Source organism: Tiliqua scincoides, chromosome 1 (assembly GCF_035046505.1).
Source record: "Tiliqua scincoides isolate rTilSci1 chromosome 1, rTilSci1.hap2, whole genome shotgun sequence".
In the NCBI taxonomy this organism is placed as follows: domain Eukaryota; kingdom Metazoa; phylum Chordata; class Lepidosauria; order Squamata; family Scincidae; genus Tiliqua; species Tiliqua scincoides.
This window is the reverse complement of record NC_089821.1, coordinates 84,762,670-84,892,973: the sequence shown is the minus strand read 5'-3', so window position 1 is coordinate 84,892,973 and position 130,304 is coordinate 84,762,670. Positions and strand designations below refer to the sequence as shown.

Sequence of the window (130,304 nt, the reverse complement as noted above, 5' to 3'; positions counted from 1 at the left end):
TATGGTCTGCCTTCAGGTATCTGGGTGCCCAAACAAAAATCCCTCATCAGGACAGTGTTGGCACCTCTGTAATTGGAAAGAAGCTGAGTGCTTCTCAACAGTAGTGTAGCAGGGAAAAATTCAGTCGATGACACACATTGCACTCCCTACAACCCCATGACAAGAGAATTTGTCATGCTGTCCTGCACTTGCTGGGGTTCTCACTACTGAGGTTCTAGCTGAGGTATCACAAAGCATTGGTGTGTGGTGATCTAAGTGTGCAGTCCTTTACTGAACCCAATTCTCCTACACTGGCCCTAGTTTTCTCTTTCCAAAGCACTGAATGAGACAAGATGCAACATTGCACAGCTAGGAGACACTCCACCCTCTCAGCGCTCGTTCTTGAACACTTTGGGATCGGAGTGCTGTGGTATGGTACATAAAACAGATTAATGATGGTGAAAAACAGAACACATATGATTGTCTTCACTCCAGTTTGATAGATTGTTGATCACTGATGTGATATGGTGAACAGTGGGAAGGGTTGTGATCCCCCTGTCCACTGTTCAGAACTTGTTGAAAGATATCAAGAGAAGTGAAAATAATTTATACCTTCTAGTAGTTTTGTGGGGGGTTTTTTGCTTTGTTTTTAATGCACATCTGAGCATCTTTTTTGGAGGGAAGGGAGAAATCGGGTTTTCTTTTCAAGGAAGAGCTTACTGTATGTTAAGGACATAACATAAGAACAGCGCCACTGGATCAGGCCATAGGCCCATCTAGTCCAGCTTCCTGTATCTCACAGCGGCCCACCAAATGCCCCAAGGAGCACACCAGATAACAAGAGACCTGCATCCTGGTGCCCTCCCTTGCACCTGGCATTCTGACATAGCCCAGTTCTAAAATCAGGAGGTTGCACATACACATCATGGCTTGTAACCTGTAATGGATTTTTCCTCCAGAAACTTGTCCAATTCCCTTTTAAAGGCATCCAGGTCAGATGCCATCACCACATCCTGCTATCATAACAGATGCTTCCCCTTATGTAAACAAATGTTAGATTTGCATAATATAATAGGTTTTACTTTTGAATTCTAGTAGCTTAACCAAAATAAGCAAAGCAAATGATATAGCATAAGTAGGCTCCCCATGAAGACCATCACCAACTTAAGTTCTTAATCAGCCTTTATAGATGGGCTATCTCCATGCCACAGAAAACTTGCAACAAACTGACAATGGACAAACGGAAATTCTCATTCTTCCTCTTTAGATTATTTTTTCTTTTTTGTTAAAACATCTAAAAGTCCCTTTTAGAAAGAAAAAAAATTGATCCTGTATATTGATGGCAGTAGCTACACAAATTTTAATAGCATGGCCACAATTATTAAATCAATATAAATGTGACATTCATCTATATTTTAGGTACTGCTAAAAATTGACCAAGATGTCTTATGTGTAATTTTCTCCATCAGGCCGAGCTGAAAAATGTCTAGTAATAAAACCTCTCATGTGAAAGGTTACTTCAAATATAAGATGCAATCACTGCAAAGAGATAGGAACCTGGGTTCTGAGGCAGATGAGAATAAGCCCCCATCCACTAAGGTGAGAAATGTAATGTGGATAATGTTCCCTCACAGGAAGAAGGCAAAGATGTGATAAAGAGAAAAAGTGTGGTATATTTTTTGCTCAAAATATTTTTTTTGTTTTTGTTTTTAACCTGGAGGAATCTACTGCTGCAATACTTCAAATTAGTATATTATTATTATTAACAGTATTTATATACCGCTTTTCAACTAAAAGTTCACAAAGCGGTTTACAGAGAAAAATCAAATAACTAAATGGCTCCCTGTCCCAAGGGCTCACAATCTAAAAAAAATGCAAATGAATACCAGCAGACAGCCACTAGAACAGACACTGCTGGGGTGAGGTGGGCCAGTTACTCTCCCCCTGCTAAAAAAAAAGGAGCACCCACTTGAAAAAGTGCCTCTTAACCAATTAACAGGGGTTATATATAGATAAATTATGTAGCTGGTTGCTTTTCTTTTGTGGTTGCCAAGATTAATAACAAAATAAAAGATCTCTGGATGCTGTGTTAAAGCCCACAACCCATTTGTGCCTGCTATTTATTCAAAAACCATTATGTCCCGATTTTCCCACCAAAAGGTGAAGGCTGCTTTGTAGTGAAGACGAATCAGACAAACCAAAACGAATCAATTAGGTCATGTGATGTGCTCGCTCAATGGCATTTGCACAAACTGTTTTGCCCATCTTCTAAGTCTCAACAAGGCTTCTGGGGGGCGGGAGGGGAGTAATGACCCTAGGGAGGGCTATGGATGTAGCATGGGAGACTGTAATGGGGCCGAACAGGCAAAAAGGAAGCAGAGGACACCTTCCAGTAGTGTCTGCAAATCGATGCTTTCTTCTGCAAATGGCTCACAGGAAGGTGTGCAATTAGGATCTAAGCATAGCAGGGGAAAGTGCTGAAGCTTTTAAAGATCCTAAAGCAGTGGTTCACAACCTGGGGCTTCCCAGCCTAATAGGGGAATAGGCTTCCCCTATTCAGGGGGTTGCAAAGAGCTGGATGCCGCCATCTTGGAAAGCTTGAAAATTTGGGTGCACCCATCTTGAAAGCTTCTCTTTAACTAACATCTGCTGCCATACTGAAAGGCATCCATTTTCCATCCATCTGTTTCATCAAATGGGGTTGAGTGGGGCTATTTAAAAATGTGACTTATTTTAAAAGTGTTGATGGCAGGTGTATTAAGCTATCAGTCACATGGTTCTCTGTTCCCAAATTCCTCACAATCTTAAAAAATCAAAAATTGCAGAAGAGACACCAGCAACAGCCACTGGAAAAGATGCCAAGCTGGGGTGATAACACCATCTTCCCATCATGGACATGAATTGCCTTGTTGCAGAATGTTAAGCTTCAGCTCATCACTCTTTAGAATGTTCTCCCATCCTGGAGAGAGACAAAAAAAAAAAAAAAGACAAGAAAAGGCCTTGCAGGGCAGAAGAGCAGGACAGGGGTGGGGTAAGACAGCTTTATTGATACTTGCTAGTTTTGCAAAGGCTAAATGAGTTGCCCTGTGCTTAAGTGCTAAAGCAGTGGAGCACTTCATCTCTAAAGAACTTTGAAATAAACTCAAAACCTTTACTTGGCCTGTTGAGAGGAGTGGGGACCACAAAGGCAGTGCAAGGGCATCAGCTGTCTCGCATGTCTCACCCAAGTGCTGAAAACAAACATCTCCCTCTTGAAGCCCCCATCACAAAAGAGCTGCTGATCCTTGGAAGGACATCTGAGCGAACTGCATTCATTTCGGAATGAGACACAAGCTCGGCAGCAGCTGATGTTGGTCCCCTGTCCTTTTTCAAAGCCTCTCTAAGGCCACTTTGCAATTAATTGGAAATTAGCGACTTCCACATCAATATACTACCGAAAACATGGCTTTATCTCTGCTTCCACAGTGCTGTCCAGGGCCTGTCTGGCATCTGCCTCTCTTGGCAAGGCTTTTGGAATGGGTCTGCATTCTGCAAAGGATTTTTGAAGATATAATTTAAATCATGCTGAACATTCAGATTTATGCCCAAAAGTCAGCCCACTGTGCTGATTAACTCTAGAACCAAGGTCAGAAGCAGATGAGTCTGAGTTTTCCTATTGAGAACATCATTTCAGAAAGTTGGACTGCAATAACCAATCTATACTGCTGTAGCTCCCTCTGCTGACCAATCCAGAAAAAAATGTTGCCTTGAAGGAAACTGACAGCAAGATCAGACACAAGGGATTTTAAGTCTCTACCTTTTTGGAAGGTCGCTTTGCACATAGCGTGACTTTGACATTTCATTTGTGTCCATATCTTCTCCATTAGCTCCTGTTTGGATGTTTCCTCTAAGGTGTGGAGATCAACATAAGCTGAACAACTAGAAATACCATAGTTGAAATACTAGAAATAGTAGAAGACAAGATACTATAAATAGTAAAAGTAAGAATGTTATTGATACTGTTGAGTTATAAATTATAGGTAATAAAATGAATAGAAGTCAGAATTTAGACTGGTTGCTTTTTAACCAGTATAATTTAAGAAAAACATTCAAATACAAATGTACAGCCAAGTAAGAGAAACATCTCACTTCATCATATCTAGTTAAGAAGTTCTAGATTCAATGTGTTGAATATTTATAATCTGCCAGCGTGACTTTAAAGAATCATATGATAAAGCATATGCGCTTTATCATATAAATATATATAATATATGATTTATATAATAAATAAATAAATATATAATATATATATATAATATATGATTTATATAATAAATAAATAAATAAATAAATAAATAAATAAATAAATAAATAAATAAATAAATATCTGAAAAACCTGAAAAGATATATATATTATATTATATTGTTTGGAACTTTGTCCTGCCAGGTGATGCCGAGAATGCATCGGAGGCAGCGCATGTGGAAAGCGTTCATATGCGCATATGCTTTATATGATAATATAAATATATATATATATATGATAATATAAATATATATATATATGAAAAAGCAGAGTTGTAAATGGAAAATGCATACGTTAAGATCATTTATCTCCTCTTCCTTTTAAAGAACCAGTTATATTGAACAGTCTGAGAAAATATTCATATTTAATTAGAGCAGAATACCAAAACCACTGTCTTCAAGTTGCTTCGTCTTTAGAATAACTGGAAGGAGGGGTGATAATCATGGTGAGGGCAACGTCCGTCAACCCCTCTGCGTTGCCTGATTGACTTTTCCCCCTTTTATTTAAATGCTTGACACCTCTGCATACCCAAGTGCAAGGCACTGGGTGTCTGCTAGGAGTGCACAATTCAGACCAATACTGTGATTCTAGAGGACTAATGGCAAGAGATCTCAGATCGCACAGGCCTAGAGGTTGGTCACACTTCTAATTTACCAGAGCATCATCATGCCTCCTCCCCATTCTATCAGACTAGATTGGAAGAAGCCTTGCCTCACTCCTGTTCCTTGCACAATTTTATGGGTAACTACATCTTGCTTGCTCAGCACATTTGAACCTGTGAACAAAAGCCACATCCAGTCTCCCTTCCAGGAAGCCATTTCCTGACTTGAAGTAAACAAAGTTAATGATACAAAAGAAGGGTCTCCAACCATTGCTAACTCCCCAAATTCGTGGAGAGTCTGTGCTAATGGAGCAACTGCCCTCCAGAGTTCATCTCAAGTTCTTTGTTGTGCTGTGGCATTAGTGGTAGTGCTCTCTCAGACATGAGTAATGTGCACATGAGGAAAACAAGTGTGTGTAGTGGTCCTGTGTAGGGGCCAATGGCACATTTATGGATGCAGCAAATAGTCACTGGGGTACAGTTATGCGATTTGGGCTGCAATTCTATCCACACTTACCTGGGAGTAAGCCCCATTGACTATTTGCTGCATCCACAACCATTCTGCAGTTCTCCACGGCCATCCTGAAGCTATCTGCTGCTGGCATTCCTGACCAGGTTAGCTGCCCCTCACCCTAACCTCATTGATCCCATAGGATCAATGATTCCATATCTGCTGATTTGGTATCTGCTGTGTTTTCCAGGAACCTAACCCCAGCTGATGAGAATTGACTATATGTGTAGGGAGTCAGCAATTTATAACTTTGATCACACAGTAAAAATATAGTGCTGTAATAATAGTCTTTTTTATTCTGAAAAATTTCTTTCATCACCTCTTAACTAAAGTCATAATGAAATATTAGTGAAAGTCACACAAAACAATCCCATGTGAAAGCCAATTCATTCAAGGGTCAATTTCTCATTTATTCAAGTATATATCAATAAGAATGAAACACAGAGAGTGGATCAAAGGAGATCAGGCAAAGGCAGTGAGGAAGGAGCCACTGAGTTCCCAAGGGGAGCCGCACATTTATATCGAAATTACTACATCTATCCTGCTGTTTTCTTGTTTTGAAAAATTGATTCATTCAAAGGCCATCACAATTAGCATGTTATTCTCTGCAAGATCTTCTTCAGAATCAAATGAAAATTAAAATAAAGTGCAGCAGTTTTTCATCTTATATCAAAAGGTTGGCTGACTATTTGCACCAGAATTTATATAAATGCAAATGAATTCTGCATCAATGGAGTAATAACTAAACCACTCATTCCACAATGGGAAAAGGGTTCAAAGGTCACGCAGCCACAGCCGTGCTTGTTCCATATGAGTGTGTGCTTTAGAAATATGGATTCATTGCACCCTAAATGAAAGTACCCAAAGGACAATAATAGTATTAGCAACAATGTTTTCTGTCAGCATTCCAAATGTGCTCCCCATTTTGCCTCATGCAGGATCTAGGGCAGGGATCGGCAACCTTAAACACTCAAAGAGCCATTTGGACCCATTTTCCAGAGGAAAAAAACACCTCGGGAGCCACAAAACCTTTTTGACACCTAAAATGAAGATAACACTGCATATATAGTTTTTTTTTTGTACCTTTATGCTCTTATAGGTCCCATTTTTATAAAGTAGCCCCTCTTGTAGCTTTTAGTTAGTTTTGTCATATATTCTTGTCCTGTGTTTTTAGATGCCTGGTCCTCTGTGGTGTTTTGCCTGATTCCAAGGCCATTCTCTGCCTGGAGAATTATGCCCACTTTAAGCAAATTAGCTCCCCTTTCCCCCAACAAATGACCCTAGTTCTGCCCTGCAGTCCTGCTGGACCCCACCTCCAGGGTAGCTCCCCTGTTCAACCTGCAGAGGTCCTCTCTCCTGCCAGCAGCCTCCCACCACTACAGCAGACCCTGGATCGTCAGCAGGTCTTGGACATAGCAGCCGCACTTCAAACTCCAGTGTCTCTAGCAGCCCCTTAGTCATAAAGTCAGTCAGAGTATCCAGGGCAGAGTCCAAAGTCAATAAGCCAAGTCACAGTACAAGGGCATATTTCAAAGTCAGTCAAATCAGTCAGAGTATCCAAGTCAAAGTCCAAGTCAATAAGCCAGGTCAGATTCCAAAGTCAACCTGCACTCCTTCTACAACCCACAAACCCTTCCTGCCTCAGGTGCTCTTATATCCCTGAGGGCCCTATTGCCTTCAAGTGGCTGCAGCTGTGCAGCACACTCTGCTGGATGCCCAGGCCTTACCCTCAAAGAGGCCACTGCTGACACCACATCTACCTACTCACCAGATCTTCCTAGATTCCAATACAAGTGGGGGGGGGAGCAGATCTCTATACAGACCAGTGCAAAAACTGGGAGAAGGTGCGGGGGAGGGAAGATCTCTATATAGATATCACAGCAAGACCAGTGCAAACCCCCTTGTACACAGAACCAACAGATGGAAGTTGGGGGGGGGGGCAGATCCCCATACATACCAGTGCAAAAACGGGGAAAGGTAAGTCAGCCCCAGTAGAGTCAACGGGGCTTCATTCCAGGGATGCATGGACAGGAGTGCAGCCTGTGAGTGGCTCCTCTCCCTGTCTACTCAGAAGTCAGCCCCAGTAGAGTCAACGGGGCTCACTCCAGGGGAGTATATATACACTGCATATATAGTTTGCGCTCCCCTCTTGTAGGTCACAGTTATATAATACACTTCCCTCTTCTAGGTCCCACTAAAAATCAGGTCCAGACCCACAGTTGGAGAACAACTGTTTTAGATTGTGCACAGGTGAACTGCTTGTGAAGGATACTGTCATTCTTTACTGTCATTTACTTCTGTACTTCTGTAAATGCCTTTCCACACAATACTACCTCTGAACAAGACCACTTAGTACTACTTAACACTGTTCACAAAGGTGCTCCTGAACAAACAAGCTAAGAGTTCAAAACTGCATAAAATAAAAGGCATACTAACAGTGATTACTTCCCAACCATGAAGTATGCTTTGGTGCTACATATACAGTATGTTACACATACAGTATACAAACATATACAGAATACCATCTGGTGCAGGGGTCTCCAAACCCCTTTCAAGTTTCCAAGTGAAGGAAATGGGGCAGTGAGAGTGTGAGTGAGTGAGGGGGATTGCTGAGTGGGGAGCTTGAAGGCTGTAATCCTGTGCACACTTTCCTGGGAGCAAGCACAATGGGACTTACTTCTGAGGAGATGCACAGGATTGTGCCCTGAGCTTGGCAGGAGGACAGAGCAGCTGCACTCAATTGCTTGCTTTTGCCTTGGCTCCGTGGGGTCAGGTTCATTTACGCACCCTCCCCTACAAGGGCAGGCGGCTGGGGCTGCGGCTGGGGCGGGAGGGAACATGCGGTGGTGGCGGCGCGGGCTCTTTGGGCAGGAGCTGCTCCGCCAGCCATTCACGCCCTCTCCTATGGGGCTCAGCTGCAGGAGGTGAGGGAGCTGCACCTGTGCGCTCGGGCTGGTGAGCAGCTGCTGCTTCACGGGAGGAGCGTGCCCCTCCCCCCACGGCTTGGCCCCACAGGGAGCGGCAGGAGAAGGCTGAAAGAGCCGCTTGCGGCTCCAGAATGGCAGGTTGCCGACCCCAGATCTAGGGCATGAGGGATAGAGTCCATGGGTAGACCATCCCTGCACATTTTTCACATATATGGACAGCGAAGAGAAAAGCAAAAACCAGCTATATGTTTGAACAGGATGGGGTTCCTATCCAATTCAGGGATGGCAATTCCTAGCCCTCATGTTGGCAGCACACATACCCACAATGAGTTTGGGGGAGATTGACAATAACATGGCATATCAAACAAAAATGAACAATGTTATGGCGTACATGCAATTATGGTGCTTTGTGTCTTCATACTAGGACTGGGGGACATCAGTTTTAGAAGCTTCTCAACACTTATAGCATTCATATTCCCCACCCCCCCAAACAAAAAAATAAATGGAAAACCTCCCATAAAGTATCACTGTTTTGGGTCATGCTATGGAATCAGTTGGATTTTTTAGATAGGATAGATCAGGATAGATAGGATAGATTTAGCATTATAGAGCAGAGATCTTTTGTGCCTGGGAGTGATGACTATCTTGTATGATCCCTGCTTCAGAAATAGACTAACACTTGATTTTTAGCCACAGTAATATAATCACTCTATCACTGTGACTTTGAAGGGTGGAGCTTACAGAACATGAATGCAAGTTTCCCATTTGACCTTGAATAGGAAGAAAAATTTTATGGATCAGTAGTGCAAGAGCACTGTTAATTTAATGCAATTAAAATATACAGTATAACTATGATAGTTTAAAATTAATAGAGTATGTTAGTATCAAGCTGCGAGTTGAATTATGCTTTCAGATCTACCAAATTGAAAGATTGAAAAATGTCCTTTAATAGAATGAAATAGACTATAAAAACCCATATAGGGTTGAATGTTTAAGTGAAACTGCAGGTGGTTAGCAATTAATTTTCAAATCGTACCACTGGACTTAACTGATAAACTCATCGTATTACATGAGACCATCCACCCTGACAGATTATTAAAAACAGAAGACTCAGCATTAATGAATCATCAGTAGGTAGAAACATTTTATAGTATGCAGTGCCCTGATTTGAAGAAATGAAAAAAATGTAAGAATGACACAGGCTAACACACATTTTGCTTCCTTAAACGTTACACCAATTCCTGGGTATATTTCAGGTGCTGATTCCAAAAAAGGCATCCGTTTTTTCCAAACACATCTAGTTTTGGAGATCTAGTATAGCCTCATTAGTGAGGAAGCTCATGGGGAAGCTGCTTGAACCATTCATGAATGAGGCTATACTATATCTCCAAAACTAGATGTGATACAGCAAAACGGATGCCATTTTTGGAATCAGCACCCCAAATTCTTATCAAACCACCATAACGTCTGGGAAAAACTTTTCTGACCCTCAATTTTGTAGGCCTGTGTGATTAATGAAATCTAATGCTAACTCCATGCTAAAACATTAGTTTGAAATAATGCCCCAAATTAACAGTAATCTGCTGGGTTGGATCCAGAGTTGTGGAATGGAAGTTAACTAATAATGGAGCCTTCTCAACACCTTTACGGTTCCCCCTGCCCATCAAGTCTCTCCCAAAAGTTGAGGAACTCCTTGGAGGACTATGGAGGAGCACATATGCTGCAAAAATCACAAGAAAAATCACAAAAAAATATTATGTGGAAACATGTTTTATGGATGGAACTTCTATTCAAGCAAAAGTACCTCTATAATTTCTAGAGATTCTCCGCTTCCCTTTGCAACCACCTTCCATGCCCTTCAGGACAGTCCCCTGGCCATCAGAAGAGGCTTGTGGGCAGTTAGGGAGCTCCAGTAGCTTCCACCTACACATCCACCCATTGGAGCAAAGCTCAGATCTTTGCATTGATGGGTTTGATGTGTGGGTGGAAGTCTGTTCTTGCAATGAGTTTTTTTTTCCCATACACCATCCTACGTGAAACATGACAAGTGTGCTTGCTGCATATATCCCAGAGTATGCTCTTAGAAAAAAAAAATAGCATGTGAAGGGAAAGACATTTGTCTAATTATGTGATGGACATGACTACCTGGTGCATTTCAACTGGTATCCACACACATTTAAAGAGATGTGCCCATCACACATTTATCCTGTTCAGTGCAACTCTTGCAATGAACACATGGCAAAAATGTATGGCATGTTAAGTATAACTAGGCACAGTTTAGCCATTTATTTCTGCATCTCATCGTAAGTTGCGTTTCTTGATGCTAGTATTCACAGTTAGGCACACTGATCCTACACAAAAACATTTTCCAGTCACTAGTAAAGTAGAAAAAATGTCTACCATAGTTAACTGTGAAAAACAAGTAATTGCTCAATCCCATAAATGTGCATCTCAGCTTTAAATGGTACGAAAACTACTCTAATTTGATATTTTTCCTATAATTCACTCTTTGAAGAGCATCATCAAGTATCAGCATTGTTCATGCAAAATACCAATCCATGCTACACTACAATTCATCTACTGTTTCATTATCTCTACAATCTAAAGTGTTACAGCTTAGTTTAAGTACCTCCCCTAAATATGCCTTGGGCAGAGGCCAAATGCAACTTTTCAGCTGAAAAGGATTTACCAAATCCTGCCTGAGCAATAGAAATATTCAGAGTAGACTTAATAGAATGTCTCGATTTAGCAAGGGCAGTCAGAAACAAAAAGCAAAGAAATCCTGTATTCAGTGTGTTGAGATCTAGTTTTCCTTTACATTGACAAATGTCAAATACATTCCCAGTTATTTCTATTTCTAATTTAAAATGACATTTCAAAGAGCTACCACTACACTTAGCCCCAGGGCCACGGCACTCAAATCGTGTATGAATGGTGGGATAAAACAGTTTTAATACATGTTATTACACAATGTATAACTGTAGAAAATAAACTTATGCTACTTGTTTCAATTCATTGAATGCATTATGAAAGATACTACTAATCTGTTATTAGGATTTCTACCTGACTGGTCTTTGATTAACGTGACCGATTTTTAATGCCTTATTAGGGCTATTTAAGAATATTTTTAAAATATTTATTTTTTGCCTGTTCTACACTGGTACATAATTTGCACAAGGCTCAAGGCTTTGCTATGCCCACTAGAACCAATTCATATTTCTGTATAAAAAGAGACAGATGTTTCTTCAGATAATGGTATATTTTATAAACCTCTTGAAGACACCCACCTATGCTGAAGTTCTTTCTTCTGTCTCAAGTGCATTCACTAATGCTAATTAGAACCACCTGCCAAAGTTGCGGCCTTGGAGAAAACCAACTATCTCAATCAAAAATGCAAACCCAGAGATAGGGGTGTGTGTTGCAACCAAGGTCAGAGACATCCTCAAGGGGTACCAAATACATGAATAAAATAAGGCAGAGATGAAGCAGGGGGCCTGTACAGCTACAACAGCCGATAGTGGAAATTATCTATATAGGAATCATGGGCAATGAGTAAGCAGCTTGTTATCATGTATCTGGTCAGGGAGAGAAAACAGCAACAAAGTCCCAAGCAAGCTGCTTCTACAGGGATATTGACTTGATAAACCTAAGTTCCTGCAGTAGAGTCACTTGTTTGAGAGCTAGCAAGACCTCCAGTTCAGTTCAGAATCCTTTATTGGCATTTATAACACATACAAGACAAGTTACAAACGATAATCTAAACTTATTCACAACTGAACTTCCTTCTATGCAGTTCTGTCACCTGCTGCAAGAGGACTACTATCCGATTGACATTCTCCATTGATTACTTAACATATAGGAGGTTTTAGCAAAATTGGGCAACCCCCAATCAGTTCTCATCATAGAATCCAGATGTCTTGAACATATCTTGGCATAGTGGGGGAAGTCCAGAAAGATGTGGATGATGGTCTCTCTGATTCTCACAGGTAGCATCTATCTGCATAGGGAATCTTTTGGAATTTCCCAAACTGAACAGCAGATGGCAGAGCATTAAAATGTACTAACTAAAAGGCTCTATGTTCCTGAGGACAATACAGAAACTGGAAGTATTGGGCAACATGGCCATAGATAGCTGAGAACATCAAACTTATAGGGGAGCAGACTTTATTTGCTGTACAGCACGAATTCTGCATTTTAATATCAATGTCAACATTTAACACATTGAAATGCCTCATATTGAGAAAGCATGCCCAAGGACTCTAAGAACAACCCAGTGGCAATGTCCCCATCCCCCCCGAAAGGACTGGTCCAGATGGTCGGATTGGATCCATAAACAGCAAATAGGAGGATTGCCCTGTTTACAGGTACATAGCTGCACAGGATACACATTTTGGTAATCCCAAGATTTTCTGCAAGAATTTGCCCTGAAGATGCTCCAGTACACTGTTTAAGTACCCAATTCAAACAGGGTCACCAAACAATAGTTGTGGGATCACCTTAGCATTAAAGATGTTAAGGCCAGTGGGCACATACCGATTCCCTTTTACAAAGAAATTTCTAGCAATGTCTTGGAATTAAACGTTAGCTAAACTTAAGGCCGGGCAGCCCAATCCTGAACTGCCCCGACGAGCGGGGCTACAACGGTGCCAAAAATGGCTGCCGCTGCATATCACATGCTTCAGGTAGCTGCCGCCTCCTCCTTGGGAGAAGGAAACTTTCATCTCCTTCCCCCAGGTAAACTGAGTAACCCTGCAATGGGGTTACTCAATTTTACGATGACCCGAAGGTCGGCAAAGAATGAAGAGTCTCCATGTCAGGTAGTGAGCCCGACATGGAGAATCTAGATCCAGTAGAGTGAAGCTTCACCAGTCCCGACCCCTCCCACTCTGCTCCCTCCCCTGGCATGCCCCCTCCCTGCCTTCTCCCCACCCCAGAACGTCTCCTCCCTGGCTCCCCCCACCTACCTCTCGGCTGCTCGGCGGTCCACATGATCACCAAGTGACGGAACTCCAGCACTCCACCAGCACTAGAGCCTGCAAATGTGCCTTACGACATGTTTGTGACTGTGTGCGCCAGCGGTGAGGTCGGTAGGATTGGGCCTATAGTGCACTTTATAGACCAAGAACTGTTATAATGAAAGTTATTCCCAGGTACTTAAAAGATTTTACTTGTTCTGTCCTATTGCCTCCTATATTCCAGCTGTAGGATCTCCATCTTTGCATAAAGACAAGGATTGTTGACTTTTCAAAATTCAGATTGAGTTTGTTAACTGTCAGGTACTCTAGTCAGATGCCCCTCAAATAGGCATTTTTTTAAAAAAAAATGCATTGTGGTCTGATTTGTTTTGGCCTGTGAAAGAGTAATACTCAAGATGGTCTTTGATCTAAAAGTTCTTCCACAGAAAATAGTTCAGCTCCCTCTCGTATTGAAACCTTACATTTATTATATTGGGAAAATTACTTCTTCTATTAGTTCAGTTATACAAAATGATAGGGAAAACCAAGATGTGCCAGACAGAGACATAGGGTATTACCTTCAATCTACGAGTAGAAAGCAAATTAAAAGGAAAAAAAAATATTTAGCAATGAGGAAAACATATTTAGAATAGACATCTTGCATTAATATACAATTCTATAAGCAAACAAAAAACACCACAATCTAGTGTAGAAAAATCACATTTTATTAAATGCAGGTCCAATGTCATATATAATGTGTATGTTCAGTAATTAATACTGTAACATGGACATTTTAACACACAAAATTCATGGTTTAAAAATATCTAAAGATTTTCAGGGACTTTACTCCCCACTGCTAATAGTAGTAAGAAAATAATCCTAAAGCCTGGTATTTTCATTTTGCTTGTAGGCTATTCTTTCTGAGCACGTTTAAACAAATATACTGTCATGAGTTGGTGCCAGAACGGTGATTTTTACCCAAGTGTGTGTGTGCATGAGTGGCATCTCAGGATACTAGAAAATGTTGAGCAAATGGCTCTCTCTCTTTTTTTTTTTTTTTAATCAAGGTCAATATATGTGTCCTATTATTGCTATTTTTTTTTAAAGAAAGTACATCTAGAAGAGTGTTTAAAGACCAATTATGCAGTTTTAATGCTACGTGAAGATAAGAACAGTTTGCTGTCAACAGTTAATTGACTAATCTATTTCAGGGTCTTAGGTGGCTGAATATAGAATTCGAATGTTTTCTGCCAACAAACAGTGCAACTCACTGTTCTGAAGGGAGAATTGGTCACAGTAGCCTTTTTACTATAGATGCCACCAACATTACTGCTCTAGGAGCTGTGAAAACAGTTTATTGGTAAACCTTTCCAAATGGGTTGGACCAATACGCTTTTTCAGAGAGAAAAACATTATGAAGTGAAACATGGTTTTTTTTGCTTATTTTCTCCCTTCCCATCTTCCCCTAATGCATTCATAGCTTTCCTTTTTCCTGTTCACAGGATTCAAGCTTTCAAAACTCACTTTCCTAAAGCAATCTGTCATCTTATTGGGGAAAAATCTGCTTATATATCAGAGGCTAGAACATTATCCAAGGTGAGAGTCACAAACCAATCCAAGTGGGAGATCAGTGCAAAGAAGCATCTATGCCCCTCTTTGCTTGAGGCATTTGTGTATGGTGCAGTGAACAAACAAGCCCAATTTTTTCCCCCTCACCATTCAAGAGTAGAAATTTTGGCAGGTTATGTCCCATGATTGCTATATACAACTAGTAATACTTATTACAATTATGAAAAAAATAATTTACTCAATGAAACCAAAAAAGATTCAGTCAAGGTGTTTTCTGCATTTATCCAATTTGTCAAGTTGTGTTCTTAAGGCTGCAATCCTAACTACACTTTCCTGAGAGTAAGCTCCTATTTGAACAAAATAGGACTTCCTTCTGAGTAGACTTGGTTAGGACTGTGCCCTAATTCCATTATCTTACTGAGCCCAGAAGGTCCACTGTAGGGGCACTGTCAGTGTCAAGTACAGCAGGTTCTGCAGTATTGTAATGATATTCTCTAGTGAGAGTGGAATGTGCAAGTTTACAATGCCATTTTAGAGAAAAGCACAAGGAGGATTTCAATCAGAAGATTGGCTTAGAACAGGGGCGTCCAAACATTTTGGCAGGAGGGCCACATTATCTCTCTGACACTGTGTTGGGGCCAGGAAAAAAAAGAATTAAGTTACATTGAAAATTTGAATAAATTTACATAAATGAATTTATTAGAGATGGAACTTGTATGAATGAATAAAGGTCTTGCAGTAGCTCAGGGCCTATAAAAGGCCTTTCACAAAGCAAGGCCAGCCTTTCTTGCACTGCCACTGCTGCATCACAGGTGTGAAACAGCAAGTAGTGGAGGGAGCCCTTGTCCCACAGCTCAAGTGAGAGGTCGAACAGCCATCCTAATGCGGAGAGCAGTTGCATCAGGCCAGTACGGGCTCCAGCAAATCTCTGGAGGGCCAGAGACTCATTGGAGACTGGGGGCTCCCCGTGGGCCTAAATGGGAGCCCCTGAGGGCCGCAAGTGGCCCCTGGGCCGGGGTTTGGGCACTCCTGGCTTAGAAGCATGCAGTTTTAAGTGCTGAGCCTTAAGTAAACATTTATTTCCTGGTTTTGAAACTCTGAAGGCACACAGTTTCTATGTTTTCATGGTTCTTTAATGGAACATTATATGAAATCACAGTATTTTTTGATTGTCCAAGGGTTTTCTGCCTTTCACAGCAATGCAACAGTGACAACTTCTTAACATTAAGTATCTTCATTTAACAACCCTGCAACAGCTAATTGATCCATACTCTTCATATTCATTACAATTCAGTGCCAACCAAAACTTGAAGATGTGCCATCCAACAGTATACTATTCTAACTTTTTACAAGTCCTTACAGTATTTCCGTTTCTGCACTTTACCCCTCTGTACTGCTTTTAACAATTGTCCTTTTCCAAATTATCACATTCAAGGACTATGATTCATAAGAGCCTCTTTAGTTGCTTGCACGGACTTTGGTTTTTCCTTATGAATAGAATCTCTTACAGGACATCCTACCTTTAAAAAATCCTCTGAATGTCATTCAGCCAGGTGCCTAAAATGTACATCAAAACTGCCAATGAATATTTGCATGTGCAAGTTCCTGGGTCAGAAGGTTGAACACATGATGGACAGCTCTAAGATTCTTCCTTCAGATCTTCTTTAAAAAAAAGAAAAGAAGAAGAAACTAAACAGATATCCTATCTCTTTTTTCTACCCGTGGCAATTTTTTTAGTTTATGAACACTGGAAAAGGAAAGGAGGAGAAAGGAGCCTATTCTTCCCATTTTATACTCTCAATTTCACTTCTTCCCATCTTATACAGGTGAAACTCAATTTCACCAGGTGTCTCCCGGTGATCTATGGAAACCAGGACAGCCTGGATGCGAGCATGAAGAAAACAGATGGGCTGGCCAGCTCGGCAAGAACATTCAGGCTCCCGGGTGAAGCTGCAGCACCTCCCTCCCAGCTGCCCTTGCAAACACCAGTTTTCTCCCCACTCTGGCTTGCCTTTGCCTCACTGTCCTCTCAAAGTGGGTGCTTTTAAGAGCCATCCTCAAGTACACTGCTGCTGCCACATGGAGGAAGCTGAAGTCAAGTGCTTCCAGGTTTGTTTCCACAGTGTCTCACTGGGAGGCACCCGGTGAAACCGAGTTCCATAAGGGGGGAGGGATGCCAAGCCCAGTCACTCTTCTTTCCTTCAGCAGCAATTGCAGGCAACAGCAATTTCTCCTGGGGTCAGTGCAAAAGTTATGAGACCAAGCGCTCTCTGACCAAGGGAGGGGAAGGGGCCTTGGTGCCACAGGAGCACTGGGGCTTCCCAGAGAACTGTAGGCTATCCTGCAGCCCTCCAGCTTGCCACAAAAAGAAAATAAACCTTTGTCCTCTTTTCCCCACTTACTTAAACTGCTTTAAAGGAACATTTTTAAAGGAATTCTTTCTTTTTTTTAGGGACTCAATGCAGATGGCCATGACCATTTGCATTGAGTCAAATCCACTGACCAAAAAATCAGTTGATATAAAGGCATCACCTGTACTCCCAAAGTAACTCCTGTGGCTGCTTTTCATTAAAAGGAAATAGGAGCAAGAATCACTGACTTGCCTGTCCAAGCATGCTTCGAAAGTTTATTTCCTTTTCCACCATTGCCACTTGAACCTGGACCAATCTTGTTAGTATGGAATAAGTTGGTTTGGCACATTTTAAAAGGTGTTTTTGTATAAAGGTGTTGAATTAAAGGTTCTTTAACTGTAACCATTTTTCCCAATGTAACATATGTACAAACTTTGGTGTTACTTAAGTTTTATATTAACAGTTCTTTAAAATCTTGACTTTTTTGGACACAATAGGCATTTTAAACACAAGGCACCCAAGAAGGTATATGTAGTGTTGGGGAGCCAATAATAGCTTCTGCAGTAATGACATTAAATAAATTAAAATATTTTTCTTTCTTTTCTTTTTACTATTCAAGTAGAGCTTATATGTCATAAAATGATAGCTCGTACCTATAACAGGTAACTGATATTTTAGTTTTCATCTGAAGGCTTGTATAAAATTACAATCCATAGTCTTTTTACAAGATTTGAGAAGTATTTGTAAGAATATTGTCCAGCACTTAACAAAAATATGAAAGCTTAAAAAATTAGACCAGCATTCACTTCCTTGATTGTATCAAGTAATTTTACCAGCTGAGTTCTATAAGGCAAGCTGGTTTCTTAGAAGAACTGGAATTTCCTATAGAAAAGGAGCTCTTAATAAAACTTATTCAAGATTGGAAATTACAAGGAGGAAAGCACATTTTTAAGTTTCAAAAGAACTGAAACATTAAAGATTCAGAAGAGGCACTGAAATGTGATTCCACAGGGTCTTTCCAGGAGATTGTCTCTTCGCTATCATTCCAACTTACGCTATAAAATGAAAGAAAACAGTATCATTAGTACCACTAAATTATGTTACAATCTGCAGTTCTCCAATCTGACTTTATAATCTGCTTTTTTCATCACAAGAAAAACCCTGATGGCTTAGGTCAAAGGCCCATTTACTCCAACAACCTGTTTCCCACAATGGCCCACCAGCTGTCCACAAGAAGGAGAGATACATATGCTTCTCTACCACCACTGCTCCCCTGCAACAGGTAAGCAGAGACATACTGCCAGTGAACCTGAAGGAAGCACATAAGCTTCATAAGTAGTAGCTACCTAGCAGCATCATGACTATGGAGCAGCCTTCCATAACTCTGTCTAATTCCCTTTTAAAGCAGTCCAAGCTAGTGGCCATCAACTCGTCTTGTGGCAAGGAACTCCACAAACGAATTATACATTGTCAGAAGAACTTCCTTTTGTCCATCCTAAATTTCTTGCCAATCAGTTTCAATGAACAGTATTCATGTAACTGAAGGTTAAGTTCATTAGCACATCAGTGTGATCAACTTGGTTGGTTGGTTGTATCTTAACCCTAGAATGCACATTAGGAAGTCTCCACATAGGACTGTCACCACTACAGACCCCCAAATCCACTCCTGAGAATCAGGACACCTTCTGGAGCAGGATGAGATGCAGAGCTGGACATGTAGAGGAAAAGGTGGGGAGGGGGAAATCAGCTAAAATCTCTCCTCTCTTTATACAAACAGAAGTAATTTCCATTCTTGCAAAATATCTTTAGAATGTGTTCTAAATTTTATATGTGTTCTAAAAGTGTTATTATGAACCCAGTCATTTGCAATCAGCAGCAAATTTTATCATTTGTTTTATAAGGTTAAGAATGTATAATGCATTTTTCTCTTCCCAACGGGGAAGTAATCAAGGTGGACTGCTTAACACAAAAGTAGAATAGTAAAAACTTGAAAACACAACCAAAAACTAAAGCAGACACAGCAAATAGGACCAAAAAATAAAAGTATTCACTCCAGCAGGAAACCTAACTCTTCAAAGGCAAAAGAAATAACGGTTTTCTGTTGTCAAAACAACGTGGGGGGAAAAAATTGAACCTCGTGAGACACTGAAGTCCAGAGACCATATTATCAAGCTGAAGGCCTCCAATAACCTTGTGGAATCTGCCCTCCAGGACTGGAACTTCTGTAGGATGGTGCTCTTAAGCATCATCCAGCCAGGTTTTTCAGAAGGATACCAGAGTCAATAGTATTGAAAGCTGCTAAAAGGTCTAGCAAAGCCAATAGGAATGTAATCCCTCTTTTCCAGTTTCTAGCAGAAGTAATCAACTAGGGCAGGGGTCTCCAAACCCTGGCCCGGGGGCCAGATGCAGCCCGCAGTGAGCCTCTATCCGGCCCGCGGCCAGCCTCTTCTCCCCTGAAAACCTCTGGCCCACTTGACTGAACATGACCAGAGCTGTGCTCCGATTGCATCTGGAGGGTGTTCTATGGGCCGGTGAGGCTGAGTGAATGAGCCCACTCATTCATTTATTCATTCATCTAAGTTCCATCTCTATTTAAATTTTATATTTAAATTTTCTCCTGGCCCTCAGCACTGTGCCAGATATTTCATGCAGCCCTCTAGCCAAAAAGTTTGGAGACCCCTGAACTAGGGCAATCAAGGCAGAGCCTGTCCCAAACCCTGGCCAAGAAACAGTCTGAACAGGTCCAGGTAAACAGTTTCATCCAAGAATTCCTGGAGTTGGATCACCACTACACACTTAAGCATCCTCTTCCCCCCCCCCCCATACACACACACAAAAAGGGAAATTAGAGATCAGTTGGTAATTATCCAACATACAGGTGGGTCCAAGAACTATTGCTTCTAAAGAAACAATGACAACTGCCATTTAAGGCAATACATCAAAGGTAAATATTGATTACACTCCCTGCCAACTTGGCTAGTCCCATTAGGCAGGTCTGTCAGTCAAAATACACATGGATATCCTTGTAAGAAACTTGTTCACATTCTCTGGCTATACAAGATGAAAAGAACCCATAATAGTAACAGAACAAGCAGTTTCAAAAGGTACACTGTTGCATACATTATCTTATACATGCCTGCTATCTAAGGACATCCGCTTTCTCCATCTTCTTGAGAAACGCTATGCATTGAGATGAGACTTTCACATTGTTCACTTTCTTCTACTGTTCTACAGGATGATATGGAGATCAAGATTTTTTAATTAAAAAATGAAATCAGGATCATGAAAGCTATCTAAATATTTTCTAATGTAACATCCTATAGCATCTACACATGATGTGAAGTCTAGCTATATCTTGAGTATCTACAACTTTACCTAGAACCTTCAAAAGATAAAAAATTTAAATGCTCATTCCTCATTCGAAGTCTTTTGGCTCTAAATTAACACATAACCAAAAATCAGAAGAATGTCAAGAAAATATTTCCCGACATGCACATTAGAATGCTGCTTGAATTAACTGATACCAACCCAAACTTAGAACAAGGTTTCAACCCAGTTCTGTAATCTACACAAATTTCTGCAGATGTGGTCTTATGGGGTTCTCTCAGGGATATACACTACTATGTAGCGTAGAAGACGCTTGGCAAAATCATTGGACTTAGTGATGAACACTGGCAGTATGTCAATAAGTTTAGCCTCTAAATAGCATTTTTTAAACACACACTTTAAGAGATCATGAAGTGATGCGGGCAAGTTATGGGACATGTGTCATCACCAATGCGACACAACTATCAGGCACTAGCTAATGGGTGTATACAACTCTTGCACAGCTACATCCTACAGAGCACTCACTACACTGCACAACTGGGGCTGGCATGGGAATCATATTTTCCTGCAAAAAGGATTCTGATTGAATAATGGAATTCTAGTCTGAGCACCATCCACATTGATCTGAAGAGCTGCTGCCAGTCAGGGTAGGCAATACTGAGCAATGGACCGATACTTTCAGTAGAAGGCAGCTTAATATGCTCATTAGAATTGACAATTTTGTCAAACCAGTTTTGTTCTGACAAGTGTTGGGTGATGGGTTGGTGGTTCCCTCCTGTGCCTCTATATATATAGTGTATTGTTTGCTGCTTACCCTGACAGATGTTGCTTTCTTTCTTTCTTTTTTCACTTTTATATTTGTGGATCTACGTGCTGTTTTTCTCTGCCAACAGTTTTTATTAGCTGTTGATTAATTGTTTTTATTTATTGTAAACTTTATTATTTTTTATGAAAACTTGTAAGCTGCCTCAGGCAAAGAGAGGATTTACATTGCTTAAATAAATACACACAACTCCTAAAGGATTCATAGAATCCTGCCCCCCCCCCCACAAGCTATTATGTGCTTGGACAACGGGTTGGCTGTTCCTTCCTTCTGCTACTTAAGTAGGCTGTTTCTTATTGATAGTGATGGCTGCAGCCACTGCTCTTCACCTTTTGGATACACAAGGAGGGCACAGGAAAGAAAAAGGAAATCAGGGAAAATAGAAGTGGGCAAGACTCCTATGGACACCAACTACCAACTTTAGTCTGTACTTCTCTTCCCAGTTTCCTTTTTCTGACTTGGAAAGGTCCTTCAACAGACAGGATGGAGGGAAAGATAGCCACAGGGGAACCAAAGTGCTCCCCTTACCATGAACTTGAACTTTTTGCCACTGACACTGGTGTCTGTTTATGGATATGTTGGTAACTCCTCAAGTGGAAGAAGTTAAGATTATTAAAAGATACACATCAAAGATGCCAAGGCAAACATAGAAAAAAGAGGGGAAAGCTGTAGAGATAATCTTACCTCTGCACACGATGCTTTCTGCAGATGAATACAAAAACCCGTCTAATTCCCACCATCACTGGATCCCAGTTGTTGTAATGACATAAGAGAGTTGCAATGAAAAAAGAAAAAAATACAGGGATTGCCCCTGCAAAAAATAACCAAGAAAACTGGACCTGAAATTAGAACAGTATTTGTTTTAAATAAAATTAGTTGATTGTTTCATTTGTAATAAAGATGAAACAAACAGTTCCTGTATTTGAATTGGACAGAAAACATTTCTTTAGATCAGTGATTTTCAACCAGTGATCAGTGATTTTGTACTGTGGCATGTTGGTGTGCCATGAATAGTCTGTAGGAGTGCTGTGGAAGTTTGGGGAAGGGTTATATATTAGTAGGGCCATTGGGGGATGAGATCCCCCCCACCAGCAGCATGGTGTGCCTTGTCAATTGTGAAAAGAACTGATGGTGTTCCTTGACAATTTTAGCGTGTTATCAATGTACTGTGAGATGAAAATCACTGCTCTAGATGCAATGGGCCTGTATAAGATCCTCTCACTAACATGCATAGGTAACATCTTTCACATTGGTTCAACATTCAGATAGCTACCAATGGTTTATCATATACACTATTCCCTTGCCTTACAGCAAGGTTATATTCCAGAGTCAGCACTAAAGCTAAAATAGCGTAAAAACTGTCTTGAAAATTCCTAACACCTAGAAAAAAGTACTGTCCCACTGTACTTACATACAAGTCGTTAAAGATACTTGATCCTGTATTCCAAGAAAGTTATTCATGACTAACAACCCAACCATATTACATGTTAATAAGAATTAAGAATTCCCATTGAGAATGGGAATTAAGAATTAATTAAGAATTAAGAATTCTTAAGGACTCAGAATTAAGTCCCATGGTGTTCAGTAGGGTGAACTGAAGAACCAGATATGCAGGCAACTAGCCTGCATGCTACAGAGAGACTAGCAGGAACCAGAAACTGTTCTACTTCCTGTTAGTCACCCTCTAGCATACAGGTTGCCTGCACATTCAGTTTTTCAGTTAAGCAAGAATGTTTAAGCTAGAAACACACTGCAAATGCTACTACGGAATTAAAAAGGTACCACAATGGGCCTGGAGGGAGGTCCCCTAGATAAGTGAATCTGCAGATACTGGATCCATGGGTACAGAGGCCCACCTGTATTACAATTTTATTTTGATTTAAATATTACTTTATGCTACGTCTACATTTTAGATGTTCTCTTACGACTAATGGAATATTATGAAAAGCTAAAATCAGTAGTGAAAGAGTTAATTGCGTTAACAGCAAGATAAAAATGAAGAGGCAAACTAATTTGAGAGTGAAGAGGAAAATCTTATTATCTGGTAATGTGAATTTATAGATTGATAAAAGATATTGATAAGGTTGAGCAAGACATTGAGAAAGATCTCTCTTTTCACAGTGATATCAGCTCTATTTTGGAGGCACTTCCTTCTGGCTAGATGAATCTTTCAATGGGAACCCACTGTTACTACTATCCAGCTCCCTACAGCCATCAGTGCAATATCTATTTTGCTATTCATGGACCTTAAGGAAAGGGCGAAGAAAGGAGGGATAAATCCCAAACTAAAAAAAATTCCATTTCATATTGGGTATTGGAAACATTCAGCAGTAGATACAGTGGAAGAAAGTACGATTTATCTGATTTCAGGCATTTATCTGATTTCCTGATTTCAGGAATTGTGTGAGTGACTGACTTGACATCACACTAAACTCACTGTTGGTTATTATGACGGGTAACTGTATTCATGTTAATATCACACCATATCTTACTTTAGAATGGATGTGTTACAATGAGGGCAAGTTCTACCAGTGCAAAAAATGAATATGACAACAGGGAAAACATTTCCACTGTCACAGGTAATGTACATCTTGTCACAAATGTTGCTCATCAGTGATTTATAAAATTATTTACACCATTTTCCTGAAAAATAACTGAAGGACTGATATAGTAATTTTGTTTATGATGTCTGCATCTGTTTCAAACAAATCTTAATTTAAGCAACAATCCTTTTTCTAATGAAAATCCAATCCATTTTAGAATGTAATTTTAATTATACGACAACTGCCAGCTTAATGCAAGATAGTTACTGTAGATACTCGCCTACAGGGTGAGAAATTTTTGCCAAGAAATCAAGCTTAGATAATCATTTTGCCTTATCTCCAAGGTGTGTGTGGGGGGGGGGGGGGCAGAGCTTTTCAACTCAGAAGTTATTTTTCAAGGGGCACCAGCAATGCAGAGATAGAGGGCCATTAATCTCCAAGAGAACTGCTGGAAAGTCAAAGTTAACCTTTTCATTGCTCCTGAAACTTCCAGTGAACTGAAACAAGATTCCTTCTCTAAGTTTACAGAGCCTGTTGCAGTCATTTTGCAAATGCTTGCATTTTGCAGAAGTCTGATTTTTTTAAACACCAGGATGTAATCCTTGTTTCCACTTGAAACAAAGTCTTAAGCTACAATTCAGTGCACCATTACTTAAGAATAACACCCATGGAAAGCAATGGGTCTGCTTCTGAGAAAATAGAGTTTCAACCATGTGCAGCTGCACTTACAGTAATTCCTTGTTGCTCGTCTCTCTGCTGTGAACTGAATTGCACACTCCCAGTTATGTGTTGTATGTTATATGCTGAACCTCTGGCTTGACATACCAGACACCTTAAGAAAGGATTTGATTAATGGTTGCCCTGCAGTGGTTCCCAACCTTTTTTCATTTGCATACCCCTTGGCAGCCCATTTCCAAAAATTGTACCCTTCATATTAGCTAAATGTTTGTAATTAATATTAATATAAGCCCTCATCTCCTCCACATGAAAACCCATACTTCATGTATTCATCACAGTAGTTTCTCTTTTTGGCTGTTTGAAGAACAGAAGACAATCCCTTTGTACTGTTTTGCACCAGAAGTGTGCTGAGAAATTCTGGGTGATTGATCACTTTCCATATTATGTTTCAGCTTTTTTACTGTGCTGGTTTTCAATCACTGGTTCATAGATGAATTGGTCACCAAAAATTAGCTATTGGTGGTGCTTTCACAGTCAACTAGCTACCTCCCTTCCTGGCTCTGCAAGGCATTCTGGAGCACTACTTGCCTTTTTCTGCCATTATTCCATTCTTTTTCAAGGATCCCTAAAGGTCCTGTTGAGCACCCCTGAGGGTACATGTACCCCAGGTTGGGAACCACTGTTCTACTGGTATGTTGTTTACAGTGCACTTACTCTGATAGTGTTTACAAAAAGGTTGTGAAGAACAGAATTAAAAAAGTTAAAGAATAAGAATGTATCTTATGCTCTTTTACTACATTTCTAATAAATTAGAGACTGTACAGTTCTTAGGTAACAACTACTAGTAGGTTATTTTTCAGGATCTGGCCTCAAGTAAATTCAGACAAATCTATAGTCAGGCACCCCCCTAAGTTTGGAGAATGGGATGTCAATCAAGGGAGACACAGACAGACCTCTTGTTACCTAAGCTACCTTGGTCTGGTGCTTTCGTGTGAAGATCAAGGTGGGGCAGAGGTCACAGGACAACAGCCCTACCCTATTACATTCTACCATACGTGGCACAGCATCTAGATTTGCAGAGGATCGCGCTCATTCCATTTTTTCTTCATGTTGCAAAACACAATTTCTTCCCATTACTGATACTCCTTCTTCTCCATTATATACCTATAATTACTCCTTGTCCCATGACACAGTTTATAGATAATCTATTTGGGATCCTAGCAGCACTTACAATGGTCATTAATAAAGTTTAACATTACCTTTTGCATGCACATATCAGCTATTATGGACAGAGGTATTGTAAGGCTCAGGGCAAGTGTGCCCATCAATGATGAGGTAAGAAAACAGCCCCTAGGAAAATATTAAAATGAAGAAATTTGAATTTAAAAGCTAAAGCATTATGGAGGTGCAGAAGCAATTTTTATGTGTACGTCATGGATAGGAAGTTTCTGTGAGCTTTTTACAATTCTGTAAAACTATTTGATAAGCCAAATGTGCTTATAAAACTCATTTTTAAAATTTGTTGATCAAACTATTTGTAGCCTTGCTTGCTTGGAAATAACTTTGGAACACAGACTGTACTGAGATTAGAATACAAAAATTATCACACCAGCTCAGTTTTAAATCCAATTAATTAATTCTTATTTTATGTATTTGGGCTCAACAATTCCAGTTAAGGTGACTAAAAATATAGCTCCACACAGTTACACTAGCTGTAACTAGTGTTAACAAGTTGTATTCTAAGGCAATGATTCTCAAACTTTTTAGAGACTGGAGGCTGCTGCCCAAAATACCAAGGGGTGTGGCTATAATGCACAGCAGTGTTTCCCTCACTAAACAGCAGCTTGTACAAAGCCCTTGATGTACAAAGCCCAATCTGCCCTGTCAAGTTTTGTGACCCAACAAAAACTGGGTCACAACCCACTGGTAGGTCTCAGACACAGAAATCTGAATGCTTGAACAAAACACTGCACACCATTTATAGGTTGTAACACACAAAACTGTTGTATCTCATTACATGAACAGTGCAGGATGCCCCCTTACTTTCCAATGCACTTCTTAGGGTACAATCCAATGGTTCTATGAAAAATGTCCACATGAAAAAAGCCCACACAAGAACTGCCCACAAAAAAAAAATGCCCTAACAGTAACCCAAAACATGTGGGGCAGTTTGCATGGGCTTTTTTCTGGTTACACAATCCAATACCTATATTTTAATTCTATAAGCTATTAATCTGACTCAGGACAGATTTGAGCTGGTATGCAAAATATTATTCTTAGTATTTTGCCACTGCTTTGTAGCAATTCTTCAGCTGTGATTTCTAACATCCAGTGATCACTTGCATGTGCCCATGTCCTACTACACATTAGCCACCACATAATATGCAATTAATATTTAATTGAAATTAACACAATGTCAACCCAAACACAAATCTTCAGTTGAGGTAGTTCACGCATATAGCTGCAAATAAATTGAGCAAGCAAGTGATGAGGGAGACCAAGTGTTGTATGCAGATATATGACATCTTAGATGGCAACAGCTACAGTGGGAAACCTAGATATCCATGTCCTCCCTCATCTTTCTCTACAACTCTGGATATCCACATCCTCCCTCATCTTTCTCTCCTTACTATGACTGTAACTGCCAATTATATTCTCCAAGCCAATGAGCTGCAGTCAGGAAAAAAAAGCTGCACAGGCATCCACTGCAAGCACTACCATGTGTTGATTTCATGCATGGATCTCTTTAAGGCAGTGATCTTCTACCTTTATTGTGCCACGACCACAATGAATGAATGAATCAGGTAACTCACCACTGATCCAGTCCTACTCCTGGGACCTGATCTGCCCACTCCCTACCTCTTGTATCTTCATAACAACCCTGTGACTTAGCACTCAGAGCAGTGCCAGCAATAGGAGCTGTGGGACAAGACAGCAAGAAGAGACTGTGCAGGATTATATCAAGAACTCACTTTTGATAAGGCAGTACCATTATTGGATTGGATCCCAGACCTCTCTTCCACAGGCTTTGAAAGTCTGCTGCAATCCCCAAAATGAAGCTTTGCAACCCCATTGGGGTCATGATCCACAGGTTGAAGAACACTGCTTTAAGGTTTTAAAGAGCCTTCTGGCTTGTGCACATGCAGATTCCAAAGTGCTGTGCTAGTGTGATCACAATAGCCTCAAGTGTGGCAGATATTTCTGCCTCAAGTGTGGCAGTTTAGCATATGAGAGATCACCTGGTATCAGATGTGTTTGGCTCTGGACAAAAAATACTGCTTAAGAACCCAAGCTATTTTACACTCCAATTTCCTTTAATAAGCAACACTTTCCTCCCTTGATGAAATCCTTGACATAGGTTTATTGCAAGAACCAGAACTCTATAAAAATAGATTAGTTCCTCTAGTAAAACTAAACATATCCCCACTTGCTGACCTCTCAACAACTGTCCTTAAGAAGAATATTATAGGGATAAACACTATGAGAAACCTCTATTTAAGTTCCAGTTCCACATAATTGTGGAAAAACATTAATTCACTAAATCAGCATCAGCAGGACTCTAGTGTGGAGCAACCACAGAGAATGCATTTGAGCAACATACATACCACAACCAGAGGAATTCAGATAAAACAGTTCCAACAAGGCCATTGATGACAATGCACATGAGCACTAATTTACTGGGCAACTGAAAAGGCTCAAATCCAGTATAATGGAGTAGGAAGAAACCAGGCCAGAGCAGCAACAAATTAAACAAACCAACAAAACCTGCAAAAAACCAGAAGAAGAAATGTTAAGTAACCAAACGCAGGTACCCAGTGCTCCCACGTACTGCCCTGTAACCTGTAATCGAAGGTTACAATCCTATATACATTTTCCTCTGAGTAAGCTCCATTCAAAATAAGAATATGTATAGTATTCAAATAAAAAACAAAATAATTAAAAACTGGCAGAAACATAACAGAACATCAGAGTATTACCATGTATAATATTCATATACTGCCTTTGTTTTTTCCCCCCACAGCATTCAAGGTGGTCTACACAGGCAGGCTAGTCCTAAACTGCCATATCTTCAATGGGTTTTTTTTTTTACAGTATTGCTCTGTGAGAGGAACTTAACGGAACCCTCAGTTCACCAGATGTTTTCCATCCAAGTGCAGCCATCAATCTGGCTGTGTTCTGCACTTTCAAACTTTCACAGTAGCAGCAGTCGGTGCTCAAGATAATAAGCAACTAAAAATTAACAGGCCAGCCCAATACACCCAACAGAAAAGTACTGTCTTTGCCATGCATTTAGAAAAACCAACAAGGAAGGAGTGGGAAAGAATCACCAGGGAAGGAGCTCCCTGATGTCAATATTAAGAAGGTCCTGTATCTGATATGCATCTTTTGAACAACAACAAATAAAATTCCAGAAACAGATGGCATATATTCATTTGGTTGCAGCCTAAATCTTTCTCCCACAAACCAAAAGTAATTTTACCCAGTAATCTCTGGGTAATCTCTCTGTGTCCCTCAAAATTCCATTACAGTTCCCAAACACTTCAGAGCAATTTTTTTAGGAGCTACAGAGGGTTTTTAGGTTGCTAAAGGAGTGAGGAAATTATCCTTACTGCAGCAGTGCCCGATACTACATTGTACATACAATCATATTTTAGTGGTAGGATTGCCTCTACTTAAAAATCTAAGAGGTTATCCAAATCACATAACAAGTATCTTGAAAGAGACTGGAGGTTTGTAATGTCAATGGTCCTTGTCACATTCAGCAGGATAACACAAAGCAATCATTTTGCACTAAAACTGTTGCTTTCCACACCCTCAGTTTGGCACATTAGAACTATACAGCACCTGGAAAAAGTCTCTGGGAAAACACAGGTACCTTTTATTCTATAAAAATCTGCATTTCAGCACTGTGAAACTAACAATACAGAACAGGCTTAGAATATGCAATTGCAAAAGAGACTGCACAGTAGTAAAAAGAGTCAATGTACTTCTTCAATTAGCAAAGAGCACAGTACAGGGAGCAACATATTCTCTCTAATATAAGCACCAGTATGCCCCAATTTCATTTGCTCTAATCTCTTATGTTTGAGGTGGTGGTAACATATGGGAAGTGTCAGCAAGATATCCACTGGGCACAGTCCAACTCTAGAGTAACTTAAGAAGTCTGTGAGTTATGCATCTCAGAGGCATTTCTCCAAAGCCATAGTCAGAGGAAGCCAAGAAGATATCAGGGCATGTGGAGGAAAAGAAGTTGACCAATACGGGAAGACCACAACTTTTTCTTTAGCTATATGTAATATACAGTTAAGACTGGTCATGATATGCAGGTGTCTTATTTGCTCTTCATACAAATCCAGCCTTCTTCAAATTCGCCACTAACGTTTCACAAAGCTACATTTTTGCAAAACTGACTACCAAGAGTAATATCTGATCCAAGATTGATTCTCACCCAAATCCTGTTCTTACCAAAAAACATTGGTATATCAAGTTTGTCTTCTCTGTCTACTTTTCTTTTTATCATAACTATGTAGACTGCATAGAGCATAGCTCCTACAAGAGACCACAGGGAACCTGTAGAGGAAAAACACACATACATTTTGTTAAAACATTTTTTAAAATTTTACTGTAAGCCAACTTGCGCAGTTTTTAACTTTTAATTTTTAATCTTTTAAATTTTAATCTAAAATAAATAAAATTTTAGAATTATACATCACTATATTGTAGACTAGAATTTTTTAATGTTAAAATACTATTGCTTATTATTTACACTTAAAGAATTCGTTTTATTAATTATAAACATTCGTCAGAATTACATGGAGATATTTTTAAATACTTTATTTCGAAGTACGCACTTCCAATATTTTAATGCAATGTAATACATAAAATTGAGAAATTCATTGTAATTATTGAAGACTGTCAAGAATGTCCAACAATATCTATCCAGGTTAGTTCAACTTATAGAATATGATTTGGGTGAATATACCTATTGTATTTCTTTCAGCAGATTTCTCAGACCCAGAAAGATTCACAAGGACAACACCTCCAATGCTATTTGACAAAAATAAAAATATTTTATTTGAGGGGGAAAATAAGCATTTTGAGGAAAATTAAGTATTGGGTTCACACAAATTCAGAAAGATTTTCTATATAGAAAGCACTAATTAAGCCTAATTTTAGACTATTTTACAGTTGTATTATATTAACAAATAGTGTCATGTATTTTATACCATCCTACCATGCATTTCTTACAATCAGCAAACATTGACTGCTAGGACCAACTATCTGATGGTTCAAATAATCACCCCACAGGATCCTCTTAGTTGTTGTAAAAGGTAATTAACAAGGAATGCAATTCTCCCAAAAAACAGTTTGAACTTTGCTATTGTAGTGGCCTGGTACATTCATTTTTCTACAAAAAATGAAGGATGGCATCTAGGTGACATCTACTGCTGTTGGTAGCTCTAGTTGGGATGCCACCCGGAGAGAATTAAAAATACACACTATTGAATAGCGAAGACCAAAAAAAGCTCAAAGGTTTTTTTTAATGTTTTTGTCCATAAAATAAGTAGTGTTTGGAACAGACACACTCACAGTAAGGGCAACGTTTATCTCCAATTTAGGAACACAGTAGTCCTTTTGTAAGCAGGCTTACGTATAGGGCACTAGCAGCTCATGACCTGTACTTCTAGCTGCACTGTATCAGAAGTCTACAGCAAGGAGAGCAAACATGACTTCTTCGTATCTCTATGATCTAGGCCTCTAGGGAGGTCAGAGAAAGTATTAACACCCAGATTTCAATCAATTTAAGGAAGATACAGCATGAGTAGCTGGCACACACACTGTTGCAAATTTATCATTCTTTCTAACATGTCGAGGGCACTTTTGGTTAACCATGGGTTATATATCCTGAGTCACTGTCTTGTTCGCTATTGCTACAGCCACTATCATATTTGATTGTATCAGCAAAATGACAGAAAGATTTGCATAAAGCAAATCCAGACTAATAATACAAGCCTGAACCCTTCAGCAGTAATAAAGACGAGATACGGCATCAACAAGGTACAATTTCTTCTCTTGAATATGACATAAATAAATCAAATACAGACCACAAGCGCAGTTCAGTGTCATATCTGCATTGAACATAAGCATAGTAGGCTAGAAATCAAATGTTGTTCAGTAACCTCAGATATAACTGAACAACATCTCTGACTATGGAAGGTGCAATCTGAAATAGCAGAAGTTGACACTATATGCCTGAGGTGTCAAACATAAGACCTGTGGGTTGGATGTGGTCCCTGGAAGCCCTTTATCTGTCTCTTAGTCTCTAACAGCACCACCATCAGCTCAGCTGCTCTCAGCCACTGAGTTATGCTGATATCACTGCTGAAAGGACAATCCACATGATAATTTTGCTTTCCCATATCTTGAAAATATGATCAAAATTGGTGAATTTTCTTTTCTGCCACTTGCACCAAGCAAATCCTTGAGAAAAAAGTGCTTATTTCTGCTCATGACCTGTTTTAATGACACCACTTCCTGCTTAATGAAATCACCTTTGGCACTCAGGAGCCATCATGAATGCTACTTGGCCCATTGTATGAAACAAGTTTGATACCCCTGCTATATGCTTTCAGTCAGCAAACGCTTATTTAACAGAATGTAGTGAGATTTCCAATATATGAAGAACACTTTAGAAATATTAAAGTTAAGCTACTTTAATATTTGAAAGTTTTGTTCAACATCCATGCTCCCTATGGATCTAATCTTTTATGTCACACAGTCATCTGATTTCAAGAGTTCAAGTGGCGATATTAACATAAATAGCATAGAATAGAACTGTGTAGCATAGGACAGGATTGTAGTAACCCAATTTTACCTGGGTTGCTAATAATATAAAGGAGCAGTGGGCAATTATGGGCAGAGCAACTGCCAAAACAGCAACACTTCTATAGGCATTTTGCAAACTCATTTCCCCTACAGTTGTGTATGATCCATCACATCCAAAAATAGTGACAAAGCTTTTACTACTAAATCCAGATATCTAAGAAACCACAAGCCTGTGGGAAAGAAGAAAACTGGAGATTAAGGAGTCTATATTCCTACCTTAAAATGACAGCTAGCAATTTTGAAAGGGTAAACCTGTCTCCACTGTTACTTGGAAACACTGCAGCTAGGATTAAGGTGAAAAGTCCTGTAGGGGAAAAAAATTTAAAAAAAAAAATAGGTGTCCCAACACACTCAACAATTTAAACAGTCCCACTGAAATGCATTGCTGGGAGGTGCACAGAGTAGACAGCTACTGCTAATTTGCTTTGGGTTTATAACTCAACAGTGCCCTGCTGGCAGACATACAAATCCTACAGACAAGAGATAGCACCCAATTAAAAGTTTTTCTTAACCCATTTTTGCTCGGCCCACAGATGAACACATATGGTCCCTGTTGCATTTATATAAGGTTGGGCAGAAATAAAGAAGCATTTAAGAAAGAGCTTTCTTCTCCCCATAAAATATAGGTCCTGATAGCATTGATGGTAGACAAGTCCTCACATTCCTTGCTATTTAACATCTACATGAAACCGCTGGGAGAGGTCATCCGGGGGTTTGGAGGGAGGTGCCATCAATATGCCGATGACACCCAGCTCTATCTCTCCTTTCCTCCAGACTCTAGGGTGGCAGTTGAAGGCCTGGAGCGCTGTCTGGAGGCAGTGAGGATCTGGATGGGGGCTAACAAGCTGAAATTAAATCCGGATAAGACAGAGGCTCTCCTGGTTCGGAAATCCTCGATGCAGGTTCTGGATTATCGGCTTGCGCTGAATGGGGTTGCACTCCCCCTGAAGGAGCAGGTCCACAGCTTGGGGGTCCACCTGGACTCGTAGCTGCTCCTGGATTCCCAGGTGGCGGCTGTGGCTAGGGGGGCCTTCGCTCAGCTTCGGCTAGTGCACCAGCTGCGGCCGTACTTGGATCGTGCAGACCTGGCCACGGTGATCCATGCCACGGTGACATCGAGGTTAGATTATTGTAACGTGCTCTGTGTGGGGCTGCCCTTGAAGACGGTTCGGAAACTGCAACTAGTGCAGAATGCGGCGGCCCGTGTGGTTATTGGAGGTAGGCAGTTTGACTCTGTCAGTCCGCTTCTCCAGTGGCTACATTGGCAACCCATTTGTTTCCGGGCCCAATTCAAGGTGCTGGTTTTGACCTTTAAAGCCCTATACTGCTCTGGGCCAGGGTATCTTAGAGATAGCCTACTCCCATACAATCCGGCTCGTCCTCTTAGGTCATCAGAGAAGGACTTTTTACAAGTGCCACCGCCTAGGGAGGTACATGGGGCGGCAGCTAGAAATAGGGCCTTCTCAGTAGTGGCACCAACGCTATGGAATTCCCTTCCCCTTGACTTAAGAATGGCTCCCTCTCTTGAGACTTTTCGGCAAAGCCTGAAGACCCTTCTGTTTAAACAAGCCTTCTGAGTTCTCGGCCTTTTTAACATCTTTTCAACATCATTTAATTTTTTACAGGCCTGATTCTTTTATGACCTGCTGCTCTATGCTCTTTTTACCTTTTTACTACTTGTTATCTGACTACTGTTTTTATGATATGTGTTAATATGCTTTTATCTGTTTTTAAATTATGTTGTTAATCTGTTTTTAATTATGTTGTTTAATCTGTTTTTAACCTGTTGTAAGCCGCCTTGAGTCCATTTGGGGAGAAAGGCGGGGTAAAAATAAAGTTATTATTATTATTATTATTATTATTATTATTATTATTATTATTCCGGAATAATGAGACATCATGCAAGTAGGAAACATGCCTGGAACACCTGATCACATTTGCTGGGTAGAAGAGAGCACCATACTCTCTGCCTAAATGATCTGAAAACAGACCATTTTCAGCTCCTGATTGGAAACTTTGGGTACAATCAACTAGAATCACCCAGTCTGATCAGGGAAGAATATGTGCTAAGGGTCAATGCATGAAGCCAGGATCCAGTCGTGGTCCGCCTTATATGGTACAATCTATTATCATTACAAATAATTTCTTAAGGTAGACTTATGCTGCTGTCTGATGCATAGTTATTCAACTCCAGGAGACTATTCAGTTTTGCTAAATTCAAGACTAGCTTCTGAGCAAACATATTTAAGATTCCTGGTATTTTTAAATAAATGTTATAATAAATGCTACAAAGGACAAAGAAGGCTGATAACTGAAGAATTATGAGCCTTGAATGCATGTCACTGTTCCACCCTTTCACCGTTTTTTTCTTTTCTATCTTGGGGTCTAAAACGTATTAGCAGCCCAATTCTATCCATGAGAAATGTTATTGGAAAATGCTGTGAGGGTAACAGCTGTAGCAGAGGAAGTGGCCAGGCTCCCAGCGCCCCCCCCCCAATTGCCCTGTACACATGACCCATGATCTACTCAGCAACTGCCTGGTGATGTGGCTGAGCTGTGCAGCCATGTTGAGCAGGCTGGATCGAGGCTGGGCAGGTGGGGGAGGAGGCTGTGGAGAAGGGTCATGTCAGCCAGGGCCAGATCCTTGCAGCCCTGACATGGCAGCAGCAGTTTATGCAGCAAGAGGCATGGGGTATCCAGGAGCTGGGTGCAGCAGTGGGAGCTGTGGCTTTGGCACAGGTGGAAGCCAGCTGGCTCCCAGCTGGCCTTGCAATGGTAGTATCTCTGGCTTCAGAGTTGGGTGCTGAGCAGGGGCACAGAGCTCTACAGTGATGCCTTGCCTGTGGGGCTGGGGAACGCTGCCTGTGGCTACACGCCTATAGCCAGGGTTGTGGTGGTCGATACCTTGCCATGTGTTTCTTACCTCTATCCTTTCTCCTGCATTCCCTATGAATCCCATGTGCAGCTTCATTGTGGCATGATGGTGGCAACCCATGAATCTGGGGTGGTAGCATGGGCATGCCTCTAACATGACAACTCAGACATTATGGCCATTGCATTCTGTGGGACTCACTTGCAGGCATGTATGTATGGGGTTGCAGACTATGTAGGTGGCCTGGTGATGTTGTCAGTGCCATTCTGGGCATGTTAACTTGGACAGATGTCCAACTGGCTTTGATGGTGCTGATGCCCAGGATGGGCTGCGTGGGATTGCAGCCTGTCAATGTAACCTTGCTTCTGCTCAAGGGTAAGGCCCACTGGGCTCAATGGCGCTTACTTTCAGGTAGGTATGCATAGGACTGCAGCCTGTGGCAGGTGCTCTTGAAGCACCTTCTTGGGGATTGGCTCCATAGCACACTACGGGGCTTGCTTATGTGTAGGCAGGCATGAAATTGTGCTGCATATGACTGCTGCACTTAGTTCACTGCACATACACAGCTTCATTGCTAATCATGCTCAGCTTGGTTGCCAGATGGTCACTGTGCATGGACAGTCAGTTGCTAGCAATACTTGGCTGCTAAACAGTCACTGTGCATGCGTGGCTCAGTTGCTATGCCAGCTGTGCATTTTTTTCCTATATCTCTTGCTTCTCTTATCTCTGCCCTGTTTTCATGCGCTGGCAGGCTCTGCCTTGTGCTTTCCCTTGCACAGCACAGACAGCCTATGATTTGGCTTAAGCTGCACCAGTGTCCCTACAGCATTTGTGCAAGAGTTAAGATCGGGCTGTAAAAAAGAAATATACTTGCAAGCATCACTGCACAAGGCCCCTCTAGTAATATCAACCATAGGAAAAGACAGTTTTAAATCAGTATGTTTTAAATCATGTGCAGTACAATCCTATCAAGCACTGGAACAGGCAGGCCAGGAGGCTGCATCCAGTGCAAGATAGAGGCCCAAAGTAGCTCAGCTGGAGATAAGGGGAAACTCTTCCCCTTACCCCCAAGTAAGCCACCGCAGCCTCAATGGGTCTCCTCAGACCTGCTCCACCTCTGGAGGTGACATAAGTTTGAGGTGGCATAAGCTCTGCGCTGCTCGAGAATGGGAGCTAGGATCCAGCATATCTGCCAGGTCCAAGCCCCGCTTCATGCTCCTTGCCTGCCTACCTCTGGATCCATCTTCCCCCCGCCCTGGAACGCCTCCCTCCCATCCTCCTCAGAGCCTTGCATCGACCAAGCTCAGCCGACGCAAGGCTCCCCTGTGAAGTTGGCACAGAGTCTGGATTCAGCCTCCATGGGCCACTGCATGTGCCTGCGCTGGCCCAGCTGACTCCCAAGGAGGTGTAAACCTTATGTGCCTTATGGTACATTTGCAACCCTTTTGTGCCAACGCATTGCACCCTTATGCGTTTTTGTACAAAGTATTTTCATATTTGAGCAACATTTCTTTCAGAAAGATTTTTTTAACAGCAAATCACACATATATAAATAAAGGCGTGCGGCACTTAACAACTGTTTGCTTAACAACAGACCACATATATGACGGTGGTCAAAGCACAATAAAGATGCTCTTAATGAGGTAATTGCATCTCCCATAGCCTGCAGTAGAGTGTCTGTTTACACAACAGAGAGGCTCTTAAATGCAAAGAAGAGGCAATCTATCTCCAGCAGCCTGTACAACCAGCTAGTGTCTGTTTACACAACAGAGGCAATAGACTGGACTGAATGTTCACTTAATGACCTAATCGTGTAACAGGGATAGAAGAACATATCCCCGTCATTAAGTGGCGCACACCTGTACCACTGAAAAAACTTCAGTTTGAGCTAGTAATACAATATAGCATTCTTTTAATTATTTATCAGAGCCTGGACCAGAAGACAATGCACATATATCACTTTCTTTCCTACTACTAGTGAACTGGCAGTTAAAAGCATGAAGTGACTTTAGTAAAAAGTAGTGTGTGAGGCAAAATCAGATGATATTAAAGATCTATGATGACTCATTCTTCATGCACTCATCATGTAAACTGTGAAACTGCTTGCCATATTATATTGGGTCTTTAAATTCAAAGTAATATACTTTTCTCAAACATGTATTTAATGAAGTAATTTTAACAACAAATTCTAGGTATGTTGACCGTCTCAGAATACATGTTTCATTTCTTACCAGAGGTTGAAGACAGAATATTAACTATGGCTACTTGGGTGTCTGATAGTGCCGCTTGATAAGAGAAGTTTGCCAAGAACCACTAGGAAATTAAATAATAAATGTTAGTATAAAATCCTGTGCCTCCTTTTCATTCTTGCAATTTTTAATCTTCATTCTGTGCTTTAAAAAGGGGGAAACCAATAAACTCTGGATTAATACCTAAAATTTATCCAAGCTACAATATTAGGAATCAAAGTAGCCATGTTTTCAATTTACATTAAATATATTAAAATAATAATAATTTGGTTAACAATTGTGTTTTGTAACTATTAAAATAATCATGTCTTGGATAGCAACAGATTTTTCATATACATTCAGATCAGACAGTCATTTGAGGTTGCTTCCCAAAACACCATTAACAATACAATCTTAAAAACAAATATAATACAAAATGTCAACATACTGTCTCTAAACCACAAAAAGTTAGTCATACTTAAATCCTATTAGTTGCAATTGGACTTACTATGAATCTTATGCATGATTACCCAGAAGTAGGTCTCACTCTCAAATGATCTGACTCTCAGGAAAGTGTGCACAGAATTGTAGGTGGGTAGCCCAATCCTATGGTTGATGAGCGCTGCACCAGTGCTGGGTGCTGTAAAAGTGTCATAAAGTGCCATAAAGTACTTTCTGACACCTAGAGAGTAAGTGGTCCTGGCAGGAAAGCCTGCGCTGTCCCATGGGTACTGCATCTCCTCTGATGGTCGCGGGGGCAGGTAAGTGCTGCGCTGGAGGGAACGAGAAATGGAGGCAGGGATGGGGTGGTTCAGGCCTGGGAGGGGGTGAGGATGGCAGAGGAGGCTTCCACTGTATCCTAACCCCCTTTCCAGCCCTGAAATCCTACATGGGTCTACTCAGTTCCATGCCAGCAATTTAACTGATGCAGATCTGGGTAGCCCCACTGAGCAAGCTGGGGCTCAGCATGGTGTAAGAGAACAAATGTTCCTTTACACCGAGGAGACTTCCAGCCAGCTCAGTTTTAGCACTGGATATAGCGTGGACCCAGCTGTCCCTCTGTGCTGCTTTGAATACGATTGGGCTATTATTCATTAACTTTTTGTATTGATTAAATGCAATTGTGGGCTTGGGACAGTATGACTTAATAATATGGCTAATATATTTCCTCAGTAGTCTGAAATAAATAATAGATTATTATTTAAACGGGGTAGTATAGTGGAATTACTGGAAAGTTGACATCTCTAGAACTAGAAAAAAACGTAACCACATGCTATTGGTGGATGCTACGGGAGAAAGGACCCAGTCCTCTAGTTCCTCTCTGGAAGCTGCTAGTTGCATTCACATCAACACAAGATTACTGGATACAATTGCATGAGAATAGTTCAGTGATTGCAACTTATTATGTCTGCAAGTATACATCCTAGTCCTAAACGCAATTAAGATACAAGTATATTAATTAGATGCACACCCCAATAATGTCCAACGTATTCCTAATGTGAAAGCTAATGCTACAAGACCCCCAAAATCGCCACAAATGAGGGTTATATTCAAGTAATATAATCAAATAAATGAAGTTCTATTTGCACAAGGAGGCAATAATTTTTCCACTGTTTCTCCTCCTTCAGTTCACTTTTCCACCTGAAAATCTTAATTGTAGGAGGTCTTCCACAGCAGGTTACCAAATAGAACAGAGGCTGCATAGGAAGGGGCAATGCTAAAAACTGTGCAAACCCTCTTGTGCAAACACAACTGCTTTTCATCATGAAAGATGAAGTTCAGATACATCTCCCTATGTTTGATCAACTGTCAGTCTTTAGGGAATTTTCAACTCTGACAATTTGATTACTATTTGTACAATGCTGTGCTAGTGGGGAGATGGAGAATGAACATTTCAAGTGTTTTATGTTACAAAAGATAAATTGCTTCTTAAATTGTGGCAATAGTTTAACACTGTTATAGCTTCAAGATTTAATCGGCCTAGTGAAGATAAATTTTCGTCAATGTGGGTAAATGTAATGGATGGAGCTGAGAGTTAAGAGCATACAAGTGTATTTTTTAGATATTCTTTTTGTTCTGATGAACTACTGTAAGGGAAATAGAAATATTACAGATTATCCTTCCATCTAATAGCATTTGTTAATTAAAATTGAATTTTTTTTCCCCTAATCGTCCTTCAGTGTTAAAAAGGCAACAGCAGTGAGGTCTGGGTAATGTGCACATTTAATTCCCATCAATTAGTCAATATAAAGAAGACTACTAATAGATTATTAATTTGTGAACAGTCCTAAAGATTATCCCCTCCTCTAATGATCTAAGCATCAACACCCCAAAATGATCTATTCTGCTTTTAAAGAACTTTTTTTCACAAAGTAGGGTTAAAATGTAGACTACAAGGTAAAAATTAATCTCAGTATCATATATTTCAAAAAATATGTAAAAAATAGTGACATACCAGAAAACAAAAGAAAAAGCTGATTTTGGCTACTTGAGATGCAGTAAGTTTCCCTACAGCTTTTAATATTGAATCCTGCTCCTTAACTGTAGGGTAAGACATACGAGACAGTTTTGCTTCCAGCGCATGGCTTGATGGAAGTTGTCGAATCTCCATAATATTACTGAACCTTACACGAGGCTTTTTGGGAGCTTTAAGGAAAGAAAGAAAGAAAGTGGCTCAGTCACTATACATATTTACACTGGAAAGAAAAATAACCTCCAAGGTAAAAGCCCAGACTTCCATTGCTCAAACACTTTAGAACATCTAACTCAACAACTATGTACAAATAGAATTACTAGAGTGCAAGAGTTTCTAAGTGTAATAGAAGGGTACACATCTGGTGCAAAAGAAAAGCCAAAACTAAAACTTGCAGTGTTTCTTCATCTATTGAACTCAATAGGTATACTAAAGAAATGGACCATTCTTGTTCAATTTAGCAAAGCTGCTTCTCCCATCTAAGACAACATACTTTAAGAATTTGGAACTCAGAAAAATTATTAAAGTAGCTCAACACTTTTGTAGGAAAGGATGAATTAATTTATGAATGGCTATTACGCCATCTTGTGATTAAGCCAACAGGAAGCTTATAAGCCATGTAAATTATCATTACCATAAACCAGAAGTATTCAATAGTATTCACAGTATATGAATAGTATTCATAAACAGGAAGCTTATAAGCCATGTAAATTACCATTACCATAAACGAGAAAGTATTCAATCTGTGTGTCGGGGCTCCCTAGGGAGGCATAGCTAGCCTCCAGGGGCGTCGTGAGGCATCTTGGGGAGAGAGGTGGCCAGAGCTGCTCAGCACAGCTGCACATGCTGCCTCCCTACTTGCTGCTTTTCTGTGGCTGTGAATAAGGGGTGGGTGGGGCACTGTGAGGTGGAGAGAGCATGTGAAACATGGTTGGGGGAGGTGGGAGAGAAGGCTGGCTGGGCAGCAGCAGAGGTGCCGCATCTCATCAACACAGGGCGCGATCCTGGCAGGCTTCAAACTGGGAAGGAGAGAGCCCAGCCTGCTCTTAGTGGGGTGGTGGTGGTGTCCAAACACCCCAGCTTGCATTCTTCCGTCTTGCATAGGGGGAATAGGGGTGGCATCTGCATGTTTGGGTGTATGTGTGTGAGCATGCCCCCATCTACTTTCGGGGTGAGTTGTAATCTTCCTCGGTGTGACTGCAATCCAACCACACTTTCCTGGGAGTAAGCCCCATTGACTCAAATGGGACTTACTTCTGAGTAGACCTATATAGGCTTGGGGTCTGTCAGCTTAACCAAGGATCTTCACCTTTCTCTTTTTCCTCCCACTTCAAAAAAGAAAAAAAAAGTCACTCTTGCTCAGTCAAGCTTTGTCTCCAAAAATTGATTAAAAAATAAAAATACCCATTCCTTTTCAGCCATCCCTTTTTCTTCCTGCCTCCTTTTCGGGCGGGGGGGGTACTACCCATGTTGGCTTGCCATGTCTTCCCATAAGACAAAAGGCACAATCCTAACCAGGTCTACTCAGAAGTAATTCCTAATGTGTTCAATGGGACTTACTCCCAGGAAAGTGAAGTTAGGATTGCAGCCGAACAGTCTCTGGGTCTCAGTTTCACGTCAGTTTGCAATTAGCAGATACAAAACAAAGTCTTCCCCTCTCCCAGCAAATTCATCTCTTCTCTCCCCCACCCTTTCCAAAACTCTCCAGGTGTGCTGCTAACAAACTCAGGGCACAATCCTAACTAGGTCTACTCAGAAGTAAGTCCTATTTTGTTCAATGGGGCTTACTCTCAGGTAAGTGTGGTTAGGATTGCAGCCTCAGAGTGCTGGCAACTCTGCTTGACTTCTCTTGTTTTTTGTTTCTAGTGTATAATTATAACACCTTCATCCCCATTTTGGGGATAACTGAGGTGAGCTGATGTAATGGGGAGCTGTGGCCAATGGCCACAAGGATCAGGGGAACCGCAAGCTGGAAAAGTTTGAGAACCATTGCCATAAACTGTTCCCGTAAGATATGATATTTTAGTCCTGGGTGGTTGTTTCCTAGCAAAATGGGACTACATAAACAGAGCTCCTGGGCTTCAAGTACACACTATACTATTCAGCTTTCATGCTTCAATCAGGTAAATATTAGCTGTGAATGTGAAGGATCTATACTGCAAATGTGCTATGGGACTTTGTAGTAGCAGTAAAACCTCTGGCAGCAACTAACGGAATTTAATCACGACATGAAATGTTCACAGAAAAAGTGTGAGACATCTTCCAATAAATAAGAGATCAAAATGGATAAGAAAATCTATATCATGTTTACATGCAAAGAGATCAAAGTACAGTTCCTTAGAAACATTATATGTTTTTGGACAACTTATCTATACAGGCATGACTGCTTAACAACCTTCCACTTAACAACAGACTGCATATAATGACAGTGCTTAAAGCACAACAAAGAGGCTCTTAAAGAGGCAGTCAGGTCTCCTGTAGCCTGCAGCAGAGTGTCTGTTTATACAACAAAGAGGCTCTTAATGCAATGTAGAGGCCCTTTGTCTCTAGTAGCCTGTGCAGCCAGCTAGGGTCTGACAGGGAATGTTCACAACAAAGGCACTAGACTGGCTGTTATGCTTGCATAACAATGGGGATTGGAGAACATATTCCTGTTATTAAGTGGTGCACACCTGTATTTAGACTTTATGAACAAGTGACTGATGAGTACCTTGTTGAGACAGGGAAACACTAAAATATTTACTCACTTTTCTCATTATCACTGTTAGTGCTGCTACTTTTTTCACTTGGCAAATCATGAACCTTGAGAGGTACATACAAGGGTTCACTCTGAAATGTAGCATTAGAAAGTTCCAGTTATGATTCACAATTGCAACAGAAAAAAAGTCTACTCAGCTTGTAACAGAAAGCCAAATACTGGTAGCAAATGTTATGCTATATAAAGGACCTGAAGTGCACTTATAACACTTCTTTGCCCTTAAGTTCATGTATTTGTTTATATTCTATTACACATTTCACATTCATACATAAGCTAGGCAGGGCTGGCCTTAGGAAGTGTGGGGCCAAATTTGGCAGGGTCCTTGTGGGCCCCACACATTTATTTTGCAGAGGGGGCACTGTTTCACCCTCCTGCTACATATCCCCCCCCCACTCACTGCAATGAGTGGTGGCAAATTGGGCCAGACGCAGCACCAGGTGCCAGCGCAGCACCCGGATGTAGGACGGTAGTGACACATTGATGTTGTCGCATCACCGCCAACTGCTTCCAGAATGACTCAATTTGGGGTCAATTGGAAGCAGGGGTGGACGGACTCAACTTGGGGTCAATTGGCAGCAGGGGTGGGTGGGAAGTTCCGGTGAAAGCTCTGTTTGCTCTCTGACCTCTGCATGGAGGCTTACCTCCGTGCCAGATGCGCTCTCTGCTGTAGCAAAGGGCCACTCCAAGCATGGGGCCTGATTGGGCCAAATTGGTCCAATCAGGCTAAAGCTGACCCTGTAGCTAGGATCCAACAAACTGTGAAGTAGTCATCACATAGTACAGGGACTTTTCAGGCTCTACCTCCTTACAGCAATACCCAGGGCGCCTAGCCAAATATCACTCATGAAAATCAGGGTACTCTCTGGTTCTGCACCTAAAACAGCACTAGGTAGTCACTTGGAAACAAAAATTGGAAAGTGGCAATATTTGCTCAGAAGCACTTCATGTATGCACTCTTTGCCAGACTGTAAAATAGAGGAAAACACACAACAAAAAGAAAAAGAAAAAATAGACAATAAATCTGAACATGGCACTGATTTTCAACAGCTAAATATTGATCTTTGCTATTTGAGAAGAGAGATAAGAAGTAATTCTCAGATGAAAACCTTATTCACTTCTATTGGCTTTAAAACAAATTTACTTTGAAAAGATCTATTCGAAATATCAGCCTTGCAGAGTCAACTGTTAGACTCTAAGAGATGGAACTTGGACACAGCAACCACAAGGCAAGGTCAGAACCCCAGCAGATATTGGGCCCACCTGTACTTCCAATTTATTTATTTAGCTATGTAAACCACTTTGTGAACTTTGTGTTAAAATGTGTATATAAATATTATAAGAGGTTACAATTTCAGGTGTGGTAAGACAATGTAAGAATGCAACACAGATTTGATTCTACCTGGATGTTACATGTATGTTAAGTGCCTTCACTGCTAGTGATACTAAAACAGGATTTTTCATGCTGGAAAAAACAAAGCTGTCTCCATAAAAGCCTTTAAATTAGAAAATGGCATTTGAGGCCACCAATACATGTAACTATAATTGAACCATTATGCAAGTCAGAGACTGAAGTAATATTTGAACTGACTATATGCTCTTAATAGTTCCAAAGGCCAATCATAATAAACCCTTGTGAATAAGAAACATTTGTGCTCATATAATAGATCAATTTACTTCCACAATCCAGATCCTATTTAAACTACATTTGATATGCTTTGTTCAGTCCTCTCTGTGTATTTTCAGTATGAGCTAATTAAAAATGAGAGATAAATGAACAGAGGCTTTGTTACCAACAGAACACTACAACCAGGGCCTAGGAGAGGGGGATAAAGGGGGTAATTTGTACCTGGGCCCAGGGTCAAAATGGGGGCCCAGGAGACCAAGGAGGAGGCCCAGAAATTTCCTGAGATTTGACATTTTCCTATCTACTCAGACTTGTCTCCCGTACAGGATGCTGGGGACACTACCATGACTGGGGATGCTGGGGACACTACTGATGCCACAGGGTGGGTAGACCTGGGCTCCAAAGACTTTTCCAGCTGTCTCTACCCTCCACTCACCCTGCATTGCCCCTCCCTGCCTGCTCATCTGTCATCACCCTCCCCTGTTCTGATTCACCCCCTCCTTTGCAATGGGGCCCAAAAGAAACTTTGTACCCCCTAATAAAATTCCTCTCAGAGGCCCTGACTACAACCACCTAAAAATTGGATAACTTACCAAAGAACTATTTACAGAATTGTCTGTTGCACAAGCAGCAAAATAATTCTCAGCATCTGCAAACTAGAGATTTAACATTTAGAATTCAGCCAAGACATTACTAGTTACACACATATTATAAACTGAAAACTGCTTTTACTATAGGACACTGATCAGGAACAAGCTACCATCTGGAAAGATTTGGGACAGGAAGGCTGGAACATTAGCCAAGGAGGAACATACTCAACTGAATTTCTGTAGCAATATAAGAAAACTATTCCTTAAAAAATTCTGTCTTTTTAAAAATAGGCCAATAAGAACATATCAAGAGAGATAGAACAGAGCAAAGAAGGTAGACCAAATGTTCAGATACTGATTCCAGACACCAGATTAAGTTTTATACCATTTATTCTATTTCAAATTCCTCTGAAAAGCATTATGGCTGTAATTACTACTTCTGTTTATACAAGGATTCACACTGAAATGTTAGATTAATGAAAGCATTATTTCAGTCACTGAACATCTGGGAGATGAGCTGATGTTAACATATATGGACTTTTTAATCCAACGTACACTTTTAGTATAATTTGCAGAAGCCACAATGTTTATAAACATACTAAAACCAAAAGAAACTTACAAAAGCTGCATGTCTGCTACGAAAGCCACGTGTGCACTGTTGCCTCCATGGTTTCCAGACAACAAATCCAAAAAGGTAGAGAACAAACATGGACGTTTTTGCAAATGTACTGAAAAATGGTTTGTTGTATGTGGTAAATACATACTGCAAATCGAGGGGAGAAAAAGAAAAATTACCACCACTAATAAATGAAGGCACATCATATGACTAGCATAGTTTGGGAGCTTGGAACTGCAGTAACAGAAAAATACTTATCGTTGTAACTAGTAGATATCATATTCAAACAAAGCAGAGCTGCAACCCAAATAAGGTGAAGCTAGATTTACTCGAGAGGGAAAAGTATTAATAACAACCTATGAATACAAGGGTTTGTGACATAAGATTGTCCCCACAATTTAGTAAAAGTGACAAAACAGGAAAGGTTGATGTGCCCCAGAAAACAGGCAACAACATGTTCTGCTACAAGTTTCTGGATACTCTGGTAAGAAAGTCACTTTTACTTTCAACAGGTAACCGCAGAACTGAGAAGTATATTCCACACTAAGAAATGGTTTACGATACTACCATCGCCTGCTTATGTTTTAAGAAAACAAGAAAAGAACAGAATGCCGTCTTAAGATGTAAAGTAGGTCCCCCTTTACAATGGGCTCACAATGTAATCAAACCACTTTACAATGGATGCCCTGTGGCAAAACAAGGCTCACTATAGGCTAGGTCAGTGTTTCTCAATCAGTGGTATTTGGAATAGTGTCTGGTGGTACTTGTGGGACTCTTGAAGACAAGCCGCCCGGCAGGGAGATCAGGAACATGATACAACAGCAATAGGAGGCTCCAAAACATGCTTTTCTGAACTCAAAAAAGCCCTCCTGTCCACCCTGAGCCTCTTGCTAGTGACTGTCACGTTGCATCTGGCCTCCCAACCCAGAAGTAACTGGCGATGACTTCATCACCAGTTACTTCTGGTGGTACTTTGAATAGGTAGACCGTGTGAAGTGGTATGGTAGAGAACAAATGATGAGAAACACTGTACAAGGTTATTCACTGTGCAATGGGCTTATGATTGCTGTCAGCAGAACCTCATGAGTGATAGATGATAAACTTTATAAAGTCCATAGCCCAGGAAGTCCTAGGCCCAACATATAGAGACTAGCTGCTTCAACACAGTTTACTGAAACTTTAACTCAGTTTATTAATCCACTGAAAAGCATCTTGGCTATCTGTATATTGCATATGCTTTGTTTCAGATTACTATAGAAATCTCTAGGAATTACTATTTGTTCCCTTCTTCCTTCATAGGAATGCTGCCCTAAAACGCTTGATCCAAGTAAATTATGTAAACTATACCCAGGTTTTGCTGTTTAAAAAATATAATTTTAGATCCTAGGTGTTATGAAACAGAATTAGCAAGCTTAATTGTATTTCATTATGATTCATAGTCACATCAATTCTGCAAAGGCCTCAAGATAGAAATATAGCTAGTCAGGTACAAAAAGCTGCTTAACCTGCTAAATCCACCTGGTTCTAAAAAGCAAGAATTGCATTCATTCACAATAAGATCATCAACTGGCTCCTACAAAAGTGGAATGCTGCTACATTAGCAGCATTAGAACTCATCAGCACATAGCACAGTCCTATGTGCTGTTTACACTGATGCAAGTCCCACTGTGTATTATGTAGCTTACTGCCAAGTATAGGTGCACAGGATTGGAAGCACAGTATTACACAATGACACTTACCGAAGTGAGTTCAGAAGAAGCAACCCATATTATATCAACGAGAAGAAGAATGACAACACCAAGAGCCATTCGTCTACGCTGACTGGAAGAACTGCTCTGTGAGTTCATCCGATTCATGATAAAAACCCACACCATTTGTAACCGACTGCAAAATATCAATACAAAATTATTTTTTTTAAATGTTCAAATGGACTTAGAATTCCAGGAACAGAATGAGACAGAAATCCAAATAATAAACTGCTGTTAAATGCCAATTTGCATAATGTGAAAAGCAAATGGGAAGTCATTCATATTATTCCATTACAAAGTTTGCAAAAATGACCTAACTAAACATTTGCTAAACATGCATAAAATTCATGGTCAGTGTAAAGGTTTTGCCTATGGTGAGTTATAATACTACTGGGAATAGGTCCTGTTTCTAGAGATGGTGGAAGAGTGCTACTATGTCCTTGTAGGATTATTGGAATTATAATAAACTCTGAACTCCTGTGCTAATGCAATGGCTGATAACTGTTCTGTTAAAAATCCATTTCCAAACTATACTGATATAGCATAAAAGTAGCGAGAGGAAGATTGGTTAACCATCTGGTGAAATAATAGTTAAGTATGTTTGTAGGTTTTCATGGCAATCAGTAATCCAACAATCTAAATAGCTATTTAATATATAATTTGTTAGAACTGTTTCCTTCCACAGAACTGTAACAAAGATACAAGCTTGAACCAAATATGCTAAATTAAAACAGAAATAAGCAGTGAAATAACTGGCTGACTTCTTATCCATAATATAAACTACAGTGATACTTGTAAGGAACATTTCCTTTTCAGTCAACAGCACTTAGCATCTCACAAGAATACAAGACAAAGGTTGTTTACGTCACATGAAAGTCACTGAGTATTAGTCTGATAGTGCACAGGACTGCAAGTTAAACCAGTTTCTTTAGACAGGAAACAAAGTAATCTATGAGCAAAAGTAGACATGATGCAAGGGGATACATGTTGCATCACCAGAAAGCTCCTTCTTTCCCTAAACATAAATGGACTCATGGAGGATAGTCAGAGCAATGGAAGAGGGAAGGTATGAATGCTAAAAACAGACACACTCCACCATTTCACAGATCAAATTTTGAGGTCCCTCACAGGCTGCCTTTTAAAAAGTACAAAATTAAATTTAACTCCGATAGCATCTAATTTGGCCTTAGTTTGACATATGCCTGTGAGAGATTCAGAATTTGTTCAGAGTAATGGTTCAGTGTGTTGTGTTTTAAGCATTCATGCCTTCCCTCTATCACTGCTCCAACCATCCCCCATGACTCCATTTACATTTGGGGAAAGAAATAACCTTTTTGAGATGCTACATGTGTTCCCTTGCATCATCATGTGAACTGGACTTCCTTTACTTTTATCAGTATCACCATATTTAGATAAGGAAGTATAATAGGAAATAGCTATTTCACAGGACCGTTTTCATACCTGCTTAGTAACCTTTTAAAGTCAAAATAACAGCTGGATTCTGAACAAGCATCATGCCATCATGTTAAGATGTAAACTGTCTCCTGAAAAACAAGGAAATAAAAAAATAAAGAATTACACTGAAGGTTATGCCTTTTGAATGTTGTCACTGGGATTTAACATTTGTGCTTACATATGCCCTCCCTGTTTACAGTCAAGGCAATCAACTTTTAAGGTTCTGCATTAATTGAAGTTAGCAACATGTATAGGGGCTGGCAAGGTACAAGTCTAAGAAGGTAAATAACTCAAAACAAATAAGCCTGGTCATAAAACCAATAGCATGAAGCACTTCTGGATGGTAAGCACCTGATTTCAGGTCAGTATGTAGATTATAAAGTTTAACACCGGAATGCGCCAAGTTCTTAAACTTACTCTGGCTATGCAGCATGACACAGTACTATTAATGGGAAACTTTAAGGATCTGCACTGATGCATGTCAGCACTTCTATCAGGAAGAAAGTATGAAGTGGGTTTGGTACAAACACAACATGACAATGAGCAAAATAATCCTGGTACAGTAAAATTCCAATACTCTGGCACTTGATGGTTCAGCACTCCCCATAGCCTGGCACCAAAATATGCTGGGCCCTGTGAAGTTGCAGTTGCACTTGTCCGGCTACATAAATCACTCAGGGACAAACCAAGCAGCTTGACAGTAAAATAAATACAGTAAGTAGCAGCCTGAATGGGGAAATCCTGACTCAGTGCAGGCTACAGAAGTCACTCAGGGACAACCCGACCGGTTTGAACATAAAGTAAAGACAGTAAGTACTGAAGCAACCCCATTGCTATAGTGACAGAGATGGCAGAAAAATGTACTAGTAGTCAAGTAGACTTGGTAGTCTGGTAGATTTGAAGCTTGTAAATCAGAGCTAGCTACTTAGTTTTTTAAAAAAGAAACACAACTGAGAACACAATTTAAATTAGTTTAATTTACATTACATTTCCTAAATTAGTCTTAAAAACAAACAAGTGAACACATATACGTGAACCAGAATTCACAACATCTGCAGATTAAATCCACACAAAGACTGTTCAGCTTTGCATTTTCAGTAAAAGCCTCCCCCCCCCCAGCTTCCCTAAAAGCATCCCTAAGAGAGGTGCAAGGTGCTTGTTTCAGAAGAACTCTGAACCCTCCACGAGTGCAAGGAGGTTCAAGTGACACAGCAGTCTAGCGACAAAGCACCAAGGTAAACAGAAAATGAACAGGTTAGTTAATATCCTACCTCAGTTATTTTAATGAATTCTTTACTTAATAAATACATAAAACAATAAGTGAACATGGTTTACTAAGGAAAACTGTAGCATAACAACTGTAGCATAATACAGGTTTCCTCACCTTCCTGAACTTTGTTAGTGTCAAACAACCATATTCCCTGGAATGTGTTTTTTATCCACGTGTTTGGGCATTTTCTGTGTAAAAAAATGCAAGGAAAAAAATCAAATCCCAGCAACTTTGCTCATTAACAATGCTTTACAGTTTTGAAATTATGACCCTTCCATTAGTCTAGCCAATATTTCTTCATTTAAGCAAAGACACTATTCACTAAATCATCAACGTTTTTATTATACAAATGATTTAGACATGTGGAAGTATTTAATTATACATGTACATGTAAAAGTTAACAGCATGTGTACATCCTGTATACAATGGAATCCTGTATACAATGGATTTTGCTTGCCATTTCCACTACTGAACAGTTCAGCTACCTTTTCAAACAGTTTTTCCCTTTGGCAGGTGAAGCTTCTTTTGACCCCAAATCAAAAGCATAACAACTTTGTGCCAAGGTCTATGTACATGCCATTTTTATCTTCTTATGCATTTTCTTCCCTATCAACAGTCCTGCCACACATTATTTTTAAAAAAAATCAAAGTTTTTAAAAGCAAATCATTGGTTTCATTATGCAATAAATAGAGTTATTTGAAAACAGCGTTATTTACCTTACTCAGAAGTAAGCCCATCATGTTCAGTAAGACTTAGGCTGCAATCCTAACCATACTTTCCTAAGAGTAAGCCGCACTGAATAAAATAGAACTTACTTCTGAGTAGACCTGGTTAGGATTGTGCCCTAAGTCTATAAACCTGTCTTATTCACAGGAAACAACCTCTATGAGGTTGTAATATTAAAGCACAATGGAGGAAACAATTCTTTATTTTTATCATAAATTAGAAACCATTTTTTATGAATAACATATAAAACTGAGAGTGCAAGCCAGAGCACTGTTTGTGCACTCTTACAGCATGATTGCGATGATGCTGGAGTTGGCAAAGCCAGGGCACAAGCATGCGCTGGCTCACAGAGGCCTCACCCAACCTCCACACTGCTGAAGGTAAGGTTGCCCTGGTCAAGGGCGACCGGTGAGGGGGAAACTGAACTTCCTTGGGCAGGAGGAGAGCGAGCTTGCAGGTGGACCAGACCTGGGAAGGGATGGAACTGGCTTCTGGCACTTTGGTCAGACCCTAACCCCACTCCCAAGCAGCATAACATTATACCAGGCTGCTCGGATCTGTACCAGCGATATAGCTGGTGCAGATCCAAGTAGCCCCACTGATGGGGCTGAGGCTTTACTTGGGGTAAGGGGATAAATATCCCCTTACTCTGAGTTGTGTGGTAGCCAACTCCACTCCCTGTGCTGGAAATAGCATGAGCCAGCTGGCCTGCCTGTTGCAGCAAAGGATAGGATGTACTTGTATTTAAGCTTATTTGCAATTTCATACATATGTGTTCCAGGTCAGCCAATAGGGCCTTGTTGCAATTATACTTGTATTTAGAGGTGGGAGGAAATCGTTTTATTTTTTTCGCAATTTCAGCATTTTTAAAACGTAGAAGTGCAGAAAGTGGTGTTATATTCAAAAATTACATTATAATAGCTTTAAAAGTGTACTAGGTAGGTGATAGAGGTGCTATAGTGTCAGCAGATGATGTTGCAGTCATTACCATGCACCCTCCCCCATGTAATAAAAAATTAAAAGGTTTTATTTTTTGCAGATTTGGGGGTTTGGTTTTTTTCACAAAAATGAGAAGTGCAGAAAGCAGTGTTATGTGTTTTTATTTTGTTATCACCATTTTCTCCCATATCTGCATAAACTGCAGTTAAATAAAATACACTGTATCGAGATCTTAAAAGTATCAGACATCTGCAACACACATGATCATGAATCACTAGCAAAAAGCCTGTAAAGCCTGGCTAGTGAGGGAGTGTTCTTTGCCCAACCCTCATTCCCCAGCCTCTAATCCATCATTAAGGCCTTGAACTCAAGCAGAGTGATACCCAACTCCCTGTTCCTTCAAACCAGATATAATCTTTGAGCCCTGAGAAGGGTAAGAAATGCCTCTCCCAAATCAATATGCTGTACCTTCTTCTTCCAATAAGCCCAATTCTTGGGTTTCTTTTGATTCATCTGATTGTTTTGAGGAAAGAGCATAGGAATTGTACTGACATCTTATAATCCCTGAGCTTCCTCAAAAACATGCAGAAGAGCCATGCTTCCCTCACAATGTCCCTGTTGGTTTTGGCTGAGTCACTCAGTGGCAGGGGTGCTAGACAGGTTCTCTCTCTAGTGTAGAACAGTCTCCAAGTGCAGCTATTTACTTTTCCCAGAGGAATGAGTTGCAGCCACTCACTTACGGGTATATACAAGTGAAAGGTATATTCAAAGGTACAGTTGAGGTAGAGACTAAATGTGCTCTCATCCCCTGGGGACTTCAGTCAAGAAGAATCAAACCTGCTCTACTTATGTAGCTCCATTATCAACTCTGACTAGAGTGCAACAATGCTCAGAGAATGGGACAGAGTGCTAGAAACTTGCTTCTCCAGTTTTCCTTGAATGAGAAAAGAATATCATATGAATTTTAGACTAGAGAGAAACTGCAGGTGGTACAATTCCATGATAACAATGCAATTACTACAGAGCTGATAACAATCTCAACTGAGAAGCTATCCAACTAAACAGGATATGTGTTTTATTATTGACACCAAGGCGCACTTTCTAACACTATATGCACTTTGTCTCCATGCACATCACCTTCTGAGTCATCAGCAGCAAACATCAGGTGTTACTGCAGTACAAAGAACCTGATGCCTGCCAAGGGAACAGACAGCTGCTGATCAAGGATGATCTTGAACAACTGGCTGTAGTTTTAAGATTGAATCAAATAAGCATGGAAATTTTGAGCTCTATTCAGTGATAAATTCTCCATTAGACCAAAAATGCTTGCTTGAGCCTTTACATGCTAAACAACATTTTTAAAGGGCATGGAAACTTGTTCTTGAAGATCTACACCTGATTCACTGCACATGCATGGCAAGGAGCTTCTATTTTCCAATGTGGATTCATAGGGGAAAAGTTTCGAGTAAAAAATGCAAATCCTAATATATGTCTAGAACCACACAGGTCTTCTGTGTAACAACACTATTAGAATAGAGTGTCTCATTGGTTGAATTCCCATCACTGGAACTTCATAGGCCAAGTTTGAGAAGGAAAACAGAGGTGCTCAACATGTGTTCCAAGTTCATTGCCAGATTTAGTCCCTGGCATTCTTAACAGTCAATATCAGACTAGATACACAACAGGCTGAATCAGTACAAGTCAACTACATATTCTCAATCTGGATCAGTGTTCTGGTTAGCTAATGCCAGCTCCTCTGATGTACCAGGCAGAGATGTGAGTAGGAGGCAGAAACAAAGAAGGGAAACTGATTCTGTTATAGTTGTCTAAGATTTAACATGAGTCCTGGCTTCTACCATGACTACTTAAGCTTTCTGCATCTTGAAGCAAGTAAATAAGACACTAGACCCAATTCCACACAAATACCCCTTCCACTTGACAGATTACACTGGCACAAACATCCATTTATACTAGCAGTAGGGTTTGCCTGGGTTCTTCTAATTTTAAAGCATAAAATAGAAATTACTGGGGTACAAACTTGGGGCTCTGTTGACAATGTTCATTCAACACCATCATACATAACAACTGTTTCCAAACAGTGAGCCATGGCTCCCGGAGAGCCGCAGAATCCAGCTAGGGGTGCCTTGGAATCCTCGTAAAAAAACCCGCCAACCTATACAATGTATAGGTTTGTAGCACTAATGGGGAACTGTGGCCAATGGCCCAGTAGATCACAGGAGCTGCCAGTTGAAAAGTTTGGGAACCACTGATATACACTTACAGAGTTACAAAGGCAAAAACAAAGTCCTCCAAAAGAGTTTACAATCCAAATCAACTAATATGGAAAGCAGCATAATGGAAAAGGAACCCTGTTGGATGAGATCACAAAGTCCATTCAGACCACCATCTTGTATTCCACAGTGGCCAAACACCTGCATTCAGGAAGCCCACAAGCAGGGCCTGAAGTTAATCCCTCTCCTTCTGTTGCTTGCCTGGACTTACTATTCAGCTGCATCATGCACCAGAACATACAGGGTCCATTAACATATCTAATCCCCCTTTAAAAAAGAAAAGAAAAAAGGCAAGTATGTTAGCGGGCATCATTATATCATTAACAATATTACAGTTGTTAATTCCACATATAACAAGGGTGGCCAAAATGCAGCTCTAGGGCCACATGTGGCTCTTTGACATATGATGTGTAGCTTTCAGAAACATGTTGGCTGAGCTACTTTTTGCATCACAATTAATATAAAAGGCAAATAAGAAGTTTTCAGGTTTTATAATTAGTTACCAGATCTAAGCCAAGAGTCCACTGGATTAAAACATAAGTTTAAAGTTCATAATGAGTAAGTGTATTTAAGGACTGAAATGCTTCTTAAATATTGCAGCTCTAAACATCTGAAGTTCATTATATGTGGTTTTTCCAATGAAACAAGTTTGGCCATCCCTGACTTCTAGACTGTGTTATGTGGAGGGAGAGATAAGGGCAAGAAGGCCCCCTTCCTTGCAGGCTGTTATTAAAGAAGCAACAACGGGCATGGAGGCCATTGACCGCACACAGGCAGCAGGAAGCCAGGCTCCTTAATGCACTGAACAGGAGGAAAAGGCAGCGTCCTTCCCATGTTGGTGGCCAAAAAGGAAGTGCAGAAGGATTTAAAATAAATACACACAGAGACGCATCAGGCCTACTCACCCTGTGATGCTCAGGAGGTTGCAAAACAGCATCACTACTAACAGAGGGCCGGGGTGGTGTAGTGGTTAGGGCAGTGATTTTCAGCCTTTTTCAACTCACAGCACACTGACAAGGTACTAAAATTGTCAAGGCACACCATGCTGTTGGGGGGGGGGGCTCACATCCCCCCAATGGGCCTAATAATAAATGATCCCCAAACTCCTGCAGCACACCTGAAGACCATTCGCGGCACACCAGCGTGCCACTGCACAGTGGTTGCAAATGACTGGGTTAGGCAGTTGGACTTGGAAGATCCAGGTTCAGATCCCTCCTTAGCCTCGAAGCTTCCTGGGCGACCTTGCGCCAGTCACTCAGTCAGCTGCACCTACCTCACAGGGTTGTTGTGAGGATGAAAGGAAAGGAGGAACCATGTGCACCATTCTGAAGTCTTCTGAGGAAGGGTGGTATAAAATGTGGAAGTAAAACAACAAGAACAACCTGGTAGGCTTGGATAAGAACCACTTATTGAATAAGAGCCCATTGGAACGTCACACTGACTGACTCTCACAGCACACTCCTGGGCAGGTCTGTGTGGTGCAACTTACCTAGGAGTAAGCCCCATTGACTAGTATGAGGCTTACTTCTGAATATAGGCTTGTGCCCTAAGGCTGCAGTCCTATCCACTCTTACCTGGGAGTAAGCCCCATTGACTAGTATGGGGCTTACTTCGGAGTACACATGCATAGGCTTGTGCCCTAAGGCTGCAGTCCTGTCCACTCTTACCTGGGAGTAAGCCCCATTGACTAGTATGGGGCTTACTTCCGAGTAGACATGCATAGGCTTGGGCGCTGAGACCCACTGGGCACAGCTGGGCTTGCAGGGGAGAGAAGAGGGCGCCACTGCCACTGCCGCCGCCGCCGCCACCCCTCTCACCTCCTCGCTCCCCTTCCGTCCTCGCCCTCCGCCGCCTGCCTCCCGAGGAGCTCCGGGGCAGCCTGACAGCGACCGCCAAGCCCTCCGGAGGCTCGGACGCTCCGCCAGCCCTCAGCCCGCGCAGCCGCCGCGCGACACCCGCAGAAGCCAGGCGGGCAGGTACCTGCGTCGCGTCGCGTCGCGTCCCTTCTACCGCGCGCGCCCCCTGCCTCAAAGATGGTGGCGCGCTCGGCTGACAGGCTCAGCCACAGCTGACTCGGCTCCCGCAGTCCGTTGGCCTGGCCGCGCTGAATCGATGGCCGAACCGGCAACCCGCCCCGCTCCCTATCGACGCGCTCGGCGCTCCGCTCCCCGCCTCCCCCAGCGCCGCTTCTCTCGCGCACGCGCTTCCAGCCCCCGCGTGCCTGCAAGCTGCGTTTGTGGACGGAAAGGGGCGCGGCGACCGTCAGGAACGAGCCGCAGAAGTGAAGTCGCCTGGAATCTATGGGCTGAGGCGTGTCTCCAGACGCAGTCCTAGGCATGTCTGCTCGGAAGTAACTCCCATTATAGTCAATGGGGCTTACTTCCAAGTAAGTGTGGATGGCATGTCTACTCGGAAGTTAATCCATTATAGTCAATGGGGTCTACTCCCAAGTAAGTGTGGATAGAATTGCAGCCTTATGCACTAAGCTAGTCCTGGAAGTAAGGCTGCAGTTCTATCCATACTTTTCCTGGGAGTCAGTCTCATTGAACACAACAGGACTTCTGAGCAGACATACCTAAGATTGGGCTGTTTAGTCTGGTTGAACTCAATGAGGCTTAATTCGGAGTAGGCATGGATAGGATTGCTGTATATGCAGAGAGAAGTCAGAGCATATGCATATGTATATATACATAGAGCATATTGCTCTATATGCATAGGACTGTCAGCATGAAATACAGTAGTTGCAATTCTACTAAGGACTCGGGGTGTCCAGATGTCATAACTGCAAAAGAAAACAAGGTACCCCAAAATGTAGGACGTCCAAGAAAAATGTAGGACATGACAATATTAAAGCTAAAAATATTCATATATTGAATTGAAACCTTCCCGCTTTCCTCCCACTCCCCTTAAAGTTGTTTCCATGCAGTTGGCAAAGGGGGAGGGGAGAGACAAGCACACACTTTACTTGGCCAGGAGCAGAAAAAGGGTACTGTTTTTAAAGTGATTTATTAATCTTGTTTGACTGAAGAAAAGAGGCTGTATTTTTAAAGTGATGAATCTTGCTATTTGAAGGGAATACTTATCAGCCATTGATGAAGTGATTGCCAGCCCAATCCTATCCACACTTTCCTGGGAGTAAGCCCCATTGACTCTAATGGGACTTACTTCTGAGGAGGCATGCGTAGGATTGGGCTGTGCATCTCCTAGTATAGGAGACAAATAAACTTCCTAGCCAAACCCTTATCAGCTTTGATATATTTTCATGGTCTATTTTTGTTTTCCCCACCAGCTGCTGGAAAAATTTAATTTCATTAAATTAATAAAGGGTTCAATCCTATCCAAGGAGAATAGGAGAAATGACTAGTTGGACTGGGGTCCACAGGGGTGTGTGTGTGTAATGTTGGTCAGACTGGTTGTTCACAAAGTTCATTTGATAAAACAATTCTATTGGTATGCTTATAAAGTTTAAAAAAAGACCAGACAAAATCTACCTACTCCAGCATCCTGTCTCCAACAGTGATCAGCAGCTGATCATTTATAAAGCCTGTATATTGCTGTGTATTGATAATATATTTTTAAGATCTGCATTTAATTAATGATATGATTAATATAATTAATATTAATGAGTTAATATTTCTGGCCACTTCCTGTTTAATGATGTCACTTCCAACCCTCAGGAACATGATGGGGAGTCATGGCCAACAGCCATGGGGGGGGGGGGTGTCAAGGGAGCCACTGGCTGGAAAAGTTTGAGTACCACTGCTCTAAGGGCTCAATCCTATCCAATTTTCCAGTGCCCGTGCAGTCACAATGTAGACCCAAGGTAAGGGAACTAATGCTTCCTTACCTTGAGAAGGCTTCCATGATTGACCTTCCACTGCAGGATGCAACACATGACCCATTGGCATGGCAGCATCAGCACTGGAAATTTGGATAGGATTGGTTCCTAAGGGTCTGCAGTGCACCTCATGTATTATTGACAGTTTACCTGGTGTCTGTAAAATAATTGGGTTATATATCCAATTATGCCCTTGAACTGTTGATCTTGGAGCCTACTCAAGAAAGATCCTTAAACTGAGAAGGACACAAAGGCAAAATAAAACTTTTGCAAAAGAAACATGAACTGATAATAGAGGGTGGGGAAGAAAGAAAATGAGAAGTGCATGGCTAAAACCAAGGCAAAAAATTTCTTTAAATATATCAGAAGCAGGAAGCCTACAAGGGTGGTGCTTGGACTGTTATATAATGAGGGAATAAAAAGGAAGTTTAAAGAGAATATAGATATTGCAGAGAGACTGGGTGAATCACTACAGAAGATAGGGCAGATGTCTGTGCTTAACTGACTTCAAGGGGAGAGACTGAAGAACTGAGTTGACTAGAAGTGGCATAAGAAATGCATGAGGTTCTAGATCATATTGGATGACAATGGATGAGGGTCTAGATCATATTGACAAGTTCAAGATTAAGGAATTATTGGGTGTAGACAGCATGCACCCAAGGTACTCAAATTGCTGATTTTCTAAGAAAATTCATCTTTTAAAGCAGCTTCCGTGCCAAAGAAGAAACCTCATGCCACACTGATAACACAGGCCAACACACATTTTGCTTCCTTAAACGTTACACTAATTCCTGGGTATATTTGGGGTGCCGATTCCAAAAATGGCATCCGTTTTACCCTATCTCGTCTAGTTTTGGAGACACGGCATAGTCTCTTTAGTGAATGGTTCAAGCAGCTTCCTCATGAGGAAGCCTACACCATGACTTCCTCATGAGGAACCTGCTTGAACCATTTACTAATGAGGCTATACTATATCTCCAAAACTAGAGAGGGCAAAACGGATGCCATTTTTGGAATCGGCACCCCAAATTCATATCAAACCACCATAAAGTTTGGGAAAAACTTTTCTGACCCTCAATTTTGTAGGCCCGTGTAATTTAAAAGTAAAGTAAAAAATATAATATTTTCCATCAGTTTAATGTCTGTTCTGGCTAAACTGGTGGAAAACATAACTAAATATAAAATTAGTAATTACACAGAAGAATAAGCCTTGCTGAAGGAGAATCAGCATGGTTTCCATGAAAGCCCTGCCTTTTAGAGTTATTCGAGTGTCAGTGGACATGTGGGTAGAAGCTGTCCAACTGACATTGTTTATTTGGACTTTCAAAACTTTTGACAAAGTTCCTTTCCAAAGGCTCTTCAGTAAAGTTACGGCCCAATCTTCTTTGCACACTGGTGACCTTGCAGGGATTCTGGTGCAATGCTCACCATATTCAAAGCCCATACAGGGAACACCACACTGGTGCAGCTCTCCCAGTAATGCTGATACAGCAATTCCCAGTAAGACATGCAGTGTCCACGGGAACTCCCACACAGCCCATATCATTGATTCTAGCTGATCAACTCTGGATTGTGTGTTTGAAAATTCCAGCCAAAAAACAATTTTGAGAAATGTCTAGATTTTAAAACTATGTAAGATAAGTTGACAGTAAACAAATTGCATGGGTCTTATTGAAACAGTACTTAAAATTAGAGTTTGACACACTGCTGAAGTCCCCCCCCCCCCCAAGAAGGTCAGATTGAGCTGCTGAAGATTTGTATTTATGTCAGCCCAACCAAGTAAAGAGCAAAGTCAGGCACAGTGTCTAAAAATCTATGACTCACAACCACCAGATCTATTCACTAGATCAGTGTTTCCCAAACCTCCAACAGCTGATGCATTTTTTCCCTCCTGAATTAAAATTGGACACATATGTCATCCTTGTACTTAATAAGACTGGAAAAAAGTTAGAGTGATCTGCCTTCAGAAGAGCCAAAAGTTTGCTTGCAACTTGGTTCAGGATTTGCTTCCTGATTAGAAAGAGGGAACCAGAACAGAAATGTGCAGAGATCCAATAACCAGCCTCTTACATCAGGAGTAAATTATTGATCGAATTGCACTAAGTGCCACTGGCGTTGCTAGTGGGGTGCGGGCCGCACCGGGTGACGCGCTGGGGGACACACAACGCGCCCTGGGGGAGGATGCACCAACTTTGCGGCGTAAGGCGTTACCCTGTCATGCCATACACCGTTGGATGTGGAATTCCCAGCGGAGTGCAATGCAAAAAACAGAATTGAAAGTGCTCCTTTCGTTCAAACGTTGTGGCCAAAAAACCGTAAGGAAAAATGCATGGAGCCCTATGAAAAGTGAAAGTGAGCCGTATCACGTGTTTACTCACGAATAGATGTACTTGCCACAGTCCGTCAGAAAGAGCAGACTGAGACGAATCCAAAGACACCAAAATGGTCCCGATCCAATGAATGCAGTCCCCCAAAAACACCCAAGAAGCTCCCCCCTCCCAGCTGCGACTCTGAGCCCGAAACGAAGCCATGTGGTTGCGTTTACTCGCAAGTAGGCGGACTTGCCTTAGTCAAGGCAGGCTGAGAGGACTCCAAAGAGGTCAGAATGGTCCTGATCCAATGAAAGCAGCCCCTAAAAACACGGAGAAGGAGCTCCCCCCTCCCAGCTGCAAGTCTATGGAGCCCTATGCCAAATGTCCAGATGCAGCCTCCCCCCCCCCCCCACTAAAAAGGACAAAAAAGTGGCTTGAACCGGTAAGGGGCATGTTTTCTATTTTGCACTTGCAAAGCCAGGTGGGTCTTTATCTTGATGTGCCTGAAATAGAAGAACTTTAAACTGAGCACTGGGGAGGGCTGGAAATCTCACTGATTCTTTTGGGGGGGTTGTTATTGCAGGCAGACTACAGAGTAAACCCCATTGACCACTATGGGACTTCAGAGTAGACATGCATAGGCTTGGGCTCACAGGCTGCAATCCTACCCACACTTTCCTGAGAGTAAGCCCCATTGACCACTATGGGACTTACTTCAGAGTAGATTCACTTGGTGGAACAGGACTGGTTCCCCCTTATTTAATTATTTTATTTTAATTTAATCATTTATAATTATTTATTTTAATTTGCTTGATGATGTCACTTCTGGCCATGACATCACTTCCAAAGGGTCCTGGATAGATTGTCATTCTAAAAAGTGGGTCCCAGTGCTAAAAGTTTGAGAAGTGCTGCAATAAGGTTTTAGTAAGTTGACATGGGGTGTGTGTGTGTGAGACTCTACAAGTTTTCAAAATCACTAAAATCAGAGTTTGGAGAAATAAGACATGTTATATATCAATAAGTCATGTTATATATAATAAGTCATGTTATATATCAATCAATGTGTAATTTCATGCAGAATGCAATGAAACAAACCACATTGAAATATCTGTATTCTAACAAAAGGTACAGCCAAAAATCCAGTGGGGGCGAGGCAATGGTACATCACCATGCCCACCTGGAGCGTTGTCCCGCCCACTACATGGGGTGACGTGCAGGCCTCCCGCACCAGATGACTCGAATCCTAGTGACGCCACTGCTCAGTGCAGAGATATCGCAGAATCATTCATCTTGAGTGGAGCTTGATTGGAAGGAAACAAAACTAGAACAGTGAATTTTACAGGGACACAGTGAGCATTCTTTTCTGTAAATGATACTGTGGCTCACAGGAACTTTCAGCTACTTAGGGCACAGTCTGAACCCACTTTCCAGCACCGACTTAAGGGCAATGCAGCTCCGAGGTAAGAGAACAAACATTCCCTTATTTTGAGGAGGCTGCCGTGATTGCCACCCGACTGCAGGATTCAGCACGTCCTATTGGCACAGCTATGCCTGTGCTGGAAAGTGGGTTAGGATTTGGGCCTTAGTAACTTTCTTGTGACACACTAGTAGTTGTCTTGTAGTACAACAGTGTGCTTGAAACCTAGTTTGGGAATTACTGAACTAGACATGTTATTCAGGAATACTGGGATCCAACAACATGTTTAGTAAATTATATTGTTTGGCATTTTTTGCAAATATGGAATATTTGTTAAATGATTGTATTGTATCCCATCATATTTGTGAGACACAAAATAGTGGGAATGATTTTCAATTCAGTTTTTGTAGCTTTGAATATGTTGATAGAAGAGCTGCCTGCTGATGTGGCAAGGTTTCCTTGATTTGGAAAGGCAAGCATGAATGACTCAGCAGATGGTTCTGGCATGGTTCAGCCTTCACACACACTAACACAGACAACTAAGTGACATTGACAGCCCATTCTGATGCATGTCTACTCAGAAGCTCCATTGCGTTCAATGGGACCTATCTCATGTAAGTGTGCATAGGACTGCAACCTAAGGAAGTTGCTAATGGGGTAACAAACAAAAGAAAGTAAAGAGCAAAGTTAAGGATTTAATTAAAACACCAGAATATAAGGTTGGTGGCAGCCCCTGTAAATCATTCATGAACAGCCATTGCTAATGTAAATAAAAAAAATAATGGATTGCAAAGCTGTCCACAAAAATCCTGTCCACACAATATTTCATTTTAGTTTTACTTTTTAATACTAAACTTTCATATTTCTCTGATTTCAGAGGTTGTTAGACCAGCTTCCTCCTTAATTTGAAAAGGGCTCAGTTCCTTTTCCTTCATCTTACTGATACGAAGGATTATATTATTGATTATAACATGCTGACCACTGAGGCCGAGACCTGACTAATCTCTCTTTTTCTCCCTGGTCCTGATGATCTGCCCCTTGCCTCCCAGATCTCCCAAAAGTGACTGGACATGTTCTCCCTGACATGACTTTGTCTTATCTATATTTGCCTATTTGCTCCCCCCCCCCCTCCTAGACAACATATTTACTTTGTTGTTTTGGTGCAGGCTCAGTGGCAATGTAATATAGAAATCTCCTAATTTTGCTTAGTTTGTTTCCCACCCAGCTCCCTACAGCTCCAGAATTTTCTCCTTGTTTCCAAGGAACTATGGTTTAGTATTGCAACTGCGCTAGTACTAGCCTGTAACTAATTGTAAATGAGCTGGTAACCTAGGTGTCAAAGTTAATCATGGTTAACAGTGGTTAGTGCTGATGCAGTTGTAATGCTCCACCATGGATAGCACTAAGCAGGAACAAATGGGTGAGTAGATGATATAGCAGAAGGCAGTGCACTAGGCACAGCAGCTTCTACACTTAGGAAAATCATGAAAATGCAGGCTAGCTATGACACATCGACCTGTCAACTCTCAGAGAAGAGTTTGAACTTGTAGGCAGTGTTCTGGCTTATTTCCTTGAAAAAAGCACCCCCTCAACCATTGGCTAGATTGCTACATTGTTCTGGAATGTCCACACACATAGCATGTCAGGAATGACCCACCAACACGGAGGATCTAGAAGTAGAAGGAGCTTAGTGCAAAAGGAGTGCATAGAAATGAGGGAAAGGTATTCCTGTGTTTTTCTTTTCTCAATTTTCTTGACTGGGGACAAGTATCTGGGACAGCATCTCAACATACATGTATCTATGCTGTGGCAGGAGAAGTGCACCAAGCTGAATTCAGTGTAAATAAACTTTCTGCATTTTTTTTTTCTGGCTTGCTGTATAAATAGTTGCTGCTGTTCTCCCTTCACGCCCTTATTCCTCTTAGGGCACAATCCTAACCTGGTCTACTCAGAAGTAAGTCCTATTTTGTTCAGTGGGGCTTACTCTCAGGAAAGTGTGGTTAGGATTGCAACCTTACTGTGATAATTGTGAAGTAATAACCCAGCTTGCTTTTAACAAGTTTAGTAATGGGATCTGGATGACTTTAAATAGTAAGATTCATGTTCTTGATCAGGGTGTCCAATCCTGGCCTGGGGGCCATTTGCAGCCCTCATGGACCCCCAATCCAACCCACAGGGAGCCCCTAGTCTCTAATGAGCCTCTGGCCCACCAATGACTTGCTGGTCCGATATGACCACTTTCAGCACAAGGGCCAACTGTTCAACTTCTCATATGAGCTGTGGGCCGAGGGTTCCCTCCACTGCTTGCTGTTTCACATCTGTGAACCTTGAGCTATCAGGAGACCTCCATTCATTCATATAAGTTCCATCTCTAATATATTAATGTATGTAAATTCAAATTTTTAAATGTAAATTAATTCTTTTTTCCCCAGCCCCCAACACAGTGTCAGAGAGCTGATGTTGCCCTCCTGCCAAAAGGTTTGGATACCCCTATTCTTGATCTTTTGGTCAAAAAATAGGGATTAAAGGTTGGAGGTGATAAGAGTGAATGGCATGGAGCTTTCAAATCAGATAGAGAATCCAACATTTGCTGCTCTCTGATTTTTACAGATATTGATACTGAAGGTTTTTCCAGTCACTCAGCTGCAGCCAGCAGAAATGCTGGCTGGTTGAGTGACATTTGAAAATAATTTCTATTTGAGATGCAATTCAAGCTGTAGAGCCAATCTTTCATCTCCTGTTTATGATGTGGTTCTTAAAGCATCTGCAGGAAATTGGCCAAAGTGATAATAATGAGGTCTTGGTTTTAAAAGGCTATTCTAAAATTTAAGGACAATATGGGCTCAGATTGCATTTTTAGTTCCTGTTGCTTTCTACCTCACAATCTCACATGATGATCTTATGCCTAATATGCAGTTAAATGTGTTCTGAATCATTCCTTTCTTCTAATTTGTTAGAAAAAGAAATGTATTGCTCATCCAGCATTCAAGAAATGAATGTCACACAGATTTCTTAAGTACATGACATTTATAAGAGCTCCGTAAGAGCCCAGTCCTATGCAGGACTGGGTTTTTTTCTACAAAGGGCTTTGCAACAATGGAAGAAGCTTCCAATATTGCAAAATGGCTGTCAGCAGAGTGCTGCGTGCTCCATCGGTGGCCATTTTAGGAGCACTGTGTGTTAGCTCTCTGCCCATGTTCAGCCAGAGACAAAGCTAACCTGTTGGTTTATGGAAAGTTGCAGGCAGCTGTGTTATGTAAAAATCCCCTTTTTCCTTTTAAGTTGTGATTTTTTATCTGGTTATAGGCCAAACTTCTCACAGGCCCAATTTCCAAAAACACTAGTCAAGCCACAAGCACATGGATTACACAACCCCCACTTCCCTGTAGGTCACTGTATGCATTGTATTGTTTTAAGAGATATATGCAAAAGTGTCTCCTGATCCAATCACTGTGTATGCAAAAAAGTCGGCATGCACCTCCGGAGGAAGATCGCCTATTCTTTGTATTGTCTCAACTCGATCACTGCTTAAGTACTCTATGCAAAGTTGAATTGCCTTCCTGAGCTGTTGTATTTACTGGTTATTGTGTAAGGTCCCCCAGGTAGGAAGCCAGCCATCAGACACATTGAATTTTGCTGATAAGGGACATCTGGACCCCAAACACCCTGGTGGGTGGCAGCTTTCCCCAGCTCAAACACCCTGGTGGGCGGTAGCTTTCCCCCAGCTCAGCGCCCAGCCCATTTCGGTCACAGCAAAAACCCTTTTAAGAGAGGGCTCCGGTCATGTGTTTTCTCTCTAACTATCTGGCGCCTGAACTCTTTCCCTTCTTTCCCCTCCTTATTTTTCCCCTTCTCTTCCCATCTTTAGTTAGCAGCTAGGATTTAGCAGATCAGGGACCCCTAAAATCCTTCCCTACAAATTTCCCTTTTCCTATTTCCTCGGATGCACCAAATACATCACATGCAACCACCATAAAGCTAGGTATACTTTTCAAGTACTAGAACCAAGAAATGTGCATTATGTTTTCCTCTGTGCTTGTGTAATAAAAATCTAATCTTGTATTAAAAGTTATCTTTCTCTCAGTCTCCTCTTTAAGCTAAAAAGGGAATTTCTCTGCATTACGCCATCTTGTTATCTAGCCTGCGATCCTGAAGTTCCAAAAAGGGTAGTGTACTAAGTCCCCTAAACCAAAACAGCCCTTTTGGTAACAGCTGAGTCCCAATGAGTCAGCAGAATTACTCTGCACCTGAGCCTGCCACACCCTAGTTAACAGGGCAGAATCTGATTGGATGCTCAGAGCACTTGAACCTCAGTCTGCAGCTCCACCAGTGCAGTAGGTGTTAAACTAAGATACTGCTGCGAGACTTTGATGAACTGATAACTGTGTGCGTTGTGAAAGACCTTGGACTAACTGACTGTGATTTGTGGATACTGATTTGGATAAGGTAAATCTGGACTGCTGTACTCTTTGTGTATGACCTGGACTGTATTTTGACTACTCTGTATGTGAAACTCCTTGCTCTAATATACATCAGCTACTTCTAAGGACTCTGTTGTGTCTACCTTTTTTGCACCCTGCTCTGCACTGGGACACACCCAAGGTTCCTCCTTTCTAATCCTAACCCTAAAGGGTGAGGTGACATCACTCCTTGTCCATAGCTGGAGCTGCCTAGCACCTAGTAAAAGCACCAAAACAGATGCTGTTCCTATCAAAAATGCCAATGCAGCTGTCTGTAACTTGTTATTCCATAAGCCGGGTGTCCATAACTCAGGGACCTAGTGTAATGGACCAGTGATTGCCAAAGAGTGTGCCATACAAGAAGCTAAGCGTACCTTGCAAAATTAAGCCACTACAGTGCATGCATCCATCACTTGATGTCACTTGGAGTGGAAATCCCCATTGTACACCAATTCCTCCTCCCACCTACCTTTTATCTGTGTCAATATATGGTAATTGATACCACTCCAAGAGATAAAGGAAGGATGTACTGGGATTCCCTGATGTGGCCTGCAGTACAGGGAGGAGCTTCAGGGAAGCTGTGTTCCTTGTAACTCCCTCCAGGGAGTGCATGGAGCTTTACCAGTGGCCACACAGGTGCAGCTGCAGAGCACCCATTGATGACATCACAGTCATCACTGAGTTCTGGAGTGTGGAAAGAAGCAGCTGCAAGGCTTACAGAGGCATCACCATTGCTCAGAATGCACAATGCAAAGGCCCCTGGGCTATCCTGTAGTTATAGAGTGTGTACCTAACCATTATTCTGGGAATTGGTTAAGACAATACTGTTTGCCTATGCATTTCATTGTGCAAGTACACCTCTCACATGCATGAGGAGAATGAATGCTTTTGTGTTCGTTGTATAACACAATGCATTATGCATGAAGTTGGGGAACTGTGGTTTAACAAATGAGAGTTGCCTATATGTGTTTTCTCAAAAGTAGGACCCGATGTGTTCAATGGGGCTTACTGTCAGGTAAGTGTAGGTAGGATTGTGATTCTAAGCAAACCAGGATATCAAACCATGATTTGATCTTGGTGTGACAACCTGCTTTGTTGATAACAGTACTTAGTAGTTGACAAACAAGAGTTTCCCAAGTTTATATGTAAAAGGAAGTTGCAGTTCATTATTAAACTGAAAGCAGAAGTGTTTAGTCTTCTCCTTTTGCTAGTGAGTGAGGGGAAGGGAGGAGCATGCAAACCCTTGCCACATGGCACTCAAGCATGTGTTACTTTAATCAGTAGGTTCCTACTGCACCCTCCTTAGGGCATTGCACAATAGAAGATACAGTCAACAGTACATCAAGGGCCATCAAGAAACAAGGTAATTGTCCAAGATGAGTTCACCCACAATAGCCTCTACGTAGTTCTATGAAGATTTTGTATATTAAAAGCTGGGTCACAGACCCTTAGTTGTTTTACTGCTTGTGGTTAGCACTTCTCTCTTACCCACTGGTGCTGTGTCAAGCACGCTCATTCCCTTCACTACCCAAGAATTGCTCTGCCAGCTGGCACCTAGGAGAGGTATCAGGCCCCTCTCTTTTTCTAGCCTTTCCTCTTCTTCCTTGTCCCTTCCCCCTCTGCCACAGCTCAAGTGGCCATTGAGCCATCTTTCAAGACTTACCCTTGGAGAGCAATATCGTCTCCCTTGCCTTGCTTCCTGCTCAGATCCTGTCTGAAGTGACTACCTAGCCTTTCCTGGATTTGCTTATCACATCCAGCTGCCTTTTTATGCACTTTTGAAGCAGGAGATCACTGTGTTTTGGAGAACTAGCCCCATGTTTCCTGCAACAGCGCAAGCCTCATTCCAGCAGATATGGCAAGTAACTTTGACTTTTGGAGCTCTTGACCACTGGCCCCCAAACACCAGTATCTTCAATGTGTCTAATGCAGTCAAAGTGATGACATGCTTAGTGTTTCTATCCTTCCTCCTTTGGTTTGGTGCAAGTGTTGCAAGTATGTTTTGGAATCCAGGACTCATTGGTCTCAGGGAGGGCAAGAAGTCAGTCTCAGACCTCCAATGCATGGTTTCTCTAAACAGAACTATCAGTGACTCAGGTTTAAGGTTTAGGTGTGTTTTGTGTGTGCATTTGTATTGCATATAATAAACCTTATCCTATTGCACCTATATCTTTGCCTTTTTCCTTATCTTATTTCAGTCTACTGAGTTGTGCCATGAGCTGCTGTACTCAGTCCTTGTACATGTTGTCATTTCCCCCCATGTGCACATCTTACATATGTCTTATAGCACACCAAGTAACACCTCACTCACATAAGTACAGGGGGAACCACTTACATCCAAGAAGCAATAATTCAAAATGGAGCTTCCAAATTACTACATGTATAGTCTGTTTGAAAGTGAGTGTAGGGCATGAGCCCTGATTGGCTCAAAGGGTCCTTTCACCTCTTCAAAGTATTGCATTTTAGGCTCACCAGTCTACCTGTTTCAAGAACCTTCCAAGCTCCTGATTAGTTCTATCCACTTGTGTATTGGAATTGTGGAAGATCTGGCGAGGAGGTAGATGTGGTGTCAGCAGTGACCCCTTTAAGGGTAAGGCCTGGGCATCCAGCAGAGTGTGCTGCACAGCTGCAGCCACTTGAAGGCAATAGGGCCCTCAGGGATATAAGAGCACCTGAGGCAGGAAGGGTGTGTGGGTTGGAGAAGGAGTGCAGGTTGGAGAGGAGATTGACTAACTTGGCTTATTGAATTTGGAATCTGACCTGTGACTTGGCTTATTGACTTTGATACTTTGACTGACTTTGTGACTAATGGACTACCTGAACAGGCTGTGGAGAGCTGGAGAGCTAAGGACTACTGCTATACCTGGAAGGGCTGCTGCCTTAGGAACTGGATCCCTGCAGTTTAAACAGGCAAGCTATCCTGGTGGTGGAGTCTAGCAGTACTGCTGTAGAGAACTGGGGCCATTGTTGGGGAAAGAAAGGGGAGCTAATTAGCTTAGAGTGGGCGTAAGTTCCCTAAGTGAGGCTTGGAGTGGGAATCTGGCAGAAGAACTTGTTGGTTGAGTTAGGAGAAAGATACTGTATGTAGCTTGGAGAACTGGCAAATGTTCATTGTAAAAATTCAAAAGTTGCTGCAGCCACTCGAACAAAGACAAGTATGTGGCAAAATCAGGTCTCAGATTGGCAGAGTAAACCTGGGGCCAAGGTCCTTTGTTTGTCCAAGCATACGTATTAAAATGTGATGGCAGGCCATTCCAGTTTCATGCCATGCATGTTGGGGACAGATGGAATCTGCATAAGCTGCAGTCACCTTTGGAGAATTCTGTGTTCCATGTGGCTTTATTAAGGAGGAGGAAGCAGGAAGGAGGAAAAGGAAAAATGACTTTGTAACCATGTCTGGGTTTCATGCTCTACTGGCATTAATCTGGGCCCAAACAGTGAAAATAGGGGAGTTCTGCAACACATTTTTAGCATTATATATGACCAGGCCAATATGTTGCTGAAAATACAGAATTTTCTGATCACAGAGAGGGAAATTACATATAAAGATCAGAAATGTTTAGATAGTTTTCTCCCCACAAAAATATTGGAACTCAGAAAGGGCTGTTGTGGTTTTCCTTCAGCAGACCAAAAGCCTTGCAACTGAATTTCCAATACTTCTTACAGGAATAACGTGCCTGTTGGATACTGACTGCTTGTACACAGGGCACATGCAAAGTGGGTTGTGATGTTCTTTTTTTTATTTCTGCAGCAGTGTGCTGCAAGCTGAAGTTATTGCTCAGTATTTCACAACCAGCATTGTGGAATTGTTAGCAGAAATTTTAAAAAAATTCCTCTTGGTTGATTGGTTAAGAAAGGAGTGAGTAAGGAATACCACAATCATTTTTTAAAACAGTAAATTAGCCAGCTATAGTCTCCATACATTTAAGATTGCAAACCAACACAGGAAAGAAAAAAAGTTTGTCCAGAACAATTTTGTGCCCAGGTCAGTTGCCCTCATATTTGTGTAAAATGCAGAATTTTGGCTAAGTTGCTGGAATGTTTAGTACAAATAGTGTACGAAAGGCTGACATGTGCTTCCATTGCCTTATGTAAACATAGCCTTCTTTATTGTTAAAACATCCCTCCCCCCAGCCCCATGACTTCTTCATATGTGTTGGGCCACTGAGAAAACAGTGGGGCACAGGGGGTGGGGGGTAAGGAGAATAGCATCAAACAATTGCTATTTATTTATTGTTTGCTATTTAATTATTGTTTAATGCCAATAAAGGTTTATGGAATGCATCAAACAATGCCAGTGGTCTCTGTGGTCTCAACTGAAGATATTCTTGGCATTTATATATATTTATATGATACAAAGGTTCCAACTGTATAAATGTTATCTGTATAATAACCTAATAGCATGTGGTTAGCTTTCCAATATTCATCTATGACTCTGGTATTCTACACAACTTACAATCTTTCTTTCATTGTCATTGTCATTCAATAAGTCTCACTTCCAATGGGACAATTTATTCAGTATAACAAACTATGTGTTATAAGCCAGCGTTTAAAGCTTTGTGATTACTTCTGCCAGCCCAGATGTTTTACATCCCCAGACTCCGGTGAATGTCATTATTAAGGTCACCTCATTTTGTATCATGAAACTCTGAAAGTAGAACTGTCCTGCCTGTTCAGTATCTTTATTTATTTGACTCCCTCACTTTCTGTTTTCATGACCATTGTTTTACTCTTTTTCAAAACATATTTAAGAGGACAATGACACCTGCGTTAAACAAATACCACTTGCATTTAATGTTCTACCCATATTATCTTTGCTGTTCACTTCACTACCTAGTGCGTCATTAATAGGAATGTGCATTTGTTTTTGAATGAATGAGAAAAATGAAGCAAATTTGGACCATTTGATTTCTTTTCTTTTTTCCAAAATGAACACTTACAAAACCAAATGGAAGTCTGAATGAAGCAATGAGCTGACACCATTTATGTTGTTCTGGGCACAATCCTAAGCAGGTCTACTCAGAAGTAAGTCCTATTGTGTTCAATGGGACTTACTCTTGGGAGGTTAGGATTGCAGCCTCAGACCTGTAATTTTTGTTGACGGGGTGTATCTTGAAACATGGCACCCATGGAAGGCTTTAAAAAAATATATATACTTAGAACAAAGCAGAAATTCTTTTCATTGCCACCATTTTTTCATCACAGTACCTCAGACAGCAGTGAAGTAGTCCAGGTTGCTGTGGTGAAAAAAAATGTGGTTCCTCCTCCCCTATGTTCCATGATGCTGGGGCACTGTGGTGAAAAATGGCAAGTGCTGGAAAAGGCATCTGCTGCCAGCACCAGCTTTAAAGTTTAGCAAAAGTTAAATAAATAAACAAAAAAATGTAAAAGCATGCCACTGCTGCTTCACTACAAAGAATGCCCCCTTTAAAAAAAAAAATGGTGTGAGCTCTAAAACTAATGCCAGCATGCACCTCAGTCCCTCAACATTGTACACTTCACCGTCCACTTCAGCCCCCACATTTTGTAAAGTGTCCAGTGGGGAGAATCTTCCCAAGAGCCACTTCACCTAGCCACTTTGTGGCTAGGGAAGAAAATGGTGGCAGATCTCTGGCCCCAACCTTTTTCATAAGCACTTTCTTCAGAATGTTCATAGAAAACTACAGTGATGGTGGTGGTGAAGCTGAAGCATGAAGACATAAAGTTCCCCTCGCCCATATCCTCTTCTCTAACATTCAACACACATTCATACAACAGGGTGTGTGAAAGGAGGATGGGGTAGTCAGATACGGCTAGCAGGTTGGAGCTGGCAAGCATGGGCATCCCCCTCTAGCAAGTGGTTCAGCTGGCTTCATGATGGGGTGCCCCAAAGCTATATACCAGGCATGCATATCAAAAGCATGATGAATCACTTTGCTTAGAAAAGGCAGGTCTGTCCTGTTTAGATAACACTGCTACAGTTATTAAAATATAGGGTATGTCACAGCAAATTTTCTTAAAAATAGACCAGTTCCCACCTCACTGTAACCTTAAATATATCCAAGATAATGGATTTAGATATTTTAAAGCTTAATAGCCCCTAACTTGAAAGCCCTCCACAACTGCATCTGAAAAGGCTCCCATGCCTCATATTGGTATTTCCAGTGCCAAGTCCACAGCAGGTGCTTCTGTTCATAACCATGTATACTTGATGCAAGCAGACTCGTGTATTGCTCCTAGGGAGTACAGAAAGCAGTGCTTATTTGTTTTCTGATAACCTGAGGAAGGAAATGCCTCTGCTGCTGTAAAGGAAGAAAGCAAGCATATCACTTTATCCAATAATGGGAATGTGTTTGCTACCAGCAATTGTAGGGTGGCAGTATAAAAGGAAAAAGACTTCATTTCGGAATAATTCCAAAGAGACTCCTGTGGGAGGAAAAGATTTATAGCATTTCTTTTATGCAGCCAGGGTGAAATGTCATACTTGGCTCAAAGGATGATTATAGTTGATATCATTTATGATTTACTGTGTTTTAGAAATGTTCCTCAGATGGATGAATTTTAAAGCATATTTTCCCCTTTAAAACATAAATAAAAACACCTAACACTTTGAAAATGGACATTCTTGGTGAGCCTTTTGTGGTCTCCATCTTCAGCCTCTATTGAGTGTCCAGTATAGTAAGTTATATACCATGTTCATAAGAGCTTACCGGCCTTACATTATGTACTTTAGAATAGTTATATTAATTAGTGACAAGGTTATGCCCTTCTTCCCACACAAAAGAAACACAGAGTTGTCTCAGGGTAAAGATTACATTTCAAGCCCTCAGGATTAGTGATCTTTACTCATTTCATGTTAATTATATTCCCTGTGCCACAACTACAAGACACTACCACAAAATTTCCATTGAAGGACAAGAGATTACAGGTGCATCCCAGTGTGTCAGATGCAGCCCATCAGAATGAAACCTACTTACTTCACAAGGTCCTTATGACATCAAAAAAACTACTTGCTCCTTGGAAGAGCAGCATGCAAAGGTAGCAAATAAGGGAATACTGTTGTTGGCAACATTCAGTCTCGAAAGACTATGGTATCGCGCTCTGAATGGTGGTTCTGGAACAGCATCTAGTGTGGCTGAAAAGGCCAATTTGGGAGTGACAATCCCTTCCACACTGGGAGCAAGTGCAGTCTGTCCCTGGTCTGGCTCCCTGGCTAAGGGCCTGCCTTCTTTGCCTCTTTGCCTCAGACTGTTGGCCAAGTGTCTCTTCAAATTGGGAAAGGCCACGCTGCACAGCCTGCCTCCAAGCGGGCTGCTCAGAGGCCAGGGTTTCCCATTTGTTGAGGTCCACTCCTAAGGCCTTCAGATCCCTCTTGCAGATGTCCTTGTATCGCAGCTGTGGTCTACCTGTAGGGTGCTTTCCTTGCACGAGTTCTCCATAGAGGAGATCCTTTGGGATCCGGCCATCATCCATTCTCACGACATGACCGAGCCAACGCAGGCGTCTCTGTTCCAGCAGTGCATACATGCTAGGGATTCCAGCACATTCCAAGACTGTGTTTGGAACTTTGTCCTGCCAGGTGATGCCGAGAATGCGTTGGAGGCAGCGCATGTGGAAAGCGTTCAGTTTCCTCTCCTGTTGTGAGCGAAGAGTCCATGACTCGCTGCAGTACAGAAGTGTACTCAGGACGCAAGCTCTGTAGACCTGGATCTTGGTATGTTCCGTCAGCTTCTTGTTGGACCAGTTACATATCAATGCCAGGAATATAGACAACCACTTCTTAGGGCACTAGTATGTTCACACTGTCCTCCATCCATGTAGCAGTGGAGGATAAACAGCAGGTTGTGAGATTACCACTGGCTGCCAGTTTGCTTCCAGAATAAATTCAAAATACTGATTTTAACATTTAAATGCCTTCAGTAGTCTGCCACATAGGTACGTAACGATCTGCCTCCTCTGCACAAACCTGCCTACCAGCTGAGATCCTCTTTAATGGCTCTTCTCTGAGTTACCCATCTTCAAAGTCTATGCAGGTGGTTACTAGAGAGAACATCTGGTGTTGTGAACATAATGAAGTGCCATTAAAGAACAAATTAGAGAACTCTTGAGGCCAAGCCACATATTATGTGTAATGTATGCTTTAGCCTTTTTTCTGGCTTGTGTATTAAATACAGGGCGCAATCCTATCTTGTGCTGGAACAGGCAAGCCAAGAGGCTTGCAAGCCAAGAGGCTAAGTTTGCAGACGACACCAAACTTTTCTGAGTGGTGAAGACCAGAAGTGATTGTGAGGAGCTCCAGAAGGATCTCTCCAGACTGGCAGAATGGGCAGCAAAATGGCAGATGCGCTTCAATGTCAGTAAGTGTAAAGTCATGCACATTGGGGCAAAAAATCAAAACTTTAGATATAGGCTGATGGGTTCTGAGCTGTCTGGGACAGATCAGGAGAGAGATCTTGGGGTGGTGGTGGACAGGTCGATGAAAGTGTCGACCCAATGTGCGGCGGCAGTGAATAAGGCCAATTCTATGCTTGGGATCATTAGGAAGGGTATTGAGAACAAAACGGCTAATATTATAATGCCGTTGTACAAATCTATGGTAAGGCCACACCTGGAGTATTGTGTCCAGTTCTGGTCGCCGCATCTCAAAAAAGACATAGTGGAACTGGAGAAGGTGCAAAAGAGCGACTAAGATGATTACGGGGCTGGGGCACTTTCCTTACGAGGAAAGGCTACGGCGTTTGGGCCTCTTCAGCCTAGAAAAGAGATGCCTGAGGGGGGACATGATTGAGACATACAAAATTATGCAGGGAATGGACAGAGTGGATAGGGAGATGCTCTTTACACTCACATAATACCAGAATCAGGGGACATCCACTAAAATTGAGTGTTGGGCGGGTTAGGACAGACAAAAGAAAATATTTCTTTACTCAGCGTGTGGTCGGTCTGTGGAACTCCTTGCCACAGGATGTGGTGCTGGCGTCTAGCCTAGACGCCTTTAAAAGGGGATTGGACGAGTTTCTGGAGGAAAAATCCATTATGGGGTACAAGCCATGATGTGTATGCGCAACCTCCTGATTTTAGAAATGGGTTAAGTCAGAATGCCAGATGTAGGGGAGGGCACCAGGATGAGGTCTCTTGTTATCTGGTGTGCTCCCTGGGGCATTTGGTGGGCCGCTGTGAGATACAGGAAGCTGGACTAGATGGGCCTATGGCCTGATCCAGTGGGGCTGTTCTTATGTTCTTATGTTAGGCTTGCGCTGTATTCTGCGCAGGATAGTGGCCATAAGTGGCTCAGCCAGAGGCAAGGGGAAACTTTCCCTCTTACCTCCAGGTAAGGGCCGCTGGCCCCTATGGGTCTTCTTGGACTTGTGCCACCGCCCACCGCCCGCCCTCCCACTGCCCAGGAACACCTCCCTCTCGCCTCCTCTCTGCCTCCCCCTGACCTACCTTTGCTGCTTGCGTCAGCCCAGCAAGCCTCAGTGACGAAGCTGCTATGGAGGCTGGATTCAGTCTCCATGTGTCGGCGCATCTCCATGCATTGGCATTGCTTCCTCCTGAGGAGGCGCAAACGTGCCTTACGGCACGTTTTCAACCCTTCTGGGTCGGCAGAAGAGACTTGTGCCAGCCCAACTCATTTCCAGGATTGTGCCCACAAACAAACAAACAAACACAAAACTATAATCTATAGTGGCAAAACAGCAAAGGGTTCAGAAGTTTTTCTACTTTGCCCCTACAATAGGAAAGTGGTATGCTGGAGGCACGGGGGTGATTCTGATCAGAAAGGAACAGAAAGCACAGTAGTAAAGCCTACTTATTTTCACATTTTCACACATGTGGTTACCTCCACATGTGGTTTCATCACATTTTGGACCCGTGGCATGCTGTTTAATACACTAAGAAAAAAGAGGCCAAACTTGTAAAACACTTAACATGTAGCTTGGCCTTCAGAGATGTTTGCCTGGTACCATCTTAGGGCGCAATCCTAACCAACTTTCCAGCACTGGCATAACTGTGCCAGTGGGGCATGTGCTGCATCCTGCAGTTGATGGGTACTCTTGGAGGCCTCCTCAAGGTAAGGCAATGCTCGTTCCCTTACCTCAGAGTTGCATTGCCCTTATGTTAGTGCTGGAAAGTTGGTTAGGATTGCAGCCCCAGTTATCTTTTCTTTCCTCCACGTATCCAAAATATAGATTCAACAGAAATGTGTAGCTATTCTTTCTGTCAGTGTCTAGTTTCTACATACTTTCACAGAAGACAGATGGCCATTTTCTGCCCACTCAGAATCTATAAGTGATAATGCAGGTATGGGATGACTCCCACCCATGTGGCTTCTCTGCTATTATACAGTACTTATTGGCATCAAAGCATCCTCTTTATCTGCAGATTTGGAACCCATGGATTTGACCCACCATGAGTTCTGAACCCTGTCTGGATGACCCACACAGGACTTCCTGGGCATGATTGGAAGCATCTTCTGGTAGCATCCAAGATGCTTTCTGAGACCTGGGAAGGATATGCATTGCCTCTCCGGGCCTCTGAAAGCCCCAAGAAGGGGTCAGAAAGGCACTTCCGATTTTTGCAAAAACAAACCTTTCCAACAAAAAAGTGCCTTTCCAATACCTCTGGGCTTGACTAGAAGTTGCTTTTGGTTGTGTCCGGAGGTCCTATTGGACCCCACCCCATTACTTGTGGGTTTTGTTATCTGGGAGGGGGTCCAGAAATGGATCCCTCAATGATACCAAGGTGGTATCAAGAGCCAGGGTGGTGTAGTGGTTTGGGAGGTGGACTTAGACCTGGAAGATCCAGGTTCAAATCCCCCCTCAGCCACAAAGCTTCCTGGGTGACCTTGGGCCAGTCACTTTCTCTCAGCCTCACCTACCTCACAGGGTTGTTGTGAGGGCAAAAAGGTGGGGAGCAGCTGTGTACACCGCCCTGAGCTCTTTGGAGTAAGGGCGGTATAAAAATGTGAAAAATAAATAAAAAATAAATACCATGGTCCAACCTATATAAAGATTTTTCCTTTCTACTGTTTGGAAACAGAGGCTTGTCTGTACACATGATACTCTATCTGGACCACTACAGTTACGTTTTTAGTAAGGGCCAAACTTATGTGTTATTAACCCTGGTGGGCTTAGTTTTTCTTTAGTCAATAGCATCCAGATCAAAATTGTTTGTGAACTGAGACCATGGCAAATGGGGATAGGAGGGTAATTATCTCTTCCATGGTTCCAATCCTCAAGGTGGCCTGATCTGACTGCTGTTTATCCTGGGGGGGGGGGGTTCCCTTGGTATAAAAGGTAAAATCTTTTCCATGTTTGAATATCAGTCATTTTGCTCCCCAGAAAAAGTCAGTAGTCAACAAAAGTAAACCTATATAGCTCTAGCTTGTGCAATTTTTCTATTTATATGTGGTAACCAAATATATTTGCTGTGGTTCCTTGAGTAAATAAAGCTGTCACTATAAAGTGTAGTCAAAGATAAATACTACAGGGAACCTGAGGGTTGGGCACAAGGCAACGCCTAGATTCTCTCAAAATGCTTCATAGAAGACTGTAATGGCTGCTTCCGAGACATTATAAAAGTTGGTCGGTTGCAGTTTGTACCAGTTATTGAAGAACTAAAGTGTTCAAAACAGCAGTGTCAAACACAAGACCTGTGGGCTGGATGGTGGCCCCTGAAAGCAATTTCTCCAGCCCCTGTTATAACTGAACTCTTCCAGCATGATAATTGGGCTCTCTCATATGAAATTATGAACAAGATATGCACATTTTCTCTTCTGCCATTTGCAGCTAGTGTGTTTCTATGTGAGAGCAAAGTGCTTATTTCTGGTTATCATCTGCTTAATGACATCACTTCCTGTTTAATGATGTAACTTCTGGCCCTCAGCAGGCACCATGAATACTATTCAGGCCACTATATGAAATGAGTTTGCTATCCCTATATTAGAAGATACATTGTTGGATCTTCATATATGTGAGCTGGGTACACACCTTCTCAGAACTATTATATACAACATTGACCAGGATACAAAGGTCTGTGAATGGATCTTTGCATTAGCATCTGAGTGACTTCTAAGCTATGTTGGCACAGCTTTTTCCAGTGTTGCACTAAGTGTCCGTGGTGCATCTATTGGTGGGCAGACTTCTATGCCAGCAGAGCTGTTATTGTGCCAGCCTCTGTGATGCGCCCAGGGCTGCAGTGGCACCAAAATGGCTGCCACTGCATCCTGTTGACGTCAGGCAGCCATGGGTGGCTACTGACATCTCCTCAGGCCTTCCCCCGAGTAAGGAAAATGGCCCCGCAATGGGTCTGCTCAACTCTGCACTGTCTAAATAGGGGGGGAAGTGTCAGTTTTCCCTAAGTGGAAGACAGATATTCAATCTATCGATGTAGGACTTTGGATCTGGTGGAGCTGAACTCCGCTGGTCCTGCCCCCTCCTGCCCTGCTTCCTTCCCCCACCCTCCCTGCCCTGGCTTTCTGTTCCACTGCTCAGTGCTCTCATGGAGTGCCAGGAGGCATCCAGCCAGCCTACGACAGGCACAGGCCCAGTGTGGGCTTGGGCCAAGCCTGCTCCAGTGCTGGGCTGGCACTGGTTGCTGGGCTGGGCTGGCACTGACTGCCACAGGCATGCCTTGTGGCATGATTGCGACAGTGCATGCTGGTGCGTTGTTTAGGATTGGGCCCTACAACTGTGGAGTCACTTGAAGCAAGTTGAGTGGGTTTGCGTAAGCAAGACAGAGACAATTCCATGGACCACAGGTGGTTTGCGAGATCCTAAGAAGTGATCTACAAGATCTCTTGGGGAAAATAAAATCACCTTTGATCACTTCTAGTGTCTCAGAAAGCAAGAAATCTTCCACAGACAGACCACCAGAGAGAGCAGAGAACGGACTGCCTGCAGCCACAGTCACTGGAGTGTCAGCTGTGGCAGTGGATGGTCTGTTCCCCATCCTCTTGGATAGTCTGTGGGTGAGTACTCAAGAGATGGACCATCAGATAGGGTGGAGACTACACTGCCTACAGCCGCACGTGGTACACAAGGATTCCAATTTTTTCATAGTGGTCCACAGGCTCCTAAAGGTTGGGAACCACTGGTCTGAGGAAATCAGCAGCGGCATTCCTAAACGGAGAAGTAGCTCTGCGGCAGCAAAGAAAAGGGGGCCTTGTGACAACTTAAAAACGAACACCTTTAGCCCTAAAGCACAAATTCTATGCCATCATTTCAACTTTTGGTAGGAAGAAGGAAAGTGATGGACCATCCAGAAATAGACCAATTCTAAAAAAACATAAGAACATAGGGCGCAATCTTAATCCCTTATGTTGGTACTTTCCAGCATTGGCATAGTGGTGCCAATGGGCCCTGTGCTGCATCCTGCAGTTGGGTGACACTCACGGAGGCCTCCTCAGAGGAAGGGAATGTTTGTTCCCTTCCCTCAGAGCTGCATTGCCCTTATGTCAGTGCTGGACAGCACTGACCTCAGGGGTTAGGATTGGGCCCATAAGTACATAAGAAAAGCCCAGTTGATCAGGCCAAAAACCCATCTAGTCCAGCCTCCTGTATCTGACAGTGGCCCACCAGATGCCTCAGGGAGCACACAGACAATAGGAGACCTGCATCCTCGTGCCCTCCCTGGCATCTGGCATTCAGAGGTATGCCACTTCTACAATCAGGAGGTGGCATCAAGGCTTTAGCCTGTGATGGATATTTCCTCCAGACATTTGCCCAATCCAATCCCCTTTGAAAGGCACCCAGCCCAGATGCCATCACCACATCCTGTGGCAAGCAGTTCCGCAGGGTAACATTATGGGAAGAAGTTTCACCCAACAACAAAAGAAAGGGAGCTGCTCCAGAGCAAATGTGTATACAACTGTGCTGTAAGAGCGAGGAGGCGGGGCTTGGAGAAGAAAACGGGAGGGGGGGTGAGTGAGTGAAATGAAGCGCCGCCTTGCAGACTGCCCGCTTCGCTTCTTCACACCCACTCGCTTCCTGAACAAGCGCGCGCCACCGAATGTTTCGGTTTGCGCGCCCGCCCGCCGCTTTTCCCCCCTCTTCCTGCGTCCCGCCCTCGCCCGCGCACAGAGAGAGGGAGGGACGAGGCGGCCATCTTGGGCTCGCTCGCTCGCCGGGGCTGTGCGTGTGTGAGCGAGGAAGGGGGCGGGAGTGACTGGCGGGCTGTGGCTCCTTTGCGGAAGTGGGTGGCCTCGCTCCCCCCCCGCCCGGTCGTGGAAGGAGAAGCGAGAGCCGGGCCCCTGTCGCACCTTCGCTCAGCGCGTCTCGACCCGAGGAGGATGGCAGGGCGGCTCCCGGCCTGCGTGGTGGACTGTGGCACCGGGTGAGCGGATGAATGGGCGAGCGGGGAGGGGGGGCTGCCTGACAGGCGGCTCCCGGGCGGAGGGCGAGGCTGCAGCCTCCCTGCAGTTGGCGCTGGAGTGGCTGGTGGGCGGGGGGCTCAGCTCCGGGTCTTCGCTCGCCCGCTGCTCCCACCAGCCTCAGCCGCCTCTGCCTCCTTCCTGCGCACCCCCCACGCCCCCCGCAGATGTAGCCTTCAACTTGTGGGGTTAGGCAGGGGAAGGCCGGGGCCGCAGCCCTGTCCACACTTACCTGGGAGTAAGCCCCATTGACCTCAGTGGGGCTTGCTTCTGAGTAGACATGCATAGGCTTGGGCTCTAAGGCCGCAGCCCTGTCCACACTTACCTGGGAGTAAGCCCCATTGACTGCAATTGGGCTTGCTTCTGAGTAGACATGCATAGGCTTGGGCTCTAAGGCTGCAGCCCTGTCCACACTTACCTGGGAGTAAACCCCATTAACTACAATGGAACTTACTTCTGAGTAGGCATGCCTAGGATTGGGCTCTACCAGTTTTTTTTTCCTGGTTGGATTTGGACCAGGCTCTCCCTCGTCTTTCTTTAGACATCATCCACCTTCGGAAATGTGACTTTGTGGGAGGAGTAGGGAAGGGGAGTTACACCCTAAAAACATAGTTTTCCTCCCCTCACCTTCCCGTTTTTTAAATATGTATAATTGGTTCATTCTCCCCTCATTCCTGTGGTTTTGTCCGTCCTGTCCCCCAAGTGGGGATACCTTGTCTTTCCATCATAAAGTCATTTGGGTGATAACTGTAAAAATTTGCCTTCATTGTTTGATTGTAGGAGAATTGAACATCTTCTCTCTGCTTAAAGAAAACCTGCATTTTCACCCTAAAATCAGCATTTTCTTTTTATTTTTGGAGAGCTTGTTATACTTATCAATATAGTCATATTTGTGCAGGAATTGTCCTGCTTGGCTCCTTTAGGAAGCACCGCTTACTGATTTCTGTGCAGATTTTTCTATGAGTATTTCTTTGGTTTCGGCATGGAGTTGAGATCAGGGTGGACCCTAATCATGCTTTGAAAATCTATATAATTGTTTTTTAAAAAAAGAAATCGAAAACCAAACCAGAACCCTGGGTTGCTTCTTTATCCTGTGAAGACATATATTTGAATATTGGTTTAATTGTGCAATGCCTTGATTTTCCCATATGTGTCATTTATTCAGTGTTACTTCTCTCCGTGTGGGAGAAAAAAAAAAGTCCAGCCCTCTCTAGTGAGCAAGCGCAGAGGAACTTCCTTAGTTTTGTCAAAGGCTCTTCCTCCTTTCAGGCTTTATACCTTATAAGGCAGTTTTCAGTGTCAAACCTGAACCAAATCCTTTTTAGAAACCGCTTTTCTTATTTAGCAATTACCGGTTGGTGATAAGAAAGAAAATAGCGATGTTTGGTGCCTCAGTGTGCTTAATTAAAAGAGCTTTACAGAATAGTTGCAGAGATTCTTCCCACTGCTGTTTCCAGGAAGCAGGAAACAAAGCATTGGAGGTATAACTGAAGGAAAAGGAGAGTCTTCCTGAAATGGATACTTGGGAGTTCTTCATGCCAGTGTCCTAAGGAACTGAGTGTGAGGGAAGTTTTCTGTGACTGCACTTTGTATTGTGCTTTTGTTGGTGGTTTGTAACAAGAATTCTGAGATGTTGCAATGTGTAGATAATATCGACAGCTTAAGAAATTGTATCCCATTATGAAACTGTACAAGCTTTCATTACTTCATGTTAGCTTTGACTTAGGAACAGGAATACATTATTCTTTATTCCTTTGAAATAGGAAATGTGTAGTTTGGTTAAGTATACAGTACTGTTATGCAACACCTTTTGTAAATAGTGGCCCTGACTTTCATTTTTTAAAAAGGTATGATGCTTAGATCCGTGAAATGGTAGAGTATATTGGGTTTGCAGCAGTTGTAAATACTTGAAGCTCTGCTTTGCACTCTTTCCTTTAGTATCATTCTCATCTAGACTATATGACGCAGCTATAATGATTTAATAAACTGAAATATTGGTCATATGCTGTGCTTTGAAAACTTCCATTCTAAAGCTTTGAATTGTTCACATAAGAGACAACTGTCTGTTTCAGTGAGACTTTCCCAGCAGTCATAAACTTGCATGTGAACAAAAGAGTGTCTTTATTAAAAATACTCACCTCTCTATGTGCATTAACTCCTAATTTGCAGAATCTGGGAATGAGTCCCATGCTGTATGTGTTTGTTGGCTGCCCCTTTGAGAATCTAGCAGTGAACCACCCACTCATATCTGCATCTTTGACCACTGGGTGTAGCATCTCTTAATTAGTAGCTATGACAGTGCAGTGTCTGCATGCAGACAGTGCAGTGTCTGCATGGTAGATAGCTTTTCCGAATCTAAACTTAAGAATGGTACTTCCAGATGTTCTTAGTAATGCAACTTAGTAGCGTTCAAGTAGAATTTTTATGCATTGTAAGGTTGCTTGTAGTCATATTACTTTTTTTTCTCCAAGATCTTGTGTCCTTATGGTGATTGTATAGGTCAAATATGCACTTGGTGCATTTTGCACATTTGACTTGCATGATTTGTGTGCTCTGTATGCAACCTGCATTCATCTACACTTCCATAGGAGTTTATTATAGTGCCAGCAGTTAGAGGAGGTGCAGGAAGGAGCTTAATATTTCCTTTACTTGTTAATCTGTTGCATAGTGCTAATATCTAAAACTGTGTTGCAGAAAACATATATGTGTATATCCTGGAAACTGTGGGTTCAGCTGTGAACACTTGTGTGCTGTCCCATTGCTATTAAAGATGACTCATGGTACTACTGATTTACATTTCATACTGTGCAATGTAGAATGTATATTAAAAAACCAAAGCAGAATTGCGCCGCTTCAGTCAGTAGGCATGTGAAAGAACTGAAATGTTTGTGGTACGTTCATAAGATGCTCCTGAGTCTTTGGGAACACTTCTCTTCCCATGTTCAGAAAAGATCAATGTACCAACTACTAGTTCTGTTTTAAGTGTGATTGCCAGTTTGTAAGCTTCCTTAATCACAAACCCGTCTGTTGAAGACTTTTCTCATGTGTAGGTAAATGTGCTAATTTAAACCTCCTCTTTTTGGGACAGTGTAAACATCGTATATACAACATAAGTTTTGACCTTTGTATTTTTGCTGTTTCATTATATTGCATTTATTATGCTGCTGATTAGGATATTTAATAAGCTGCTTTTTGATTTTATAAAAGTTTTCTGTCTGTCCTTCCTTTTTGGTTTTACAAGGAAGTCTGCCTTCCTTGTCAATTGCTTCTTTGTCAAGCAATTGACCAGGAAGATTTAAAAACACAATTGGTCTGTATTTTCTATGAAAAGATACCTACAGGCATAAGAACATAAAAACAGCCCCACTGGATCAGGCCATAGGCCCATCTAGTCCAGCTTCCTGTATCTCACAGCGGACCACCAAATGCCCCAGGGAGCACACCAGATAACAAGAGACCTGCGTCCTGGTGCCCTCCCTTGCACTGGCATTCTGACATAGCCCATTTCTAAAATCAGGAGGTTGCACATACACATCATGGCTTGTAACCCGTAATGGATTTTTCCTCCAGAACCTTGTCCAATTCCCTTTTAAAGGTGTCCAGGCCAGATGACGTCACCACATCCTGTGATAAGGAGTTCCATAGACCAGCCACAAGCTGAGTAAAGAAATATTTTCTTTTGCCTGTTCTAACTCTCCCAACACTCACCTTTCATGGATGTCCCCTGGTTCTGGTGTTATGTGAGAGTGTAAAGAGCATCACTCTATCCACTCTGTCCATCCACTGCATAATTTTGTATGTCTCAATCTTGTCCCCCCTCAGGTGTCTCTTTTCTAGGCTGAGGAGGCCCAAACGCCATAGCCTTTCCTCATAAGGAAGGTGCCCCAGCCCCATAATCATCTTAGTCGCTCTCTTTTGCACCTTTTCCATTTTCACTATGTCCTTTTTGAGATGCGGCAACCAGAACTGAACGCAATACTCCAGGTGTGACCTTACCATTGATTTGTACAATGGCATTACAATATTAGCTGTTTTGTTCTCCATACCTTTTCTAACGATCCCAAGCATAGAATTGGCCTTCTTCACTGTCGCCGCACATTGGGTCGACACTTTCATCGACTTGTCCGCCACCACCCCAAGATCTCTCTCCTGATCTGTCACAGACAGCTCACAACCCATCAGCCTATATGTGAAGTTTTGATTTTTTGTCCCAATGTGCATGACTTTACACTTACTGACATTGAAGCGCATCCACCATTTTGCTGCCCATTCTGCCAGTTTGGAGAGATCCTTCTGGAGCTCCTTACAATTACTTCTGGTCTTCACCACTCAGAAAAGTTTGGTGTCGTCTGCAGACTTAGGCACCTGAGAATTTAACCTGAGACTACTCAGTAACTTCCTTCTGAATATGGTTATTTATATTTAACAAGTGCAGCACACAGGAGACTCTGAATAACTGCATGATCATGTGCATGCTTACTTGGAAGTAAGCCCCACTGAATTCAGTGTAAATAACGCACAAGCCTTCCTTACCCACAAATTCGGAACTCGGAGATTTGACTATCTATGGGTTCCGAACCCACAAGGGTGGGTCTAGCCTGTACTCTCCAGCTGTGTTTGGAGGCCCATGGAGGTTGCATACTGCCTCCATAGGCCTCAGAAGGCCTTTTCGGACCTCCAGAAGGCCAAAAATGGTGACTTTAGTTTCTGGCCGAAATGAAGTCACCAAAAATAGTGACTTCAGTTTTCAGATGACCAACACTGCGGATTTTATCCTCTGCGGGTTTAAGCATCTGTGAGGGTTCCAGGAATGGAACTCCCATGGTTAATGAATGCCTACTGTAAGTGTATTTTAGGAGCAGAAATGGCTTTACACACAGCTGCAAATAACTTGTGCATTGTCTTTTTGTTTGACACGTGTCAACACTGAAAATTGTGCATTTCCTGACCCTGTGGGAAGTAATTGAGTTGAATGCACTTATAGAGTGTGCACAGCTTGCTGTGTGGGAGATCAGTGTGTCCCCTAAAAGAAGAAACAAGTCACTTTCTGCACTATTTCTGTGTGATGTGCAGAATGAATAAGAGTAATAAACTTTTTTCCTCTGATGGTTTAGATTGGACTGTGCTTCTGGTTAAGAAAAAACTTTATAGCTAATAACTTGACAGCAGCAAGAATAATGATCACTTGTCACTGGAAAGACTTTTGAAATTCTGTCAGTAGGAGTATAGTTACAAGAATGTGTGGGAAGTTGCAATTATGACAAAGCTGACAAAATTATATGTACTTGAGAAAAGAGAATGTAATTCAGAGATTGGTATTGATAATCTTTTGCAGAATTTTGGGATGTCAAAGTCACAGTTGATGGGGTAATATAATATTTTCTAAAACAGAGTTGCATCTAGAGTTCATAGCAAGGATGCATTGAAGAACAGTTTGGTTGCAGGATAAACTGGTGCAACAGTAAAATGTTGGTTTACAATTTAGACTTATTTTAATGCTTCCCTTTTTAAATGGTTACAACAGTTTTATCTTCCAGAAGTTATTAAAAATGTACACAAGAATAACTCCAAACAGAACATGCTCGCAACTTTTTAATATTAGTGTTAAAGTTATATACAAGAAGCATGAAAACAAATTGCAGAAATGCAAGTTAGTTTTGTATGTGCTGTGTAGTTTCCCCAGAAGTTCAGAAAGTATTCTTAAGCTGTGCAGTAAAAAAGTACATTAAAAGCTGCATTAATTAGCACTTGGTCAAAATGACAGGCAGTCATCTGCTGCCTCAGGTGAGCAGCTCAGTTAAATGAGTTTACTGTTGAATCATGTGTCAGTTAAGCAAACCCCGTACCCCCCCCATTTATGTACAATTTTCCTTTTCATTTATTTTAAGACAAAAATTAACTATCACAAACTCAGAAAATCTCATACAGTACCACCATTAGCAATTCTAAGACATAGAACACACAGATAAAAGAAGAAAAAGAAAACAAAAATGAAAGAAAACAGAAATAAAAATAAAAGACCAGATATTGAAAATTATGTAGCAAGTGCAGAGTTCTAAATCTCAATTACTTTTCTTCTACTAAATCATATAACATATTTAGTATTATATCTTAAACAATCTGTTGATTGTTTCTAAAATACTTTCTCAAATTATTTTTAAAAATACTTTTTTCTATTCTCTATTTTCTACAAAAGAATTTATCTCTATATCAATTATCTACTCATTAAATCCACAATTCGTTAAACCAATTTTCCTCTTTACGTGCATGAAATCCACGAATGGTTTCCAATTGTCCATAAAATCTTTACTGACTTCTCTTTAAGAAAAATCATAAGTTTAACCATTTCAACCAAGTCCAAAACTTTCCCCTCCATTCTTCAATTGAAGGTATCTCGGGAACCTTCCAATACTTAGCATACAATGTTCTTGCCAGAGTTGTTATATAATATAATATAATTTCAGAATCTGTCTGAAACCAGTCATCGTATATTCCCATCAGAAAATCTTCTGGTTTCATTTGCAGGTTTACCTTAAGTATCAATTGGTACCTTAAGTATCAATTCCTATAAAAAAAATCTTCCTTTTTTTCTTCATGATAGCACTCTAGGAACAGCGGTGTGCAACCTCCTTTATGAGGTCTTTACTTGGCAAGAAGTGGAATGTCTGCATTCCTAGAGAGCCCTCATGAGGGAGGAAGGAAGGAGGCTGGAATAGTATTGCAGAAAGAGCTCTTTGGAGTGAGGGAGCAGGAGGAGCTAGAGGGCTTGTAATTCTAATGACGGTTTTGTTGTTCAGCATATTTGGTCAAGTGACAGCCTCTGTTTCCTGTGCACGCTGGATAACAAAACATTCACTGTACATTTAAAATCTTTCTCTTTGGGAATGACTGCTGGGGCTAAATAAACCGTTCAGTATGATCACTTCATATAGATGTACTGAGCAGCTTGTGTTCTTAGCGAGCCATAGTAAATAACACCAAACTTGTTGCTGGTGGCTAGTAACAAGGTATTTTAGTTGATCACTTGATCACCATATGGGGATGTGTCAAGTTTGGGATAACAAACTATATTCATAAGATTTCTGAAGTGGTTCCAAACTGTGGGTTGGGACTCAATTTTTGGTGGGCTGCAAAATTGAGAAGGAAAATGTATTGAGCCATCTGGAAATGTCCTGGTTCAATGAACATGAAGCTGAACAAATGCTTCAGAAAGTGGTTCCTTCTCCCATAAATGAAAAGGATAAAAACAGAAACTTGAGCGACTGGTAAAATAACCCTTTTTTAAGAGTGCAATCCTAACCCCTTATGTCAGTGCTTTCCATCACTGGCATAGTGGTGCCAGTAGGACCTGTATTGCATCCTGCAGTTGGGTGTCACTCATGGAATGTAAGGGAATTCTGTGTATAGGAATGTTTGTTCCCTTACCTGAATGCTGCATTGCCCTTATGTCAGCGCTCGAAAGCACTGACATAAGGGGTTAGGATTGCGCCCTTAGTCTCATAAGACTAGGTAGGCCCTGATAGAGCAGTCGTCAGATTTTTTTAGCCCAAGACTCACGTTTTAGAATGACAATCTGTTGGAACCCACCAGAAGTGATGTCATTAACCTGGAAGTGATGTCATGACTGGAAGTGACATCATCAAGCAGTAAATTTTTTAATAATACTGGGCTACAATCCTATCCACACTTACCCACAAGTAAGCCACATTGACTATCATTGTTAAAAGCATATATACATTGTAGCCTGTTAAAAGTATATATCTCCCCAAATGCAGTCACCACATTGGCATCAAGTCTAACATACTAAAAATAAAATGTTGATATGAATGGTAACCCACCTGAATTTGACTTGTGGGTCCTAGTGGGTCCTGACCCACAGTTTGAGAAACTATGTGATAGTGTTCTAATAATGGATCTTGCTGCTGAAACGTTTGGGAACCACTGTTCTAAAGTAGAATATACATTGAACCACTTATTTTTAAATACAGTTTTGACCTCCTATTTTTCAGAAAGGATTTCTAAAGGTCTTTACAAGTACTGAACTATTCTTGGTAGAATATGCAGTCTATCCAATTAGCAACAGTGAATTTGCAGCACATATGCATGCTCTGTTTTTAAGTTGCAGTTTTGCTAAGGAAGTGGGAGTAGTTATCTCTCCTCTTTGTAACAATCCTGTGGGATAAGTTAGATAGCAAGCTTATGTGTGGTGAAGATGAGTTTCATGATTTAGCAGTGATTTGAACTCAAATCTGTAGTACAGAGGTGATAGAGAGTCACTCTCAATGGCTAATTGGGTTACCGGATCATATCATAAATAGGAAGCATTCTGACACTGCTAACACAAACCTTATAATACTAAATGAGTCTTCCTAAGTCATGTAAAATTTCTTAGGTCACAGTTCTTTAAATCAAAGGTATTGCAGCATGGTTAAAATACCATAAATGTAACTAGTATATTCTGAACAGGGGTATCACAGAAGATAAAAGTTACGAATCTTGACATCTGTTTAGGAACTGGGTTCAAGAGAATCATTCCCCATGTAGTTTAACTGAGAAGTTCTGAATAGAAAGCCACCTGGGATCCTGATGTACTCTCTTGTGAGTACATCAGATTCTTGGAGTAAGAGGGAAATATATAACAACCATATATGCAGTCCCTACCCTGGTAATTCCACTTTCTGAATTCCAGAAAAATTGGCAGGTGCTGTTTTCATGATCCTTGCTTGACCTATATTTACGCTATTCCAGAAACATTGAGTTGGGCCTTCATATATAGTACTTAATTTATCTCAGTATTCAGATTTCAAGTTGGTTTATCTTAATAAGAGAGATCCTTTCTATGTTCTGCACTTTATGTTGGTCATATATTTTGCTGACCCCAAAATAAATTATTAGTAGAATAACACTAGCAAAGTAAGTTTTTGACAAATGCCCTATAACTGAAAATGTTTAATCTTTGGACTATATGAATGTTTAAAGTGTTACAGTTTTTCTAAATTCTGCACTTTTTCATATTAAAAAATGCATTGCTCATATGAATTTCTCCAGTATCAAAATTTATATGGCAAAAATAAATTCTCTCTATAAATAAATTCTATATATTATGAAATGTATGAATTTATATTTATATAATATAAAATACACTCACTCTCAAATCTGTATGTGGATTCTCATTCTCTTTCAGATTTTTTTCCTAAAATTTCAGGGCAGGTTTTTTGTCCATTAAGTACTTTCAGGACCTAGACTTAATTCCTGCCTGTAATAGTCCTACTTGTGATCTTAACTTTTGCAAGTGTACCCTCTTCAGCTGACCAAACACACCTTGAAATCTTAAACAGCTCATCCCATTTTCCCTTGTTATCCCCTTTGTCTCTTCACAAAGCCCAGCTTTTCCATGAAACCCATGATTTAACTGTTTAGTCATTTCTAGTTGAAATGTATAGGCTCATTTGGATGGGGAGCAATTTCTTTTGCTTTTCTTGAGTTGTAAAGTTTTTGCTGGAACACTGTTCATGCTGATGTGCAGTCTTGTATGGTATAATCATTATAAGTGACTTGAGAATCTGTTAGTGTGACAGGCAGCATGCTGGCAAATGTTCCTGCAGAGAATCTTGTGCTTGCTATCGGTTTCCTTTGCTTTCTTTGCTTGTCCTGTACCTTAGTGACATTGCCTAGTCAATGTAGGCATGAGTTATTACTCAAAATAATAACATGGCAGCCAGTGGGGCTTGAGCATTTGGAACCTGTATCAGCCATAGACTTGGTTCAAGCAGTGGCGAATGACTAATCATCAAGAGCCAGATCTCACTAATATGAGACTTGTCATATAGGAAACTCATAAGCTAGTTTATAAAATACCAATTTTGCTTTACATCTTCTCAATACTAGTATCTACTGCTTCGGTAATTACTAAGTTGAGTGAGCTGACCTGTGGGCTGTTTTCCTCTATCTTTTCCTCCAAGTCTCCTCTATTCCTGTTCCTTTTTATAGCCTAACAAAGGTTTTTTGTCTGCAACTTTGAAATATCAGTTTCTTTTTTTTTACTGACATATGGCAGTTCAAACTGCTTCAATTTCTTATTCTTTAAAACTACAGACGTTTGTGCTAAATTGTCAATGAAAGGAAAAACACAGATTCAAAATCAAGTGATTATGGACCAAATATGTACTATCACCAAATATTCATTGAGAATTTAAGGGCAGAGATGCATTTCTTTTAGTTTGTGGTTGTCATGTCTATCTGGTTACATAACTGAAAAATAAAGATGATTTTTATGCAGGTATCTTTTAGCAGGTATTCTGTCCTGCAAAGAAATTTGGCCACAGAAAGTTTCCTTAAAATTTGGAAAACCAAGGATTTACAGCTGCATGACTCTGAACAATTCATTGTTGTTTGACTGTGGTCATTTTGCATTTTGTGTGATGCAAAAGAGAAAAAGGGGGGGGGGCCTCTTGGCTTTAGGCTTAGTAGGGATGCTCTAACTGTTATAATTATAGGCACCTCAAATTAATATAGTAAGCAAAAACTTTGATACAACACTGTATTACTATAGTCAGTGTTGGATCAAAGTTGAACAGTGAGAGCTTTAGACATAACCCACACAATTATTGTTTGAAACTGAAATTCTATTGCTGTAGTTTAGACTATTGCTGTTTTAACATATGCATAGAAGTGCACATTCTTGATTAGATAAATTTTTATCAGGCTTGCCTTGGCTCATTTAGGCTATACACTCCTGGGAGTAAGTCCCATTAAATTCAGTGGGACTTCTGAGTAGTAATGCATAGGATTGTGTTGTAGAAGTGTGTTATGACTTCTTTGAAGAACAATTTTTCTAGCAATATTTGGCGAACAACTGTATTTCATAGTTCTCAGTTTGCAAATGCTTCAGTTATATGTTCAGTTTAGTATATGAATATACTAAAGAGGAGGTTCATTATTTTTGTTCTACCTCTCCAGCCAGATTTAAATTAGTTATACTGTAGAAAAGAGTCTAACTTTTAATGTGTTAGCTCTCCACTGAATTGGAGATAACATATATTTTAAGATTACATTTCCCCCAGGGCAATCGTTATATACCAGCTGCTCTCAAGGTATTTAATGCCAAGGTATTGGCACAGCTCCTGTACGGGTGCCCTATCTGGATTAGCTCTATAAATCACACCCTTGAGAGTATCCAAGCTAAATTTTTGAGGGCTATCCTGGGTTTACCTAAATCTGTACCATACTCTGCATTATGTTTGGAGACCGGATAATCGCTCTTAGTATCAAGAGCATGGCTTTTAACCATACGCTATTGGCTCCATTTACATTATAACGTGAAACCAGGCAAATTAAATCAAAAATCGAATCAATTGGTTTTTCATTGGATTTTTTAAGTTTCTATCCATTCCCTGAAGTTTATCAAAGGGTAAAGCAAAGAATGCTAGACATTGAGGCACAAAACCTCTTTGAACTTGCTTCTAGAATTTGCTCCCCTCTTAATTTCTCTATTCCACTAAAGTATGGGCAAATGGCTCCTTATCTGAGTATTCTGATCAACCCCTCTGAACGTCGTGCAATCTCTTTGGCAAGATTCAGTGTGTTTCCATCCAAGGTCACAGAAGGCAGATATAGGCAAATACCATATAAAGAACGCCTCTGCCCTTGTAATTTGGGAAATGTTGAATCAATCATACACATTCTTTTTTATTGTCCTCGGCACACTAGATCCCGCCACACTTACATGACTCCACTTCTCGGCAAAATGAATGGGCTTTCGGATGAGGCAAAACTGAAGTGTCTCCTAAATGACTGCTCACCAGATGTGCTAGAGGGAATTTCTAAATTTTTACTTTTGGTGATTTCCAAGCCTTCTTAATGTAATTTGTCAAAAATGTTGATATTTTATGTTGAACTGTAAATGTTTTATTAGTAATTTAGTATCTTAACTCCGTTTTTGATAAACGGGACTAGGACTAATTATGTTTGCTTTTATGATTTCTCTATCTATGCCTAATAAAGGTTTATTCATTCATTCATTTCCCCAAAGGCATGTCCTGATCATTTATTTTGAATGTGAAAAAATTAGCCTGAAGGTTCACAGGCGTTGATAGCTGATCTAAGGATTTCACTGGTTTTCTCCTTATGTGACTTGTCACCACTCAGTTTAACTCAGTAGATTAAACAACCTGGTAGTTTTATACTGATTTTTCTGACACAATCCTTTTATGACATACTGCAGAAATTCACTACAATACTAGTGAAAAGTACATATTTCTATTTCAGAGTGTTTAGTGAGGTGCAAAAATGTATTTTAAAGCTACCCGTGGACTACATAATTCTAAGTACAATGATTTTAACTTGTAGTACTATACATTAAGGTGTGAAATTGTATGAAAATTGCATTGCTAGGAGAATCTGGAATTGAAATAGTGCTAACACCAAGGTCTGTTAAACAAAAAAGTACTACTGTACATGATGAACTGAAATTGAGGTGCGTATGATTGTTTCTTGGTTCTTTGCTGAGTCTTATCTGTCTTTGCTTTGACGTAGGTTACTATTGTATTGCAAAACTAGGTTTGCCCATGTTGGTACTATGAGAGTCATTAGCAGAATCTGATGTAGTTTATTAGAATGTCTGTATTTTTTACTGTATAAATCCATGATCTTTAACGTTTTTCATCTCATGGCACACCGACAAGGTACTAAAATTGTCAAGGCACACCATCAGTCTTTTGACAATTGGCAAGGCACACTGTACTGCCAGCAGGGGGGGCTCACATCCCCCAGTGGCCCTTCTAATAAATGACCCTTCCCTAAACACCCCCGTGGCACATCTGCAGATCATTTGCGGCACACCAGTGTGTCGTGGCACAGTGGCTGAAAATGGCTCATATAAATGATTTCCCTATCTGTGTCTAAAAAGGCATCGGTATTTCATAATTCTATTTCCTTTTATTTATGTTATGATTTGCAAATCCTCTTTTTGTTACCACAGATATGAAACTACTTTGTCTGAGAAGAGAATTACCTGTTTCTGCAGTTTTATCCCCCCCTTGTTTTACCAAGTATTCTAGTAGTAGGGTTGATAACAGCCAGGTTTAATATTGAGCAACCAAAGCTTCTGCCAATAATCTTATTTATTTTCATGACTCATTCTTCTGCAGTTTTACTAAAGTAGCTACAAATATTTTTAGATATGCTGAGTTTTAAAATTTGAGCTTGAATGTTACTGGAAGTACATATTTTTCTTCCAATCCTCAGTAGGTATTTGTGTGCAATGGATCATTTCCCACATAAACTACAAAGCAGTCTGTTAATCTTGAATAGTCTCTTGTTTTTCTTGAAAATTTAAATTTTCCAAGTACTAGCTTGACTGCCGTGTTCATAGAAATAACTGCTTCTATTTCTTCCAGAAGTAAATCCAGTTTGATGTAATGGCATTTACTCTTAATTTCTTAGAATGTTTATAAGTGCGTTACTGAGTTCATTTTCTTTTGTAAATGCACTCTGTACATTTCTACAGCTGTAGAAAACTTCTTGTTCCATTGAGTATTTTCTTTTTGCTTAGATAGTAAAATGGCTGCATCACCTGCTGGAAAACAGTGAATGTAATTGAGGTCTTCCTTACTCTTTACGTTTCTGTGCTTTGGAGTCGTCATTTAATTACTGCAGCAAAGAATAGCGATTTTCGTTAGTATCATAATATGAACTCTTCTTGAGTTATAGTAAATATTTCAGGCCGGTTGCATGGAAGACAAGGAACTGGGTGATTATTTTTCTTGTGCTGTATGTTAAAGGGGCCCTAGAAACTTACTGCTGCATTTAAAATGTTTTTCTTGCTATCCAGAGCCTTTGAGAATGCAATCTAAGAATCATCTGATTCTTCAGTAGAATGCTGTTGTGTGAAAATGTGAAGGATTGCTATTTTCCTCCTCTAACTTTGCATGTGCAAGTGTCTTTTCATCTACCCCTCCATGCTTCAGCTGGTCTTGTACTTTGCTGCTGGGAAAAGTCAGCTGGATAAGCCTAGACGGAAGCCTTTTCTACCTAACTGATAGTTCTCTATTCTGCTTATTTGAAGTGCTTTTGGTAGTTAACTTTCTTCACTGGTTTTTCTGGAATTTATCATTTTGATAAACACTCTCTTTAATCTGGGATTTGAAAAACCTTGAGAATAGACTTTGTTCAGATTGCATTCCTGTGCCTGTCTAAAAGCAGATAAGAGGGAAAGGAAGTAAGATTCCAGCTGAGAATGAACTCGGAAGGGGAATGTTTAGCAGTTCTTTTCCCCACTCATTTTCCATTATAGGGCACGGTGTCTTGAGGGTACTTTGCAACAGAGAAAGAATGTTAGGTTTTGTCATACTGTGTACATGTGTAATGCACAGGTTTAACTAAAAGTTGATGTATAGACATTCTGTTGCTTAAAATGTAAATATGTCATCAACTTCAGAAATCTTGGTGCTGGGTGATGACAATCTGAGTGTTCTATAATATTGGGAACATTAAAGGTGGTTCGATGTCCATTTTACAAATTCTGTATTCACTGGTGTTGTATTTTTCCCCCACAGAGAGTGTATTTTCTGAGTCCATGATTTAAGCTATAATCATTTATATACATCTAAAGCAGTGCTTTTCAATCAGTGGCACTTCATGGTATGATGGGTGATACTATGACCTGTTGTCATAGTCACCATATGGCACTTACCCAGTGGTTTCCAAACTTAACTTGATCACAGCACCCTGTCACCACATTGCCACGGGTGGGCAAGATGGCTGCCAGCAGTCCCCTCTCCTGGGTGCTGTCATTTTGGCTGGGCTGAGATTTTGAGTGAGATTTCAGCCTGGCTAAAATGGCGGTGCCCAGGAGAGCCTGTGCCTCTGTGAGTTTGCTGTGGTGCTCCAGGGTGCCATGGTGCACAGTTTGGGAACCTCTCTACTAATGTTTTGGAAGTGGTTATGGTTTGGCATCCCTCCTCCCTTGGGGAAATCAGTTTTGCTGGGTGTCTTCTGGTGATCACTGGAAACATGAATGGCCCAGAGGTGAGCCAACCAGCTGGGGAAGCGCATGTAGGCTCCAGTGGAAGCCGCAGCTCCTCCCTCCCACTTCCCCTCATAAGCACCAGTTCCCTCCTCACTCTGGCTTTCCTCAACCTCGTTTTCCTTCACAGAGTCCTTTAAAGATCCATTCCCAAGCAATACCGCTGTGAGGCAATTGCTGAGACTTGCCTGCTCTCTGTCTGCTTGGCTTCAAATTCCTCTGTGTGGCAGCAGCAGTGCTGATCAGGATTATATAAATGACTCAAAGGTTATATCAGTAACTGTTAAAGTTGCATCTAGTTCATTTACCTGCTGTTTTAAATACAGGGAACCCTCGTTTTCTATGGGGGTTTGTTCCTGGAACCCCTGCAGATACCAAAATCTGTAGTTGTTCAAATCCACAGATTTGGGCCCATCTGTGTTGCAAACTTAGAGGAGGTTTGGGGTGCTCAGAGTTCTTGGTTCTTGAACCCTAAAGCCCTCAAGGCCCCCTGTTCAGTAGTACTGCTACCACCCTGTATGTGCCAGTGTCTCAGTCCAGGGACACTGAGACCGTCTAGGCTTAATTCTATCCCTTGCAGTCACTGAGCACTTTCTCCAATTAAAGCTTCAGTCTTCAAGTTATTAGACCTCAGTGAGCACTTGGTAGCTTGCTGAATGACTAGGCAGGATTCTGAACTTTTGTCCCCAACAGACAATGAAACAACTTAGTAAAAGAGATTTTAGTTTATTAAATACATCAGATTACATAAGGTTACATAAGGCAGCAAATGCCAGTGGCATAAACATCTAGGAAACATATCAGCAATAAAATAATAAAGCAAGCTGGCTATCTCTATTAATCTCTATCTCTTACCTGGGTCAGCTTCTTGCAGATCTTTTAGCTCCAGGCTACCTGTGAGGCCCGATGCCCATGTTGGACAATGGAGCTCACCGCGTGCAGGATGTTGCACCCAAAACCTCTGTCCAAGAAGGGACCGGACACACCCTTTGGGCCTCATTATTATACTTCTTATGCTAATAGTACTGAGGTGACTTCATACTTATTTAGACTGTCCAATCAGAAACTTTTGAGGACAGAACCTTCTCAAAGTGGGCCTGGTTGCTAGTCCTCTTAGTTCTTACCCCTCCCAACTGGAGATCCACAGCTGCATTTCATCAGCTTGATAAGGCGCTGTTCTGTCTGCAAAGGTGCTACATTCCAATGGGTTGTAATTCTTGTTGTCTGTCCTTTCGGGCTAGCAAAGGAGAGACAACAATCTTTTTGTTTGTTTACTCACATTCTTGCAGCTAGGAACTACTAGCCACTTCTCCATTACTGACTTAGTTTGGTTCAGGCTCCACATGCTAACCAAGGCCTAATATGTACATATTCACGACAATCTGGACCCTCCAAACCCAGTCAGAGCTGTGTTCCGATTGGGTCCGGAGGTTGATTTGAGGGTTGGTGAGGCCAGGCACAGCCTCCCAATCCTCAGAATGCCCATTTTGGGCATGCATAACAAAAAGCGACCTCCAGTTTCTTAGGGAAACTGGAAGTGATGTTTTTATGCTATTACAAGGCATTCTGGAAAGCCCTGGGAAAGCTCTGCATGTGTGTCCTCCTCAGATCAACCACCAGAGCAGAGCCCTAGTTGGGTTTGGAGGGTCCAGGTGCGCTCAAATCTGTATTCAGAACCCATAGATGATCAAATCCATGGATTTAGAGGGTGCACTGTATTCTCTAAATCACAAGTGGGGTGTGCATGCTTTAGGATGCACTTTACTGGGAGCAAGCACCATCAAACACAGTAGAATACTTTCAAGTAGACATGCATAGGATTCCACTGCTAGTTGGATGCTGCTTGATTTATGAGTTGGTTCCTTGGTCGTGCACTTTGCAAGTAATGCTACTCTATACATTTTATACAGCTGCTTCAAATGGAATGTAATCTGATTGAATCAAGATGTACTTGATTCACATGGGTTAGTTATCTGAGAATTACCATTGAATAACACTTAAGTAATGACATTTTGGATCTGTTTCTGTGTTGGAAGTAATGGATATATACTGCTCTGATATATGTAGCAAGGGCAGCTAGTTTCCTTGTCATTGACTCTTTCCTAAAGGGCACTCCTTCATCCTTTTTGTGCTGCAGTGGTGGAGAAGGCAAGAAGCAGCTGGAGTGTCTGTGGTTTTGCCTTCTCCAAACATTCATAGTCAAAGGAAACACTGCTTCTTTTCCAAGCTCTCTCTGGCAAGCACAGGGAAGAGGTGGAGTCTTACTTTGATTTGTGCAGAGATTTCAACAAGGAAAGACGTGCGACAAATTCCCATTCTGTTTTTCCCTTTAAATCTCCAAGTGGAAGAAGATTTTTGATTTTACTCAGACTCATTTAAGTATGGAGGCTTCAAAAAAGAGATTTTTTCACTTGTATGGAGATTTGAATAAGATGTGGCAGGAGATTCCAGAGGCCTTAAGAAAGATGGGCACTTCCTCTTCCATACATATAAGTTGAGAAAGGAACATTGGGAGTTTCTCCTACAATTTCTCTTATCCATATCCAGAGAAATCCTCATGTCTTCCCAAAACATTCTGCACAGATTGGAGAATTTGATGGCAGGAGGTAGATGTCAAGGGACCGGTAAGTCTTGACCAGTAAGTCAAGATTATATTTATAACCACTGGTTGCTCAGTAGATGTAGCACACATGATATACAGGTGAACGCTGCTTAGTGACATTCCAACCAGCATTGGGCCATATATGTGACAGCTGTTGCCAGTCCCTGTTCCTCTCCCCCAAGCCTCTGAAGCTGAGGGGAGCTGTGCTGCCCTTGCCTCTAGGGACTTTTCTGAGCCCCGCAGAGGCAGTGCACATCCACGTGCTGCCTTTGAGAGGCTCAGAGTGGCCATTTCGGCTGAAAAGATGCAGCTTCTAGAAGGAAACCGGAAGTGACTTTTTTTTGACTTATCAGGCATTTGGAGGCCTGGGAAGCTGAAAGTCACATCTTTGCTGCTTAAATGGCCATTCTGAGCCTCACAGAGGCAGCACATGGATATGTGCTGCCTCTTTGGGGCTCAGAAAAGCCCCCAGAGGCGAGGGGAGCAGAGCTCTCCTTGGCTTTGGAGCCTTCTTTTAATATCAGGCATTTCTTGAAGACGGGGGTGCAGGAACACATCCCTGTCGTAAAGCTACGCATGACTGTAATAGATTGGAAATGCAAAAGGACAATTTGTAATCTCCCAACATTGCTGGGTCCAGTTTGCCCCTCTTTGTTGGTGCCTACATCATTATTGTAATAACTAGTGGTACTGTTGTTTGGCACTCTACATTAGGTGCATCTGTCCCACAAGTGGCTACAATATGCCATGGGGATGGAGGCATAAAGAGAGCTAATGCCCCCTTGTATAGCTTTTTAGGATTGTGCTTCACTGACAAAATAGTGGGCTGATTGCACACAAGCATCTAGGACTTTCTGAGGCTTTTTGAAAGCAAATAGAAATCCATATTTGCCTACTACTGTTTGAATGACTAAATATTAGGTTTTGTATACCATTTTTAAAAAGCTATTCCCTGTTTACACATTAAAGTCTAAAAGAAGATGATGCAGAAGGAAATTATAAGAGAAAGAGACCCAAAGTACATTTCATTGATTGCCAGATAAGAGCAGATTAGATTCCGGAAAATGCAAAGGGGAGGGGCATTTTAAAGAACTCTTTCTCTTTCTAAATGGAGACTGCCTTTCAGGAGAGAGCATAACAAATGTAAGAAGGGAGAACAATCTAAGTCAATGGTGCAACATTGCAAAGGTCAGAATATTGAGAGAAAGCTGAGGTTTTCAGAGAACAATATGAAGAAGAGAATACACAGTATTTATGTGTAAATCTAACAAATGCCATGACTTGCTTGAAAAATCATTACAAGCTGTGATGTTGCTAGGGGATGTGGGCCACACTGGGTGATATGCACTGGGGGATAACACACTACTGGTCAAAATTGTTAAAATCGCAGTTTTTAATACCTTCAATTGATGCATAATGTCATGCAGAACGCAATGAAACCATGTTGAAATATCTCTATTTTATCAAAAGTTATAGCCAAAAAACCAGCGGAGGTGGGTGATGATGTGTTTCCTCATCCACCACCATCCACTGCATGGCAGGTGGTCCATCTTGGGGGTGATGCACTGGGTGTCCCACATTGGGTGATGCAAAACCTAGTGATGCCACTGATTACAAGTACAGTCATGTGTTGCTTAACAACATTTTGACCAGTGATAGTCCGCATATGTGACAGCCGCTGCTGGTCCCTTTTCACCCCCCAAACCTTCGATTCCAAGGGGAACCGCATTCCCCATTCCTCCAAAGGCTTTTCTGAGCCTCACAGAGGCAGCATGCGTATGTCCACTGCTTCTGCGAGGCTCAGACTATCTGTGAGACTCAGACTAGGAGTCTTCACGTAACGTCAAGCCTCGCTTGATGGGGGTGCTGGTTTGCATCCCTTTTGTTAAATGACACACAACTATATTCACAACTAATAAAACCTCTTACAGGGATTGGCTTTCCGTATATTATGATGGTTATTTATACGTGAGTATGTGAAGTAGTTATAATTAGGTAGAATTTTAGATTTAATTTCTTATAGGCTTAAATTAGTTCTGATCCCAAGTCTCTAGACATGTTGGCTTATGAATCTTGACCAGTATACACCAGAGTGAGTGACAAAGCATGCACCATCTAAATTCTGAGAAATTGTATATTAAAACTAACCTAAATTTTAGTTCAAAATGGAAGTGCCTTAGGGAAGAGTCTTGGCAATATAGTCTGTAAGAATGTTACAAAGAAACATTTACCTTGAAACCTCCAACTTTGTTCAATGACTATTCATTTGTAATATTGTACTTCGCATAAGGGAAGTCTTAAAAAACAAGTGGCTGGGGAAGAAATATGTATAGATTTGGTTATTTGTTGAATTTTTATTGTAGCCATTCATTTGATTGAATGTTAAGTAGTAGGGCAAGTAGTTCTGAGTGGGTAAAAATAACCTTTTGAGAAACTTATCAGCTATAATTAAAAAGTTTTATCCCACTGGTTGGATCTGCATTTGTCTTTTATTCATGCAATTGCTATTTAGGAGTGCAGCCTGGAACAATATTTATCTTTATCACTAAGTTGTTGTGCCAAATAATAAAGATTTGGGATGGTTAAAAATACTTTATAGGTAAGTTTATGTTTTTCATATACGAGTCCTGAAATCGGTCTAGTGTTTGTGATAAAGATCCAACAAAAGATGTTGCTTTTCTAGCATTTATGTGAGTAAATATTTATCTGTGAAACTGATTTGTAAATGCTGATTTTCAACCTAGTTTTTGCTAATGTTACCATTGATGTTTGCTTGGTCTTTATAGGTATACCAAACTAGGATATGCTGGAAATACAGAGCCACAGTTCATCATTCCTTCATGTAAGTGTGTGTTCTCTTGTATTGATCAACTGTGACTAAGGATGTCTGCATTCTGTTGCTCTATTCATCACCTAAATTATGCCACAGTTCTTGGAAAATACATGAATTAACATTTACATGCTACATGCTAACTTATACCTGGGAGTAAATCCTGTTAATCTCAGTGAGTATTACTTCTGAGACATGCATAGGATTGTGCTGCCAGTTCCCCTGGAATTAATGTTTGTGTAATGAACTTGGGTTAGAAGATGGGTAACACTTCATATGCTTTCCTACAAAATCTGAATAATTTGAATACTTAGTTGATAAAGGCCTACAGTACAGTGAATTCTCAGTTTAACAGACTAATAGGAGGGAAGTGGTCCTTTGATGCAAAAACTCCATTAAATCCAAATGCACTGAGGTCAATAGATGTGCATCCTCAAAATGTATATAACAGCAATTTTCAATCTTTTTCATCTCATGGCACACTATGGCATTAACATTGTCAAGGAATACCACCAGTTTTTTGACAATTGACAAGGCACACCACACTGAAGGTGAGGGGCTCACATCTCCCAATGGCCCTACGAGTAAATGACCCTCCCCCGAACTCCTATGGCACACCTATGGATCATTTGTGTCACACCAATGTGTTAAATCCAAGACTTTTTAAATCCAAGTCTGATAAATTGACAATTCACTATAATTGGATTTACATCAGTATTTGACTGTATGGAACTGATACCATTAAATTTGGAAAACTAAAAGTTTTGATCCTGTGGGATCTATTTAAACTATATGTTTTCATGAGAATTTCATGCAGAAATATTTAACAGTTAAGCGTTTCAAGTTGCGCTTGAAAATAAACAGCAGCTAGGCTTTAAAATGGGCATTTGGTGGAAACAGTATTATAATCAAAAAAGAATTTAATTCAGAATGTACTAGATCAGAGGTGCCCAAACCCCAGCCTGGGGGCCTCTTGCGGCCCTCAGGGACTCACAGTCTGGACTCACAGTCTGGCCCGCGGGGAGCCCCCAGTCTCCATTGAGCATCTGGCCTTCCAGAGACTTGCTGGAGCCCACACTAGCCCTACACAACTGCTCTCAGAATGAAGGCAACTTTGACCTCTCGAATGAGCTGTGGGAAAAGAGCTCCCTCCACTGCTTGCTGTTTCACATCTGTGATGCAGCAGCAGCAGCAAAGGAAAGGCCAGCCTTGCTTTGTGCAAGGATTTTTATAGGCCTTGAGCTATTGCAAGACCTTCATTCGTTTATATAAGTTCCATCTCTAATATATTCATTTATGTAAATTTATTCAAATTTGAAATGTAAATTAATTCAGTCCCCGACACAGTGTCAAAGAGATGTTGTGGCCCTCCTGCCAAAAAATTTGGACACCCCTGTACTAGATAAATGAGTAACTGGCCAGAGGTACCCTAATTCATTTCTAATGAATGGGACACTTGTCTTTTTGTCAATGTCTGGTAGAAATGTTTGTCTAGTTTTCAAACAATTTTTGAACAATTCTTCTGAGGGTTTTATTTAAATTTTTGTTGAATACCTTTTTGCTGATTGTTACAAGGCTTTTTCTTTTATTAAAAATGTATCCTGATTACATTGTAGAACTCAATTAACTTGCACTGGAAATCTGTTTTGTCTTAATCTTTACAGTGACTTGGTTGAGATTGATTAGTTGAGCCAGTTTAATCAAACATCATATTCTTGTAGAAAGAACTAATAATTAAGGTTTAATTTCATTCACTAGTAAATAGAAGCAGATGCAGTAAGATCAAAAGCTTAAAGAAAGGAGGTTTGGTCTGCATTGGGGAAAAAGTATATTCAGTGTCAGGATACAGGTTGCAATTCTGGGCTTTATTAGGGGCACAACCTTTGGTTTATTGATTCACAGTTTTGCACAATGCTTTTCTTGGGTGTCATGGATCATTAGTATCACTACAGGATACCAGCAGGTGTTAAGTACCTGGGATTCGCCTGCTTGTATGAAGGCTGGCTCATCCATGGAAACTTTCCTGTGTTCAGTCTTTCTGGTTGGTCTGTGAAATGTAGGTCTTTTCTTGAGAGAACTATTATGGAGCTTTTGTATGAACAATAAACACTGCTGGAGTGCTTTCCTGACTCTCTCTTTGGAGAGAGACAAATCATAGCAACATTCTAATTGAAAGGAATTGTTGTTTAAGGCACTGTCATATCAGCTGATGAAATGAAAACATTTATTACTCTTCTGAATTTGAGGCCTAACTTGTAAATAATTATGCTTATTGAAATTGATTGTGACCCAGATTATGACAAACTGCAGCAAATCTTTATTAGACAAGTAACAGATTGTTATTTCTCTCAAAATAAATTTCAGAGCTCCTATTGATATGGAAATATTTTTTATGAATCAAATTGTTCTTCACTGTTTCTGACTTTTCAAGGTAAGGGAATGTTTGTTCCCCTACCTTTGGACTGCATTGTGTCTGCATCAGCAATGGAAAGATGGTTAGGATTGGTGTCCCTGAGTCTCTCAGGGCCCAATCCTATCCAACTTTCCATTACTGGTGAGCCCCAGTTCAGCACTGAGATAAGGGAACAAATGTTCCCTTATCTTGAGAAGGCTTCCATGACTGCTCCCTCCCCTGCCGTAGGATGCAACGCACATCCCATTGGCATGGCTGCATCAGTACTGGAAAGTTGGATAGGATTGGGCCCTCAGCATGTTAACAGGTTCACATGGTATTCCGTATTCCCTTTCCCCATCTATTTGTCAATCTTTCTTTGTGGCCCAGTGAAGATATAATGCATTCTGGCTTAGTAACCATAGCTAGGCAATCCAGAGCACCCTGTAGCTTAGACTATTCTGATCTAGCCATGATTAGCAAACATGCTTATTTAAATGTTAATGTTAAATATGACTGTCTGGAAAGTGAAAGATGAGGAAAATTTGTCTTTGTCAGACAGTTCGACTGTCTTTCTGTTTTCCTCCAACCTTCTCAAAGTCAGAAGATTAGAAAGTGTTATCTATACTGCATATAGTGTTGTGTACGGTCTTTCACTTAGCATTATGACTGCACAAGAAGAGAGGCTGTAAATTATAAAGGAGAAGAACACTGAAGTTATAGGTGTGGCTCAAAGAGCTTTCAAAAGTCTGTCTGTCCTCTTTCTTTTTTTAAATTTGTGACAGCTTGATATACCATCTGTTCATCTTCAGTTCTTTGCACTTCTCCTTTAGTGGTAAATATGTCTGGTAATATATATAGACGAGTGTAGATTTTAAAAGGAGATTCATTATAGGCTGCCATTGTATGATCCTTGGATGTCAAAGATTCACCACTATCAAATCTAATGCAGTACGAAGACTGTGCTTGTTGTGTTCAAAGCTTTTCATTTTCTTGCACAAATCCAAACCACTTCCTTATATTGCTGGAACAGCTCTCACCTTAAAACACCATGGTAACCTAGCTCTTTTTTTCTATCCAGATGTAATTTTCCATTCTTGCTTCAGAATACACTGTTTCTCCAAGGTGCTGTTCTTTTTTTGTTCCTATTCTGATGTTTCCCAAAACACGACCCAGCTTTGTATTTTCCTGTGTCCAAAGTCTGTATTGTATCACCTGATATTTTCTGATGCTCATCATGCTATATTTCCTTTGCAAGGTATTAAGGGCTTAAGTGCACAGTTAAAAGGCTTTTTGGGTTGCTCCGCCCACATCAGTATGATATTTTAAAACTGTGACAGAGATGTCTGGTATAAAAAGAGTTGAAACAATAGAAGCCATTAACATACTTTTTAAAAAAAGCTTTTTAGTGGTGACAGTTGGCCTAATACTTTGATTTTCTATTTATAATGTTTCAGTTTATGCAGTAATGGTGACTGCTGTACTTAGAATTTAAAGAGCATGGTGGCAGGAGTGAAATCGTTGTGATAAGGAAATAGGTGGTCAGGAGAAATTAAAAAACAAACAAACTGGAAATGTGGTCAGATTCCACTAATGTCTTGCATAGAAATAGAGCTGTCTAAATAGAATGTTGTATTTTGGATATATTGTTCTATGGAAGCAGAGTATTTCTTTTGAATTAATGTAGTTGAAGCACTTATAGACTCTTCTGTGGATGAGAAACTCATTTTTGGTATTGCACTGTTAACACAGGTTAGAGACAAAATTCAGTAAATCAAGTAAAGGTGGCATATTTTAGGTAGCAGTCAGTTTCATCATTCTCTCCTCTCTGACTCTGCTGGTGTAAATGTGCTTTTGGATGCTTTGTAGAAAACATTTTTGCCCTGGGCTTCTTGATGTGTTCTCACCTCTGCTTTTGTTGGTTTGCTGTTGTAGTAATTTTGTCACTGTTTATGGTGTTTTTTTGTTGTTGTAAGCAGCTCTGGAAATTCTAGGACTGAGGACTGCTACACTAAATCATGTGTTTATATTTAAAATCTAATATCTTTTGATGTTTTTGTCTTGGTTCCTCTGTAATATTGCCTTCTGTAGCAAATGCTAAGATGAATTTATGTTGTCCTTTAATATACCAAAATGTGTGTGGTACTCGTACATGCAGTGACTTCTTCATGGGGTGGCTTCATGTTGCTCAAATGAACTTCCACATATTAAAAATATATGGAAGTTCACCCTAGCTTAGTGTGAATGCAAAATAAATTTGATACATTAAGCAGTAGAAGATAACCTTTTATTGTATTAGTATTTTAGATAAACTTCAAATATATTAGTTGTGTTACTCCTATGATATTTGTGTGTATATAAGCTGGTGATTGCTTCAGAAGATAGAAATTGTCATTGAAATGTGTCCTATATAGACAGTTCGACTGTGTCCTCAAACATAGAAGTGTCTACGTAAATATATATCTTTGAAATTTTGGGAGCACAATGTTTATAACTTAATATTTCCCCCCTTGCTTTTAAAGGTATTGCTATTAAGGAATCCGCCAAAGTTGTTGATCAAGCACAAAGAAGGGTCATGAAAGGTGTGGATGACCTAGACTTCTTCATTGGGGATGAAGCAATAGAAAAACCAACATATGCAACAAAGGTATTATAAGCTGAAGCTGTTACTTCTAAAAAATGGCATGCAGCAGATTTGTTCTGTCACTTAAGAGTTTGTCTCCGAGGATGAAAGAAGGCAGTCTTTCTGGGTCAAGGCAGTAAAACAGTCTGCTAGTGTTTCAGATCAACAGGACTTCCAGCAGGATGGAATAAACTATATAACATGATTAAACTTTCTGGAAACATGGAATAAATAAAGTGGGTGTTTCATTCTATAAGTTTATCTGTATTTCCTATCTAACTACTTTAGCAAAGATCTCAGAGCAATGTTTTAGCCTTGCAGCAGGCCTGTGAGATGGGTTAGGCTGATGAATGGTGACTTGCTCAAGGCCACCCAATGAGTTTAACAGCGAGCAGGATTTTCCACACTCACCTCTATCTTTGTAGATACTGTATCACAGTAGCTGCTGCAGTTAGTGGTATACTTGAAATAAGGCAATTCTGGTCATTTTCCAATTTCTTAGGCTTAAAAAAGTGGACAAATGATAGTATGGAAGATCCTTTCCCCTAGTATTGTGCAGACTTTTCATAACTGGAAAAATAGTTTAATGTGAGATTTGCTGCTAATTTTTTTAATCATCACCTTTTATAAGCAATTAATAGAAACTTCCCTGCTAAGGATTTAGTGTTTTATAGTTTTAAGAAAAGTCATTATGCATGCCATTGTATCAACAGTGTATCTAAACCTCTGACTGCTACAAGTTAATCTTCAGTGTAACTTGCATAAATTAGTAAAACAATGTTGTCTTCATGCCTTGTAAGTTTCCCAGAAGCATCCAACCAGTTATGGCAAGGAAGACTGTAGCAGTAACACAGGGGTCTCCAAAGTACAGCCAGAGGGCCGCATCCAACCTGTCACAAGATTTTACCCAGCCCATAGCAACTTAGTTTTATTGTCAGAGCATTTGCAAAAGTTTGACTTCTTTACTCATTTTATATCATTTCTCGACATTGTCACACTTATCTTTTGTTCTAAATCAGATCATACTGATTACAAAAAAGATTCAAGTAAAATTTACTCATTAATTTAAATTTCATTCATTCATAAAACCGACATTTTTGGCCCACGAAAATATTTAAAATATATGATGAGATCCTCATACAGAAAAGTTTGGATACCCCTGCACTATCAGGACCCTTTGTTTGATCCTGCAGGGCAGTTCTGACCATTTTATGTTGATAAGCCATTTGAGCAATATTGCAGTTCAAAAAGTAACTGAGATACAAAGGTTTGTTAATGTTTTGTCTAGGATGTTTTAACACAGACAGAAATGGTTTTTCTGCTGCAGAATAATCTATTGTGGATACTCGATATAAGTCGATAAATTTCTGCCAATAAATCAAGCTTAGATCATCTCTTTACCTTATCTGCAAGGTCGTTCAGGGGTGTTGGACACCAAGAGGACAATGCAGAGGTAATTAGAGGGCTATTAGTCTTTCCAGGACAAGTTACAGCCAAATTTAACCTTTTATTCTCCTCCTGAGTAAAAATGTAAGCCAGGACTCAAGGCTTCCATTTAAATCCAGCAGGCCATGTTTTCTTTAGCGGACCCTTCTGCACCCACCTTCCATTTTGCAAATGTTTGGCAGAGGTCTGGTTTTTTTACACACCAGGATGTAATCCTCATTTCCATATGAAACAGTACAGGGCTACAATTCAGTGCACTATTACTTAAGAATAACACCCATGGAAGGCAATGGGGTCTACTTCTGATTAAATAGGGATGCAGCTATGTTTAGCTGCACTTGCTCATGCTCATTCCTTGTTGCTTGTCTTTCCACTGTGAATTGAATTGTACACTCCCAGTTATGTGTTATATGTTATATGTAGAGCCTCTGGCTTAACATACCAGGCACCTTAAAGAAGGATTTGATTAATGGTTCTGCTGGTATGCTGTTTACAATGCATTTGCTCTGATAGTATTTACAAAAAGGTTGTGAAGACCAAAATTAAATAAGTTAATGAATAAAAATGTATCTTATGATCTTTTACTAGATTTTTAATAGAGACTGTACAGTTCTTGGGTAACAGTTATTGGTAGGTTATTTTTCAGGATCTGGCCTCGGGTAAAATAAGACAAAACTATAGCCAGACACCTCTCTAAACCCCCCCCCCCCCAACTTACCTGAGGGCCATATAAAATTCCATTATTTTTGGCTCAAAACCTGCCCTCAACTTATCTGTGAGATTGACTTATAGGCGAGTATCTGCGGTGAGTTACTGCATGTATGAAGTATAGTTAGTAGAAATGTACTTCACACCAACACTAAAGAAAACATGTCCTCCTTTGATACGTTAGGATAAGTACATTGGCATATACTTTGAGGCAGTATCTTTCAGTTTAGTTCATATGCAGTTGTGTTAATATAACTCAAATGTGGTAACTTATACAAATTTTGTACAGTGGCCCATTCGTCATGGTATAGTTGAAGACTGGGACTTGATGGAGAGGTTTATGGAACAAGTTATCTTTAAATATTTAAGGGCGGAACCTGAAGATCACTTTTTTCTATTGGTGAGTTGAAATGATCTTCTATTATTGAAATTTTCAAGGTCCAGAATGTAGTCTTGGAACACAAAGTAGAACAAACTTTTCAACATGCCAGAGAGAGCCAAAAGCAGTAGCTTGAAGACATGCCTGGCAGCAGTTATCAGTTAAATCGCTCACCTTTTTGAGTGTTGAGCTTATGGCTTTTGGATAACTCTGTGCTTTCTGTTTCTCTCAATTCACAATAAACTTTGAGTTGAATATAGTGGTGTCCTGGCAACTGCATCTTACATTGGTATTCTCCACTGATGCAGCTGGGATGTCCTTTTTTTCCCCAGAAACAGCGAATACATTGGTGAACCTGTGTGTTAACTGTAGCATTCAGGCTGCAGGTAAGTGGAATGTCCCCCCCAAAAAGTACTACATATAGAAATGTGGCATTGAGGAAGAAGGCTAGAATAAAAGTGTTCTCCCAAATTCATTCTCTTCAAGAGGGACTTTTTTTAAAAGGATGAGGCACATTGTTAACAAGCTTCTGTCTGTAGTGCAAGTTGGCACAATGCAGTCTTAGCCATCTGTTTTGAGACCTTTGTTATTACTATCTGTGCACATATTCTCAGGTTTAAGTATAGGATGAGTGGATCAAATTTGCAGGTGGCCATGAGCTTAAGTGTGTTGCTTTCTTCAGGCTGTCACTAGCATCCTTAACCTGTTTCAGATGTTACACATGTAGACTGGCTGTGAAGCACCAAATGTAGGTTTTTCTGATGCCAAAGCTGTCATTTGACAGCTCCTAACTCCACCAGTCAGCTTGGTCATGTGACATTACCCTTTATGTGTTTAACCCATTTTTGTGCAGCCCACAGGTGGTGTACACATTTGGTCCCTGTTGTGTATATGCAACATTGGGCGGAAATGGCTTAATTCAAATAACTAACTCAGTGGTGTTCAAAGTGGTGGGTCAAGACGCACCATTGGAACAGAAAATGGGTCATTTCCCCATTTCTGCTGGGGAGTGGCCCAGGAATGGGTGCCCCAGCGGTGCTACAGCGATTGCGACTCCACGGGCACCCATAGTCTTACCTGAGGCAATTTGTCAGCCTTAGAGAGGGTCCGTAAGACCTGCAGCCCTCTTTGTGGGTCTTCCCCCAAGCTTCATTTCATTCTAATCTGCAGGTCAGAGCTACTACCGCTAAACTGGAAGTTGCTCCGACCAGTAGATCAGATCTGGATGCCCGTGACGTTGCAATCACTGCAGCGCCACCAGGGCACATCCCCTCCTCCAAGCCCCCACAAACAGTTGCAGTCAGTTCTTGGACTCCCTGCAAGTTTGAGAACCACTGAGCTAGCTTATGGAAACCTGTTTTAGATCAGTATATGAGCACTTTATGAAATACTGGTTATTTAAAAAATAGAAGAGGACTTTTATCTGCCATCATTTCATATAGGAACTGGATTCATTATCCTATTAAGGTAATTTAGGTTTCCCATATTGAAGTTTTAAGAAGACAACAGTCACTGCTCGTAAAAATCATAAGACTTCTTTTACCACAGCAACTATTTTGAATATTCACTGTTCATTTGGCTACTAAAGTTAAGAATTCGTATATTTAACTCTATATAAGAAGTTAGACCTCACAGATTTGCACTACTGGGCAGCACATTCTTATGTAATGTACGAAATTATTTGGGCCCCTGAAGGCATTATTTTTTACATGCTCATCTGAAAATAAAGCTCTTGTGTGCACTTCAGAAAACTGAGGTTCAGTGATGCTTCAGGAAGTTCCACTTTCCATGGAATATTGGTCTCTAGCAGGGCTGGTTGGTTTCTGTTGTCCAGGAGCACTAAAGAATGGTGATACATATTGTACTTTTGAGTTAATATCTGCATGTACAGATTAGTACAAAAATACAACTTCGAGATTTGCCTAGCTCTTAAAATGTAATAACATGTATTTAGTGCCTGGAAGTCTCAGAAGCGAGATGGGAGTGGAGTAAACTTCCAGTGGCCAGGATTGCAGTGCTTACTGTCTCAGAGCTGATGATCCAGCTACTTTGCCATGTCTAAGCCTGGACAGCGTCAGTGATTGACCAGATCAGAATCCCATCTTTTCCACATTGAGTTTCCTGAGATAAAGAAATTTTTATGATTATTTTGTAAAACACAGAAAGGCATGTGAATTTGCATAATTTATGTATTTGAAACATCACTTTTGAAGACTGAGGGCCCAATCCTATCCAATTTTCCAGTGCCAGTGCTGCTGTGCCAGTGAAGTATGCACTGCTTCATGTGTTGAAGAGGCAGTGACAGAGGCCTCCTCAAGGTATGGGAACATGTGTTCCTTTACCTCGGGGCTGCATTGCGGCTGCACGCATGCTAGAAAGTTTGATAGGATTGGGTCCTGAGTCTGTAGACTTCAGTAAGACAGTGTGGTCTATTTACTCATTCTGTCCACTAAGCCACTCACAACATAATTAGTGCTTCTCTGCTTACATACAACTTCTTCTACTTTCCACAAAGCATTCGTCTTACTGGTTGTCCTTGATCAAAAAGGTACAGGGAATTTTAAAATCAGCACACGCATAACAGCTCTCCCTTTTGGCCGATGGAGGGAGCATATAACAGGCTTTAAAGCACATACTTTTCAAGTTGTGTTTGGGTCACTGGAGTATAGAGAAAGTTTTTTAAAAAAGAAACTTATGCTAAATATAAATTTCCTAGATTGAGCTAAAGTCATGCCTTCCAGATGAGTAGTTGCCTACTGAGAATTTCAGATCAGGTATCTACTGAAAGAAACTTAGGTTGAAATAAATCTGTTGGACTTTAAGCTGCCACAAGGTTCTTTTGTTTTTTTTAAAAAACAATTCAAGGCATAGCATTCTAGGAAGTTCTAGTGACAATTACATGTGAACTCCTTTTAACCCTCCCTCCCAAATGTTGTTCTTAAAGAGCTATTAGAGCTAGCTGATCAGATGTTTCTGCTTTGCAGACTGAACCTCCTCTAAATACTCCAGAAAACAGGGAATATACTGCTGAAATCATGTTTGAATCCTTCAACGTTCCTGGGCTTTACATTGCTGTTCAGGTGAGATGATGATTAGTTTAAGTGGAGAGTCAGTGTTTAGTTTAGTCAGTGTTTTCAATAGAGCTCCTTAAGAGGAAACTATGCAAAACTATAGGCTGTTCTGAATAATTTGGATTTTTATTGAAGTAGCTCCTTTTCACATGGCATCTTACTCAAAGCACCATAACTAGTTACTGATCTAAGCCTGGTGGTGTTCTAACAGCCCCTAGGGAAACTAACATGACTGTTGGTGGGGCACACTAGAGGCAACTGTGATGAACCAGTATGAATGCCTATATCTGTTGCCAAGTCTCAGTAAAGCTGTGGGTTAAGGGCATGACTGAGGAGGCTGGGTTGGAGGCTGGTTGGTTTAAAATAATCCCACCTAAATGTCTTCCTGAAACATGTTTTGAGCTTTTTTCCCCCTAGTGCAATTTCTGACTTTAAGGAACTCTTTCTGGGGAAAACTTTCTAAAAAAACAAAAGCAAAACCATTCGGGGGTAGGGCAGACATGAGCAAGGGAAGGTTTCGTTGTCCCACTATCACCTCCTATCTCTTCAATCAGTTCTATTCCCATCCTTGAACAGAATGTTTTTCAGGTATTGTTCTGCCTTTCTGTATTTTGTTAGTTCTGTAGATTAGGAAGTGACACAGGATTTCCTGAACTGGAGTCCACATCTCTCGTAACTTTAAATTCAAAGTTTTAATTATCTAAAAACATTTACACTATAATAACCTTAGTTCTGCTTTGGTTAATGTTGACTCCTGAAAGTCTTTTTTTTTTTTTTTAAATAGCAAAGGAACACTGTAACTAGTATTAAGGGTGTTTAATGGAAAAAATAGATAGGAGAATTTTTTTTTCCTGTCATAATAGTAGAACTCTGATTCATCCATTGAAATTGATTAGCAGTAGAGTCGGATACCTTTCTACAAAATACATAGTTTATGGAATTTGCTTCCACAAGATGTGGTGAGGGGTGCTAACTTTAGATAACTTTCCTTGTCTTACCCCCTATTAATGTTTTCGCAGCGGCGATTAGCCGTCCATGTTCAGCAGCTTATTACTGACTTTCAGTGGCTGGGGTCACCAGCAGAAAGGGCTGATGTCTTCATTCTCTCTTGTTGAATTTTCAGAAACGGGTGGTTGGCCATTGGAGCAGCAGGATGCTAGACTGCTTTCTGGGTCTTGTGTTGATAACAGGAGGTCCTAAACTCTACACTATTTTTTTAAACCAGTGCATCTTCAGTAGGACAATGTCAGTTTACATAATCCTGTATTCTAAAGTTGTTTCTGGTAGAGTTGAGGATATAATTAACGTCCAGGTTTCCTGTTGAGTGCTGTTGCAGCCATGTAAAAATGCTCACTGCAGTCTACTTGTACTAAAATGTCATTTTTATGGTGGTAATATCTGATTCTTCTGTTTCTTCTAGTTCAGTTTCCTCTTTTGCATAGCACAGTGTAATTGTATTGAAATATTTTGTCTCATGCCTCATTGATCCTTGATTGATAGGCTTTTTAGGTTGTGATAAGACTCTATTTGTTTCCTTGATAAGGCCGTCCTTGCCTTAGCTGCTTCTTGGACCTCAAGGCAAGTAGGAGAGCGGACGTTGACTGGAACCGTTATAGACAGTGGGGATGGTGTCACTCATGTCATTCCTGTGGTAAGTATACATTAGTATTGGGTTGATTTTCTAAATTAGAACTATATAATTCTTAAAGTTGTCACTACTTTAAGTGCTGGTTATCTTAAGTCATTCCCCATGTACCTAGATGATAGCACACAGCACAGAATTTACACGATTGTAAGCTGTACTGTATTCATGATTGAATTTTTAAATTATGCTCTTTTAAAGGATATGAGGAATTCTGCTTCACACAACCTCCCCGTAGGTTTATAATGTGTAAGGTTGAAAGGTTTTTAACATGTCTTCGTAATGTGATCCCAATAGTACAATAAATTCTGATCTTCCTTCTCTCCATCTGTCTCTCATCTTTGCTCAAAGCTGACAAAAAAGCTATGCCAGTACAAAGAGTGGTGTGAAGCCTCTTGCCTCTCCCTTCCTCTTCCCTTCTATACACTTCTCCACACTTCAAAATCTTCAGCATATTGGTGATTTTGTAGTGCAACTAGGGTCATGCATTCTTGAGGGAGGGAGATGGGGTGGCTTGGCACCACACATGCATGCTTACTCTTAACCCTACCAGTTAAATAGATGGGCTGTTGGCTAGTTGTAGAATATAATGCAACATGGAGGGCGTCTACCTTACTGTATAACAAGCTTGTACTGATTTTATCATTCTGAGAGTGAAAAATTGTTGCTTTTTATTCCCTATTTTACATGGGAATCTTTGTCTCTCTGGCCATTCTCTCCAGTCATTCTGGTCTCTGGTCATTGTTTTATCATATATATCTATGTTTTTAGTATTTTATCACTATTTGTAAGCTGCCTTGAGTACCCTTAGCAGGGTGAAAAGGCAGGGTATAAATTCTATAAATAAATTCCCTTTGTAAATTTGCAGCAACACTTTTGAAAACTCTTTTTGCCACTGAATTGAAAATATTAGCTACACCTGAGGCTTTGCAGCATTTTCTTCTAGGCTTTATGTAAAATATAGTGGAGTAGTTCAGACATTACAGTTCTCAGAAGCGGGTAGTTACCTATAAAATGCACTCCTGAATTGTCCAATAACTGCCAATGCAGTCAGTTACTTACCTTTTACAGGAATGTGTGAATTGTAGAGCATAAAAAGAGCACTGCTGGATCAGGCCAACGGCCCATTTGTTTTGATTCCTGTATTCCACCAGATGCCTCTGAGCATACAAGATGCCTGTGTCCTGCTGCCACTTCCTTTTGTCTTGCAATCAGAGATAGCCTATCTCTAAACCCAGAAGTTGCGTAGAGTTGTAACTTGTAACCAGTGATGAACTTTCCTCCATAAATTCTCTTTTAAAGGCATGTAGCTCAGGTACTCACAACCTATCAGTATATATGTGAAATTTTAGCTTCTTGTACCAATGTGCATCGCTTACGTACATTGAAGCACCTCTACCATTTTGCTACCCTTTTTCCCAGTTTGGAGAGATCCTTGTGGAGCTCTTCACAATCCATTCTAGACTTCACCACCTGGAAACATTTAGTGTCATCTGCAGACCTGACCACCTTGCTACTTATTCCCAATTCTAGGTTATTTATGAACAAATTAAAAAGTGCCATCCCCAAGACTTGAACCTTGGGCCACACCACTATGTGCCTCTCTGCATTGTGAAAAGCACCCTTTACACCCACTCTATTTCCTGTACTTCAGCTGGTTCCTAATCCATAAGAGAGTCTTCCCTCTTATTGCTGTAGAATATTATTCATATCTACATCTGACTCTCCTAAGTGACATCTAATGTGCAGTCTAATAGTGGCATTGACTTCATTCATCTAGTACCATATCACTGCAGTGTCTTATAAGGAATATCACTGATATTTCCTCGTAAATTACTTTGTAACTTAAAATGCTTGCGTAAGAGTACGTTTTTTCCATCTCTGGCTGTATTAAGCTTAAGCTTATCATACTTTTAAATGCTTAAATATCTTGGTACTTGGAAAATGGATAAGATTTGCAGGATGCTGCATGTGGCCCCATATGAGACCTGCCAGGTATCAGCTTAATTTGCACTACTAAAATAACAAGCTTTCAGTATGAAAACATCTGACATCTTCCTCTAGAATGTTCATCTTGTTTGACTTTATTTCCAGATACTCGCAAGTAGCTATCACTTTTTGTTGCTGTTTGAGTAAACAAAGGAAGACTTCCTTTAGATTTTCAGTATTTGTTCTATCCAACAGCGCTGTAAAGGATTTGCATGTTGTGCGTTCAAGCAAAGTGCTGATGTGTACATTATGGTGTGTTGATAATCCACCCTTGTCTATTCTGAAGAGTACAGAGCCCCATGTAACAAAAAAGTATGCACTGTTCATACATCATGAAGGGAACGTGGTTCCCATCGAACTACTTACAAGTATTCAAATATTTTTGCAATAAAACAGTATGGTATATTGGCTAAAGTTTAAAGCTGTATTTGGAGTGAAATTCATTGACAGAATTGTTTTCTTTCAGGCTGAAGGTTATGTGATTGGCAGCTGTATCAAACATATTCCAATTGCAGGACGAGATATAACATACTTCATTCAGCAGTTGCTCAGGGAACGGGAAGTAGGAATCCCTCCTGAGCAGTCATTGGAAACTGCTAAAGCGGTGAAGGTAATGACAAACTTTTCATCTTTTAAGTAGATACTATGATGACCGTTTTGAAGTGAAAATGGAGATCACTAAGACTAATAGCCTCATGTCACATATGTATAGTACGTAGCTTATAGTAGCTGGAACTTGAATAACATAGTACTTTAGCTGGGTTGTGTTTTATATGTTGAGTTTAAGATGCTAACTTCAGAAAGAACAAATTTCCAATAATCCTCTAATTTCCTTTCTCCTGAAAAGAAAATATTGTAGCACAAAAAATGTTCTTAGTTGGTTCTGCATAAGAAGAAGCCATAATTACTTTTCTTGAAGTTCTTTGTCATTCTTTTTCTGAGAAGAAATTGATGGATTTTAAATTCTGGAGTTTTTGATTGTATGGTATGTTACTATGGCAACTGCACTGTACAATTTGCCATGCATTTTCCCATTGTGTTTAGTTTTACTCCACTAAAAATAAATCCTTAAAACAATTTAGACTGCCAGAGCTCTGATATTTTTGCCCCATGTTATGAAATGTATCTGCACTGAGTGATGATTATCTTAAATGTAATTAGGTGTACTAGTTCAACAATTCTTAGGTTCTTTCATTTCTACCTGTCCACATTCTTGTTTTCAAAGAAGGCTTCTTCTGGTGTTTTTGAAGTGTTGTACCTAATATATGATGTAACTTTTTTCCTGCTCTTACTTAATTTTCAGGAACGCTTTAGTTATGTCTGCCCTGATTTAGTAAAAGAATTTAACAAATATGATATAGATGGTACCAAGTGGATTAAACAATATACTGGAATCAATGCAATTTCAAAGAAAGAATTTACCATTGATGTTGGTTATGAGAGATTCTTGGGGCCAGAAATCTTTTTTCATCCTGAGGTAAGTTAATGTAAAACTTTGTGATAAACTTACTTCCAAGTAACATAGCAATTCCATTGTATTAGGTGAATCTAATTCCCTAAAATGTGTGGTGTTAGGCCTGCAGCCTTACAGCCCAGTCCTAACCAAGTTGTCTGCCCTCAAGACAGCAGCACCAAAATGGCCACCACTGTATCCAGTGGGGCAGGGAGGCAGCAAGAGGTCTCTGCAGGTTAAGGGAGTATTGGTTTCCTTACCCTGTGTTGGGCCCTGGCAGCCCCTAATGGGTCTACTCGGATCCATGCCAGCTCAATTGCCGAAGAGTCCCATGTAAGGCTTTAATTTGTGGAGGCGGGCATAGGATGCGGTGGCAGCCTCTCCTGCCATCCCCGTTCCGACCTGGGCCAGAACCGCCCGCCAGGCTGCTGCCCCCCTGTCCAGGTACGCTTCCTCCCAGCCCCCATTCCACCCTCTCATCACGGCCTGGTGGTTCACTAGCACCAGTTGGCAGGTGCAGCTCCAGTGCTGATGGAGGCTTGCCAGTGGAGGCTTCTTTGTTGATGTCAGTGGCCTCAGTGCAGCTGCAACATGCTTTACAGTGCGTTTTACTGTTCTGCTGGCGAAGCACAGCTTAGAATTAGGCTCCTAGTTTCATAGTGTAGACCAGGTGTTCTTACAATTCTGACTTTTAACTAACTTTAATACGTCAGTCCCCTGCTTTTTTTAATAGCAAAACCATACCGAAAGTGACCAATAAAGAGGCAATTTGATCTTTATGAATATTGTTATATAAATACTCATAATTTAAAAATCATAAACTACAAGCTTCTAGCAGGAAAATAACCAAAGGTAATAAGAACTGTAATCTTAAAAGCCAACTTAAACAAATGTGTGTTTAAAACCAACCTGAATCTAAGAAGAATTTTTGACTCAGAAAAGGCATTTCATAATTTTGTCGCCACCATCAAAAAGCCTTTCAGACCTACTTTTCTCCTTAACTGTAGCTGGGTATTGAGCAGAGCCTCCTATGCCACTCTTAGGCATAAGAGACACGAAGTTTGCTATTAAATTATCCTGGTTGCAGGCTATTTAGGGCTTTATTTAGCATGGAGCACTTTGATTTTGAATTGAAAATATATGGGTAGCAAATGGAGCTATTGTAATTCCCAAGTTTTATTATGTAATAACCAGCTCCACTTGGAGCCCTGATAGCTTAGTTTTGAACCACTCGAAGTGCCTGGATCATCTTTTAAGACAGTTCCATGTAGAGAATGTTACAGAGTAGACTGACAGTGCAATGCTATGCATACTTCCTTGGAAGTTAGTCTCTACTATGTTCAAAAAGGGTTACTCCAGATAAGTATGCATAGGATTGCAACCTTGGTGCCTCTTCAGAGTTTTAGTTGGCAAGCTTTTATATAATGAAAGCTATGAAATATGTTTTGAACTATTCTCTGCTTGATGATGACTGGCAAAATTGTGTTGGATTAACTGTACAACTGAATGCTATTTAAGTTTTCAAGTTGTAGTTTGCTAACCTTAAGGTAAAGCATTCCCACTTTGCCTCTAAATCTAAACAGTATTTGGATTTCTTGCAGTTCTGCTTCAGCTGGCTGTAATTTAAAGCCACACAACATACTTTGTATAAAACTTTCTCTCCTCCCATTTCAAGTTAAATAACCACCAGCCTGTGATGTTTGAGAGTGAAGAGACCAGAAGAAATTTTTCATTTAGGGGAAGGCCATTTTCTTAAAATCCTGAAATAAACTGCTTGTTTCAGTGCTTAGCATCTGAGATGTGTGGGTGGGTACTGAACTGTTCTATACAAGACAGCAGGCAGAATGGCAAGAGAGAAAAACGATTAGATGACTTAATTCCTGTTTTCAGTATCTATATATGGTTGTGCGTGGATATTTGCTGCTTTCCTTTTTTTTTGTAAGCTGGAAATAATTCTTATAATACAGTGTTGCTGGGATACATGGTGCTTCACAGAGTTATATAAGCAGATGATTGAGAAATCTCCACCCCTGTAGAACTTGCAATCTCAAATATAGCCCTGGAGGGAAGCAGTGGGGTTGGGAAAGAGATGAGGGTATGAAGATGATTCTTTCACTGAATGAATACCACTTCTCAGTCAGACTTTTGGAATTTGGTATTTTTTTAGCTTGTTTATAACTTGGCTAAAAAAATTATTTGGGGGGGGGCTATCCTTTTTGTCTTTCTTTCTTTAGGATTTTGGGCTAATCCACAGTTGCTGCTAGTACATCAAGGGAAAACTATATTTTTGTAGTGTGCATGTTATGGAGAGATTGCAATATGTTAATTATTTTTTATATTGCTTTGCAATAAAATTATGCAATAAAATAAGTCATCTGATAGTATCCTCTTCTACTTTCAGTTTGCGAATCCAGATTTCACGCAGCCTATCTCAGAAGTAGTAGATGAAGTTATTCAGAACTGTCCCATTGATGTTAGACGTCCACTATATAAGGTTAGTAATAAAGGTAGAGAAGCTAAAGTGTGAGTGTGTGCACTAGAGGAATTAAACATGCCTGTGCACAATAAAGTTGGGGTATTCGTATTACTTGCTAAGGATTTACTTGATGATTAACATTTTTCTTGTTGAAAGCAGAATGATAGGCTGTTGTGTGAATGTGTCTGCTATAAGGGGAAATTTCAGAATAAAAAAATAAAACTACAAATAAAATATGTAAAGAGAATTCATTTTAAAGCTCAAGATAGAAGAGCAAAGCAGTGCAAATAGGATTAGAAAATGATCAAAGCATCTTGGCTGCCCAGGATGAATTTTGACAGCTCTATACTGTGCACTTAGAAAGTGCACGATACTTTCTAAGTATTTATTATAACATTACTGAGCTTAAATCTTGCTTATTTAATTGATTATTTAATCTTTGGAGCTAAGGTTGTAGCTTGGTGGAAATGCATTCTTGACATCTGTGTTGTACTTTTCCAAAACTGATATCCAGCTTCTGGTGCAGTTTAAATGATTTGACTTTGTCCATGCAATTTCAATTCAGAATATTGTCCTCTCTGGAGGCTCAACTATGTTCAGGGACTTTGGTCGTCGTCTACAACGCGACTTGAAAAGGACTGTTGATGCTAGGCTGAAACTCAGCGAAGAACTGAGCGGTGGCAGACTGAAGGTTTGTTTTCTTAGAATGCTCTTTGTGTGGTTCGTGTGCATTAGTTGTCATGTTACTGATTGAAGTAGAAGTACTTGTCTCTATGGGGTCCTAAGGTACATTGATCCTCTGAGACTTTTTAATCCTGTTCTTCTGAATTCCTTGTCTTGCTAGTACAGTTGTTATGCTGCAGCTGTACTCATCCTGATTGTGGTCTTGAAATCTTATTGGTGGTGATGAAGGAGCTGCCCCTGCTATTGCTGTGCAGAAAGGCTACAACTTGGTATCAGAAACTATAATCCACTTGACACTTTATAGAGATTTGTGGGCAATAGGTCACTGATCCATCTCCATCAGTATCATAGTATCCTGTGTACTCCTTTCCCTCACTCTTACATATTTAATGTTTTCTCTTTGTGCTAGTTCCTTCAGTTCCATGATTTGAGCATTTCAACATTTTTGCTTCTCAGCTTTTATTCCTGGGTGAGCTGATACACGCTCCTTCACTCAGGTGGTTTTGAGCAGCATGTCTAGTCATCCTGGGTGGCACAGCTGTGTGTGTATAAATAGGAAATGGTCTTAGTTTTTATTATAGAAGTGAAACTTATAACATAAACTTATCTGACATCTGTTGGCTTATTTCCCATTTGTTTGTTCTTTTCACTAAGAAGCAAGGTCATCTTTGGCCAAAGCCAGTGGTATTCAAACTGGGGCATCGGGACATCTCAGCCTGAAGGCCCTGGTCTCTGCCCTCTTAAGGGGTGGGGACAGGGGAGAAGGCAGCGACACGATCCGTAGGATCACGTTGCTCAGGGGGGCTGCAGGGACTGGGATGCACTCGCTAGTCCCAGCAGCAGCCTTCCTGGGATGCGGATAGCCCTGCACGAGCATCTGCAGGGGCTCCCCAGCCTTCCAAAAGTAAAAGTGGAGCGATCGCGCTCTACTTCCTCAAATCCGGAAGTGGAGTGCAGTTGCTCCACTTCCACTTTTAGAAGCCTGGGGAGCCCTGCAGACGTTCATGCAGGGCTCCCCGCACCCCTGGAAGGCTGCTGCAGGGACTGGTTAGTGTATCCCAGTCCCTGCAGCCCCCTGAACGACGCGATCCTTGGGATTGTGTTGCTGCTGTCCCTGCTCCCTCCGTCCCTCCCCTGCAAGGACTTACTGTGGTTACCAAACTCCTGGAGTTTGAAAACCACAGGCCAAAGCAAAAAGCAACAGAATTTCAACCTAAATTTTAATTTTAAATTTCAGCTTCTCTGCTGGGATCTCCATGGCAGGGTCAGATGTGGTGGTGTTTTGCTTTTAAAGCAAAGTTTTAATGAAAATTGTCTAAATACATATAAATTAGGTAACACTTTCAACCTGTTTTCTGGTTTTACCAGGAAAATTTTTTGTTCTTGGAAATGAACACTAACTTTAGCCAATAGCAGGAGCTTAACAAATTCTTAAACTCTTCTTGTGTAAAATAGAACTTCAGCTCTACATGTTTGGCTTGGATTTTGTTAATGAATGTTTACATTGGGTGTTACCTTTTACTTTTGTTCTGGTGTGTTCCGTACTTTGCTTTGGTGAGTCAGACACCAGATTAGAAATAGCTGGAGACATCATATGGTGACTGTAATAAGGAATATGGAGACGTCTCCGGGATTTCTTAGAACTTCGGAACAATGGACTTTGAAACTTAGGAAAGGCATAAGAAGGACCATATATCAAGACTTCTTCTTTCACATGAACCCAAGGAAGCTATTACAGCATTTTTCAAGAAAGAAAATGTTAATTGTAGAATACAGAAACATGATGATGATTAATGGATACAATAGAGGCTTGATAGTGATGGATGCGTAACAATTGCATTCCATTGTTGAGATTTAAGCTTTATGAGAATTGGGTTGCAAGTGCCAAATCTGCATTTATGATGTTTAGGTGTGCCTCTGTGGAAAGTAGTGTAGAAAATAATGTAGAGGGATCTGATATAAATTTTTGTATAATATACATGGCTGTTTTTGGATAAAGACATGAGGTACAATATTTGTGTTTTGATTTTTGGAATTATGTCCCTATTCTAAATGCTCAAGTGTCTGTACGCAAGTTGTAAAATGATGAAAAATGGCACATAAAGTGTATTTTAAGTAGCAGCAAATGTAGTGAGTAGAACTATTAACTGTGTAGCAATTCTCTTTTCGATTGTAGCCCAAGCCAATTGATGTACAAGTTATTACACACCATATGCAAAGATACGCAGTCTGGTTTGGAGGATCAATGCTGGCTTCCACAGTAAGTTGACCCAAAGAGAGAATAAACCTGGAGAGCCTTTCCAACTGTTTCTCACCATGGTTGCTTTCCTTTTAACAACTCTATATGTCTTATGACATCCAGAAGCAGGAGTGAGACAGGCCAGTATCAGTGGTCTGTAAAAAAGCTTTTAGTTCACACTAGGTACTTAGAGCTTTTTAAAAGAATTTCTGGAATCTACTGAACTGCTTACTCTCAGAATCTAAAATACTTGGGCATGGAAATAATGAAAGCCTTTTTCTAGTGGTGATACTTCTATCTTGAGAGATTCTAGTAGTTTACCTTTTGTATTCCATCTCTTACTGTACATACATCATATTTAATTCGGTGCTTCTCCCACTATGTATTTTTCTCTTCTGAGTATGTGTGGTAGATTTATCCTAACCAACAAAGAAAATAACCCAGTGTAACCTGTTATTTCTTTTTTTCACAGCCTGAGTTCTACCAAGTATGCCACACCAAAAAAGATTATGAAGAAATTGGTCCAAGCATCTGTCGTCACAACCCCGTTTTTGGAGTTATGTCTTAAATCTGACCTTTTGAGGAGTGAGATCTAGGGAGTCAGGGAGATGGAGAGTCTTTCTCAATACTTGTTTGTCTGGATGGCCGGTATAAGATAACAAAACATGACTTGAAAATAAGAAAAAAAAAAGACCAAACACAATTAAACAGGAATATTTTAATAAGTGTCTCAACATGCAGGTGTAGTGGGAAGCCAAACTGATTCAAAGTGTTTTTTCTTTTCTTTCAATGGAATATTTGAACCTGTGCGTAACAAAAAAAAAAAAAAGAAGTGGATTTTTGTTCTTTCTGTGCCCTGATATTTTGTATATTAATGGAATATCCAAGATTTGATGGGACTTGATGGTGTGTAGATAGTCAGCTCTATAATTCTTCAATTGTACTCTTACATGTGTACAATGCCAGAGCTTGTTTATATTTCATACTTTTTTATACGTTGAGAAAAAAAATCATTGAAAGTTGTGTAATATTTGACAAGACAAATAGTGACCAATTTGAGGTAAATTAAAAGCAAAAGTAATGCCCATATGAAACTTAAATCATGTGACTCTCTGTAGTAACTTCAAATTATGACCAATCTTCCACTTGGGTTCCACATAATGCAACTTGGCAAGTGCTTTTGGAACTAAGGAGATAGTATCTTGGATTAACCAATGCCTGCTAGTGCTTTCTGATTACTCGGTGCATTTTCATTCTATTTCTTGCTTGGGGGGAAAAAAAAGTAAAGACAAGACTGTTGGACCAGTATTGCAGTTCTGTAGTGTCATTTCTAATTACAACCAAATATTCCAATTATCAAAATGGGTGTATTCAATAAAGGCACAAAATTTCTTTTTAATGTTTGTGTGAGACCTTTCAGTCTTTGGTAACTGTGAATGCCTGTATAATCTGCCATGGCAGTTCTTCGCTAATGATTTCAAAAGAATAAGAGAAATACACATAGTATGACACAAACATGCAAATGGTATTGGTGTGTGATTTCAAGTACCTATTCAGCAGAATACAGTAGCGTATACAGCTTTTATAAGTATGCTTTTAATTAAATATACTTTTTCTTTGATAGTTGGTAGATAAAGCTAGTGAATAAATAGTTTTGGTCTAATCATGGATTTTTGTAACATCTGAATTTCCATTGTGTTTGGTACATAACTGGTATGGTAGAGCTATGGTACTGTAGTGTTGCTCATATTCCGAGTAAAAATATATACACTAAATTTTTGTGGAATGAGTATTCTGCCATCTGTCCTTTAGGAGCAGAAAATGTTATAGCTGCCCGCCCCCCATATCCAAGCAGGATATGTTACTGCTGCTACCGCGGATACTGCAAACCATGGATAGCAGATTGATTGTCCTATCAATTTAGAGCTATATGTTCATAACTGGTTTTAAAATAAAAATCACTTTAAATAAGCATATATTTATTTAAAAAAATTATGCCATCTTACAAAAAGAAATCTGAATGGAAACCTACATTTCACTCAAACAAAATCTTTAATATATTTTACATATGGTTAAAAGCTATTTTTCAATGTGAACAAAATCGAACTACCAAAAAAATGGCGTAAGGTAAAGTGTTATCAACAAGTAAGTCAGTATTCTGTTGACATGGGTTTCCTAGTGGACCCCAAAATTAACTGGTCATCACAGGCAGAAAGATCATATCCTGTTATAAGGACTACTATATTGGCCTATCTAGGTGATCTTGTGTTTCTGTTATATGATCGCCAACTAGCTGAGCTCTATAGTGGGTTCAGTTCTCATATTATGAATACTTGTGGCTCTGCCAAACACACATCATAGAGATTTACTTTTCTTCTTATAAACAAACTATTTTGCTCAATAACCATAATGCTCATGATTTGTCGTGAGAGCTGTGGTTACCAAGTCACTGAACTTTTTCAATGGGACATATTTTCAAATGAGCTTTTTTCAGATGGCAGCTATAACTTTCAGGTAAGTGATCTTGCATAGTTTCCTTGCCTGTGTAAAGAAAACGTCAAACAGAACTGTCTCAGCTCTAAGATTAATAACTAACTAACTATTTATATACTGCCTTTCTGGTCATCGGATTACTCCTCTGACTTTATTCAAGGCGGTTTACATAGGCAGGCATTTCTAAATCCCTCAAGGGAATTTTTACAATCATAGAGGTTCTCTCTTTCAAGAACCAAAAACATTTCAGAATGGATCTTCCTGGTTTGGTCTCACTTCTGGCCTCCAGTTCTCCCACGCAGGCTGACAAGCAGCTCCATCTCTCATGTGGAGGGCAGCCAAGACGCTTCTTGCTCACACCAAGAGCAGGTGGAATCACACAGCTTGGCTTCTCGCCATTCTCAGCCATTCAGGGAGCTGCCGGTGTCCTTGAACTGGCGACCTTCTGATGCTATCTTTGGGCTAATGGAGGCTCTACCCTCTATACCAGACTTCCTGCCATAACATAAAATAACCATAACATAACCATAAGATTATGTTCCTAGATATATATTTAAAAGCACTGTTTAGTCACCAACCTGTATGGTAATGATTAGTATCGTACTTCAGAAAATATATCAATCCTAAAATGGGAAATTTGATTTAGATCCAATTATTTAAATTAGTTTCTCCTTCTTAGTTATTTAAATCTCCTTCATTTTTAAATCCTCCCATCTTGCATATGTGTCCAGTATGTAAAAGTTTAAGGCTAAGGCTTTTTAGTACCTGCTAGACAAGCTGAAAAGAGGCTAGATCAGTGGTTCACAAAGTGGTGCGTTGTGACCCACCATTGGAACCTAAAAGACTTCCCTTACCCTTACAGGGAGTGACCCAGAAATGAGTGTCCTGATGGCACCACAGCAATTGCAGCACCGTGGATACCCAGCAGCATTTAAACATACCTGGGGGACTGTGCAGCCTCCCAGAGGGTCCTCAAGGCTCCCCTCCATCACAGTGAGCTCCAATTTGCAGTTGGAGCCCACATCCTGTTTTGGAGACTGAGCTTTGAAGCGCCGCAATTGCTGCGGTGCTGCGATCACTGCGGTGTCATCGGGACATCCCCCCCATCCCAGTCCCCACTCCCTCAAGTACTTACTCCCAGTTTTCAGACTCCCAGAGAGTTTGAGAACCACTGGGCTAGACTACTTCTAAATCTTCCATGGGAACTAGAATATATCTGTGGGACTGTCACTTGGATGAATAGACAGCCAATGATGTACTTTAATAGTGCATATAGTAGAAACTTTTTGTGGTGTACTTTTATGAAATTATCATATTCCCAAAACTATCAAGGGAGATGTATGGATTTCTTCTATTAGGATGAATTTCACTAAAGAATGATAGTGAAATCCTGCTGTACTATGTCTCTGTGACAAATGATAAGTGGAATCTGCCATGCAAAGAAGTGATGAAAGGCCATTTTGCAAATAAGAAAATGTTGCATACAGCTATTAAATGGTTAGACTAGTGATATAATGCAACTTGTTTAAGCAAGATATCAGTTCAACCTTATTTAATTACAAACTTGCTTTCCCCAGACAACTATCAGCTAGTGAGTTCTGCGCAGAAAATTCCTAAATTTCAACATTTGAAGCGTAATCTGTTGGCCTTAATTCCTGCAGATGCTCAGCCTCTTGATCTGTTCTTTATTCTGACATGGTATATGGAAGGGCTATAGCTCAGTAAAGCAGCCTCTGCACACAGAAGGCTCCTGTCTGAGTTCCTGTGTGAAATCTGTTAGTCAGCATCAGTAACACTGAGCTAGGTAACCAGTGCTGTGATTGTATTGGGCACCTCCCTACGTCCACTTTGTACATTCGGTGTGGGTTTCTAATATTTGCCTAGCACTTAGAAATGCTAATATACCTTTTGGGTGTCTGCTTTTATAGGAACTTAAAAACTTACGAGTTTTTGCATATGGGAAAATCCCATATACCATGTTTTGCAACTTTATAAAATAGGGCAGAAATCTGATTTGGAAATTATTTTTACCAACTATCTGCACACAAATTGTGTTGAGCAGTTTGTTTACTAATTTTATTTTCATTAAATTCAGGTTTTCTATCAGTTCTGCAACCTTAAACACAATCAGGAAGAGTGTTCAGCTGCTACACTGTTGGTGGCTATTTTGCTTCAGCAGAGCTGGGACAAAATAAAGACTGAAAGGACTGTTTTCACTATTTGCATTAAAAACACAGCAGAAAGCTCATCACTTAGTGCCTTAAACTAAAATTATATGTTGCCCAATATGAAATTATTTAACTGGAGAATAAGTTTGCACTGACTGGGAACTTTCCATTCACAGAAGGAGAATTGCTTTCATTGAAGGATCTCTTTTGTGAGTGCAATTCTCAGTGAATGGAAACACCTTCTTTCCTACTGTTCTAAGTTGAAATCCAAACCACTGAAAATACATATTTCAATCACATATACAGTTTGGTACATTAGACTTTCAGGACTGTTTTGTACATGCAATGGATACATAAGCTAATATATTTAGATACTAAGAATTGTCTAGTAAAGATGGTTTCTTTGGCACGTGTTAGTGAATGCAATTCTGAGTCACAAGAACAATGAAAAAATGAAACCACATGTTAGTTGCTAAGAAACCCGTTCAATCTTTTCTATATGGAGAGGGTTTATCTGGTAGATTTCAAAGAAAGGTGTCCGAGTGTGAAAATTCAAGCATCTAATTCTAAACAAGGCACTGAGCTGAAAAGTTCAAAGCACATTAAAACTGAGACAGAGTTGGAGCAATTCTTGTTAATGTGCAAACTCAGGTCTCTATGCTATTATAAGGTGGGGCTGTACCCAGAGCTGTGCTACCAATCAGCATTATTCCATGGCAGGATTTTTCAGAGTGAGTGGCAGAGTTTTTTTTCCTCTTAACCATTTTTGTTTGAAGCAGTGATTGAAGAACAGCAGAGAACTTGGAGTTGTGTGAGGGGGACCTTTTCACCCAAGCTCTTTGTGCTGGCTGGCCTGTCAGATAGTTCTAGAGACTTTGAGACAGGGAGGAGTGTTACAGAATGGCACCTAAGGATCTTAACATTATTGAACTTTGCCCCCTGTTAAGTGAATGAGAGTCTGGTCCAAGTTGTGTAGATTCATATATAAAGCTTTTAAAATTGTCTATGCCTTTCTGTTTCCCAAGTTACCAGCTCCTCTGTGAGAGTGACACAGACTGGTTCAAGAATATAACACAACCTGGGGATGATTTCTTGTTTCAGAGATCTGGAGCAATGGTTAGCATCGGGACCCACTTTTTAGAATGAGAATCTGTCAGGACCCACCAGAAGTTATGTTATGACCGGAAGTGACATCATCAAGCAGGAAAATTTTTAACAGTCCTAGGCTGCAATCCTACCCACACTTACCCAGGAGTACGTCCAATTGACTATCATTGTTAAAAGCATCTTCATAGTAGCCTGTTAAACATACAGATCTGTGACATTTCCCCAAATGCAGTCACTTACCAAGGTAGCACCAAGTCTAATATATTAAAAAAAATATTGAAATGAATGGGGACCCAGCTGAAATTAGCTCGTGACCCACCTAGTGGGTCCCGACCCACAGTTTGAGAAACACTGATCTGGAGCATATTTTTGTAGATTCTTCAAGAACACATTCTTGTAGGTGTATTCTAGTTAGTGTTGTTGTCATTCTGAACTAGTCCTTTTCCTTCCCCAAGTTGTGACACTCAGTTTGCAGGGGCAGTAAATTGGATGGTTCTTACAAAAAGAAATAGGCAACATGGAGTATATGGCAGATGGGATTAGAACATGTACTTTTACGAACAATCAGGTGAGTCAGAGATAGCCCATATTCAGTCATAAAGAACATCCAAAGAGATCCAGAAACTATTTTGGTCATACTTGCTAAGTGTAGACAGGGTAGATTTATCTAGTTGGGGGGGGGGGAGTGTTTAATAAAACAGGTGAGCTATAGTACAATATATTTTGCCTTTCATAATTTAAATTCTGAAATATTTCCTGGAATTATTGAATATGTCCAGGTTAAATTTCATTATTTGTGAGTGGTCTGTTCCCAGAACTCACGTGGGTGACAAAAATTGCACTAAAGCAAATCCATTTAAAAAACTGTCCTTTTGCTCAGTGATTTAAGAACAGCGTTGCTGACCTTTGTGAAGTAAGATAGTCACTAAGAAGACAATTATTAATCAGTCTCCAGGAGCTTGGAAATGCTTCACTCCAAGCGCTCCCTTCACCCAGAGCAAAGAGATTATCTTTCTTTCACATGTTCAGGGGGAAGGGAGGGGTCACTTGCCTAAGTGCCTGGAGAGAAAATGATTGATGGCTTGTCAGTTGGCTGTCCTCTCTTGCATTAACTATTATTAAACGACTGTTTTCCTTTTATTTAAAAGACCCTTCTCATTGTGTTGAGATCGAAAAATCTGTGGATAATTAGGTTATACCTGTAATCGCTTGCATGACTGTGTCTCTACAACAGTAAGAAAAGCAGTTTCTTTTCTGCAAAAAGCAGAAAAAATGCAGAAGGGGATTCATTTTTCCCCTTCTTCAGGGATCAGCACATTCCTTCTCATTTGCAGTGGCCATTAGTGTTGAGTCAAATCCATGTATAACAAGGTTGGGCCTGTAAACTTTAGGAAAATATAGTTCTATTGAAATGAAACGTCCTGTTAGCCCTCTTCATATATAATGGGCTATCTTGAACCCTACAAATACTTCAGTGTTATAATTTTGAAATCTTGACCTTAACTAATAAAGTATGTCCTTACATGTAGTTTGACCTTGAATGATGGGAAGGAGAGTATGAAATCTCATAACGCATTGTGTTATTGATATACTCTGCTGCATCCTAATAGGGTGCATAGTGATTTTTCATCTTGAAATTATTTGCAGTGCAAGTAGTCAGTGTTCCTTGCCTTTTAGCATAGGGATCAAACATAGACAAATTGCTGCTATAATGTGTACAATTAACAGTACAATAGAAAAATCAATCTGCTTTTTTTAAATGTCCCAAACCACCTCCAGTGTCTCCAAGGATACAGTGTTTCTAAGGAGAACAGATATTCACAAGTGTGCTTGTGTGTGCTGGCATTTGGATAATGCCACTTCAAGCCTTAATATTGGCAGAAAATATTTTTCTAGTAGGTGATGTCTTAATGTTCTGTTTTTTTTTCTCTCTGGTCTAGGAATATTGACCTTTACATTCTTGGTATGGCTGCATTTTCATCATTTTGATGGTAGCTTTTTCAGTGTGATCATGCCTGGAACCTTGTACTCTTTGCTGCTGTGACTTTTTACAATAACATCAAGCAGTTCTTACTTGGCAAGAAAACAATACAGTACATCCAAATAAAGAATATGTCATAAAAGCATGTTTCTAGGTTGAGGTTTGGAAAATGCAAAGATCTGGCAATGTCAATGAAATTTTCTGTGCTTGTGTGTGACATTTGTTTCATCACAAATCCCCAGAACATTCATTTCCTCAATGCTGTTAGAACTCTCCTTATATCACTAGTATCTGATAGTACATCCAGTTGTGGACTGGCATTTTAATTGTTTTCAAATAGGTTTTTCATACTTAAGGAGGCATGAGGTTTGGAGAAGAAATTGAAGCAAAAATGTTAGTATATTTCTTGAAAACTTTGCTACAAATTGATCTGGCAGGCAGATTCTACATCCTCCCCTCCCCCCCCCCCCCCCCCGCACGTATGATGCGCCATGAAGAAACTTTTGGAGAAACTGATTTTGGCTTGGAATTTCACTTTTATAGAAGTTCACTGTCAGAAATGTCCATAGACAGTAGTGGCATGAGCCAAGAATAA

General features: G+C 40.8%; 2 protein-coding genes across 7 annotated transcripts; one reads left to right on the top strand and one right to left on the bottom strand.

The window, feature by feature from the left end:
* Nucleotides 1–13,959: 13,959 nt before the first annotated feature.
* SLC35F5 (solute carrier family 35 member F5) lies at nucleotides 13,960–56,122 on the bottom strand. 5 transcript variants are annotated; one of them, XM_066611873.1, is made up of 18 exons: nucleotides 56,005–56,122; nucleotides 54,236–54,291; nucleotides 50,182–50,255; nucleotides 48,804–48,886; nucleotides 47,334–47,478; nucleotides 45,598–45,741; nucleotides 44,982–45,044; nucleotides 42,754–42,835; nucleotides 39,989–40,179; nucleotides 37,537–37,618; nucleotides 32,650–32,737; nucleotides 30,530–30,594; nucleotides 30,013–30,117; nucleotides 28,152–28,311; nucleotides 25,806–25,896; nucleotides 22,010–22,164; nucleotides 20,312–20,403; nucleotides 13,960–18,230 (listed from the first exon to the last, which is right to left on the bottom strand). In XM_066611873.1, exons 5-17 carry the CDS (start codon nucleotides 47,466–47,468, stop codon nucleotides 20,319–20,321), a joined length of 1,446 nt encoding a protein of 481 aa, XP_066467970.1. In that variant the 5' UTR covers nucleotides 47,469–47,478; nucleotides 48,804–48,886; nucleotides 50,182–50,255; nucleotides 54,236–54,291; nucleotides 56,005–56,122; the 3' UTR covers nucleotides 13,960–18,230; nucleotides 20,312–20,318. The 5 variants fall into 5 exon arrangements, with proteins under 5 accessions (XP_066467970.1, XP_066467971.1, XP_066467975.1 ...); XM_066611874.1 differs by lacking the exon at nucleotides 56,005–56,122 and adding an exon at nucleotides 55,842–55,970; XM_066611878.1 differs by lacking the exon at nucleotides 44,982–45,044.
* A 24,018-nt stretch (nucleotides 56,123–80,140) lies between these two features.
* On the top strand, nucleotides 80,141–123,359 carry LOC136656124 (actin-related protein 3). 2 transcript variants are annotated; one of them, XM_066632981.1, is made up of 12 exons: nucleotides 80,141–80,364; nucleotides 100,815–100,870; nucleotides 105,773–105,897; nucleotides 108,317–108,427; nucleotides 111,391–111,486; nucleotides 113,021–113,128; nucleotides 115,575–115,718; nucleotides 116,412–116,585; nucleotides 118,963–119,055; nucleotides 119,603–119,728; nucleotides 121,898–121,981; nucleotides 122,433–123,359. In XM_066632981.1, exons 1-12 carry the CDS (start codon nucleotides 80,321–80,323, stop codon nucleotides 122,526–122,528), a joined length of 1,257 nt encoding a protein of 418 aa, XP_066489078.1. In that variant the 5' UTR covers nucleotides 80,141–80,320; the 3' UTR covers nucleotides 122,529–123,359. The 2 variants fall into 2 exon arrangements, with proteins under 2 accessions (XP_066489078.1, XP_066489087.1); XM_066632990.1 differs by lacking the exon at nucleotides 80,141–80,364 and adding an exon at nucleotides 81,862–81,882.
* The last annotated feature ends 6,945 nt before the right edge of the window (nucleotides 123,360–130,304 follow it).

Excerpts from the sequence above, each read along its gene's own strand:
- LOC136656124 (XM_066632981.1), top strand. The coding sequence starts at position 80,321 with ATGGCAGGGCGGCTCCCGGCCTGCGTGGTGGACTGTGGCACCGG. Across the intron at positions 100,871-105,772 it reads ACAGTTCATCATTCCTTCAT|GTATTGCTATTAAGGAATCC; the intron begins GTAAGTGTGTGT and ends TTGCTTTTAAAG. Across the intron at positions 119,056-119,602 it reads TTAGACGTCCACTATATAAG|AATATTGTCCTCTCTGGAGG; the intron begins GTTAGTAATAAA and ends ATTTCAATTCAG.
- SLC35F5 (XM_066611873.1), bottom strand. The coding sequence starts at position 47,468 with ATGGTGTGGGTTTTTATCATGAATCGGATGAACTCACAGAGCAGTTCT. Across the intron at positions 45,742-47,333 it reads CTTCTTCTGAACTCACTTCG|TATGTATTTACCACATACAA; the intron begins GTAAGTGTCATT and ends CTCGATTTGCAG. Across the intron at positions 45,045-45,597 it reads GTAGCAGACATGCAGCTTTT|TTTGCAGATGCTGAGAATTA; the intron begins GTAAGTTTCTTT and ends TTAAATCTCTAG.